General features: G+C 39.9%; 4 protein-coding genes and 1 long non-coding RNA gene across 15 annotated transcripts; 3 read left to right on the top strand and 2 right to left on the bottom strand.

Moving 5' to 3' along the window:
- Positions 1-10,248: 10,248 nt before the first annotated feature.
- Positions 10,249-12,778, top strand: LOC136992407 (uncharacterized). Its single transcript, XR_010884637.1, has 2 exons — positions 10,249-11,117; positions 12,425-12,778. It is a non-coding gene; the product is annotated as an uncharacterized lncRNA (long non-coding RNA).
- Positions 12,779-75,482: 62,704 nt separating this feature from the next.
- On the top strand, positions 75,483-82,175 carry N6AMT1 (N-6 adenine-specific DNA methyltransferase 1). 2 transcript variants are annotated; one of them, XM_067299488.1, is made up of 6 exons: positions 75,483-75,648; positions 76,255-76,341; positions 77,717-77,807; positions 78,494-78,577; positions 79,304-79,445; positions 82,094-82,175. In XM_067299488.1, exons 1-6 carry the CDS (start codon positions 75,506-75,508, stop codon positions 82,129-82,131), a joined length of 585 nt encoding a protein of 194 aa, XP_067155589.1. In that variant the 5' UTR covers positions 75,483-75,505; the 3' UTR covers positions 82,132-82,175. The 2 variants fall into 2 exon arrangements, with proteins under 2 accessions (XP_067155589.1, XP_067155583.1); XM_067299482.1 differs by lacking the exon at positions 82,094-82,175 and adding an exon at positions 80,496-82,084.
- Positions 78,646-117,853, bottom strand: LTN1 (listerin E3 ubiquitin protein ligase 1). 6 transcript variants are annotated; one of them, XR_010884630.1, is made up of 32 exons: positions 117,744-117,853; positions 115,861-116,064; positions 115,378-115,476; positions 114,071-114,301; positions 113,211-113,263; positions 112,597-112,777; positions 111,754-111,927; positions 110,501-110,691; positions 109,047-109,194; positions 107,881-108,669; positions 107,289-107,330; positions 105,852-106,044; positions 102,684-102,923; positions 100,842-100,995; positions 100,451-100,601; positions 99,487-99,688; positions 98,452-98,611; positions 98,174-98,278; positions 97,750-97,892; positions 97,307-97,442; positions 96,163-96,307; positions 94,023-94,236; positions 93,519-93,756; positions 92,522-92,596; positions 91,390-91,576; positions 90,869-91,040; positions 89,513-89,733; positions 88,790-88,984; positions 87,926-88,093; positions 87,061-87,185; positions 80,030-80,078; positions 78,646-78,984 (listed from the first exon to the last, which is right to left on the bottom strand). XR_010884630.1 is itself a non-coding variant. In XM_013955296.2 (30 exons), the coding sequence occupies exons 1-30, from the start codon at positions 117,783-117,785 to the stop codon at positions 87,123-87,125; spliced, it is 5,316 nt and encodes a 1,771-aa protein (XP_013810750.1). In that variant the 5' UTR covers positions 117,786-117,853; the 3' UTR covers positions 86,071-87,122. The 6 variants fall into 6 exon arrangements, 4 of the variants coding, with proteins under 4 accessions (XP_013810750.1, XP_067155577.1, XP_067155579.1 ...); XR_010884629.1 differs by lacking the exon at positions 78,646-78,984 and having other exon boundaries at positions 79,458-80,078; XM_013955296.2 differs by lacking the exons at positions 78,646-78,984; positions 80,030-80,078 and having other exon boundaries at positions 86,071-87,185.
- Positions 117,854-118,722: 869 nt separating this feature from the next.
- On the bottom strand, positions 118,723-123,003 carry RWDD2B (RWD domain containing 2B). Of its 2 annotated transcripts, none has more exons than XM_067299459.1 (5): positions 122,928-123,003; positions 121,805-122,020; positions 121,637-121,704; positions 120,633-120,998; positions 118,723-119,905 (listed from the first exon to the last, which is right to left on the bottom strand). In XM_067299459.1, the coding sequence occupies exons 2-5, from the start codon at positions 122,009-122,011 to the stop codon at positions 119,668-119,670; spliced, it is 879 nt and encodes a 292-aa protein (XP_067155560.1). In that variant the 5' UTR covers positions 122,012-122,020; positions 122,928-123,003; the 3' UTR covers positions 118,723-119,667. The 2 variants fall into 2 exon arrangements, with proteins under 2 accessions (XP_067155560.1, XP_013810710.1); XM_013955256.2 differs by lacking the exon at positions 122,928-123,003 and adding an exon at positions 122,442-122,626.
- Positions 122,801-143,119, top strand: USP16 (ubiquitin specific peptidase 16). 4 transcript variants are annotated; one of them, XM_067299428.1, is made up of 18 exons: positions 122,801-122,885; positions 124,479-124,577; positions 126,628-126,803; positions 127,481-127,584; positions 129,923-130,026; positions 131,887-132,068; positions 133,032-133,124; positions 133,850-133,980; positions 134,341-134,428; positions 135,455-135,533; positions 136,450-136,541; positions 137,368-137,424; positions 138,577-138,744; positions 139,343-140,015; positions 140,763-140,857; positions 142,104-142,190; positions 142,507-142,663; positions 142,781-143,119. In XM_067299428.1, exons 2-18 carry the CDS (start codon positions 124,517-124,519, stop codon positions 142,903-142,905), a joined length of 2,472 nt encoding a protein of 823 aa, XP_067155529.1. In that variant the 5' UTR covers positions 122,801-122,885; positions 124,479-124,516; the 3' UTR covers positions 142,906-143,119. The 4 variants fall into 4 exon arrangements, with proteins under 4 accessions (XP_067155529.1, XP_067155524.1, XP_067155538.1 ...); XM_067299423.1 differs by lacking the exon at positions 122,801-122,885 and adding an exon at positions 123,129-123,208; XM_067299437.1 differs by lacking the exons at positions 122,801-122,885; positions 127,481-127,584 and adding an exon at positions 123,129-123,208 and having other exon boundaries at positions 126,628-126,778.
- Positions 143,120-144,179: the final 1,060 nt, after the last annotated feature.

The raw sequence follows: 144,179 nt of genomic DNA, 5'->3' as shown, positions 1-144,179 counted from the left end.
ATTATAAAGGTTTTTCTTGACTCAAAACTATTATTCAGTACTAATCATAAAGACGATCAAAAGATCAGAACCATTTTGGGCCATTTTCTTAGATGTGCTTTTACAAATGGCTAGGAAGTGGGATTTTATCATATGCTGCATAAAAATGAAAAATAGCCTAAACAGAATAAGTGTAAGAATAACAACAGCAACAATGCTAAAAAAAGTAATGGACAATTGGTCTCCTGTTCAAATGGAAGCAGTGTTTTATTTGGTAGCAGATGAAGTTAGTCCCCATGAGGAAGAGATCAGCAGAGTAGATGAGATGCACATCCGTTGCTTCAGGGGTTCAGCATGCCAGTCCCAGTGCTGCTGTGCTCTGCACATGTGCATTGCCTGGTGCCTTTCCCTCTGGACACAGAGAATAAGCCCAAATCTCTGCAGTGCGCAGATGCCACCAGGCAACTAAGTTATCTGAGTAGAGCTGATCAGGTTTGTTCTGGATATCGACTCAAGGAGAAAACTTACTCAAGATGCCTGTGCATATGGAGATACTACACAGTCTCGTGTCCAGGTAAGCATGCCTGGAAGAGGTACGCAAACACAACAAGTAGGAAACCCTGAGTTTGTGGACCTGCACCTGCACTTTCAGCAGTTCAAAAAGACACACAGAGAAATCCCCACAAGAACTGATGAAAATTAGCCAGAAATATTTGTCATGGGAAATTCTGTGAAGAAAATTTTTCCAGTTTTGGCTTAGAGGTTTATTTGGATCAGAGCATTTTTAATTATGGGTGAGATTAGGCTTTTTGATAAAAAATTTGGAAGTTGGAAGAAAGAAAGAAAGCAATTAAAACATTTTCATTTCCAAAGCAAAGCCATTTTTCATCTCCAAAATATTTGACTGAACTTAGGCATGTCTTTATTCCCTTTTCTCTACATGAGAGAAACAATGACCGCCTTCAGAGAGTCCTCCCTGTGATCCTGGGTTGGCCAAGGAAGAAAGGTCGGCACGGGCATGGGTATGGGCCTAGGATAAAAACAACCGAGGAAAAAAAGAGATTATTTAGGGGAGGACACTGGAGAGTATTTCAGGAGAAGTACTCTTGTGTACTTCCTGTTCTTCCTTAGGCACTATTATTGCCCACTGTCCTGGCAGGATACTGGGCAAGATAAAGGGGCCCAGGGCAGCTGTTCTCATATCCTTGTTTATAACAAATGATTCTGCTACCTGTACATTGATCTCTGGAAAACAACACTGACTCCACTGTAAAGCCTATGTGCATTTCTACCAGATGCTTTACTGCTCCTTCACATGTCCCGTGGAGAAGCATTAGGTGAGAGAGTCCCAGGCATTAAAGACTTCAACACAGAAACACACAGATGCAGCTTCACTGATTTGGTGTCACAGGTACATAAAGTCATCACCAACAGCATGGAAATGAAGCTCCCAAACCCTTCTTTGGCATTATCATTCTTCAGTAATGCCCCACAGGAGCACCATGCTCCCTTGCTTCCTTCTTCACCTTGCCTACTTGTCACTCCAGTGTAGAAATACCAGTGGTAAAACCATGTAGCAGAATACAGCCCAATGTAGTAGGCTATTTCTGAGTGATGGTAGTAACTATAAATCCCTCCATAGCTAATGGTGCATTAGACAAGGGACTTAGGAGGGGTCATAAGCAAGTGGTCACTACCTTTAAAATTTCACACAGTGGTAGCTTTTAATGACCATGAGTTTTCTTTATCATTTCTACTTGGTTTCTCTTTAAAACATTCTCAGAGGAGGTTTTTCATTTTGAGCTCCAGATGGAACTTGTGCTTAGAGGTCCTATTTTTTTTACTATTAACTGAAAAAAATCTATTTAAAAATTTGTATGCACAAAATTTAATAGGAAAGTGAAGTTTATTACTGCCCTCACAACTGATTGATTGATGAAGACCAAATGCAAACACAGCTTCTTCATCAGGAGCCACATTATTTTCCTCTGTCATGAACAAAAACGTGTTCATGTAGTGCCACTGACATAAAGGTCTATGGTAAACAGTTGGTGAATAAAATACATCCTACTAGCAACTGTACTTTTACTTCCCATTGGCCTGTCTCTGTCCCTGTCTGATCCCTATTACCAGTTTATCATTAAAAAAAGTAAATTAATACACACTCCAAAAAAAGTTATTAGGTATTTCACATTATGCTTCAGAGAGAGCATCTCACAACTGCTAGGAAATTCAAAGCTAAAGCATGTACTATTACATACACCACTCTTTCACCCTAAGTCCATACTTGATCATTCCCACATGTGCTCTATACCCTTACACATGTCCCAGATAGCAGCCTGTGCCTCCTTTGTGACTGTCCATACTACCGGGCACTACATACATCCACAGGACTAGAGCTAGCAACAAAGTGGATAAAGGAGGGCAAAATGAAGCAAAATGAAGGTTGTAAGGAATAAGCCAAAGAAGATGACAGTTGTTATATGGTTATTTTGTCAGTTAAGTTGTATGAGCAGCAGATCTTTTTCCAGCTTAATGTAATCATACAGTTGCAAAAGGTTGGGTTTTTTATTTGTTTATTTTCTGGGGACATGCCTTTAATAGTCTTAGCAGGATAGCTCCAGCGTTTAAAAAGGAAATTAAGACTGGGGAACATTATATGACTGTGGGAGTACATGTCTGTTGTTCTACAACTGGAACTTGCAGAAAAGAGTTCAACAAAGGTGAATTTTACTATACCATTATTAAATTATTGAGGGAAACATACAGGCATTCAGTGGAGGTATATTGCTTTGCATGAGATTGTGATGTGCCTATAATTGTTTTCTAGAGTCCTAAGATACTGTGATAACTAGGACCCTTACAAACCTTTGTCATAGAGCTCAGGTTTAGCATAATCATACGAATCACTTCAGATCATATTCTAATCATTATAAATGTTTCAGAGTATTCCAAAAGAAAAAGATAACCACTTGTTGTTCTGATTTAGAAGTTTGCTTGAAGTACTTTAGGACACAAGTTTAACAAAGTTAAATTGACTGGAAAGTCAATTGATTATTTCTAACTGAGTATACAGAGTACCGACAGCATCAATAGTGGAAACTTCAAGGTATGAGCTGTCTCTTCCTAACTTAACAGTTTTTTGATGTTTTAATTAAGGTATTTGAATATGATGACTGAATATAACACTTCCAACAGAAAATTCCAGCAATCACTGCCTGATTCCTCACATCAGCGACCAGATCCCATATCCACTTGTCACCCACTAGCTTAAGATGGTGGGAATAGTAGCCTCGGGTGAAGCAGATAGTTTCCACCTCTTTCTAAAATCTGTTAAATCTGTCTAAACTTTAAAGCTTGTTCCTCTGCTCCTGGATAACTCTTTTATTTGGAAATTCTAATGGGATGGACAAGCTGCAGCATCTAAAAACTATACTATGCTGTTTTCCCTATTCACAGGTGCAGCTGAATCAGGTACTGTTCTGGGGGACAGAGATGAACTTGCTATGACTAATCACACTGTATCTTTTAAAGCTGCCATAGTATAATACTGAGGAGGAGGAAGGCTGATTCTTACTGGCTATTGTAGACTGCTTCTAAACCAAAAAAGGCTACTGTGACAATTTTAATAGAAAATGAAGCAGTGTTCTGGCACAAGAAAGAAAAAACATTTTGGGAAAAGTGATCAGGCCACTAGTTAAAACACACGCAAGATATTTATGCATATGCCTCTCCAGAGATTAGGTGAGATGTTTTAATGAAGTGTACTTTTGAAAAACCCAAATTTTCCAATAGATGGGTGGAACTGGAAAACTGTTCAGTTCAAATCTGTACAGGCAGAGGGAAGAGAAGACCACTTTATACCAAATGAATGGAGTGCATTTTATAGTTTCTTTCTGATTTCAGTTGATAATTATACTTGTCTTGCGATGTTCAAGACAATCACAGACATCTGCAACTTGTGATTGGTCCAGAAGCACATTTTCCTTGGTGTGCATTATCATTTAGACAATCTGCTTGTATCTCACCTGTATATTTCCTTCTGGTGCTAGATATAGTTTACTTGTAAGATCATTTTCCTAATACCATCTGTATATTTTTACTGTAAGCTCTCTCTTACATAAAGACCACCTATATCTTGCCAACCACACGTTCTTGAGGTGTTTCTTGAAGAAAAAAACTGTTTATCTTGTGTAAGTCTGTAAGCATAGCAGTACACATGTTTTTCAATCTGGAAAAACCTTGAAGACAGCACACTACTGTACAAGTGTAATTAAGAAGGTGTCCTTTCCTCACAATAGAAAATTGATGCTACACAAAGATTCAAAGCTCTTTTGGTTCGTTTTCCAACTTTTAAAATTGCAACCCTGGGAGAAGTGGAGATTGAATAGCCTGAATAGTGGGAGTGAAAACATGATCTTTTTAACCCTCTAAGTCATTGGTCCGAGTCCAGATCTGGCCAGCAGTAACCCAAAGCCATCTAGTAGCTATTTAGAAATCTGTGTATCATGAAGCAGCGGCCACATGCCAGGAACTGATTAGGCATTGCTAGCCCATGCTCTGTGAAGGACAAAGTGATGGTACATTGACGAGGTAACATGAGAAGTTTGTTCAACTGCTGCCCAGGCTGGACCTGCTCTGTGGATAAATAGAGAACTTCACACTCAAGAACTTGAAGTTTGGATCTTCTCACAAGCAGGCATTTCTTAAGATGTAGTAGTCAATGTCAATATTTGCATTTTTACCAAGATTATCTAAACATTTCATTTTTCTCCGTTACCTAGCACATGGATCAGGGTGAGTTTAAAGGCATACCCTTGACCCACCCACAGCACAGATTTTCCAGCTCCATCCCAGAGCTGACTGTAACTGTAACTCTAATGTAGCTTCTGAATTAAATTAAAATAACCTAACAGAGATGCATCTCAACCTATTTCCAGTATAAGGGTACATGCATGTGCTGCTTGACTGCCTCAGTAATGTTTATATCAACACCACCAGCCACCCCTGGGTGAGGTAGGGCAACACCTTTATCTCCACCTTATTGACAAGAAGCTGAGACACACAAAAAAAAGGCCTATACCCACAGGGACTCTGAAATAAATAGCAGATAGGTGCCTCCTACTTTTGACACACTAGTCTGAATTTCTTTCCACACCTCTCATCCTGGCTGAAGCTGTGCTAGGTGAAGGTATTCCTGTCCCCAGCAGCTTTCCTCTTCCCCTTGCCAAAGGTTAACACCTGCTCAGGTCTGGCAGAATAACTGTACATGTAACCTTCCCCTTGCACAGTTCAAAAAAATGGTAAGGGCTAGCAAAGACGCACCATTTATGGTGTTGAAGATCCTGGAAATCAACTCAGAGAGCAGTTATCCCAGCAGGGCTGGGATGGTGGTAGACCCTGATGGAGGTGAGCAGGGAGTGCGGGAGGGGAGGCATGGGAGTAATGCAGAGGAATAAGTTTCACCCAGCACAGTTACCTGTGGAGGAAAAAGGATGAGCAGGGAGGCACTGCGGGGCGGAACATGGGAAGGTTGTAACGGGCGGAGCACTGCTGCCGGAGAAGAAGGCGGGGCTTTACAGCATTATAATAGAGTAGGACACGCTTCATTAAACGCCATTTTGCCACTCCTCATATTGGTGTCTGTGTGGTGATGGTCCGGGGCCTGGGGAGAAGGCCCCGTGCCTCCTCGGTAAGAACGAGAACGGTAACAAGTGGTGACCCCGACGTGATACCGAGGAGGCGGCTCGGCCGGCGTAGGCACCGGGAGCGTGAGGAAGGGATCCGGATCCGGAACTATGGAGGCCATATGTAAGGTAGTGATGGCCTGCGCCAAGGAATGGCGGGCGCCGCTGAAGGCGAGCGCGATACGAGCGTGTGTAGAGAGGCTCGTGAAGGAGGGAGTGATTACTTCTCCTATGGAGATTCTGCGGGAGGAACTGTGGCTGCAATGCACAGCAGCGCTGGCGGAGTTCCCGATGAACGGGGGATCCGCGAGGGAGTTAAAGGTGTGGGGGCTGATAAGAATGCTCCTGCGGAGAGCGAGGGAGGAACGGGAGACGTGGAAGGCGGCTAGAGAGGCACTTAGAGGGAGTGGGATATGTGTGGGGTCGACGGAGATAGAGGGAGTGGTGGAGGAGACGGCGCCAGAGGGGGGAGAGGAGCGGGTCGAAGAGCAAGGGGAGGAACAACGGGACGGAGGTCTGGTGATGCCAGCCGGGCTGGGAGAAGAGGCTTCGCGTGCCCCTCCACCACACTACCCCTGGGACGAGTTGCGACAGGCAGACAGAGCAGGACAACCTTGCCCTGTCGCGCCCAGTGAGCCCGAGGGGGAAGGAGAAAGGGGGGAGAATGAGCGAGGGAATGAGCGAGGGAATGAGCGAGAGAATGAGCGAGAGAATGAGCGAGAGAATGAGCGAGGGAGAATACGAACACCGAATGAGTGGCTCCCCGGGGCACTCATGGTACCTGATAAGAGCTGGAATCAGGGCGAGTCAGCAGCCAAAGATGGCGCCGGGGACAGAGAAAGAGGGCGGAGGAGAGTCACCTTCGATAGTACGAGACGAGCCAGTGGGAGGGAACGGGTGAGCGAGGATGAGATGGACAGCCTTACAAGGCGGTTTCAAGAAGTCTATCGGGGGGGGGAGCGGGAGGGAGGCGTGAGAGCGGAGGAGGTGGAGGAGGATGTGGAGACAGGACTAGAGCAGGCGCTGCGGCTCATGCGGAGGCTGGAGAGAGAAGTACAAAAACAACAGCGGATGCTGCAGCGACTGGCCGACACATGATCCCAGAACGGTTCCAGTGGCGAAAAGCCCCGAGCCGAGTTATACCTGCCAGATTGGCAACTATCAGCGGGGGCGGTGACATTACGGGGTCTTAAACTCACGGCACCCCCTGAAACGCCGTCGGCGCTGCCGGTACGCCTGGCGCCCGGAGGGCTCATAGAATGGACGCCCATCGACCCGAAGGCAGTGAACCATCTATCGAAGTGTATTGCGGAGCAGGGCCTGAGACACCGGGACACACAAGCGGCACTAGACACGGTGTTCTCAGCATCCCTGACCCCCTCCGACTGCCGAATGCTAGCACGCGCAGTACTGGCTCCCTCCCAAGTTCTCCTATACAAGGACATGTGGGTTGGCCGATTGCATCAGGAATTGACACTGGGAACTCGCGATCCGAATCATCCACTTTACGGGTCGACCCTGAACCGCCTGAAGGGGAGTGATAATGCCATGACCACTTCGCAACAGCAGGCCGCCTTACTGACGGCCGGTGAAATACGAGCCATCACAACGGCAGCACGCGCGGCATATGAAGACTTAGCGCGCGTGGTGACAAAGACGGACCCATGGGTGGCAGTAAAGCAGAAGCTGACAGAATCGTTCTCTGCCTTCTGCGATCGACTCTATGCCGCCATTGAGAGCGCTGAAGTCCCTGAAGCGGTGAAGGCGTCACTGATGCTCGAGTGCCTGAAGAATCAGGCCAATGACGACATAAAAGAGATCATTCGCCGAGCCCCGAGGGACCTGGGGCCTACCCAGTTAATGAAGTACGTGCTGGAAGAACAGAACCGGTTGCCCGTGAGAGAGATCCGAACCGTTGTCGCCACAGCCATGGCGGCACAGGCCGCGGTCGTACGATCAAAGACATGCTTCGGATGCGGCCAGCTTGGCCACATCAAGGCGGCCTGTCCGAAGGCGCGTCAGGGTCCGAGCACCACCCATGCCCCACAGATAACATGCTGGGCCTGCGGCAGGCCAGGGCACCGGGCACGGGAGTGTCGCCGCATGGCGCCGGGAAACGGGAGGTGGGGAGGCCAGTCGGGGACCCCTCCCCGCCCCCAAAGAAAAGCCCCGGCCACCATGTATACCCAAGAGGAGAGGGGGAGCTCGACCGGCGAGAACCCGGAACAGTGGCCCTGGTACTAGACTGCAACCACCGGCCTGGGGCCATGGTCACCCTGGAGAACCCCTGGGCCTATCCCCAGAACACACAGCTAAAGATGTTGGTGGATACTGGGGCTGATGTCACGTGCATCCCTCTCCGCATGTGGCCGAAAAACTGGCCGACGGACCAGGGAGGAAGTCTCACCGGGGTGGGAGGCAACGCGAAGGTGTACCGCTCGCGGTTCGCATTGAAACTCACCCTGCATGATCCTGACGCAAAACAGCATGGCGCGCCAACACAAGCGACAATCACACCTTATGTCACCGAAATTGCTGACCCGGTACTGGGCCGGGATGCGCTCAGCCAACTCAACATCAAGATCAGAAATTTTTGATGGGGGCCACTGGGACCGCCGCTAGTGAGATCAGGACTATACCCTTAAAATGGAAAAGTGACGACCCGATATGGACTGACCAGTGGCCCCTGACTTCAGAAAAATTGGAAGCGGCGCAGAAGATAGTGGCTCGCGAACTGGAGCAAGGGCACCTAGAGCCCAGCAATAGCCCTTGGAACTCTCCGATTTTCGTGATCCTAAAAAAGACTAAGGACAGCTACCGGCTATTACATGACCTGAGACGGATCAATCAACAGATGTGTGACTTTGGACAGTTACAACCGGGACTGCCGGTGCTGACGGCACTTCCTGAGAATTGGCCGACTATGGCAGTAGACATCAAAGATTGCTTCTTTTCTATCCCGCTGCACTCACGGGATAGGGAGAGATTCGCATTCACAGTCCCATCGGTGAATAAGCAGGAGCCGGCGCGGCGCTACCAATGGACGGTGCTCCCACAGGGCATGAAGAACTCACCTGCAATTTGCCAACGCGTTGTAGCCGACGCAATAGCCCCAGTACGAACACAACATGCGGCGGGGGTCATGATCCACTACGTGGATGATATCTTGATGGCAGCACCCAGCGCAGAAGGGCTGCAGGAAATGGCAGCCGACCTGAGGCGGTGCTTGGCTGCAGCCTCGCTGGCGATAAACGAAGCAAAGGTCCAGAAGGGACCAGGCATTAAGTTCCTAGGGGCGGAGATTGGACACTCGCAGATAAAGCCGCTGCCTATAACTTTGAACCCAGACGTCCGCACCCTACATGACGCTCAGGCGCTAGTGGGGAGCCTCCAGTGGCTCCAGAATATGGTGCCCATAACACCGAGCCAGATGCAACCGCTGTACGAAATGCTGAAGGGCAGGAACCCATGGGAGGAGAAGCGACTGACCGCAGAGGCCAAAGAGACTCTGAAGAACATCTCTGAGATGCTGAGCCACCCATCGGTGCAGCGCTGGGACCCTGCTGATAAGATCACGCTCTACCCAGTGCTGAACCGGCAAGGTGGCATGGCTGTGCTCGGACAAGGACAACCAGAGCGGATGCGAGTGATCTGGTGGGTCACGCCCACGCGGCCGGCTGGAGCGTTTGTGCCGCATTCCAGCCTCTTAGCACGAATGATCACTAAAGGGCGGAAGACATGTATCTCTGCATTCGCACGTGAACCGGACGCGATTGCCCTGCCTTTCAAGAAGGGCACCGATGCACAGACAGAGACCTTCGCCGCGGCGATGGCAATGGCCATGGAAGGATTTCCAGGAGAAATCCAGCACCTCCCACACCTCCAGCCGTTGAGGCACCTGGACATCATAGAGGTTGGCGGGCCTGCTCGAGTACTTCCTACTCCGAAACCGGGAAACACTGTTTTCACGGATGCCTCCTCAAAGACCCAGACAGCGGCCGTTGCCTGGCAGGAGAATGGAGAATGGAAGGAGGCCACCTTTCGAGCGGCAGACGTCAGTGTTCAGTACCTTGAAGCCAAGGCCGTAGAGATGGCCTTGAGAATGTTCCCTGATGACCACCTGAATATCACCACAGATTCCATCTTCACGTACAACCTGGTGAGGCAAATGGCCACGCAGGGTTGGGCGGGCACGCCAATCGCCACAATGCTAGAAGACGCCTTGCAGGCGCGGACTGGCACGGTTTGTATTACGCATGTCCGGAGCCACAGCAAAATACCGGGCTACTATCAAGAAGGCAACGCGGAAGCCGATAAGGCGGCCGGCAGAGTGATGACCCTGCGGGAGGCCAGGGACCTCCATGAGTGGTTGCACGTCGGAGCCAAAGCCCTGGCCAAGACTTGCCACATCCCCATCTCTGAAGCCAGAGGCGTGGTCGCCACATGCCCGTACTGCTGCAGGCGGCCTTTGCAGGAGGGAGGGACGAACGTCCGAGGCCTGATGGCGAACCAAGTCTGGCAGACCGACTTTACCTTATGTCAGAGGCTCCGACCAGATCCCTGGCTGGCAGTCACAGTGGACACATACAGCGGCATGATTGTAGCCACGCAGCACAGGAAAACCACGAGCCGAGCGGCCCAAAAGCACTGGGCGTACGCTATAGCTGTGCTGGGGCTACCTCAGACCATCAAAACCGATAATGGATCCGCATTCACATCGGCGAGCACCGAAGGGTGGGCGCAGCGATGGGGAATCAAAATAATCCACGGCATACCGTACAATAGCACGGGGCAGGCCATAGTCGAGAGAGCCAACAGAACTCTTAAACAGAAAATTGACGTGTTGGGAGAGGGGGAGGGCATCCCCGAGCACTCAGCCATCCCCAAAGAGAAACAAACAGAAATTTTACAAAAAGCACTGTACGCCCTAAACCATCACCTCCGAGGGGAGAATAGTCATGAACCGGTAGCAAAGCATTGGGGAGGGACGAGCCCAACGGAGGGTCCCGAGGTGCAGGTCAAGAATCCCGCGACGGGGGAATGGGAGACCGGGTGGAGACTACTAACGCAGGGCAGAGGTTATGCTGCGGTCGCGAGCACGGAAGGGGGCCCGGAGGCCGCGAGGTGGGTCCCCACACGCTGGGTAAAGCCGCTTTTACGCAAAATAGAAGCTCATCGAAACAGCTCTGACACCTGAACTATAGGCTGTGCTACCAGCGGACTGCCCCCGTCTTCGGAAGGTGCATTGGGCCCACCCCTATTGCTTTTAATGGTCGAGGTTATATATGTGTCTCTGCAGATCGTGGTCCAGTGAAGGTACTCAGCAAGAGCGTGAAGCCTGTCTTGACTCGCTATGACTCATCTACTGAACAAGACGGCGAAGATCCTGATTCTGGGGATACTGTTCCCAGTGGTAATGGCTCTCTACCAGATTGAGCCCAGGCAAAATATGTGAGTTACCTGGGCGAACAGGACAGGGCAACACGCTTTCTGTTTGTCTCTAGCTTCCGCTACCCAACCTTTTAGAACCTGTTTAATAGGGGTCCCCAGCTATAATGTCAACAGCTTCCAGGAGTACAGCACGGGAAGCTGCAGTGGCAGTCTGTCGACTGCTAGCTGCAGTGCCACCCTCATTGCAGACCTAAACAGAACGCTGCCATGGGACCCACAGGAGTTAAACCTGTTGGGGTCTATGAGAATTGGAAACACATCAGGCAATTGGACTCAAACATGTATATATTTTGGGGGACGCATGCACCCTTACCGGTTATTTAACTGGACAGGGTGGACGAACGTCACTCCAATAGCAGTCTATTATGATTATCAAAACCGTGGTTCCTTCTGTGGCACCAATGGCACCAGCCGCCAGGGGCTGGGAGCCTTTGGGGCTGAGGCCACAAAGGGGCACTTAATTTGGAACAATGGTACCCCAAAGGCCTTGCCACCAGACGTCTTTTTGATATGTGGTGACCGGGCCTGGCAGGGAATTCCAAAAAGGGTAATGGGTGGTCCATGTTATCTTGGTAAGCTGACATTACTAGCACCCGATCAAAATTGGTGGAAACATATCACGGAGAATGAGACCGCCGTCCGCAGTAAACGAGCAGCCATAGGGCTCTCACCTGAGTGTAATGATCAAGTTTCCCTCCGCAGTCCCACTGAAAGAGTGTTTTTGGCCTTCTTCGTGCCTGGAGCAGCAGCAGGCAACGCTCTGAACCAGATTGGCCGGTTAGCTTGCTGGGCTGAGAAGCAGGCTAACATCACCACTGAGATAATAGCGAGCCTATTAGAGGATCAAGGTAGTTTGCGACATGCTATTCTGCAGAATAGAGCTGCAATTGATTATTTGCTACTAGCCCAAGGCCATGGTTGTGAGGATTTTGAAGGTATGTGTTGCATGAATTTGTCTAATCATGGTGAATCAATTCACAAACAATTGCAGTGGTTGAAGGAACATGCCAGCAAAATCCGTCAGAACCATGGGTTTTTAGACGAATGGCTAACTAACCTGGTTGGCAATCTACCACCGTGGCTAACAGGACTGCTTGCTGAAGGCTTGCGCATTTTGTTAATCCTCATAGTTATAGCCTTATGCCTGTGTATAGTACTGAGCTGTGTTAAGACAGCCTTGCTGAAAGTAGCGGGCCGCGTCTGGATTGCTCGACAACAAGAAGGAGAAATTCTGGAGGAATGGCTGGGCTTTGGAGGGGGGGGAATATAGTCTGTTGGAAATGAGCAATCCCGCCTATGCCTTTAAGGTTTTCCCTGAACCGACGAAGACAAGGACACCGCCTGCGTTAAGAAGCGGAAGAAGGGGAGGCAGCACACAGCTCCGCTCACGAAGCTACTAATGCAAGGAACCACCCAATGGCGGTCCCGTCGAGACACGCCGCACTTCCACGTGTTTTGTTGCGTCCCGCTCGATATAACGAAACAACGTTGATGGGAGAGGGGGAGATGTGGAGGAAAAAGGATGAGCAGGGAGGCACTGCGGGGCGGAACATGGGAAGGTTGTAACGGGCGGAGCACTGCTGCCGGAGAAGAAGGCGGGGCTTTACAGCATTATAATAGAGTAGGACACGCTTCATTAAACGCCATTTTGCCACTCCTCATATTGGTGTCTGTGTGGTGATGGTCCGGGGCCTGGGGAGAAGGCCCCGTGCCTCCTCGGTAAGAACGAGAACGGTAACAGTTACCCCAGAAGATCACAGCCTAAAGGCCAGGCCCAGCTCTAAATTTGGGCAAAGCAGAGGGATGTCTAAAGCACAGGGGTAAAATGGCCCCGGCCTCCACTGCCTGCTTTACCTGTGCCAAAATGTATGGAGAAAAGTGCTGAGATGTGTGGGTGAATGCACCACTGTCCCCTCTCCTCCTAGCAGCCACATGTGCAGCAGACCCAACCCCGAAGGGCTTCTGTGCCTCCTCACGCCCTCCTCCGCGTGGGCAGCGGGGATGCCCTGCCACGTCTGGCTTCGCCTATACTCCAAGGACACGGCAGTGAAGTGCCTTACCCCATGGTCACAGAAGAAAATGGGGAATAAAGTTGGACTTAGCCCCATCTCTCCTGAATCCCAACCTGATGTCCTTCTTTCTGCTCCCAACAGTAAGAGGAAGTGGAGAAATCTACTTATCTGCTGTTAATCTCCAAAGAGCCTCTTCCAAACCACACAAAATTGGCTTTCTCTTCAGAACAATCTTCCAGCCTAGCAAAAGTGAGTCTTCTCTGAGCACCATTTACAGTCACAAACTGTGCGGTTTCTTGTACATGGAGGCGTAGTCAAATACTTGGCTCGGCACACTTCGTTTCTGCTCTTCCCAAGTGTTTGCAGTAAGCACCTCAGGAAATGGAGAGGACCCGTTATTAATGATGTAACACCACTGAGAGACAAACACACAATCTTTTTTTACAGGGGTGTAGATTCTAGTTTCTTATGTTTTTATTTCAAACATGGCAGCTACGATATCTCTCCCTGTTTGCAGTGGCAGAACATCAGAAGTCGCACACAGATTCTTGGACAAAAAGTGAATTTATCTCTTGCTGCCAATCTCGTCAAAAACAAATAATAAGAATTCCAAGACTTTAGCAGTTCGTGTAGCCTTTCTCCAAGAGACTTGCTTTCTGTTATAGATCAAGCTAAATGTCTTGTTCAAAAGTCACAGAAGGAAGTCTGTAAAAGAATTGGAATTGAAATCCAGGTCTCTGAAATCCCAAACTGGTTATAATTCTATAATTAATTTATTCTATGTAGCAAAAATGTTTTGCATCTTATTTTATTATTTGGAAGTAGGTCTTTCTGGGTTTTGTATTTCATCATAAGCATCAGTTCTACAAATACTTTTTGCATGTGACTAATCCTATGCAGTGTCTCAAGTGAGACTACTAAAACACATGGCTGCAAGATCAGGGCCTAGATTTGTTTCCAGTCAGTCTTGTAAGACATGATTTAGCCTCAGCATAGCTCAGCCACATCTCAGAAGGTTTTCGGAGAATTGCCAGAACCTGAGCACGTAGCTGCCCTCTGTTCTTTGGAAAAATCTCCCAACATGTTCAAGTAAAGCAATGGTTCAAGTAAAGCCTTACAACTACTGAGTGAAAAAATCATCAGACACGTAAATCTATGGATCAGTGATATTGCAAAGGGCTAATTGAAAAATGAACATTTCTTTTTATATCTGCTACTAGACTACATCATTATTATCAGCTGTTACCATTCATTATACACGCTGGAATAGGCTTAGAAGGAAGGCTGCTTCTTGAGGACAAATTAACTGCAATCCAGTCAGCAGAGTAAACACACCAGCAAGCTTTGATAATAACAGTGTAAAGTTTCCTTGTAAATAATATTAATAATAGTAAAGTCAGTATCTTTTACAGCTACAAAACAGCAAATTGGATCAAAAATGAGACCAGTTTCTAAGATGAATCGTTTCGCACGTCGCCAGCGAACAGCTATTCGCAGTCCTTTACTGCCATCTACAGCTTTCAGATATTAAAGGCTGCTGTATAGCCACCCTAGCAATGGCATGATCCCTGCTGACATTAGGAGTGTTCTGTGGCAGACAGATTTTTTTTTCACAAATATTATCGTGTTAAAAAAATCAAAATATTCCTCTTTTACATTAGAACATTTCTTCTCTTTCCAGCTGATTTCCTTTTCTATTTTATCTCACTTTTCTGTTGTCTTTGCTAATTGAAGTTGAATGTCAGACCCAAAGTGCAATTTATTTGATATTACCGAAAGTTGTTAATATACTGATAAAAGAAAGTGCTTTAGGAATTGCACAGAATGTCTGTGCTACATGTTGAAAATGTTTTGAATTTGTGTCATTATAGTTACTGCATTAAAATTGATGCTTAAAAGAATATATCCCATAATATCTATAGCCAGAGAAATATGACCGCTTTTTCTTATATGCAAAAGTTGCCTGGACTCTAAAAATATATTATAAAAATATAATAAGATCTTACAGTGGAGATACCTATCTCTAGCTATATTCTATTGCAGGCTACAGAAGCAGACCAGCTAAAATGACATTGTGCTATTGCGTTAATACTAGGTACGGGCACATGGCTGAAGGTAACAAAGTCCAGTGGCGTGACAAGCTACCACGTATCAGCAGTGAGCAGCCATAACTGACCATGATCCTCCGTGAAGCTTCCCCCAGTCTGCGAGGGCAAACACATAACCCCAAGGGTTGTTAGAACAAGTGAATTTAACCCCAGTGTGCTCTGGGCAATACCTCCTGGCCAGGCACCACGTCTCCTCTGACATGCAGTAATTTAGTAAGCTGTGGTACCAAGTTCACATGACTGATCCCTTCAGCTCTTCTTGGAATTATTTTATCTTTGCTGATGACTGTAAAGCAGAGAATTAGTATGGTGTTTGCAGGGACAGAGTCACTGATAGACAAGGAATGCTATAGTATAATCAAAATTATCTTTTCTCAGTTAGACAAAAAGGTCCTGGATTAAGAAGATAAAATAAGGATGAAAACATTGTTTGTAAAGATTAGACCATTTTATAGTGATAAGATAAATCCAGAATATTCACTTGCTGTCAAAGAGCAAACCAGGCACCTCAGAACATCAAGTTCGATCTTGAATGGAGCAGTTCAGCTGCACCATTTATTATAATCCCTCTAAGACCTGGTGTAACTCAGGTGTAAATCAGACCTGCTAGAAGCTGAGTGACTGAGGGGAGGCTTGACATTGGGTTTGCATGTCTTGTCACTAGGCAGTGACACATCAGTCAGCAGATATTCAGCATGGCAGAAGTGCACACTTTTTGCCCTGGAGAAAGTGAGTAACAGAATCACAGAATCACAGAATCGCTGAGGTTGGAAGGGACCTCTGGAGATCATCTAGTCCAACCCCCCTGCTCAAGCAGGGTCACCTAGAGCATGTTGCACAGGATTGTGTCCAGGCGGGTTTTGAATATCTCTTAGAGTGTGGTTCTAACACAGTGCTGGCAGCACCGAGCTGGTGGGCAACAAGGGTGTCCAGCCCTGCCTCTGCCTGGCTTCTTGGTATTTAAAACTTACCCACATGCTGTCTTAGGAACTCATGCTTTTGGGCACTAACCCCTCCTCTACAATTATTCAAAGTCAATTGCTTCAGTATTGCTGGTGTAATGTATGGCTTTGGTAGGCTTTGATCTGAAATAAAAAATGAGTCTGAAAAGATCCATAATCTCAAGATGCTCATTCAGGGTGATAACCATCTTCTGCAAGGTTTGGCATAGTCTTGCTAGCACCTTGTGGGCCAGACCCAGCCTTCCAGACACTTGCAGCTACTGCCTTATTGATGCAGTTTGGGGACAGTTACTTGGTCAGTGTCAGCTGGTACCAGCCCCAGCAGTCTCTTACAAGGCAGGGGTTGACCTAGAGATATGCTTCACACATGCACGTGGCCAGAAGAACCATCACATCAATGAAATCAGCAGGAAAGATTCCAAAACTGGGATCTAGCCCCATAGCAGATAAGGTTGGGCACCCTGAACTGAGCACTTGCAGTGCCCCAGATACCAATGGCAACTGAAAATATACATTTAATTGCTGGAGAAAAGTCTCAGGGAATGAATGTGCGAATTTAAACTGTACCACAGGGATCAAATGAGGAAACAGGGAAAGAAAGTAACCCATGACTTGTCTAGCAGATAGTGGGCTTACTGCATAAACTGCTTCAAGAAAATGGTTTGTACAACTAATCTCTGCTGACAGTGTGTATCATTACAAGTGTAAGGATAGCAAAATGGTAGCCAAAACATAAAGATCAAGGGCATATCAATATTAAAAATCATTTTGAAAAGGGATAAATTATACTCCCTAACATCGTTTTTTTATCTGCCCTGTGTGAAGGAGACATTGCAAAGAGAGAGGAGATTTGTAATTATGAGGGGGAAAGTGCAGGACAAATTGTAGAAGTAAATGAAGAGATTATATTACCAGAGATATTAGAGTTAAAAATCATACTGAATCAATCCGTGTGCAGGACTGATTAAATTTTCATGTAGCCACACTGACATCTTGTGGTTTGTGCAGAACATTTAAACATGCATCTGGGGGGAATTAACTTGTGAGTTGTTATGGCATGGTAAGATATAACTCTTTTTTTTCAGCAGAACAATATGTGGCTCTCCCAGTATATCAGAGGTTGCAAGGATGCAATTTATAAATAAGCTAACTCTCATTCCAGGTTCTGGTTTTGCATGAACTTGTTAGCCATGTCACCATTTTTAAGTCTCAATCAAATGATGGAGCTGCATTTAAAGCCGCTCACAAAAAAGAGCATGTGTCTAACGCAGTAAAAACTGTAAAACTGGCTCAGGACTCATGAAATTTTAAAGAGTACTAGTAAAAGTAGGTTCTTGTTATTTTTCCTCTTTTTTTACTGTCAGGGTCAAAGTTTATGAAACACAAGAATTGCCCCGTTTGGTCAGGTGACAGGTCACCTTACAGCAGTATCTAGTAACCAGCAGTAACCACTTGAAGAAGAATAAAGTACAGAATATGAGTATAGTTTTGCCCACATAAAATCGGAAGACCTTTACTTCTCCAGTCTTAACAAGTCACAACCCTCACACCAGTTTTAATCCATCCTGATTGCCAAAAACATATGTTCTTTTCCCTTTTTTATCCTGTAAACAACAAGAGACAGGAGATAGGGGACTGGGACGGAAGGGGCAAGAAATGATCTCCAAGAGAAAGGCTGGATAAAAAAGTGTGTACAGGGAGGATTAAGGGCACATCCACGCTGTGCCATGATAGTTGGCTCAGCAGGTGCTCAAGCAACCAAGGCAGCTGCATGAGAAGCCACCAAACCCTGCAGAGATGCCTTGCAGGGCTGGTGAGCTCAAGGGCTGCACCATGCTTGTCCAGCTATGCTGCTTTGAGCTTTGAGCTAGCAGCTCTGCAGAGTTCCAGCCACTGTCACATGGGCTCCATATGAGCTCTGCAATCTTCCCACCACCCTCCATTTCACTGTGTAGGCTTAGTCCAAGTCATCACTACATTGGGTCACAGATGTCAAGTCCAGTAGATCTCTTCAAGGACAAGGGACAAAGAAGATTAAGTAGAAAATGCTATGGGTTGAAATAAAGGTGAAAAAGGAAGGCAGGGGAGAAAAAACCTCCAACAGTAAAAGCCAGCTATCCTCTCCTCCCTGCTTTTCATGCCTCCGTGCAGAAAAAAGAAACTCTCAGGGCTAGAGTGTCAAGTTAAAGCTCTGCACTGATCCTTGACACAGGGCTGAATGTCCCCAATATCTGTGAAGTGAATTCTTACAGAAATGGAGGAAAACAGGGCCTCTCTGTTCTGAATAGTTCACAGTTATTAATACCATAAATGCCAACTACATTAGGAAAGGCTCCTCCAGAGACCAATTCGAAGCAAGAGCATACCTAAAAACTGTGAACTATCCAGAGTCACCATCTCCCCATCTCTCTCCACTGAGGATGCAGAAGGAGCCTAGAGAGACCTCTCTCCTAACTCAGGGCATTTCAGTGAGGTCCCCTAAAATTACAGGCAAATGTGCCAATAGTACTTACAAGACCTGAGCATAGGCAGACAAATCTGGCACTCTCTTTACCTCTTCTGATTCACCCAGTGCAAATATGTCCATTATGTGGGCTCAGGTATCCCCTACATGGAGGAGGGGGAACCCAAGTGTGGGCGTAGGCTCTTGATGACACGTGGCATCAGCACAAAGGGTATGCTCTGCAAATAAAAGCTGGATTTTTTTCCTATGTACTTTTAACATGAGAGAATAAAAGGGGAGGAATTGATGTCACTGTGTTAAGAGAGATATTTCTGAGGGCAGAATGGGGCCTCAGTGCCCAAGTAGATCAAACGACTTTGGCTGAAGTGGCAAGGGAGAAGCAGCCAGAGCAGGACTTGAGCAACAGACTCAACTGAATCTCTCCCACACAGCTCTGCTCATGTGCCTCAAACACAGCCTGGATGCAATGTCCTCTCTGTCCCAGCTGGGATCTGCTTTTCATCAACAGCTGACATTCACACCAAATTGTAGAGTTTAACATTTATCCCTAAACACATAAAGCCTGCTAATAAAAATGGACTGGGAACTATTTGGTTACAATTACTCGCACACCAATAGGCAAGAGTGGGAGTTAATATCTTTGAGCTTCAGGCTGTTCCCGTCCTCCCTGACACACTGTTCTCAAGCCATTTCACTTCTAGGCTTCTCAGCACTTCAGACCAACTCCCAACGGCATCTGTCTCTAAAATGTCTAAAATTCTCTTGCAGAAAAGACAAAGGGTGGGAAAGATGCTCTGTCAACACATTCCCTTCTTTTTTTCCACAAGGTGATTCCACCTTCAGGCCTCAAAAGGGGAGAAATATTTAAAAGCAGGTTATTTAAGAGCAGCTGGGATGGGTTGCAGGGGCAGGAAGGGTCCCTTCTTTGGATAAGCTCTCCCAATCCTGCCCCTAGACTTTCTGTGGTCACCTCAAGGGAGAGTACCGCATCTGAGACCTTCATAGCTAGGCATTTGTTTTACCACTGCCTTTATAAACAAGCGTAATGGAGGGATGAAGACAAGCTAATTCTGTTTCTTATTTCCCACTTGTCTTGATAATAGACCTTTAAAATATAAGCATTATCTAAAGACTTAGATATTTGCCTGCCTTTATTGCTAGGCAGCAGGCTATGTTTGCAATACAGACGCCTGCAGAGATGGGAAGTGTTCAGTCTTCTAGTCTGTCAAGTCAACACATTTCATGGCTGGTAACAACCACAGAAAATAATTATGAGCTGTGACAATGTAATTAAAAATTAATTTCAGGACCACTTCATTCTGAAAATGACAGCTGGCACTCAGGTATGTAATTACACAAATCCTCCCTGTAGGCCTTCAAAACTCACCATAACCAGAGGTATCAAATGATTGTAAGCGACATCAGCTTATCATTAACCATGGTTGCTAGAAATTCTTGAGGCATTAACCAACCAGTATGGATTAAGATCTCTAAACTTCTTAAAATCAGACCAGTCATCCTGGCCACAGCTGTTAGAACTGTCATTTCTGAAGCAGAGATCAGGACACACACACAACTTTCATCCATACTAGGTTTTGGAATGCACAGATCAGTTTTAAATGGGGTAAATACTTCTGAAATATAAAAGCAGATTATTTACTTAGGTCCTATTTCTGCTCTCTTGTATAAAAATTCTAATATCCTAACTTCCTTCTTGCTTTCTTACTAGCAACACTATTGAAGCTGCTATGAACCATGGATATAAGTACAGCAAGGTTTTTAGTGTGAGGTAATATCTTTTATTAGACCAACTAATGAAACTGGAATAAACAGCCAAGCCATGAAGCACCCTAGCTCTTCTTCAGATTCTTCTGAGCTGAAAAGGGCTTAGGTGCTCCAAAGCTTGTCCAATTTTTCCTGTATATATGAGCGAGTCTAACAGAGGACCATATTTCTTCCTAGAACCCCCCCCCTCACTTACAGAGACCATCACAGCAGCAAGATTACTGCTAGCAGTAGCACCACAACAACTCAAGCCCTTTCTCATGTCTGAAAAAATAGACAAGCTGGCAGAAACACAAGTTCTTCTTCAGCTCATCAGACTTCTGCCCTGTTTCTTACAATATTTTCAGTTATTGTAGTAGAGAAAAGGACTTCTCACCACAGACCCCACCTTGCCTAACTAGGCCAGTTTGTGGTAAAACTTTTTCTTCTCTTGCTCCCTTGATAAATATTACAGCACCATGTGAGAGAAATCATCATTTTTAAATATCCAAAAGCATATGACGATTATCTGTGAAAAGACAATGCTATTGGGATCTGGTCTTGTCAGCAAAGTCAGTGCCTGTACCTTCTCCAGAAGGCAAAATAGTCTGGGAAGAGAACAAAGCCTAGTAAATATGATTTTGACAAACACTGACTCTCAGAGCTTCCTGAAGATGCTATGATAGGCTTTGCAGGCTCTGAGGAGTAAGCTTATAGCTGTGGTATCTAATATTTGTCATATCTAATTATTGTATAGTAAATGTGCAATTGCCTAAGTAAACTATGTATTTCCCTTGAGATTCCCTAAACTGTACTCATCAGCCTAAAGGACAACATGCTGGATTTTTGAACAATTTGATCAATCTGATCAGGTGAGACTATCCTCTTGCTTGTCCTATAAATGTGTATAGATTTTCTCCTACGAAGACTTGCACAAGTTAAGCTCAGATTTGCTCTGGAGAAGGGAAGAGACAAAATGAGGATCTGCACCTTGCCCCTGCACCAAAACACTAGGTGTTTTGGGAGAGATCCATCAGAAGTCAGAATCACCCCTGTATAGTTGAAGGAAATCCTTTCAGGGCTGTATGCTTTACGAGCAAAGCTCCAGGGATCAGATCCCGTCTCCTCTACACTCCCCAGGTAAGTGGCATTGGTATTTATTGGAGTAGGGTTTCAGCAGAATGCACATGGAGGTAATTATGCAGCCCACATTACCGTTAATGACAGCCAAGCACCTAATCCTCCACATGCAGCATGCTGAATATGTCACCCTATGAAGCTGCAACTTCACAGTTATTGTACTTCAGTTTATGCAGTTTCCCTTATGCTGTGCTGAATGGATTTTCATTCTGTGTCCAGGAGCATTCCAGTCCCCCCAGTAGCAAACAATAAATGAATCTTAGGAGGCTCTGGTGTACTTAGGAGGCTCTGGTGAACCTATCAAAGAGGCAATTTATTTCTGAACTTGGCTCTAAGCACAGCATGCCTTGTAAATGTCAATTTGTGTATGTGTGAGTATCTGACATTACTCAGCAGTACATGGCAAGGGCCAAGAATTTGACTGATTCTGGCTGATTTGCAAGCCTAAAAATATTCTCTTTTATCAATATCCATTTTTGTGCTTATTTGCATGCTAAGAAAATTCTAAGCAGGCAGTGGTTTCATGGATCAATCCATAACAGCTCTATGGAGATCAAGCACATGATGACCTGCCATAAACTGTGTGATGACACAGTTAGAATCATTGCATAAGAAATGGCCCATATATGGGCATACTTTGATTTTCACTGTCTGTTCTAATCCTGCAGGAATCAGAGACATTTTAATCTCTTTTATTGTTTTGTATTCATTTACATGGAGTGCCCAAAGGCCTCTGGTAACCAGAGAAAGGGCTATATAAGTCAAATGTATTGTTATTACTACTGTAGTTCCTATCATGGGCCCAGTTCTCTTCCCATTGACGTCAATAGCAAATCTTCCAATAACTTCAGCGGAAGCTAGATTAAGCCAAAAATCCATGATTACACCCTGTTATTTTTTATACCAACAGTTCTCTGGGCTCTCACTGAAAATCTTAGCACTTATTACAGTACAGAAAACACAGGGGGACTCTAACAGAGGTGCCGACGATGAAGAGGTGCATTTATGCAGCAGGCTGCTCCATTTGTCATTGGAACGTGACAATCGTGGGTGTCAAAAGAAAAGCTTCAGAGATAGCAAGAAAAATACAAATTCCTAACATTTCTTAGAACAACTCAGGAGAGATATATGGGTTTATAGGACTGTTTTGAACTTCAAGAATTAGCTTGATAATGCTACACTGTGATAAAGCAATACAGTACTCAAACTACGCTATAGATTTATAGCTTGGGTATGCTGTTTTTTCCATTTTATCAATCCTTTTCTTTTGGTGGCTCTCAGTATTGCTTACCCTATCACTTTCAGGTTCACACTCTCAGCGCCTTCATTTCTCTCTTCAGTGTTCATTTCTTTCCTTACCTTCCTCAGTCTTCTCACCCTTTTTCCTTTCTTTTTGCATCCTGTCTGCACCCTGGTTTCCTTTTGTGTTTGCTACCTCTCAGAGGCATTCCTCTCCGTTACAAAGGAAACTGTAGCCATCTACTGCCACCCAGCTCCTAATACCCACTGAGCCTTTTCTCCCTATTGCCAGCTTCCTTCTCCAAGACCAAAATATGCATATTGCTCCCAACTCTCACTTTGAGGACTCCTCTCTCACCCTCCATTTTCTTGATTCAGGTTATGTTCTTCCTCCTCAGCACTTCAAAGTGTTCCTCCTAAATTCATTATTTTTCACAGTCTCCTTTTCCCACATGAAATTTCAATCTGCCTCGTATGATGGACTCTTTGCTACCCATAGATCTATACTGACGCCATTGATCTCTTTTGAAATCTGAAGGATAGATCAAAATGAGATGGGCAGAAAACTGGCTGAAGTGCTAAGCTCAAAGTGTAATGATTAATTAGTGGCTCAAAATCAAATTGACAGCCAGTCACAAATGGTATTCCTCAGGGTTCAATACTGGGTCCAGTACTTTCCAACATATTTGCAAATGATCTGGATGACAGGATTGAATGTCCTCACCAAGTCTGTGGACAACACCAAACTTGGGGAAGAGGTAGACAGGCTGGAAGGATGAGCCACCACACAGAGAGACCTAGACAGGCTGGAAGACTGAGCCAACAAGATTGCTGTTTAATATGAGGTTAGAATGATAAATGTTTGAAGTGTAATGAAGATAAATGTGAAGTCCTGCAGCTGGGATGGAATAATCCCAAGCAGCAGACCAGGCTGGGGACTATCTGGCTGAGGAGCAGCTCTGCTGAAAAGGTACTTGGGGTCTGGGCAGACAGCAAGCTGAACACGAGCCAGCAGTGTGCCCTGGCAGCAAAAAAGGCAAACTGTGTCCTGAGCAGTATCAGCAAGAGTACAGCCAGCAGATCAAGGGATGTGATTATTTCACTATCCTTAGTACCTGTCAGGTCGGACTTGGAATATTTAATCTGATTTTGGTTTCCCCCAGCTCAAGAGAGACGTTGAAAAACTGGAGAGGGCCCAGTGGATGATAATCACCAAAATGATTAGTGTTGGAGAACTTAACACATAAAGAAAGGATGAAGAAGCTAGGTTTGTTCAGCCTAGAGAAGAGAAGGCCCCCAGGGGAATCTAATCATAGTCTTCCAACACCTGAAAGGTAGTTAGAGAGAGGTACTCTCTTCACAAGGATGCACAAGAGACAATGGGCACAAATTGCTACAGGGGGTATGCTGTCTAGACATAAGAACAAAATTCACTGTGAGAACAATTAAACGGAATTGGTTGCCCAGAGAAGTGGTGGAGTGTCCTTCAGACAGGGCCCTGGGTAACCTAACCTAGGGCCCTGCTTTCAAAAGAAGGTTGGCCCAAATGAAGTCCAGGGGTCCCTTCAAGCCCAAGCTTTTCTGTGACTCTATGAAAGCATTGGGGAAGAGACACATGTCAAATTCTGGATGTCTCCTCAGAAAGAGACTTAGAAACATTCAGATGAGGCAGGCAGGTGATGTGACGGACTTAGAACAGATGCAGTAGATGGAAGTAGATGAGAAAGTACACATGAAGGACTCTTCACTTTGTCAGGAACTTTTCAGGCTCTTCTCTCTGACAAAAGCAGAGCTGATCTCTGAAAGGAAAAGATGAAAAATAGGTGAGTTGTTTTTCATCTTATTCAAGTGCCCAAGAAATTCAGCCATGTAGCAAGACACTGCAGGCTAGATATTGTACAAACAGAGAACAAAAGTGAATAGTTTCTATCTGAAAGAACTTGTTCAAGTATAAGACAGTATAAACCAAGAGGCAAATGAGACATACAGACTTAAGGAGAGTGGTAGAGACTAATACAGTATTAGTCAACATGACACACTGGTTGGGAACCAGTTCTGGGAAACAGCAGCTGTATAGCTCAGGGCCAGGATGTGAAGTCTTCAGTCAGTAGCATATACCACTGGATCCAAACTAAAGCCTTCTTACTCCCTGGAAGCTGTTGAGCTGGCTAACACTGACACAGGGACTGGAGCTGCTGACAGCCTTGCAGCTCTCGCTGCACTGCCAAAAGCTTTCTGGAGCCCTTGGTGGAGAAGCCTGGGGCTTCATATCTGGTGGATCTGAAACATCCCTACCACCTTACAACCTGCAAAGTCATCTTGTGGGTAACATATGGGTGTGGGTTAGTATGCTCCATTTACTGAAATTTCTGTAGCAGTGAGGTGTGTTTGTGTTGGGAGGTGAATCTCTCTATTTGAGAAAAAATGGCATACTGGCTGTTTCTGAGAAACATACACAAGCATTCAAATTGTGTGTTATTCTTTAAAGCGTTAATTGGGTACTCTTTTATTGTCAGAGTGATGTCTGTTATCCTCTTTTTTCTTCTCTTTTCTTGTTTTTGGCCATGCATCCTCAGAGAAGTCAGACTGCAATGCAGGAGAAAGGGAAATTGCATTAATGTTACACAGCGATATTTCAGTAGATGTCTCAGGCTCCACACTGAAGCAGGCTCTTTGTTCCCTATAACAGTCCTTTAAGGGATACACTTTAACAAGTAAACTAAGCCTACAGAAATGTTGGTTGTACCAAGAGAGTTCGGATTGCTGGTCAAAGAGGACAAGGACTATATCGAATTAACTGTGCTCAAACATACTGAGTGCAAAGTGTAGGGGACAGTTAGCAAGGTGTTTGGCAGGGTGTAGGCACCTTCCCATACCCCATTTCTCTGACAGACTGCCCTGTGTCTGCCTCCAAGGAGAACTTGCGTCCCTCCAGGAGGAGCTACAGGAGCCACCCTCACATGTTCTACCAAAAAGTCTGTAAATGTTGGCACAAGGTTTGATGGCAACCACAGCTAGTGCAAGTCAGTGTTTCAGAAGTCTGGGCAGGCTGCTCCTTTCAACTTTCTGTCTTATTTTTTTGTGCTGTGAAAGAGGCAATGGCTCCTCGGAAATAACCAGACAACATCCACCAACACTGAACAGCAGGAACTATTCACCCCCGAGGTATTTTCAAAAGCCCAGGGTTTCAGGAAACATGCCATCTAAGATATCAAGTAATCTCTCTTACTGTTAAAAATATATTTAAAATAAACCACCAAGAGTAGCCTACCACACACAGGGCCACAGTGTTTTTTGAGAAAAAACATCCTTCATCTTAAGAAAAATCATGATATGCACATAGGCTGACCTGGAAGAAAACACTTTCAGGACGAACAGCTTCAAGTCACTGTATTAATAAATTTAGCAATTTGTACATTATTGTCATCATGTTTTTAATAGATCCTTTTGGAAAACTCAACAGAATAAAAATTATTTGGTATTACATAGATGTATAAGGAGATTAGCAAGCCTAATTATTGCAATCCATTCTAGACATTTATTTTCTCCATATATTCCTTGGATTTGTTTTCATAACATTTCTGAAAAGCAGGCAAGTGAATCACAAAGATGTTAAGTGATTTGCTTTAGGTGAGCTTACAGCAAAGGAGAGACCTAAACACTCTTGAGTCTCATGCCAACCACTGGACCATCTTACCTTACCCTCTAAAATATACATGATGTCAACTCTACCACATACAAGAGTTAGTTCCTGCTCTGGAAAGCAGCTCTGTCAAAATGAATATTTTTATTCAATAGGTTACTGCTGATATTCAGAATCGTAATACCTTTTCTTTTTTTCCTGAAGTAGATATTCATTCTATCTCTTCTAACCACTGCAGAGTCACCTCCATTAGGAGAAAATGAGTTATATTCTGCTTTGCACCATGTATCAATATATTTTTATATTGTTCCAAAGGCAAGGCCATAATCCTTTGTCTTTCTAGACAGTCTGGACAAGGAATGAAAAAGATTAACTAGGGACAGAATCTGAAGAACATCTGCTTGCATAAATGCAACGCAAGACAGTCTGGCTAGTGGAAAGTTATGGTGATAATGAAGAAGACAAGGAGAATGCAGCTTCAATTTCAAGAATATCAGAAGTCTGCAGAGCTGGCAGGTGGACAAATATGTCGTGTAAGCTTACCAAAATTCCATAATAGCTGCTGCTACATGGATGTGAATCTATATCATGCCATCTTTTTTGTGCCATCATTCAAAATATGGCCTCACTAGTATAAAAGGCCTTTTGATGTGTATTTTGCACTCACTTCTTTTTTTTCTGGTAAAAAAATGAAGAAAGGAGAAAATATAATCTGACTGGGCATGTAAACATTTAACTTGTCCTTTCTATGCTAGGGGATAAATTCACACTTTCACAGCTGCAAGTTTCTGGCCAGACCTTTTCTTCTGCATGGCTGAGCTTTTAGGACAGCAGCACATCTGAAAGCACAGCAGAGACGGATAGTAATTGTGTGCAGAGGTCGTGGCAATTGCATTTGAATGGGTCATATACAGTCTTCCAACTGTCACAGCAGCAGACCCAGGAAAGTCAGAAAAATAAACAAAGATGTTAAAAAGAGGTATAAAAATCATAGGAGAGTGCAAATAAGCATGACCCCCAACTCTGTTTTGACTCCGGGGCCAGCTCCTCTCTTTGGGGCACTTCAGTTTTATGTCAGTGAGGACAGGGGAGGGGTGGAAGAAACATTTATTTGTATTAACATACACAGTATATCAATGCTATTTATATCCTCTTTCCTTCATGCCCACTTGGATGCTTGCTCAAATGATAGGAACCTAGAATGTACTCACTCTTCTGCTCATGCTAATAGTATGCAGAATATAAACTGCCATCAACAGGCTTGGTCACAGGATTTTATGGCAAATGCTCAAAGCAAGAGACATTCTGAATACTTTGCAAGCGGTCTTGTAGATGTGGAGTTCCCAGGTCCCATCCCAAAAGTACAGATTCTCTGTTTCTACCAACTAAACAAATCATAGTATTTTCTGTAAAGGTAGCATGGCAATATGGTACATTATGTGGTGGGTTTCTTTTGCAAGTTACTGCAAATTGCTAATTGTAAGTACCATTGTAAGTACTAACAGCACCAGTAAGTTCCTGAGCCTAAAGAATCCTGAAATCATTGAGTCATATAGGCTCAAAAAATATCTATCTTTTGAGAAGAAGGAAAAGCAATCACTGGATGCAGCCTACAGAAACTTAATGAGCGCAGCTAACAGAGGCAGCGAACAGACGCAGCAGTTTGTGCAGCAGTTCGCGCAGAAGGGTGCGCGAAGGGACCTTCATTTCTGTTCCCTGTGGTGTACACTTCCTCAAGTATGGTCGTGACACGCCGCACAGCGCGTTCCCCAGTGGCTGTTGGAGTTGCTGTGTCAGAGGCTGGGACCCAGACCGACCCTCTGACAGTAGATGCGGCTCTACAGGTCTCAGGCTGCAGGGAGTGCTTGGGGCCTCTCCGGGAGGCCTGGGCTGGCAGCCAGCTCTCCTGCAGGAGCTGTGCTGCTGTTGACGAGCTGTGTCGTCAGGTAAGGGAGTTACGGGAGGAGGTCAGTAGGCTGCACAGCATCCGAGAAGATGAGCAAGAGATAGACAGGGTACTCTTGGAGACTGTGCAGCTTCGGGAGTCCCAACCCCCTGCAGCAGTGGAGTTGCCAGAGGGCTCTGTGCCGTGTGAAACAGTACATCATAACACCGTAGAAGAAGGCTGGAAACTGGTCACTGCTCGTGGGAGGAGAAAGGCTCCTAGTCCTCCTGAAGACCTGAAGCTGAAGAACAGGTTTAGTGCCCTCCAGGATGAGGAGGAGATGGGCATGGCTGCCAGGGAAGTAACCGGGACAACAGACCCTGTGCCCTACCGGAACGCCCGGAAAAAGCGGCGGGTGATTGTTGTGGGGGACTCCCTGCTGCAGGGGACGGAGGCATCTATCTGCCGACCTGACCTCTTGTCTAGAGAGGTTTGTGGCCTGCCGGGGGCTCGTGTGAGAGACGTCATGGAAAGACTGCCAAGGCTCGTCCACGCTTCGGACTATTACCCACTGCTGCTCTTCCATGTGGGCGCCAATGACACCAAGGGCAAACTGCAGACCATCAAGCAGGATTTCAGAGCTCTGGGGATGGTGGTCAAGGGTCTGGGAGCCCAGGTCATCTTCTCCTCAATCCTGCCAGGGAGGGGGATGGATGAGAGGAGGAGGAGACGGACTTTCCAGGTTAACGACTGGCTGCGCCGCTGGTGTTGGCAACAGGGTTTTGGTTTCTACGACCATGGGACCCTGTTTGAAGATCGACAACTGATGGCGAGAGATGGGATCCACCTCACGAGGCGGGGCACGCGGGTCTTTGCCAACAGGTTGGCCAACCTGGTAAGGAGGGCTTTAAACTAGGAAAGATGGGGGAAGGGGAGAGTTATAGTGCCAGGGTAGTTGGCAAAAGACTGCTCAAGTCAGGATGCCTCCAACAGGTGAATGCAGCCAGGGAAGTGCGCATGGGATGTGGCTATGGAGGACCCTCTTTTACCCCTCCTGGGAAACCTGCATGCTCGATCACCTCCCTGAAATGCCTGTACACCAATGCGCGCAGCTTGGGGAACAAACAGGAAGAACTAGAGATGTGTGTGCGGTCGCAGGGCCATGATCTCATTGCCATTACAGAGACATGGTGGGATAGCTCGCATGACTGGAGTGCTGTCATGGATGGCTACGTGCTTTTTGGGAAAGACAGGCCAGGAAAGCGAGATGGTGGAGTTGCTCTTTATGTGAGAGAGCAACTGGAATGTATTGAGCTGTGCCTAGGGGTGGATGAAGAGCGAGTCGAGAGCTTGTGGGTAAGGATCAAAGGGCAGGCTAGCATGGGTGACACTGTTGTGGGTGTTTACTACAGGCCACCTGATCAGGATGAGGAAGTCGATGAGGCCTTCTACAGACAGCTGGAAGTAGCCTCACGATCCCAGGCCCTGGTTCTCATGGGGGACTTCAACCACCCCGATATCTGCTGGAAAGACAACACAGCTAGGCACAAACAGTCCTGGAGGTTCCTGCAGAGCACTGGTGACAACTTCTTGACCCAGGTGGTGGAGGAGCCAACAAGGAGAGGTGTGCTGCTGGACCTCGTACTAACAAACAAAGAAGGACTGGTGGAAGATGTGAAGGTCGGGGGCAGCCTTGGCTGCAGTGACCATGAGATGGTGGAGTTCAGGATCCTGCGAGGAGGCAGCAGGGCACCAAGTAGGATTGCAACCCTGGACTTCAGGAGAGCAAACTTTGTCCTCTTCAGGGACCTACTTGGAGGAATCCCATGGGTGAGGGCCCTGGAAGGAAGGAGTGTTCAAGAGAGTTGGTTAATATTCAAACATCACTTCCTCCAGGCTCAAGAGCGGTGCATCCCTATGAGTAGGAAGTCAAGCAAAGGAGGTAGGAGACCTGCATGGATGAGCAAGGAGCTCCTGGCAAAACTCAACCAGAAGAAGGAAGTCTACAGAAAGTGGAAAGGGGGACAGGCCACTTGGGAGGAATATAGGAATGTTGTCAGAGTATGCAGGGATGCGACGAGGAAGGCTAAGGCCCGTTTGGAACTAAATCTGGCTAGAGATGTCAAGGACAACAAGAAGGGCTTCTTCAAATACATCAGCAGCAAGAGGAAGACTAGGGAAAATGTGGGCCCTTTGCTGAATGGGGTGGGTGCCCTGGTGACGAAGGATGCAGAGAAGGCAGAGTTACTGAATGCCTTCTTTGCTTCAGTCTTTACTGCTCAGGCCAGCCCTCAGGAACCCCAGACCCTGGAGGCAAGAGAGAAAGTCTGGAGAGAGGAAGACTTTCCCTTGGTGGAGGAGGAGTGGGTTAGAGATCATTTAAGCAAACTTGACACCCACAAATCCATGGGCCCTGATGGGATGCACCCACGAGTGCTGAGGGAGCTGGCGGACATTATTGCTAAGCCACTCTCCATCATCTTTGAAAGGTCATGGAGAACAGGAGAGGTGCCCGAGGACTGGAAGAAAGCCAATGTCACCCCAGTCTTCAAAAAGGGCAAGAAGGAGGACCCAGGGAACTACAGGCCAGTCAGCCTCACCTCCATCCCTGGAAAGGTGATGGAGCAGCTCATCCTGGAAGCCATCTCCACGCATGTGGAGGAAAAGAAGGTGATCAGGAGTAGTCAGCATGGCTTCACCAAGGGGAAACCATGCCTAACCAATCTGATAGCCTTCTATGATGGAATGACTGGCTGGGTAGATGAGGGGAGAGCAGTGGATGTTTTGTCTACCTTGACTTCAGCAAGGCTTTTGACACTGTCTCCCATAGCATCCTCATAGACAAGCTCAGGAAGTGTTGGCTAGATGAGTGGACAGTGAGGTGGATTGAGAACTGGCTGAATGGCAGAGCTCAGAGAGTTGTGCTCAGTGGCACAGAGTCTAGTTGGAGGCCTGTAGCTAGCGGTGTCCCCCAGGGGTCAGTACTGGGTCCAGTCTTGTTCAACTTCTTCATCAATGACCTGGATGAAGGCACAGAGTGCACCCTCAGCAAGTTTGCTGACGATACAAAACTGGGAGGAGTGGCTGATACGCCAGAGGGCTGTGCTGCCATTCAAAGAGACTTGGACAGGCTGGAGAGGTGGGTGGAGAGGAACCTCCTGAAGTTCAACAAAGGCAAGTGCAGGGTCCTGCACCTGGGGAGGAATAACCCCCTGCACCAGTACAGGCTGGGGGTTGACCTGCTGGAAAGCAGCTCTGCGGAGAAGGACCTGGGAGTGCTGGTGGACACCAAGTTAAGCATGAGGCAGCAATGTGCCCTTGTGGCCAAGAAGGCCAATGGTATCCTGGGGTGCATCAGGAAGAGTGCTGCCAGCAGGTCGAGGGAGGTGATCCTCCCCCTCTCCTCAGCCCTGGTGAGGCCACATCTGGAGTACTGCGTCCAGTTCTGGGCTCCCCAGTACAAGAGGGATGTGGCACTACTGGAGCAAGTCCAGCGAAGGGCCACAAAGATGATTAGGGGACTGGAGCATCTCTCTTATGAGGAAAGGCTGAGAGAGCTGGGCCTGTTTAGCCTGGAGAAGAGAAGGCTGAGAGGAGATCTGATCAACATGTACAAGTATCTGAAGGGAGGGTGTCGAGAGGATGGGGCCAGACTCTTTTCAGTGGTGCCGAGCGACAGGACGCGAGGCAACGGGCACAAACTGAAACACAGACACTTCCATCTTAACATGAGGAAAAACTTTTTCACTGTGAGGGTGACAGAGCACTGGAACAGGTTGCCCAGAGAGGTGGTGGAGTCTCCTTCTCTGGAGATATTCAAAACGCGCCTGGATGCAATCCTGTGCAATGTGCTCTAGGTGACCCTGCTTGAGCAGGGGGGTTGGACTAGATGATCTCCAGAGGTCCCTTCCAACCTCAGCGATTCTGTGATTCTGTAATGTTTTATTGTACTTTAATCAAAGCCCAATTAGTCACAAGATAAATTTAAACAGACTTCAGCAATAAAGTGTATGTCTCAGGCTTGTCTTGCGCAACTGAAGAGCAAGAGAAAAATGTTTTTTTTAATGGAAAACATTTTTGTTTGAGTTAAGGAACGTTTACAAAATTAACTGCCAAATCACACTATCTGCAAAGGAAAAATATTTTAATTGGCTTTTAAAGTTTCCTGATGAGGCAAATTTATTATCTTTTCCATCCACACACGTAAAATGTCCTCTGACTGAGAGGGGTTCTTTCAGGTACTGTGTTAGCCTTGCCATTATTATTCTTAGTATAATATCTGGACTATTGTGGTAGGTTTATAAAATGCTTTCCTGATGGCACACAAATCTTGTCAGCAACTTTATTTTAGTCTGCTCTTAGCTCGTGCATATTAAGGATAAATAACTAGTGAATTATACATATGACTTCATTTAATATTCTTGGTAAACTATTTATTATGTCTGTGGCTATACACTGGTCTCGTTTTTTTCTCCTGCTCTTGATTTTGCACAATTTAGTGATTAATGGTTAAAAAGGACAAAAACCTTCGCCAATTTGAACAAACAGTTCTAGGGACTTGATACAGCTGGGCATGACTCCAAATTCAAGAAGGCTCCAGTAAACTAATGAAGAATGTTACTGATCTGTTCAAGCCCCACCAAATCACGATTTCATCTTGTACAAACTGAGCAGGGTCAAATATAGTCAACATTTAGTTAGGAGTCCTCAAAGCGTTCCTAGGCGTTGGTGATTCAACAGGTTTAATTCAGCAACCCAGCTTGCTCCTAGGAAGCACCATGCTGGTAAGTGAGACAAGACAGCAAAGCCACTTTTTTTTTGAGTCCTCAAGGCCAATAAAGATTCCTATGGCACCTTTTTTGTGAGACAAGCTCTGTTAAGCTGTCCTGGACAAATTCCAGCTGTGAGTAATTTATGCCAGCCCAAGTGACCTCTAAAGAATTAAGTGCATATGTTTTTCTTCTTTGCTTCCAGTACTGGCGCTAGATCCAGTAGCTATGGTAAAGACTACTGAGAGTCACAGAGACCTACCAACAAGCTGCTAAATACAGTGTTTTGTGGATGAAAGCAAGAGATCTGTCCTGCAGCCTTGCTGTCTTAGTAGGCTTGCAAAGATTAGGGACTCCAACTGCTGCAGCCAACAGTACATGCAGGAATGACAGGGCTAGGGTTAAATGTTGCCATCCTTGGCCAGAAAAGAACTGTAAGGATGATCGAAGATATGGAACAGTTTCTGTTCCAGTAAACAGGGACTCTTTAGTCTGGAAAAGAGAGGTCTGAAAGTGAATATGATACAGATCTATGAAATTATGGTATGGAACGGAAAGGTTGCATAGGGATCAAGTGATTCTTTTATCTTCCAGTGTAAGAACTACAGGGCACGAAACAAACCCTTAAGGATCCAGGTTCAAAACAAACCAGTGGATGTGTTTCATCATGCAATTGACAGTTAAGTTGCAGACCTGCTTCCTGCAGGATGCTGCAGATGCTAAAAGTTTGCATGACCAAAAAGCAGACACGACAAGCTCACAGAAGAGAAATCCATGGTTACATGTTCGTAAGTGTACAGAAACCTCATATAATTCTGGCAGCTAGAGACTGGAAAAATAGAAGTACCATATGTATACACCCCACTCTCATACTCTTCTCCAGGCATCTGGTCTAGACTCTGCCAGAGGCAGAAAACTGGGATAGCTGGGCCTTTGATTTGACAGTATGGCCACTGCTACAACTACCACTACTTCCCTGGCAAAATAAACCACCCCTTTGCAGCTAGGTTGTCTGGTTGCAGTGGGTGGCACAGGTCAGCACAAGGTTCAGATTTCTCTCTGCCACCTTATCTTGCTGACCTGAATTTAATAAAATGAAGTAAAATAAGGAGCAGATAGTGAGGAATGGTGCTGAAAACTTTTAATGTTAATATTCATGATGAAACATTAAACATGCAAGCATCTGTAAAACACAGTTTCAAGGGAACAACATGATACATTTCAATCAGTTGCTGATCCTGGAGATTAATTTATTTTGCTTTCTACTAGATAGTACATTCTGATAAGATTCTTCACCTTTTTGGTAGCAGACATAATTGGATATCTAAGCAGTAATTGGTACAAATATCTACTTCCCTTGATGTGTAGAGGCCTTCAGTAACATCTGCCCCATGGCTTTTTACAGATCTTTGGTAGAACAGCCAAGGCACTAGGCCAGTTAGAATAATCTACCCATCCCTTGCCATGGAAGCAAGCAGCACAAAAGTCTCAAAAGGGCTTTCAGCCTCAATAGCTAAGCTTTATTAGAATGAACTTTAGAATATCAAAGCCTTTTAAATTGGGAAAGCTCGGAGTAAGACAGAGTACAAACAAAAAACAGAAGAAAAATAGAAAAATAAATAAATCGTCCTCTATCTACCGTGTCCTTCAAAGGCACCTTTTTTCATTTGGATTCATCTTAGGCCAGCAGCCTTTCAGTGACTGTAGTCACTGAAGCACAGTGCTGTTCCTGGGTCCCTAGAAAGAAGGACCATCTTTCTATCATCTCCAAGGCCTGGCCATGTGTCCTGTCCCTGATCACTGAGGTGGTGTCCCAGATTTTGCTCCTGCAACAAGTTCCATTTTTATTGCTTTTAGTTACCTCTGTCTGTGTCCTTCCCTCCCTGCCCCCATGATCTGCCTGGCTGGTTGCTCAAAGGGAAGGAACATTTCTCCCCTCTTGTCCTAGGGACTTCCTCCACCTGCAGAATCACAGAATCACAGAATCACAGAATCGCTGAGGTTGGAAGGGACCTCTGGAGATCATCTAGTCCAACCCCCCTGCTCAAGCAGGGTCACCTAGAGCACATTGCACAGGATTGCATCCAGGCGCGTTTTGAATATCTCCAGAGAAGGAGACTCCACCACCTCTCTGGGCAACCTGTTCCAGTGCTCGGTCACCCTCACAGTGAAAAAGTTTTTCCTCATGTTAAGATGGAAGTGTCTGTGTTTCAGTTTGTGCCCATTGCCTCGCGTCCTGTCGCTCGGCACCACTGAAAAGAGTCTGGCCCCATCCTCTTGACACCCTCCCTTCAGATACTTGTACACATTGATAAGATCTCCTCTCAGCCTTCTCTTCTCCAAGCTAAACAGGCCAAGCTCTCTCAGCCTTTCCTCATAAGAGAGATGCTCCAGTGCCCTAATCATCTTTGTGGCCCTTCACTGGACTTGCTCCAGTAGTGCCACATCCCTCTTGTACTGGGGAGCCCAGAACTGGACGCACTGCTCCAGATGTGGCCTCACCAGGGCTGAGTAGAGGGGGAGAATCACCTCCCTCGACCTGCTGGCAACACTCTTCCTGATGCACCCCAGGATACCATTGGCCTTCTTGGCCACAAGGGCACATTGCTGCCTCATGCTTAACTTGGTGTCCACCAGCACTCCCAGGTCCTTCTCCGCAGAGCTGCTTTCCAGCAGGTCAACCCCCAGCCTGTACTGGTGCAGGGGGTTATTCCTCCCCAGGTGCAGGACCCTGCACTTGCCTTTGTTGAACTTCAGGAGGTTCCTCTCCACCCACCTCTCCAGCCTGTCCAAGTCTCTTTGAATGGCAGCACAGCCCTCTGGCGTATCAGCCACTCCTCCCAGTTTTGTATCGTCAGCAAACTTGCTGAGGGTGCACTCTGTGCCTTCATCCAGGTCATTGATGAAGACATTGAACAAGACTGGACCCAGTACTGACCCCTGGGGGACACCGCTAGCTACAGGCCTCCAACTAGACTCTGTGCCACTGAGCACAACTCTCTGAGCTCTGCCATTCAGCCAGTTCTCAATCCACCTCACTGTCCACTCATCTAGCCAACACTTCCTGAGCTTGTCTATGAGGATGCTATGGGAGACAGTGTCAAAAGCCTTGCTGAAGTCAAGGTAGACAAAACATCCACTGCTCTCCCCTCATCTACCCAGCCAGTCATTCCATCATAGAAGGCTATCAGATTGGTTAGGCATGGTTTCCCCTTGGTGAAGCCATGCTGACTACTCCTGATCACCTTCTTTTCCTCCACATGCGTGGAGATGGCTTCCAGGATGAGCTGCTCCATCACCTTTCCAGGGATGGAGGTGAGGCTGACTGGCCTGTAGTTCCCTGGGTCCTCCTTCTTGCCCTTTTTGAAGACTGGGGTGACATTGGCTTTCTTCCAGTCCTCGGGCACCTCTCCTGTTCTCCATGACCTTTCAAAGATGATGGAGAGTGGCTTAGCAATAATGTCCGCCAGCTCCCTCAGCACTCGTGGGTGCATCCCATCAGGGCCCATGGATTTGTGGGTGTCAAGTTTGCTTAAATGATCTCTAACCCACTCCTCCTCCACCAAGGGAAAGTCTTCCTCTCTCCAGACTTTCTCTCTTGCCTCCAGGGTCTGGGGTTCCTGAGGGCTGGCCTGAGCAGTAAAGACTGAAGCAAAGAAGGCATTCAGTAACTCTGCCTTCTCTGCATCCTTCGTCACCAGGGCACCCACCCCATTCAGCAAAGGGCCCACATTTTCCCTAGTCTTCCTCTTGCTGCTGATGTATTTGAAGAAGCCCTTCTTGTTGTCCTTGACATCTCTAGCCAGATTTAGTTCCAAACGGGCCTTAGCCTTCCTCGTCGCATCCCTGCATACTCTGACAACATTCCTATATTCCTCCCAAGTGGCCTGTCCCCCTTTCCACTTTCTGTAGACTTCCTTCTTCTGGTTGAGTTTTGCCAGGAGCTCCTTGCTCATCCATGCAGGTCTCCTACCTCCTTTGCTTGACTTCCTACTCATAGGGATGCACCGCTCTTGAGCCTGGAGGAAGTGATGTTTGAATATTAACCAACTCTCTTGAACACTCCTTCCTTCCAGGGCCCTCACCCATGGGATTCCTCCAAGTAGGTCCCTGAAGAGGACAAAGTTTGCTCTCCTGAAGTCCAGGGTTGCAATCCTACTTGGTGCCCTGCTGCCTCCTCGCAGGATCCTGAACTCCACCATCTCATGGTCACTGCAGCCAAGGCTGCCCCCGACCTTCACATCTTCCACCAGTCCTTCTTTGTTTGTTAGTACGAGGTCCAGCAGCACACCTCTCCTTGTTGGCTCCTCCACCACCTGGGTCAAGAAGTTGTCACCAGTGCTCTGCAGGAACCTCCAGGACTGTTTGTGCCTAGCTGTGTTGTCTTTCCAGCAGATATCGGGGTGGTTGAAGTCCCCCATGAGAACCAGGGCCTGGGATCGTGAGGCTACTTCCAGCTGTCTGTAGAAGGCCTCATCGACTTCCTCATCCTGATCAGGTGGCCTGTAGTAAACACCCACAACAGTGTCACCCATGCTAGCCTGCCCTTTGATCCTTACCCACAAGCTCTCGACTCGCTCTTCATCCACCCCTAGGCACAGCTCAATACATTCCAGTTGCTCTCTCACATAAAGAGCAACTCCACCATCTCGCTTTCCTGGCCTGTCTTTCCCAAAAAGCACGTAGCCATCCATGACAGCACTCCAGTCATGCGAGCTATCCCACCATGTCTCTGTAATGGCAATGAGATCATGGCCCTGCGACCGCACACACATCTCTAGTTCTTCCTGTTTGTTCCCCAAGCTGCGCGCATTGGTGTACAGGCATTTCAGGGAGGTGATCGAGCATGCAGGTTTCCCAGGAGGGGTAAAAGAGGGTCCTCCATAGCCACATCCCATGCGCACTTCCCTGGCTGCATTCACCTGTTGGAGGCATCCTGACTTGAGCAGTCTTTTGCCAACTACCCTGGCACTATAACTCTCCCCTTCCCCCATCTTTCCTAGTTTAAAGCCCTCCTTACCAGGTTGGCCAACCTGTTGGCAAAGACCCGCGTGCCCCGCCTCGTGAGGTGGATCCCATCTCTCGCCATCAGTTGTCGATCTTCAAACAGGGTCCCATGGTCGTAGAAACCAAAACCCTGTTGCCAACACCAGCGGCGCAGCCAGTCGTTAACCTGGAAAGTCCGTCTCCTCCTCCTCTCATCCATCCCCCTCCCTGGCAGGATTGAGGAGAAGATGACCTGGGCTCCCAGACCCTTGACCACCATCCCCAGAGCTCTGAAATCCTGCTTGATGGTCTGCAGTTTGCCCTTGGTGTCATTGGCGCCCACATGGAAGAGCAGCAGTGGGTAATAGTCCGAAGCGTGGACGAGCCTTGGCAGTCTTTCCATGACGTCTCTCACACGAGCCCCCGGCAGGCCACAAACCTCTCTAGACAAGAGGTCAGGTCGGCAGATAGATGCCTCCGTCCCCTGCAGCAGGGAGTCCCCCACAACAATCACCCGCCGCTTTTTCCGGGCGTTCCGGTAGGGCACAGGGTCTGTTGTCCCGGTTACTTCCCTGGCAGCCATGCCCATCTCCTCCTCATCCTGGAGGGCACTAAACCTGTTCTTCAGCTTCAGGTCTTCAGGAGGACTAGGAGCCTTTCTCCTCCCACGAGCAGTGACCAGTTTCCAGCCTTCTTCTACGGTGTTATGATGTACCGTTTCACACGGCACAGAGCCCTCTGGCAACTCCACTGCTGCAGGGGGTTGGGACTCCCGAAGCTGCACAGTCTCCGAGAATACCCTATCTCTTGCTCTGCTTCTCGGATGCTGCGCAGCCTACTGACCTCCTCCCGTAACTCCCTTACCTGATGACACAACTCATCAACAGCAGCACAGCTCCTGCAGGAGAGCTGGCTGCCAGCCCAGGCCTCCCGGAAAGGCCCCAAGCACTCCCTGCAGCCTGAGACCTGTAGAGCCGCATCTACTGTCAGAGGGTCGGTCTGGGTCCAAGCCTCTGACACAGCAACTCCAACAGCCGCTGGGGAACGCGCTGTGCGGCGTGTCACGACCATACTTGAGGAAGTGTACACCACAGGGAACAGAAATGAAGGTCCCTTCGCACGTCCCTTCGCGCGCCCTTCTGCGCGAACTGCTGCGCAAACTGCTGCGCAAACTGCTGCAGGATCACAGCTAGGACAAACCAGACAGGCACCTACTTAGAGAAGGAGGCACCTACCTCTTTAGCTAGAGAAGCTAACACACTCTTGTCTGTAAGACACATCTTATTATAGAAGCCTTGAGCAAACTGTGGGATTTCTTTTTTTTTGATAATGGTATGATTTTAAGGAGATATTAATGAAGAATATGTTATTTAATGGCATTAGGAAACTAAAAGGCACACATGCTCTGAAGAGAGTTTGAGCTAGTAAATCTTGCTATAGATGCTCTAGGTATATCAAACCCTTGATTAGACATGTAAGAAATTTTTGGTTTGATTTATTCTAATACCTCCATGACACTGCAGTAAAAGTCAAACCAGAAACAAATTTTGGGAAGTTTTATGTGTAACAAAGATACAAATTTAAACGCAAAAAAAAAGAGGGCTGTGAAAAGATGTTGAAAATGAACATTTGCAATGACCTATGGAAAGAGATTAATCAAAATTTATGGATATCTTTTATTTAATGTGAAAAGGAAACCTCTCCACCTCAAAATTATCAGCAGAAGTTATTTTGAAAAGAAAAGATACTGAGGCAGACATCATTTGCTGGCGCCTCAATTTAGCAAAAAGGTTTAGGCATGTGCTTAGCATGTGTTTGCTGAACTGGATCCCTTGTGTAACACAAGGGAAAGCTACTAGGCTGGGACAACCAATAAACCATCTCTTCAATGGGAGACATGGTGAGAAACTGCAGGCAAAAATCTCTCTGTAGAATACTATTACATTTGTAGGATATTGTTACTGCTTTTTTTAAATCTATGTCAGATGAACATTTAATTTGCAAAAACAAATCCTCTTCTTTTGTACAACTAAGTCAAACACAGAATTGCTTTGCAGTCTTTCATGCACTCTAAATGAGACAGGAGCCTTTGGAAAAAAAGCAACATGTGGCCATATACTTGCAGAACTGAATCATAACTCAGAGGCATTGAGGTTGGCCAGAAAATCTTACTACTGGCACTTCCTAAATCAGGTGCTTAATTTTGCAACTTGGAAAATCACAGTCTGAGTAATTTCTGTTCTGACTAGATGATCTGCCATTCACAGGTTATTTGTCATTCACTTGTTTTGGTGGAGGATGACAGGGATTAACCCAAGAAGTAGAAGGGGATTAGAAATACTTAAGGAAAAAATCAGAATAAAGGATAGGCCAGTCCAAAGAACAGGGTATGTAAGACTATGTCTACATTACCAAGTGAAGTAGCACAGGAGGAACAGACTGGCAGATGAAAGCATTTGATACTTAGGCCCTCCTTACCCTGTTCTTGCCATGGACCACACCCCCTATTTTCCATGTACTTTGAAGCTATCCAAAGGACAAATCTCTGGTTCAGAGCCATATGTCCACAGGAGGTGTTGAAACATATGCGTGCAAACTTAGAGCAGGCTTCTGTTTTCATTTTGTCCAAAAGTATATATAGTCTGTGCACAACAAAACTGCTCTGCAAACCAAACCAATGCCAGGTATGTAGGCATGACTGGAACCATTCACTTCAAAACTGTATTGCTTTTCAAACAAAACTGCTTATGTGGATGCAGCCTAGCAGTCTTTTTACTGGGGAGAGGTGGGAAGCTAGGTGTCCATCATGCCTCCCTCCAACCTCCACACCACCAGCTCTGCCCAGCCCAGCAGTCACAGTCATGTAGCTGCATTTCCCTCCTCATTCTCCCCATGGTTAGATCCGGGCTGCATCTATCCCTATTAGGAAGGGTTATGTTGAAAAGTAGCACACTGAAAGAGGAAAAAGAGAGGAAGTGCAGACACCGCAAATGCATCCCTGTTCTTTTTTTTTTTTTTTTTAAGTAGCTAAAAGAATGAACTATTTCTAGAGCCAAGAGAAAGATACAGTGGGAAGCAAGCATAACAAGCACTCACTGGGAAAAAGAACAAGACTTTGGGGCAAGCAACAGCCTCAGACCTTTGACTTCACTACCTTGAAGAGAGAAACCCCACAAAGACAATCTGGAGGAACACTTATAAAGATGAATGACCATAGAGTCTCTAAGGCCAAGGTAATTTACAGGTTTTGAGCTTCCTCTATTGTCATTTTCCTAATGTAAAGTGTCATCAGTCTTTAAAAGGAGACTTTCAAGACTTCAGAACTTAATTTGGCCTATTACGTGTAGCAAATTAGATGGACTACCGTGATTTAAAAGGACTGTGAGAGGGCTGAGTTTTGTTAAACAGGGAACTCATTTCCTAAGCAGCATGGTCTAGAGTAGAGTCTGTCCATGATTCCTGTCAGGGAATTTTTGTGGAGGAAGTGGGTTCAAATCCTGTGAGGCAGAGGGGGAGGTCAAACCTTCATGTGCCCTAGTTTTCTAGACTGGATACATCAGAGATGCTACTACCACAGTCATTAACTCCATCCCCATGACTGCAAGCCTCCTCTTTTGTTTCCTTAGTTCCTGTTAGAAATTATCCAGATGAGAATATTTTGCCCCTATTCAGCTGATTTTTCCACAACACTCTTTCAGGGGTTTAACAGTATGGAAAATAAATGAAAGAACTAAATATTCAGTGCAACCCTGTTTCTGACTTTTCCATTTGGATGGTCAAACTGTACACTAAGGTATAATCCCTTTAATATGGTAAGAAATACTCTTAGAACAAGGCTAGTACTCTTTGTTGAATGGGTACCACAGTACCCATCCATGGAGGTGAGTTCACACTCCTGCGGAAATGTAAAAGCACCAGCTCTTCTTCACTGCTTGGTTCAGGAGACTATAACTTTGCCTTCTGTCTTCTCTGTGCATCTGCCCTAAGATGGATGTGGGTTAGCCTTTATCAGTGTCTGACGTGAACCTTTTCTTTTAGCAGAAACACAAATCAGCTGTATTTAGAAATGTGTGGGATTAATCACTCTAAGGGCTGTATAAACAAAAACATTCTTCCTGCTGATCTGAGGCAGGACAACTCAGTGACATATTTTGGCAGGAATTTAAATCTCTAGTTATTTCAGGAATTCTTACAGTTCTGCCAGTTAAGTCCGCAATTCAATAAATAGCGAATTGTGTCTATTAATTAAAGGCTACAGGTCACTCACTTTGTAACCACAGTCTAAAGAGCTATACAAAAGCATTTGCTTTGGATATCTTTCTGATTCTTGCTTTCCAAGATAAGCCATCAACTGTTAATAAATCTGAACTACATGTTTAAACAGAATTTAAAATACAAAATAAACTGATTTTTACAAAATAATAGAGGGCCTGAACATAGAAAGCAAAGTCCCTACTTTAAGTAAATACAGTAATTACAATAACTAGCATAAATCCTGACTACAGAGCATTTAGAAAAAGAAGAGGAAAAGCATTATTTCACCGTACCCTTTGGAGCAGGCAGGGTAAAGAAGTGCTGCTTCTGTTTTGCAGATGAGGACTGTAACGCACAAGGCAGCTCTGTGCCTTTCCAAAATCCACATGGAGCCGTCAGAGCCAAGGTGAACATGCAGAGTTGCCTCCCTCTTCATCTCAGGCTGAGCTTGCTTGACTTTAAGATTCATGATACTGAGAGAGATCCTTGGGGAAAGAGGATCTCACTGCAGCTACAGGTAGAGCATTAGTAACTGCACCGCTGCCCACCAGCAGCCCATTCCTGAGCACATGCTGGCACAGCACTCACTGTGTATTTAGCCAGTACAGCATCTTCCAAAACCACCACATGGCATCATAAGCATGAAGGAAAGTTGCTGATGTAAATGCGTCTTCTAAGAATTAGAGTAACACTGTCAAATTCTTCCCCATAAACAACTAACGGATAGCAGTAATAACTGCTATTAAATCTGCACTAATTTGGGACCTAGAAATAAGTTCTCCTAAGTATCAAAGCTAACATCTATACATCAACAATGTGCTTCATGTGATTTCAAGACATTTCTGTCTCTCCCACAAAAGTTACTGCTAGTTTATAACAGATTACATGCTGGTGTTTATTGGGTAGCAGTGCCAGTATTTGTGCTGACTTTGTTTCAAAGAAAGACCAAAATACCTTCTAATTATTGGCCCTGTGGCCATGTAGTGGACACCTGCAAAATGTATTTCCAAAACAGTTCCTAAAAAGCAGGTACACTTTTGAGAGCCTGCATACATAAGGACATACAGCAGCAGTGCTGGGTTCATCTGCTCCATATCCTGTCTACCACCATGGCCAAAACAAATGTTTAGCAAAGAGCACTAGAATACAGGAACCACAGAGCTATTCTTCTGCCATAGATTCTCCCAATCTGCTGCAATTTGTATCTCACAAATGTCCTGAGACAGACACTGTATTTATTCTTATGAAGCCTCCCAATGGTGTTCTCATCCAAGAACTTGTCCAGTCTCTCCTTCAGCCTGTGTAATCTTATAGCATATGCTTCAACTGAGCTAGGAAAATTGACATAAATGAAAAACGTAAGTCAAATATGATGTTCATATGATGTACTTGAGGCACCTAACAGAGGTAGGTGCAACCCCTGTGACAGATCATAAGACAGAAGAACAGCTCTGGGCATGTCTCCCTCTCTCTTCTTGCTTCCATTCATTACCATGCTCTAATCCCTAGTGCAGCACTGCCATTCTTCCCACCTCTTTAAATCTCCTGTGAGACTTGGAATTCAAGGAAAAAAATGGAGAGAGGTTCTAAAAATACAAATGGTGCTGATATCTGCAATGTAGTGGGAAACAGCAGCTTATGGAAGAACTCAAATCTTAATGCCCTCTGGATAACCTGTCCTTGTAATGTAGGTACCCTTAGAAAGCTCCTGGCAGATGTGTATGTTTATCCTTAATCTTTTACTTTGGTCTTCTGAACTGTATCTAAACGAGATGTCTAAAACACATAGCATGCACAGATGTCAAAATGTCAGAAAAATAATAAAACAATTCAAGCAGGAAGGTAGTCAGGTAGACTTCACAAATGGTTGTTTTTTGCAGCGGTAGGAGGATGCAGGAGACCCCAAAGTCAACAAAGGGAAAAATGCTCAAGGTCTTAGCTGCTTGAGTCCTTCTTTGGGTGGGTACTAGTATCGCAAACATGCTGTCCAGAAAAAAGCCAAAAAAAGTGTTAGTTCCAGTTTCACTTCACGGTCTCATAGGTATAGCTACAGGGATTCATTGCACTGAAAGTAGGAGCCAGTGAGGCTTACATTCATGGTGCTCTGCAGGACACTGAGACACAATGGCAGCGCACTAGTTTAAGCCAAAGAGCTCTTAGCTATGACTGGCTCTTCCAAGGAGGAAGCTTATAGCAGGACCAGCAGGTAGCAGCTTCGCTCTCTCAGTGCTCCTGTGCTGCTGCCAGGATGCGACAGACTATAGCACAGCCTCTGCTAGGATGAGGTGTTTTACCCTCCATTTTTGTCAGAGAACAGTCAAAGTCCATATTAACCTTGCCACTCCTGGGCTCAAGCTCTACCAGGACCCCCACCTTTGCAGTGAACCAGGGACTGCTTCCACCCCACTGCAGCTCAGACAGGTCCAAGGGCAAGCCTGTACTTCATACTTAAAATCAAAAGTATGACAGGAGCCTGTGGCGACACTCCCCATTAGCTTCCTCCTGTAAGGAGGAGGTCCTGAGAGTGGTCTGGCTGTAGCACAAGACATAGGACAACCTCCAGACAGGAGTCTGCAGCCAGCACTGAGTCTTACAGAGCCGCAGCTAGACTCTTTTAAAGCTAGCTGGAGTTCGCAGTGACACAGAAATCCCCTTAAGACAGTCACTAGTAAAGGAAGAAGGAAATCTTCCTCAGTCAGGTCTGCATTTTCATGTGGAGACTTTAACAGGGAAGCAGTCTCCATAAGATAGATCTAGCCTATCTCCCCTTTATAGCATGAAGAGTTGGCTTGTAACAAAGAGTTGGAAAGGTTTTTGGTGACACATTAATTCTTTTCTGACTGTCCTGGTCTACATATATTAATCACAGAATGATTTTGAAGGCTTTTTCATATTTTGTTAAATGTATGAGTGCATTATAGATTTTAATTTATGATAACTGCAATTCCGGTTTCAAAAAATTAAAACAATTTACTAAAAAAGTGCAAATTTTTAAGTTATTCATTCTGTTTTAACAGTACATTTTTAAGACTAAGAAAAGGAATCAATTTGTTTCAAATGTAGATGATTACTTTAGCTTCTTTATAAATTCTTGGGTTTTCTTCTCAGTTTATTGAGCTTAACAGTGCTTTTACAGAGCAAGTTTTTAACATGTTTTGACCATAAAACCAGCAGGATTAGTTTCACTGAAGAAAATTATTTAAGGTTCCATAAATCAGAAGAGAATTTAGTGTTCTTCCTTAATTTCTGGGAATAGTTTGAATGCAAGAGGAAAAAGAAAAATATATTAAAATAAAATCATATTTTAATAAATTAAAAAAAATACTGTATTATTGTAGTGAAGCCAATTCACTAATTCATTGTCTATCCAACATCACGGAAATCCTAAATTCAGGCATTAAATGTGGTAGATGATACGTGATGGTTTCTGCAAGCTTATTGAGCTGACTGTTTGGGTGAAAAGGGATTGGGAAATGAGGAAGAGCATCTCACAAAACACTTGAACAACTTTTAATGCCCAGGTTAGAAATAAAATTACTGGTCTTCTTAGAGACTGTCAGACACTTTCCTATAGCAGTGGGAGAAAAATGTATGTCAAAGAGGTATACAGAAAACTTCTGGGACTCCAAGAGGGTCATGAAGAATGTTTCTTGTACTGCCAAGATAAATTGAAACATAAATGCATACATTAAAACTAAAAATCTGCTGAAGCAGCACAACATAACAGGAGTAGGTACAACCACTCAGCTTATAATAATTGTTGTTGGTACATTAGCACCTGAAAGCCTAATCTGAAGATAAACCCCAAACTCCAGATAAGCATGTTTACAATATGAGCAGAATATATCTGCGGCTTCACGCTAGGAGCATGGTGGAGAAATAAATCTCCCTGTGCTTGCAGGTGTTCAAAATCAAACTAATGTCCGGCTTCCAATACTTTTGTTTGGAAATCTGCCATGAGCTGAGGTTTCACATTTTTTACAGGTTAATTTATTATCCTTTTTGCAATCACTTGCCGCATGCTGTATGCAGTGTTCTGTGAAGTAAGCTAACTAATTACAAAGTCCTGAACTAGATTCATACCCATGTTCAGCATAAAATAAACTTCCTCCTGTTCCATTCACTTTAAAGTGAAGTTTGGAAAGGAGAGCTGGGGTACAGTGAAACTGGATTTCTGCAACACATCAGAGGACTTTCATGCACACATCTAGCACTTCCAGATGTGAAAGTTTAAAGCTTGCCCAGTTTTTGAGATAAAGTAAGTTTAATGATGTCATCCATGTCCTCAGAGGTCATACTGCACATTGCAAAAGCACTATCCAATGAAACATGACTGGCAGCTTATATTCAAATGAAAGTTGAATATGAGGTCTAAGGGGTGTTGGAAATCAGGATCCGACTGTGACATAAACGTGTGTGGAGCTTACACAATGCCTGCATTACTCCTGGCTCTTGTCTGCCTCGGACCAGTGCTATTACTTATGTCTGTTTGTACAAAACATTGTGCTTAGTTTACAAAGTCTAATGAATCTTCCTTAAAATTCTCTGTCTGGTGCTCCCTCCCCTCTCTGTTGCTGGTGCTAGAACAGACTGTAGACTCAAAGCACCAAAACTACACTGGTTGCCCAGATACCAGGATGATGAAAAATCATTTTCCAAACTAGGAGAAGGAAACTGGAAACACAGGCAAAACCTACAAAAGCTACAATATGGCAAAGATGACAGTGTGAGTGACATGGCTCTTGAGGACAGAGATCATGAGATAACTGCACAAAAACCCCTGTATCAGATGGGTTTGAAAGGAGCAAGATGACCAGGAAAAAGGAAATGCCTTGTGACTTGGCTATTGCACTCCATAACATTTATGTTCTAAACTGTCTGCTCATTTGCCAAAAATCCATCTAAGAACAAAGACCACACTGGCTATTTTCTGTTCATGATGATCTGTCATCTGACGGATATCTCTTGTGGGAAATTAAATGGCTCATGGAATGTGAGATCCATTTAAGGAGCAAATTGTGTGAAGAATATGCATGGCAAAGAACAAATGGAAACTGCTGTGAGCTTGGGGATGCCCTGGTCCCTACCAGTCCTGTGTCAAAAGCAGGAGAGGCCAATGCACTGTTCATATTGATGTGTATCATTTGCATAAACACAAGTTAATTTAGGCATGATCATAGTTTCAACCACTGTAAGATGTTAATGCAATGACTACACTTGTAATGATTTGGTTTGCCTGTTAAGAGACAGGAATGATTTTTCCGGTGAATTTATCATTTTACCTGTCATATTTCCTCTGTTCAAATGTTCTGCCAAGCAAAGAATTTGAGGATGTCTGATGCTACACTGTGTGGGCTACTATGCCATCTTAAAGCCAAAGCTATTAAAGGGATAATGTCCCTATGTTTATCCAGCAGTATATGGGAGTTCATTTAGGAAAATATCCATTAAATTTGGAATTCTGTGCTTTGCAATCTAGCAACCTTTGCTTCAGTTAAGAAACAACTGACTAGATATGTGATCATCTTACTTTAAATTTCCTTTTTTTAAAAAAAAACTCTTCTATGGAAGCTTGATGGCACATCTTTTCAGTCTGTAATACATATCACCACCAAAGATCACATTTAGAACATCAGTGCAAACAGACTTGCTCTTCCTTCCTCCATCAAAACCACAAAGTAGGACTAGATCCCGAAAACGCTGTTGCTTCCATTGATTCATCTGTAAGTGCCTTTGAGGGGATGCCAATAAATATGGCAGCATTGGATGGGGAAAAAAGCATGCGTATTAAAAGAAACAGCTGCTCTCAACTCCTCACAAACAGGAGAGTAGGCACGCTGTTTGGCTCTGGCAATTCTTCTCCCAAGGCATGTTAAACTCTCAGGTTTTTTGAAAGTCTTTTCCCCATATTTAACTGCCACGTAGCTCACCTTCCCCTTAGCTGTGTCTTTTTTGATGTTGCAGAGTACTTTTCTGATCCCAAACAGACATTTTTCTTGCTAGGCCAAATTGGCAAAGAGGCTGGTGTTTTGCTTACCTTTCTTGCAGCTTATGGCACACAAAACTGAGTTACAGCAAAAGGATTTCCACAGTGATGTTATGAGCATGTTTGCTTGTTACAGCTTGCAGGCAGTATTCAAAGTGAAAAAAATAGAGTATTGATATTGTAATACACCACTATCAACAAAGGGAATAAATCTCATGGATCCTTGTATAAACTGGCTATAGGAGACAAAGTAACAAATAAAAGGATAGAGAACAGACCTTAGATTGAAGATTCTTGGCTAGAAAATTAGGTGGATCGGCACAGATGAGCTAAAATGTTGAATGCTGTTTTTACAGATTGTTCTGAGCTTTCAAATGTAGAATCCTGTTTAACATAGATGAGGTGAACTTTATGCTTAAAATAAAGTACTGTTGCAAACAAAGGACTTAGAGCACTGCCTGAGATCTGGCTCTTCTAATATTCTTCTCTGTTAATTCAAAGAGGAATAGTCTTAGGTGTGGCTATTGGGATCCCATTTTTCTCCCTAGAAGGAATAATGGTTTCACTCTGTTTCTGTGCTTAATTACATGGCTTTTAGCATGCCACTATTCAGTGCTTTGACAATACAGCTGGTAGTGTTTCCTAAAAATATATAATTGAAGAAAATCTGATTGCTTTCTCTTTCATGGAAATGACTGGTTTCGAACAAAGTTACTTAGGAAATGCTTGCTTTCATCTTGTAGTCATAATGGAAAATCAGTATAGATTACTTTTTAAATATAATTGATGCTGCATTAGTCATTGACAATCACCTGTACATTCTGCATCAGAACCTTCCAAGGTATTCACTTTATTGACTGAAGTTTTTAATATCTATTCACAGATATTTTTTCCTTATTCCTAAGTTTGAATAAAAATCAATTGTCATACAACTGTAAGAAAGTAGATAAAATTTTCCCCTTTGCTAAACTGTTCTTTCATATAAAAGTAACTTCATTAAAAGCTAGCATAATTTCTGTGTTTGTTTTTTGATGCATGTTTTCTCTGTGCAAAAGATATATAGTGGGAGTGTATAGGAAGCCTAAAACAGGAGAGAAATCAGTGAATTCAGAGAGTAAGCATGTTTCCCTGACTACGTGTTGATCTGCGATCTGAAGTGAGTTTCCTCCCTGCTTTGTCACAAACTTCTTCAGCGAGGCAATCCAAGGCCATTCATCTCTTTGGGCCTGAATCTCCTGACCATTATAATTGGGTAATAGTCCTTTCCTGCCTTATGAGTACATTGGGAAATCGTGTACACTAAAGACTGGGAGAGGTTAAGCACCATGTTAATGAAGACTAAGTAAGAACTTAAGAAAACGAAAGTACTTTGTATGCTTAGAATTACCCTCCCCACTCTCCCCAAAAATAAGACAAGTATGCCTTGCATGTTTTACTCTTCAGTGCAGATAGATAGTACCCCTCAGGATATTTTTTCGATTCCAATAAAAATGTGTTCTATAAGACACCATTTTTAAATAAAACAGTGACAATACAAAAAGCCAAGTTAATGTTTTCCATTTAATTGTACATCGTTACATTTATCATTTAATTTTAAATCCCTCAGAAAAATCCTAAAGAAAAAGGCTAGAGAAGTGTATTCAGGCTCTTTCATTATATCCAGAGATGACAGATGTCATTTGAGTGCACAAGCTGTGACACTTTCACGAGTGTTTATTAGACAGTCCCTGAAGATACTGTACATTTAGACTGTCTCTAGTTGATTATATGCAGAAACTGCATCCCCAAAGCCACTGATTATTTTTGGAAACGTTGACTTTAAAATATATGTTTGTCTTCTGTTTCTAAAACATCATTAACAAGTCCTTATATATTAATTAATATTTACAATGTTTGGGGCGGGGGGGGGGCGTAGGGTTTTTTAGAGCATGTATCCTTTCAATTTCTCTTGCTGACAATTAGTGCTGTAATTGATCAGGATTTGTAGAAGATATTCAAAGTATTTTGATCTCAGCTGTAAGGGACAGCTCTAAGGGCAAGATTATTCCTGACCAAGTAAGTGATCTTGAGGTAGATTCTGTGATGGTGCCACTCAAACAGGAAAGAGTTTTCAGTTTTAAAAGTGTAACTGAGTGCAAATTAAATTATTTTACATGGCTCAGAATATGTAGTTTTTAAACTCTGGGAAAAAAAGCCCAGGATTTGCTCCTTCAATGATTCTTCTGTCATTTTTGCAAAGTTTGTAAGACTGCTTTGAAGACACAAGAAAATGAAGCTCTATCACTTCATATTTACTAAGAGATGAAAATGAAAGAAGGCAAGGTAAGCAAGTGAAATACATAGAGTAACAGTCATATGCAACTTAGGTAAGAGACCAAAGGTCTGCCATAGATTTCTGGGCCAGATTCAGCACTGCAGTTACATGATGGAAGTCCCTGGTACAATACTATTCCAACTGGCAGTGGCCACCAGTTCACAGAAAGTCTGGGATTTCAATACACCAGCTAAAATTTACCTATTGCTGATCTCCTCATTCAAGTTTTTTCTAAACTGCTTTGATTCATTTGTGCCGCTAATTGTGTGATTCTCTTTGGTGGCCCATTTTCAAGTCTACCGCATTCAAGTGCCTTAGCTTAGAACTAAACAAGATAACATGCCAATATAGGATCATGTTGTTAGTATGATCTCACTTTCACTTACTGATATTACAAGAAATTCAGCAGAGTTTTTCAATACAAGTGTGTTAAAACATAATAGGTAGATCATCTTCTTTCTAAAATGGATTTTCTCAGAAAGGGTCACAAGTTGTTGTTACTGTTGTGTGAAGGGAGGACAAGGGGTAATCAACTTTGCCTGCCAGAGCCCTCCTCAAAAGGACTTTCACTGAGTCAGGTTCACAAAGTTGATCAAAATAGACAATTTATTAAAGCGACAGATCAACAGGTTCAGGATTGCCAGTGATAAATGCACTTACTGCAACAAATTCTACTTTTTCTGAGCTCAAACTGATAATTAAGTGCTTTCACCAATGGTATTTTTCCCGGGGTAACATCTGACATTGTCGGAGGCGCAAACCTTACCAAAAAGGTGTCCCTGTTTTGGGGAGGAGAGAGGTCCAGTCCCGTTGACCGTCCGTAGGTTGGTGTTCTCGTCCTCGAAATGGAGGATCGTTTATGCACTGAATTTATACTCTGGGCGAGGTGGGGCTGAGTCAAACACTGTGGGATGTCTGGTCCTTGTGGAGCTCAGCAGAGGGTGTCAATGGCTGCTGGCCTGTTTTGCCCTTAGTAACAACACCAGGCTGCAAGACTCCCACCTTGCCCCAGGCGTCGTTTTGGGTCGAGCAATGTCGAGTGGCGAGACTTCCGCCTCACCCTGGGCATTGCCTCACTGACTTGAGTATTAGACCACAAATCACCCTTTGCATCCGCTGTTTACCCCCTGGCAGGGATGATCAAAGATGATCATAGACCAGTATCCCACAGTTGTTTGGAAGGCTAGCTCCATTCTGGAGGTAGATATTAAAACATCATGCAAATAATCTTCTAACTAAGCTATGTTTCTAATTAATTGCACTCAAAAAGTCACCTCCAGCCAAAAATGAAATGTAGCTGCCAAAGTTTTCATAGGCATCTGCACTCACCATAAAATGGGCAGGTTTTCAGGCTTACTGACCCCCTGCTGCTCCACATCATTGTGGGGGCTTAACATCCCTGAAAATAAGGCTGCTTTTATTTAGGTACTTGAATTCAGATATAGGCACCCAAACCTGTACACCTTAGTCCGAATACTCTGGGTCCTTTCACAACTTAGAAAGTCCATAAATCGCATTTTCCAGTATTTTCTTACTTTTGTTACATAATTAGAAGGATCAATTTTCATTTTATCTTGAATTTAATGTGCATCAAACTGACATACCTATTGGCAGACTGAAGCTTCGTAAAATTTCACTGCACTTTCTTCACACAGGGAAGCATCGTGAACTATAAAAATCCATAAAAGGGACTTATTTACTACAGTGGAATAAGAGAAAAAAACTAATGATAATTTTTGGTATACTCATACTAAGATGGGATTGAAAGTATAAAAGCATTTCCAGGGCATTCTCAGAATTAAAATAAATAAAATCTTCCTCTGGAAAGTAACAGCTGTAATTTGTTTTAGATCTTGGAGGGATGAGTTGAAATTCATCCATTAATGTCTAAGGAAAACGTCAACATTTTTTAAATGCTTTGGCTAACTTATCATGTATTACTTATCTCTTTTTCTTCCATAAGTCTCATTCTCTGAGGGCCAAGAACCATGTCCTAACCAGTGGAACCGAAAGTCTCAACAACTGCTCAGTCACAAGCCTTTTTCACAATTGCGCACTTCATTTTACATTGAGACATAAAAGGAGATGGAAAGCTCTGGGTTTTTTTGTATAACTGAAGCAATGCTCTGATATTTATATGCTCACAGCTATCAGATATGGTGTTAAACAACTGAAAAATGGCTGAGTTTTCCTCCGTCACTGTTAACTATAAAAAGCACAGCTCCTATTCCTGAAGTCAGCAGACTTAAATTTCAGAACAGTTATAGCTGACATTGTGAAAAATTATTTCACACTCATCTATTCTGATCTCATAGAAGAACTAAGCATAGAAGAAATTAGCTTTTTCACTCTATTTAAAAGAGAAATATTCTGCACCATCAGAGTTGTCAGAACTCTCTCCAGAACGTGGGTCAAGCCAGTTGCTGGAGACACTGGACTTGTGAAAGTGAACAAAAGCAGTCATGAAGCTCTTCTGATGAAGAATTTACTGGAAGCTTGAATTTGCAGGACAGTCAAGGTAAGGTGGAGAAGCCAGAAGTGGTTATGTTCTAGAGCCAGACCTTACGAGGATACTGGATAGTGCTTAAGGAAAAGGGCTGAACAAGTGATTAAGTCCTATGGAAATACCTATGTGAGGTTAAGACCAGGAATAAGCTTATGGAAAACTATTATCCAGTAACTTGTTCTCCCAAGCAATATTGAAGAAATCATACAAAACTTGTCTCTCGTACGCACTAGTATTGCATGCAATTATGTATATGATATTGACATTTGTTTCCTTGTTCCCAGCCAAACCCCTCACACCATTTCTTATACATAAAAACACATGCAATCCTGACAGCAATATAATATATTTATACAATTTAGAAATGTTCCACTGAAGACACCCAAGAGATCAACTGAAACTGTTTGACAAATATAGCTATATATATAATTGGAATGTAATTAAAACTGGCCTTGCTTGATTAACAGCAATAAGGTTGTGCAATCATTTGGCTCCTTTGATTTTGAAATACAAGATGTTGGGCTAGATGAGGGACAGTATGATTTTCTGTGTTCCAACTGGTCAAATGAAGGAACGTCTTTTGCTGGTACAAGAGCACCTTCTACTGCCTGGGTGATGACATTGTGTTAGGAGTGCTAAACGTTACAAAACGAAGTCCCTCAGAACTGTAAGTCCTATCAGAGCCTTCCCAAGAAATTATAAAGAATGATCACATTTATAATATGGCAAAGGAAATTACACGTAGATTTCAGACTGAAACTTGCATTTTTAGAAATAAAGATTCTTGGAGCTTCAATTCAAAATGCCATATATCGCCATGCTTACACTCCCAAGGTGGGGAAAAGTGTATATATGGATTAGAATGTTTCATGGAGTCTACTTCTTATGTTGAATTTCCTGGTACTGTTTTAGTTTATGAAGTATGGTGGTCTTGTTGTGCTATTTCTAGCCTTGCTGAGGGGGAAAATCACATAGCTCACAAAACCACCTATTAATAAAGCAGTAATTTTAATTACAATATGTTTCCAATATTTGCACATATGAATTTTATGTTCTCAAGGGATAACTATGTGCTGCAAATCTGTGCACTAAAGGAACTCTATATACTGTTTAGCAGAATGCTACTACAACTATAAGACACGTTTTGCTGTTACAAACTGATCTACCAGGGAATACTGAAGCTTTTTTCTGTTTTTTTTATTTCCCATTGCAGTAGTAATACAACATAGTAGGGGGTAATGCCCTGTCCTTTTGCTAAACCTGCCCAAGTTAATACTGAGAATCCTCACCTACCTATCTTTTTGAGGGAAAAGTATCCATTCATGAGCTGTACATTAACACTGAAATGCAATTCAAGTGCAATCTGACACCAGAAGAAAATTCTGACCCTAATAAAGCTCAGGGACACCAAAAGGGATGACTCAGCAATTGGAGGCAAAACAGTAGGGCTACAGAAATCATCCATTAAACTGTTTGCTGGTGAGAGAACTTTTGTGGCCTGCAAAAGACTTGTGTACCCTATGCAATTTCCAGCCTCTCCATGAGTTAGTTACCTGTTTCTGCTAATATCAGGGATCATTGTCCCAAAAAACCCACTGTACTGTAAGCACTTGTGCAAACGCTTAACTCACCCTCACCACTCTGTCAATCACCAAATGAAGGGCATTAGGGAAAAGAGAAGCTGTATTCTCTTCAAAATCCATTTAAGCTTTCTACTGTACCTCTCAGTCTCACCCTGACGAGTGTCCTGCTCTGCTCTCAGCATTTCCACCGCGAGAGCATGCCCTCACACATGCTCACGCAAAGCATCTCCCCAGTTATGCTCCCATTATCCACGTTCACTTGCTCCTTCAGCGTCCCTTTACCAAGTAATGCAGTGTCATATCTTCCCAGGGAAGGCTAGTTTCACTACAGGGTCCCTGAGGGGGTGATTTCTCCATCTGCCCAGCCTGAGCTCCTTTCTGAGCAGGTCTGGAGAGAAGTCCCAGCACTCAATACTGAGCATGAACTGTAGAAAGAATAAGGGAGTGTAGATATTTTAAAAAGGGGCCTGTCCTCCCGAGTTAGTAGGAGACTTTATGGACCATCCTGAAGTTAAACTTCCAGTTATAGGAAGGAATAGTTTTAAAGACACTGGATTCCAAATATTTCTTCAAAAAACACTCATAATTTCAGATTCTCCTCTCTGTCAGTTTATATGTAGATAACTGATGGGTTTTTTTAAGGATAAATATAAGAAATCTTGAAAAACCTAATCCTTTATAACCCATTCCAGATGCTTCCTATTTCAGACACACTATGCAAAAAACAGCTTGCACAAAAAATCAAAGGGCCTAAAAACTAGTACTGTCATTCAGTGTGTATGGCCACCTGCAAACAGATGAAGAAACTAAGAGATCTGCGTTCTTTTAGAATACCGGTTTAGGATTAGCACTGCAATAGGACTGCCTGTTTCTGGTTTAACTAAAATCTTTGGAGTTAAGGTTCCAGGAGCTGTGCCATGCGTATCCTCTCTAATCATGCACATAACCTTTTAGAGCTTGTTGCGCTGTTCAGTTAGGATGCAATAATATGGCCTTGTGGACATATTAGTGTCATCCCTTTGCACAACGGCCCACCGGTGCACCTAAGCACTGAATGGGAAGACTAACAAAATAATTTGTGGAGATGAAAATTCAGCGGAACTCTTAGCATCTCGTTTTTGCCTAATATTTTCCTTAATCAAAATTCAGCCCAGTTTAGCTTTTCCACCTTTTCTAAGAGCGTCTGGATAATATCAAATGTTTGCAGTTAAGCTAATTCTACCCTTGTGTGAGTGAATTCATTCTGACATCATGCTAGACTTGGAATCATTTTCGGGTACATACCACTGGGGACAGGTGGAATTTCAATAATAACTCTTGTTTCCTGGGTTGTGTTGTAAATCTAACCTGTGGAATCCAAGTAGATGAGGCAAAAGTGTGCTGAGGTAAATTGTCTTTTATAAAGATTGAGCTTTTTATTGAAGTTTTTTATTGAGTATATATCTTAAATCCTATAGACAACATTAGTTTTACCACACTTTACATAGTGAATCATACAGAATAGTGATTTGTTTTAATAACATTTATTTCCTTTGCCAACTTTTAAAATTATTTTGTAAGAGCCTGGACATAACAAGAATTTTATAGAACATTTGTGGAATAAAAAATTTGAGGAATTATTGCAGTTTATTTATTTCTTTAAATAAAGCTAGCTACACTGCACTTAAAAATATTTCCCCATATGCTCTTAATAAGTAGTGCTGCTGCACTACACTGGCATGAAACGGATGAGGATGACAATCTGGGGCCACTTCTCACACAAAGGGAAATGGCTGAATAATTTAATTATTTAACATGACTGCTGCAATTAGCCAAGCTGTAACATAGTCATATAATTAGTCCAAATATAGACTTTTTGAGACTTCAAACAGCTTGGCTGGATGTTTATAAAAATAGTTTCATCCTCCCTCCCACAAGCAGTTTAGCAATAAGGGCTAAGGTCCATTCCATTCTGTCTATTTTTGCCCCTGTGTGTTTGTGCATTGTGTGTTGACAACTGTAGCATGTTTGTACTACAAACAGTGCTTTGAATGAGGGCTTAAATCTGTTCAAGTTTTCTAATGTCAAAGGAATGTTGGCATTGCTAGACAGAAAAAGAATCCCTTTTAAAAACCTTCCTGCAGAAAGAAAGAAACTTTTTTCTCCGCAGTAAATGTGATTTGAATAGAACAGAAAGACTAATTGTTTTTCTCTTGTTCTGGCACATATGTTGTGAATAGGGTGTGACCATATTTAACTGCAGCATCTATTCAAATTGGTAGCAAATAATCAGGCACTAAATAATAGTTTTATCTGGGAAGGAACTTTTGTACAGCCCTTGCTGTAGATTTTAACACGTACTCCTGAGTGGAATACTATTCAGTGGTTATATCTTAAAAGACATTTAATCCTGAACAGATAACTCAAAGGTAAGCAACATGAGTGACATATATGATAAAAATCTTTCAGTATAGATTACTGCAAGGAGAAATCTTTTTTCTTTGTGTTGTTGGTGGAGACAACCAGGAGGCACAGGCTTAAACAGAAATGAGAGATATTTAGGATAGGCATTTTGAAAAGCACCTTCTAATTTCAAGGAAAATGTAGAAGCGTAATAGATTGCCTAGAAAATGATGGAGTCTACTTCAGAGATCTTTAAGAACAGACCACATATAAATCTGTCAGGAACGACCAAGGTGTAGCTGATCCTACTGTAGTCTGTGGGGATGGACTACCTAATCGCCTCACATCTCTGCTTGCACAGGTGTCTGAGTGGCTTAGAAAGTGAAGGCCTTGGATTGCAGTGAATTGCAGCTCTCAGTTCGGCTGGGCTGAACAAATACTTTCTCCCGGATCTGTATTTTGTTCACCTGACTTCTGCATTTGCCCTGATATGAGAGGAAAAAATGCTCAGTTGTGCTCTTTACTGACTAACCGGGTTATTTTATGGTGTAAATTTAGAGGGTGCGGCACAAATCTATTAGCTAGAGGGGAGTGGGACCAATGGTAGATTTAAGCACTATTTCTATTTCCTCACCAGAGAAGGGACCAGAGAAGACCCTTGGACAGGTGCTAACACTACAGGCCTGTCCAAGTCTAGAAGAATCTCTAGGCTGTGCCAAGGGCTTCACAGAGCTTTGAACCACTTCGGTGGCCTGCATAACCCTCCCCTCGTTACACTTCCTCCAGAGAGCCCCAAAGCTGTCTTCTCCTGTGCCAGGATGAGGAAGATCCTTCTCCTCTCACCAAGAGAAGGGGAAGGCTGGTTTCTGCATTCTGGATGGATGCCGCTCAGGCCTTCAGCAGGTAATACAGGGCAACAGGAGTTGATCAGAAAATAAAGTCATTCCTTTCATCTGTTATATGTACTGGAGGATGAGAAGGTGTATTAGGAATATCCCCACATATTTGCCCTGTTCTTTTATATTTGTCTAGGCATCTGCTCGTGTCCACAGCTGGAGACAGGAGTTCAACCCAATGATTTGACAGTGGATGAATTCTTTAAGTAAAGCAGGGGCATCTTATGGGTGTTTGCTATGCCATGCTACTGCCCATCCAGATTGAGGAATGGGCTGCGCTTATGTGCTCTAGGGGTTGCACTGAGCCCTATGGGCTGCCTCCCCTCCCATCCCAGGCAGAGGGCATCTGGGAGCAGGGCTACGCATGAGCAGCAACGCACCAAAGGTGAGCGGCCACGTAACTCATTATGTTTGTGGGAAGGAGGGCGACAGAGTGTTACCATGCCTGACTGCTACCTCCTCAGCCAAAAACTGCTTAATACTCAGAAACCCTTCAACCTGGCAACTTGTGCTTGCCATTCATGAGACTCAGGGCAGGGACAAGGTCTGCGCTGCGTTGCTGCTGGGCATGCACCATTATCTCATCCCTAGTCCACAGGGTTCAGGGCAAGCAGGAGATCCCCAAACATGGTGTGTACAGAGATGTCTAATAGAGCTGTATTGACTCAGTCTTCCAGAACTGAGCAAGGTACTCATGCTGGGTGTCAAATAGATGGGTTGTCTTTGATGTAACCCTTGGACACACAGGAAAGCTCTCTTGCAGCTCCAGGAAAACTACTCTTTTCTCCAGGGAAACTACTTCTAAAGGCAAGGCAGTCCTTGCCACCAGGCTAGCGATATATATCACTTCTCTGCAGCTATCAGTTTAATTTCCTAATTCCTCCATAACCCTCAAGCACTCCCCTCTCTCCATGTCACCATGGCAGGTGAAGCGTGCAAGATGTACAAAAGTGACACATTTACCAGAAGCACTGGCACAGGGAAGTAGCGGATGCAAGAAGCTGTGGCAGGGAGCAGGCAAAGGAGAGGTCCCTTCCAGTTCTCCTGCAAGGGTCTCCCTTCACAGAGGGATACAGCCTACAGGTTGACTCAAAAGTTAATATCCTCCTCCAGTACCAAACTGCAGTTGATGAGGAGCTTCCAGTTTCGTTTCCTCCAAAGGGACTTTAGTTCACACATACCAGAACCACTCCGTAAACTGAATCAATGCACAGTAATTGAAGAAAAGCAGGTCATTTTAAAGCCACACTAAGCTCCAAAATAAATTGCTAAAGTGGGCAGCCTTCCTGCACAGAGATTCTCCTTCATTGCTTTGAATCTTTGAATGTTTCCTATCCTACTGCCATTTTTTTCTTCTATGAACTTCTCATAGTATAGCATATTATAACATAACATAATAAGGGCAATATGAAATTTATGTGTGCTGTTTGGAGCAGGCTTTCAGAGGCTGCAAAACATTACCATTAACAATGAAGATCTCTAGACAAATTGCTATCCATTGCGGTATCCATTACTTTTATAGTGGATTTTTGGTGATTTTAAAATATATTTAGTACACCTTCTTCTTCATTTACATTTCTTTTTTTACATATAATTTTCATCATATATTTTAACTACTTTAAAATAAAATTAAGATTGGAAAGCATTCGAAAGTTAAGGAATATCAAATATAAATTCACCTAGGCAATTTTATATGTTTTACATTTTCGTTGTCTATTTGCGTGATCATTAATATATTTTCTCAAAGGAAAATGTGTTTTGTTAACCTATTAAAAGGATGGTTATTCTGTCTTCTGTATCTTCTTCCTTCAGCGTATTTTTTAATGAAAAACATCAATTTGCTGCTGTTAATACAAAATTATACACAGCAATCCTTTAAACAAGGATTTGTAGGGACTTTTGAAAATCTCAGCTGGCACTAAACTGCTCTGTCAGTACTAAATGTATGTACGTGTATATGTATCTATTAATCTGGGCTCTTAATTAACATATTCCTTTTCTGTCACAGGAGGAAAGAAAGAAAAGAAATCTGGGGTGAGATACCAAAGCTGTATATTAGATTATCTGTTTGTCTAATTAGCTCTCCATTTCTAGAAGTCTTTTCAAGCTAGCTGGTATTAATCAATGGCTTAATATTTGAGGGTGTTTGCTTCAGGCATTAGATATTAAGACATAGCTGAAAAAAAAAACATTGCAAGAGTGACAAGCCATGCACAATTTTTGGCTTTTAGTTAAATCATTAATGTTTATGTACCTGTATTGCTGACATTTTTAAAAATATCAGTCATATATCAATATCAGTGTGACATAAAAAAGAATTTTTAGGTAAACTTCATATTACTGAAATGCCCTAAGTTTAGAAAAGATATGGAGAATAAACATTTCAGATGATGTTACAGAATGGTAGGACCAATGAAGTACTGTTATTTGCACATTTTCTTACAAAATTCTTTCATTCTCCCTTAAAAAAGTAAAAATCTGCATTGCAGCTGGTAATCCAGTATGGGTAGCAAGCTGCCTGGTATATTAAGAGAGTGTTGTGGTCTGTTTGAGATAGAAAATGCATACTCCCTCCTTCATTGATTTATCTACTCATTCCCCTTCTCCTTTTTCCATTTCCACATTGACTGAGCCCTGGAAATCTTCAGCCTCTTGTCCCTTGTTATGTCAACCAACTGCCACCTAGTTGGCCCTCCATCATCCACCACTATCCTTAGCAGAATTCAGCTCTTTTCAGAACGTCCTGCCTCTGACTGCAGGTTTTTATCCCTATCTAATCAGGCCACAGGCTTGAATGGATAAACTCCCTGCCAGTTCCTGACCTTTTTCCTTCCTTCCTCCTCTCCACCACAAGAAATTACACTTGCCCTAAAAACAGACTTTTGACCAATTCCTGGATTCCTTCTTGTTTCACTTCAATAAAATCTACTCAGAACTAGAGAAAAGTCGAATTTTTGCTTTTACTTCTGTATTACGAAAACATTTTCATTAAAATGTTAACTTTTTTAAAAAGACTTTCATGGATTCTTGAATGCAGCTTAAGTTCCATGCAAATAGTTCAAAGGAAGGGTTTACAAAGTTATATATAGTGTGTGTAGAAAGACGTCTCTTCTCCTTCTCATTAAATGTGCTTCTGCCATAAAAAAAGTCCTTATAAAGTAACTGCATTTTGATGCTTTTGCTTCTCTTGGGAAAACCACTCCTTTGCTTGCTTAGTCCACATCTGCACAGAGCCAGAAATTACAGACAGAATCAAAACAATTAGTAGCTGTTTTATTTCTATCCCCGTTTTTTGCTTCTCAGACTAGCAGACCTAGGAATGCTAGGAAAACATTGAGATCAATTGTTTGTGGGTAAAAAAAAAAAAAAAAAAAAAAAAAAAAGACATATCTTTCATTGGTTATCTATTTAGTTGGTTAAAATACAGCATCTCCAGAGCTTCTCATCCAATTTTCTTTAGCCACAACACTGCCAGTAGGCAATGCAGGGCCTAACTAGATAGAAAACTGAAACAAGAAAATCATGAAGGATGGAAGATGGAAGAAGATGTGCAATTCCAAATTAAATGAGATCCTATCTCCTTAGCAAAATCACTTATAAGCATGCCAGTAATCACTGAGGGTTATGAAAACAGGCTTTTTTTTTTCCTGTTCTGAAGAGGATCTCACTAAATGCCTCTGAGTGAAGAGTAGCCAGCTTTAGATGACCTCCATGAAGTCCATTACTACCCCAAGTGAAATGGGGTGCTCCTCAGTGAAGTGACCCATGCCACAGCTGCCCCGTGACTGCTACCACTGGTGATGCAGGGCCAAGACACTATTCAGCCAGATGATGATAGACGAATTAGCCAGATCTTTTTCCTGCCCCCTTGCTATGGAGTGCTGGTGTTATCCGCAGCTGGGTGGAGAACGAGCACCACTGCCCAGGTATGACTTCTTGCTGTGACATTAGTATCAGGACAAATTTCAAACTTGTCTTTACACAGTGATCACTATTGCACTATGTTGCACAAAGTTATCCACTGGTGAGCAGTTTTGGGTAGAGGAACACAGGCCCAGGCCAACTACCACACTTTTTTTTATCAATTTATTTCTCTGTGCCTGCAGTAATTCACACGGCGGGGTAAAGGTCCTGCCAGTACATGGTACACTCGAGCATTTAGCCTCTGCAAACGTAGGGCACGGGTTTCACCATTAGATGGCACTGCTGCATATGCTCATCCTTCGCGTGGCTGTTTTTGAGGGTTAGGTTTGTGGCCTCCACAAAAACAGCACTGACGGGTGCCCCTCAGGAAAGAAGTGCTGTGACCTGTATCCAGCCTGCATTAGAAGAACAGTAAACCCATGCAGTGAAAAAACACAATAGTGTCCATCCAAGATAATCGGCTGGACTTCTTCAAAAAAAAAAAAATGCAAACAAAGTTTAGGAACATGATCTAGGATCTGTCCACAATTTTTCATTATTTTGTACCTTGTCACTCTTGAGTTTCACTTGACAGAAGACCCATTCCCATTACTATGCTCCTCTTTACGGTGTACTACTGCATGTGATGCTTCTTTGTCAGTATAAAATGCCATGCAGAAGACAGTCTGTAAATCAAGACTTTTCTCTTTATAAAAGATATTCCATATACCCTGTTTGAGGGTATATAGCTTGTTTTCTATAGGAAGTTCGTCTACATTACAATAATTGGCCTGCTTGGCTTAAAAGCTACTAATTTACAAAGAAAAATGCCTTTGCTTAAAGATATTTTACAGTCATTAACTTATTTTGCTAAAGTATTCTAGGATGCCTTTCTACTCACACTCCCAGTTTGTTGTTTGTTCGTTTTTGGAAGGAAAAGGAGGCTCAAATCCAAATCCAAATTTAATTGCAAGACATTTGACATCATGAAGTATTTGTTTCTTTGGTTTCAGTCATAATTCTGGGTTTTGGTTTTGTTGTTTGTTTGCTTGTTTTTTCCAGAACTGCCTGTTCAAACAGATCTAGAAAGGAGTATCACATTACTTCTGTTTCTCCCTGTTTGTTTCTAAGCGTGTAACTCTGCTGATGCTGTCAGTGCTAGGAATGGAAAGTTTGTTATGTTGTCATAAGGAGCAGGACCCTTAGCACAGAGAGAGAAGGGAAAATGGTTTTCAGGAATGAACACTAACATCAGCACTAACTAGCAAAATCTCATCTTCTAATTGTAAGTCTCTCTGTTGTTATTTGTAGGGTTTTAGACAAATCACATCATCTCTGTCTCAAAATCTCCACCAATAAACTGTAGTTAAGTGCAAGAGCTAACTGCATGGCAGGTGGATACAGAGAATTAATTGATGAGCAAAATCCTGAATTCCTCCCCACTAATTTTATATCTCTATAAATGCATTGTTCTGATTTGCGCCATTTCCAGTGACAGGAAAATGAATGGTGCTTTGAAGAATTACATCAAGGCAAAATATTATATGTGGCACTTAAATTCAAAGTCGATAGTTTTTTTAGAAATGTCTGAACTAAATAGGCAATGCCAAACACCACATTTTTCATATTCTGCAATATTCTTCAATAATTGCTCCAAGATTCACACTGAGAAAGCAGCACACAATGAAAGTGAGGCTGTTAATAATACTTTGACCAAAGTCATATGATTTGCCTAATTTCTTGAACTTTGCAAACTGTTTTTGTTTTGTTTTCTATTGTAAGAGTTCTTTATGTGAAGTAATCACTTTTATACCTCCCACAATCCCTGCGGTTTATACATGGGTTATGTAAGTAATAATAATCAAGGTGCAATAAATTTCCTGAGGATTAATAACTGGCTGTGAGGAGATGAAGGTCAGCAGCACAGCCAAGGATCATTAACCCTAGCTGATCATTAATCTCAAGAATTTACCTTGTGCCAAGGTCAGTATTGTTATTTTAAGCTGCAAATGTAAAAAACATGGCCATATGGATTTTTATTTGATACATAGTTTTAACTGCAACATCTAGTGTATTTTGGAAAAATTAATTATATTCAGGAGAATTACATTAGCTAATCAACCTACCAGCCCATCTTTCAGTATTCTATTCATCTTATTTTCTTTAACATATGTACTGGAACTATGACAGCCAGAAAGGACTTACAACATTTTTCTTCCATGTGTAATTGTTATGGACCTATTAATTAATGATCTTGTTTATGTATCTACTTACAAGTTTTGATTTCCATCCCAAATTTTATCTCCTACTATTTATTAACATCTCTCATAAATTATTTGTTTGACTGAACATCTGTTTATTAGTTTTTAAAGTGATGTTTCAAAAGCCTGTTGCTTGTAAAGTTAGATATAGATGTAGTCACTAGAGTGTCTACAATGTCAGAGAACTTTTACTCCAGCATGATGTGCAGTACTACCTTTGAAAGAAAACTATAGTACAGATTTTGAGATCTAACTAATATTCACATTTGCATTTATGAGTAGTCTAGTGTTTAAATTTACACTGCTAATTAAGCTCCTTTTCATAGATATTCATCCGATTTCTATGTCTGTACACACACACTGGGCTTAAAAGACTTTCAGTTCTTGCTGGTGATTAGGCAGGATCCAGCCACCAGCTCTGATGTGAGTCTCAGTGGCATGCTTAGTGAGTGCAGACTCTCCCCAGTTTCTGGAAATAAGTCTTCAAAAAAACAGGTGCTGCCAGTCCTTGTTTCTAGCCACCAACGGTACCCTAGGAGACCAAACATCCCCAAACTCCACTCTTCTGGCACATTAGCTTATAATTTATCATTGACAGATATGTGATAGTTGAAGAAAACAGGTAAAGACTCAGCAAGAGGAAAACAAATTAGTGTTGATCTTATACAATGTAAGAAATATACAAATCTTTCTAAAGCAAATTTTTTTCCCTATTTCAAAGTGGAACTTATCTTGCCTTAGAGGTGGGATTTGGATCAGTTCATTCCGGGTTTCAAAATCTCTCCACTGGGCCCCAGTCTTCCAGCTCAGGCTTGGCCTCAGGGTCAAGGAACCTCTCTCCATCTCCCTCTCTTTCTCCCTTTCCTTCTCTCTCTCTCATCTTTCTGACCCTTTACAGTCACTCTTTTTCATATTTGTCTGGCAGCTGTTTCTATATTCATTTTAAAACATTTCCTCTTGCTCGGAAAATTTGTCCCTGAGAGCTCCTCCTGAACTCAGCCTTTGTGGTTCTAAATCCCTGTCCCTGCTCCCAGCTGGGCTTTTGGTGCTGAAAGGGATCTTTGAGGTCAGTCCTCCAAGTTTACAAGCAACTGTGCAATAGATATTTAGACCCAAAGGATGGATTTGACTCCATGTGCCCCAACTCACCACAGATCACAAAATATTTTCCAATATTTCTTACAAACTTCAGCTCTACAATAAAAGACCAAAGCCACAGTGTAACGTGCAACACAAAGAGAACAGGAGAGACAAGGATCAATTGCAGCAGTTTTACATGCTTGGCTATATTCTGTTTCCAGCTGAGGTCCATCTGCAGTGCTTTGGAGAATGGCTCACCAACCAGACACCTTGAAGACTTTAATACAATTCTAAATCACCTCATTTATTCTTACTGACATATGTTATGCCTCTACTTGTAACATATTTTTAGTATTTCCTTTAAAATATATTAACAGGTGTGCATGTGAAAAGATGGAGAGCTTTAAGAGATTATTGTTGCTGGACAAAGACTCAATCTGAGTGCAGTCCAATGAAAATGTTACATTATATAGCCTTACAAGCCAAAAAAAAAAGTTCCACCAAATTCCACATTCTGATTCTATGGCAGGCTAACTGATCCAGAAAGAAGCTAATTTTCAGTTTCCTTCCCAAAATGTATTTAGTTTCTTCTTTCTGTCATTCTTTTCTGTATCTTCTCTTTCACTTTTTCTTAAAAAAAATAGGAAACGCATATTCAAAGAAAAGTCTTGATGTAAGGTTATTTGAAACCTGCAAAATCCACAAAATATAGGGTTGGTTCATTCTTTATTAAGTGGAAGCAGATACTTGTTGCTATGGAAAGCTATAGCAAATGTGGACTCTTATCTATAGTGCTTAGCCTACGTTAGAGTATATTGATGACAGTCTTGACTTGTACTGTTATAAAGTCCTTCACTATGGGCCTAATTCTGCCATTCTTTGTTAGACTGAATAATACATGATTTCACAAGTTATTCTACTAAAATGGACTTACATGAATACCTATGACCTGAATTTTTACAATGTATATTCATTAATCATCTATGTTATGTACAGCTATAGAGACAACATGCATTTTGCATAGCATTAATGTCCTTTTCCTATGGTCTGTCAAGATGCTTTATTTATACAACCCTCAAGAAAAACTTTCCTCTAATGCTCCTGATAAAATGCTCCATCTAGTATCTACTAAGCTTGCTACATCAACATCCAATATTTTGGTAGACAGTTGCCTAACTCCCCACTTCTGAAGCATCAGTATACTGGAATATCAAATGTCATTATGAAAGACATCTCAAGATTGTTTTGAAATGAAAATCCTTTTTAATATCTCAATATTAGGTTTTCATACTAAAATACACACAGAGAAAACTGCCACCCAAAACATAATTACATGCAGGTTTTGCTTAGTTTCATAATACTCACACTTCCCTTCATTGACTATCTGAACACATATAACTTTCCAGAAAATAGTATGGATAAGAATGTGCTGGCAAAATGTTCACAATATATCCAAGCAAGCAAAAAGAGAAAAAGAGGTATAACATTTACAAATGCAAGAACCATAGCCTGTCTGATCCAGTACGGCAGTGTCAGCCAGAAGAAGGTATAAGAAACCTCCCATGGGTAGGTAATTTCCCTGATATTTTTACAAGCACTTAATTTAATAAAGTAGTCTCAAACAATTTTGCAGAGGACACCAAACTTGGAGAACCAGTCCTACAGTGGAAAAATGAGAGACAGTGGACACAGGCTGAAACAAGAGAGGTTCAGGCTGGATATAAGCAAAAATGTTCTCACCCTGAGGATGGGCAGGCAGTGGAGAAGGTTGCCCAGAGGGGTTGTGCAGGCTCCGTCCTTGGAGGTTTTCAAGACCCACCTGGATGCAGCCCTGAGCAGCCTGGTCTGGTCCCAGAGTTGGCCCTACTTTGGGCAGGAGGTTGGGCTGGAGACCTCCTGGGGACCCTTCCCACCTGAGTGACTTTGTGACCCTATCATTAGGGGCTTTTCAGTAGAAATAAGATAACAAAAAAAATCAGCTCAAACTTTCTCATAATGTTTGGTTGTTCTCAGACTTCTTCCTTAAAGATGACTTGATTCAAACACTGAGTTATTTTCCTTAGTGAGTTTCTCCCAATATTCCTGGTGTAACCTGCTTCACAGAATCAAAAGAAAACATTTTTTCTAGCAACAACTCTCAATAGTCATTGTTAATGTAGAGTAACCCCATCAGAATAAAAACCTACTACACAATGTTGCACTAACCTGACTGTTAAATAAATCTTACTCTAAATGCCCATTTGAGAGTGATTGTTTTTTACTTGAAGCATAAGGGTTATTGTCTTTTATTGTCTGTTCCTTAAATTGCTCCAGGCTGTTGGCCTCATTTTGAAAACAAATTCTATTATTTAATTATACACTGTGAAAAAAGTGTATTTCTTACTTATTATGGGTTCCTGAGAACTCACTTTGGCTCACTTAAAGTTTCAATAAGCTTCTACTATATTTTATTCTTACTCTTCCCTTCTCTAGCATTCTAATTTACTCTCCAGAAAGCCAGAGTCTCTCTCTGGCTCTAATAGTTTTCCATGACCCATTTATGAGCTTCTCTATGAAAATAGCCAATAACCAAAATAATGCTCTCTCTATATATACATCATGTAATATAGATCATATATATAAAATACCATTTATACACATATACACATCAATACTTTTTATATATATATATATAATGGAATTATAATATTTCTGATTTTATTTTCTTTCTCATTCTTTATACAGGCTGACCTCTTGTGTTTGTTGAACAGATTTTCATTGATTTGCTCATAATGACATTCAGATTTATATTTTAAAGACTGACAACTGATTTAGAACTCTGAAGTGTATATGGACAGTTATAATTGTTCTGTCCAGTTTTTCTATTTGTTAACAGTAGAGCAGCTAGAAATCTGCTGAAGTCAATAAAGTTTTAGTAATTTAGAATAGATAAAAATTTAATCTGCTATGGTTATACCTACTCAGATACCTATGATAAGTCAAGACTAGAGTTAATCACAGTCTTCTCTAACACTGACTAATTTAAATAACTGACTATCTGTAGTGTTGCCACTTCTCTATATAGTCCTGTATAATGTCAGAACTGTTTCAAATCATCTGGGTAATTGCCATTCTGCTTTCATGCTCCAAATTGAGCACATATTCTTTGATTTTTTTTTTCCTGTTACACCTTCTCAGAGCGAAAAAGGAAGGTTTTCTCTCTGGCTAACTCATAAACTTTAATATTCTATGTTTTTCAAATGACAAAAAAGAGATTTAGTAACCAAAGAGCTTTCTTAAAGAATTGCAGGTGAAATACTGTCCCCCTTGGTATAACTTCTGAATTTATTCAGTTGCTTCTGCTTAGCTGTTCAGTAAGTTTTGTTTCACTCCAGTTCCAGTAGATTGACACCTACAGAAATCATCCATTACCCACATGATGAAAATATCTGTTCAGTCTGAGTTCTGAAATAGGAGAGTGTTTTAATCCTTTTTAGAATGTGTTTGCTGAACATGTAGTCTGAAAGATTTTCTCTGTCATGTAAGGCCTTGGAAGAAATGCCCTTCTAGCCAGTACGTTTTTCTCCTGTGTCACATTGCTCCCCACAGATGTATAAAATTCATTAATAATGTAATTAAATAAAAATACAAATCTCTATATATTATATGTGTATACATTCAAAATAGCTTCTTTTTTTTGGCAAATTCCTTGCCATGATCCTAGTAAGCCTGACTGCATTACATTTTTGTGTTGCTAGTTTGCCTGTCAGAAACCAATGTTATAAGACATTTTTTTTAGTCTTATATACCTTTCAAAATTAGCAGTTGAAAATGGTAAGGAAAAGGAAAAGCAGAGATACCCCTGGAAATAGTTTAAGGAGCCAATCTGCCTGCAGGCACATTATTGTAATTTCTTGTGGAAATCAGACATTATTCCTAAACACTGAAGGAAGCAATGTTCACAATTCAGTTGTAAAATAAAACTCCACTGTGACTCTGCTGCTTGAAGTGTTGTCATTTAAGAGGTAATGTAAATCCAAGGACTCGGTCATTTGTGACTTAAAAATCCCAAGTCAATTTTTTTGCATTAGCAGTAGGTTTTTCCTAGGTTTCTGGCCTAAATCCAGTTCAAGCAATTGTATATGACTACTTACCTAACATTCTGTTCAGATGATTATGGTATTACTCATTTTCTCTCCTGAAGTGTTGAAGTACTTCTGTACACTATTAAAAAGTTCCTTGCCTTCTCCCCAAGGCAGCTGTATTTCAATGATGAGTGATGTGATTCCTTGAATATAATAGTTTATAATTGGTTTGTAAAGTTTAGCATGCACTCTGGGATCTTGGGAGGAAGGGCTATATAGAAGTATCAATCATTTTTATTCTCTAATATATCATCTCTGGACCTTTCCTTAGCAGGTTTGGAAATACCATAGCCATGATTAAACATTACCATGCCACAGTGTATTGAAGCAATGTCATGATGAGAGGGCAAGTATTTTCATCAGTCAGTAGGGAAGCAAGGAAATGAAAAAAATATTAATCTATTCACCTTATAATGAAAGAAAGATGCTCATTACCTAGCAAATACAACAGAGAGCAAAAAAGGAAAGAACAGTATGTAAAAGCAGCATCTACTCATGTGACAATCTCTGCGGCAAATGGGGGTGCAATAAACTCCAAGGTTTGGTTCTTAGTATGGTTAGAGAACTCAGTAATATTAATAGAAGGATAAATGTAATTGGGAAATGTGACATTTGGAAACAAAATTAATTATCCAAAGACTGGAAAGGAAATGTTTCTAATGACAGTAAAGTCCAAATATTCCTGACACGAACAATAGCAAAATTCTTCACCTAATAGTCAGGGAAAGCAGCAAAAGAGCATACTACTTTTGACTCTGCTAAGTAATGAGAATGTTACTTCAGGGACGTCACGGAAAATAATCTTGGATGAGTGACCAAGAAATAATTAAACATAAGTAAACAAAAGGATAAACAAAAGTAGGTCTTTAACTAAAAGTCACTATTCTAAAAGGACAAACTTTGGTAATTAAGAGAGTAAGTGAATGATATCAATCAGACTACATATAGGATTTCAGGACATGAATGTGGAAGAGGTTTTCAATTGCTTGAAGTCAAAGGGGGTGAAAATATTTGGTACTGGTCAAAGGGGGAAGAATGGGAGTGAATGCACAGGAAAAGGCTTCAGACCTAACTGGTTAAATAACTATCTCAAGCAATATATTATGAATAGACAGAATGTCAATAAGTGATCGAGAAAAGACCGATCAATAAAAACCCTGTCTTAGAAGTCAGAAAATATAATGTAAAATGACAATTGCTAAAATCAGTTTGAATTAGTCTTATGAAGATATTAAAACATAGAGCAAAAACTTTTGCACACATTTTCAAAAAGACAACAAGGAAAGGAGCAGGACCTCTATACAGTCAAGCTAGGAGAGCAATTAAAAATAACAGAAGGATGATGATTTTGGCCATGATGGCAAAGGCAGTACATCTTGCTAGATCACTACAGTGTCTTTCTCCAAGTAGTTACTGATATTTGAGCAGAAAAAATGAAGCACAGTGAATCTAATTAGACTGTCATTCAGCTTTTGATGTGGTTTTATGTGGAAAACTATAAAATAAGCTGGAGATGATGGAATTGGTACAGGAAACATAAGGTGAACAAAGAATTGGATAAGCGTGTGATAGTAATAGATCGTATTGAAAAGAGGCAGTATCAAGTTAAAAATAATTCACTAACGGTGTTCCCAAAAGGTCAGTCTTGGGACTCTGTTTTTATCAACAACTTTTACACAGGCTAGTGATGTCAACCTTGGCATCACTCTGATGATAACATAAAGTCACAAGACATCATGCAAAAGGAACAAAATGATCAGAACTTAAGCAATAAAAATGAAAAGTGAACTAGAAAAAAAATAAAATACTATAAAATTCTCATTTTATATCAGTTATTTGGAAACCATTGAGGAGAAACCGAGTATAACAGCTGATCACAGAAACCACTCCTGTGAGGAAAATGCAAACACAATCCTGGGATGTACCAGGAAAGTCCCAGTAGAGACAAAGAAGTTAGTGCATTTTGTAAAGCTCCAGTAAGATGTTACCTGGAATATTTTGTACAAGTCATATTCAGGGTGAAGTCACACTTGATACATACATGGAAGGTCTAAAAGAGTGGTAAGAGGAATGAAGAAAATGTCTTATGACACTTATGACATTTATGATATCTTTAAAAAGAGCTTGTCTTATTTAGTCAAGCAAAGCAAAGGCTGATGAAAGCTTTTCTTTTTCTGTAAATGCATCAAGCAAACACTATGGAAACAAGTAAGTTGAATTACAATGCTGCCATAAGAGTAAGTGGGTATAAAACCTATCGACACATCTAGGCTGGGAAATAAATGGTTTCTAATTATTAGAGCACTGAGGTTTTGTAACAGCCTTTCAGTAGAAATACTGAGGGCAAGAAAGATTACTTTTATGAAGGCATTTGCTCAGTTTAAGAAAGAGATTGCAGTGATGCGGCTGCCTGCCGGGCTCCATAGGTGAGGAGATTTCTTCGAGATCTCGCATACCTTAGTAGTTCTGTCCTTGCAGGGATCCTGGGCGCTCCACTTCCTCACACGCTCACTTTTCCACTCGAGCCCTAGATCTCCTCTGGGAAGTGGAGTGCCAAATGCACACCATGTTTGAGACGTTTACGATGGAAACCTCTGTGGGCTGACAGGCAGCTAGGCAGTTAAGGGTTAAGTATCTCTGAGATGATCAGCACTGAATTCCAAATGGGATAGGACCATACAGCTTGCTTAGTGTAAACAAATGCTTATGATTCCTGTCAAGATCAACTTTTCATTTCTATAAAGCCTATTTTAATAACATGGCCAAGGCACTATTAAAATGGGAATATTAACTTTCCAACAATTTCTAAAGATTGAAATAGAATCTGTTTTGGCAAAAACAGTGAAGCCGTCTACCAAGAAAAACATTTTAGATAGTTATATAAGCAATAAAAATAAATGTTTTATAAAATTCACCCAGAAGGACTTGTAACTATTTAAAAAAACAATAATAATTAACCAGATTTCATAAGGTGCAAAATAGCCAAAAATAACAACTAGTACAGCTGAAGATGAAGTCATTTCTTCTACTGCACTCCAAAGCCTGACCACCTATAGAGATGAAAAAAATATATCCAAAAAATTAATTGTCCTAATATGGGCAGAGTGCAAAATTCTGTCTCTTACATGACTTCATGTTGCCAAAGTAATTGGAATACTATACAAACTTAATATGTTTTACAAGTACTTGTTCCTCTGGCACAGAAGCAGATCATTGATAGGACAGATGAAAGAAAGGAATATCTACTGTATTTTCCTTTGCATTAAAAAACTGATATTTTCTTTCCAGTTCGGCTCCTGCTCTCTTTTGTCCCCTAAGACAGCCTATCTTTCTTCACTGACCATCAAGAGAATTTAGGAAGAGTAGAAAAGTTAACATCTGTTAGTACTTTCATTATGACATAGATGTGATAAATTTACTTTGTATTGGGCAAGGTATTTTCAATAATGAAAAGCATTAATAAACAGGATAAGATCTCACAGAATATTATATGCAGTTTAGGATACTTAAGTTGAAAGAAGGAATTACTTATATTAGAACTGGTTCATAAAAGAGCATGATTTGAAGATAAATTAGGAGGTGACAGGAGTTTATTTTGTCAGCAAAATGAAGTTTGAGATGGGTTATGACAATATTTTATAAATACATTTGGGGGAATAAACTAAGAGAAAAGAACATTTTAAATCAAAAGGTAATACAAGATCAGGTTCACCCAAATTGGTCATGAATGAATTTAGCCTGGAAATTGAAGTTTTCTGAACTTCTGAGGTACTAGAACTGCTCCACGCTAGATACTGGAGCAAGGAACCTAAACTGTTTTAAGATAAAGCTTGATGATTTTATTTCCAAGCTCCTATGATAGGATAAAAATGATCCTTGAGTCAAAATCTGATTTTGGATCTTTGATTATTAATCTTTGGTAACTGATTGCTTTGATATCCCCCCAAAGAGTGGATTTAAAGGAGACTCATTTGCTGCTTGTTAATCATATTAGTTTGCATGTATTTCTGATATATTAATTGTGATTCTCCAAATCATCTGTTGGCTACTTGAAAAAGCATTTGCTTTTACACAGAGGATTAGAGTGTTGATTTTACTTGGAAGCACTGAAGGTGGGCCACAGCTAAAGGCAGATGTAAGGCAGTGCGCTAATACTGAAATCTTAGCTAAGTCTTCCAGATGTCTGGTTGGTGAGCTTGTCTTATACGCTTGGATTAGATAAAACCAATCTCCCCATCTGTATTAAGAAAGGAATTTTCCTTTGTGTAAAACTGTCAGAGATTATTCAGATTTGGGGGGGGGGGGGGTCTGTAGTGGGGGCAGCATAGTCCTTTCTCTACAATTACCTAATAATTTCTCCTAACAAATTTCTTGTTACTCTAAGGACTGACTATTTTGATGACGCCTTTTTTTTCTCATGTGGGTATGTGGACTAGATGTTCTCTGAACTTTCAGGACTAAGTGCCTATAATGCTATGCAAAGCTGGCCTATGATGGATACAGCAATAAGTAAAATAGACCTAGCTTCTAAATGAGCTGAATTTATGAACTATGAGTTGCTTAAAAATCACAAATTATTCTTCTGTAGGAATGGATGACATCCTCTATTCTAGAGAGGATATTGTTTATCTACTAGAAATACTTATAGGAAATCAACACTGGGTTCTTAATTTTCAGGGCCCAGGGTCCACATAGAGGTAGATAGAGATGCCTTTTTAAAAATGAGAATGATTAGTTATCTTCCCCCAGTTCCCGAGCCAAAACCAGAGGCTGACAAACAAGACACACTTCAGTGTTCTCAAGTCAATTCCTTAAGCCAACAAAAATTCATTTAATGGATTAATCATGTACTTTTTGACAAAAGCTGGTGTGCTTTCAAATGATTATTAAAATAGTGTTATAAGATTCTGGCCTATTCATTAGCTTCACCTTTTTCCTTCTTCACTCTACACATTTATTCTTCTCTCAGATTTTGGGTGCCCAGTGCATTAGTAACTAAACACACCCATCCTGGAAACTAGAACTCCTCCCCCTCTTTCTCCTTGTCCTTTGGATCAGAATTTGTTTGTTCATTTGTGCTTTGCTATGTAGAGCAAAATATTAATCTCCTGTTCTTCACCTTGGAATTTCCCTTCAGTTCTCAGTTTTGTGAAGTCTTTATTTTCTTTTAAAGATTAGAGTTCCCTAGAGTTGGACCTAAGGTTCTTGTCAACTGGCACTGGCAAAAAATTACAGAAAAGAAACATTTTCTTTCATAACTGAAAAAGCACTTTATTTACAAATTAAGAAAAACTGTATTGCTGTAAATCTTTCCTGTGTGCTTTGATGTAGAATTTCTGCCTAGAAATTTCAGCCCCTCTTTGACCTCCTGCTAAATTTTCATGAAAAACTACTTCTCAGTAATGGACAAGGAGTAATTTTGGGAGCTGATGCAAAAATAATATGCAAGAGTAACAAGCTAAGTTAATATCCCTTTCATGCGAATTTTTAGGGATGACTAGGTCAGCTATAGTTGGGATAGTTATGCATTTGAACTGACTTCTCCTGACTAGCCAAGACTTTTAGCGTGGATTAATTAAATCGATATGAAAAATTCACACAAGTATTTACTGAAAGCAGCTATTTGGGAGCCACGCACGCATCCCACAGAACCCCCCCTCCCCAGACTCCCCTCAGCGTGCGCTCCCCCACCTTCCCCGCCTGTTCTCTGGGACGGTGAGGTCGAGAAAGGCGGCCCGACGCCGCCGCAGCCGTTGACCATGCCTAACGGCCGTTGGACCCCAGTTAGGCGAGGGGCGGGGCGCGGGGGATGCAGCTGCCTTGCACTGGCGGCGTCGGTGGCGCGCGTGCACTCGCGCGCTCTCGTCCCCGCCCCGGCCGCGGCACCGCGGCACCGCGGCACCGCGGCCCCCCGAGCGCGCCAACGCACCCGGCACGGAGCCAGCCCCGCCCCCTCCCCCCGCCCGCTTCCTGACGCTCGAGCCGCACTGCGAGCGCTCCCTCTCGCGGCAGTAACGCCTGCGCGCAGGTGCGTCACGCGACATCCTTGGCCCCGCCCCTTTCTCCTCCTGCGTGGGCGGGGAAGGGCCGGAGGGGGACCTGCGCATGCGCGCGCCGCGCGGGAGCGATGGCGGCGCCTGCGCTGCCCACGCCGCGGTACCACCACGTGGGGCCGCACGGGCCGTTCCGGGAGGTGTACGAGCCGGCTGAGGACACCTTCCTGCTGCTAGATGCTCTGGAGCAGGACGCGGCCCAGCTCAAAGAGGCTCGGTAGGCGGGGGAGGAGGGGGGAGGCAGCCAGTAGGAGGGGAGGGGCGGGGCTTCGAGGCGGTGTCAGCACGTGCCGCCGGGGCGTCGCAGGGCTGCCGGGCGCGGTGGCGGTTGGACCTAATGGCTTCTTCCCGCTGCAGTGAGGGCGGGCTGCCCCGTTCGTCGGGCTCAGGGCGTTTTATATGCTAAGGGAGGTGGTGGTAAGCACCACGGCGGTTTCTCCACGTAGGATAGGTTTGCTGGGTGCAAGGTGGTAGGTTGGAAAGTAATCGGTTGATCTGTTGTGCAGCCTCTGCTGCAAGGAGGGCTGACTGCTACTTTGGTGCAAAACACAGGAGAAACATATGTGTTTTCTGAACAGACTTGTGATAGCCTGGAGTTGTCTTTATTCTATGGGCACAAGTGGAGAGCAGGCAATCATGAACCAGATCATGCAATGCAGGCTTTGGGGGTAGTATGATCAGTAAGTATTTTGGCATGTTTGGATGAAGGGCACTTCAGCAGCAAGTTACATAGTACTACCTTGACTTATCCTGTGTCTCTTTGGTGGAGATGCTCTTATATGTTACAAAAAATGTGTCCAGAGCTTTCTCTCTTTAAATTTAGAGTTGAGATCTGCCTTGAAATAGGATGTGGATCTGGTGTGGTTTCAACATTTCTGGCTTCGATTATTGGATCCAGTGCATTCTACATGTAAGTATAATAGCACTTAAACTGTTGCATTCAATAATAATGAATATTTAGCACTGACAGTATGTATTTTTCACTTTCACATTTTTAAAACCATCTTCTTCACAGAGAAATGTTAGCCCAATTTTCCAGGATGTCAAAATCAAAGCAGAGAGAGGTCTAAACTACTTACTTAAGGTTCTGCAATGATTAAGTAGTGGTATGACTAGAATCCAGTTTTCTCACTTAGACAAATTGCCTAACTTAGACCTGTTTGCTGGGTTGAATCCTGAATTTTAGTCAGTGACTAGTCTGAGTTTTGATGGCATGACATTAATTGGTTGCTTCAGTGTTGGCAGGTAGCGTGTGTAATATTATTAGAGACTTATGCAGAGCTAGTATTAAGAAGGAAATCTTATAAATACATCACATTTTCACATACTTCAACTTTCAGACAGTCATGTTTAAGATGAGTTTCCAGTGTGTGGTCTGTTTTGTTTAAAGGCAGAAAAAATCTGTTTTGGCCTCATATTTAGGATAAAACACAGACAATTTTGATACAACATTGGATATGTAAAACAACTTATAATTAATTAGATACTTCTGTTCATCTACAGATACAAATACAGCTCTGCATGTATGTGCAACTTAACTATATCAATCTTAATGTTCACTTTTCATAATGTTTATATGAATCTGGTTACATGAATGCGCAGGCAGAACCAGAGTGATGTGTTCTTTTCAGAATTTGGATGATGGTTATTTATTAAAATTTACTAGTACATATTCTAAATTTGCAAGTATTATTTTAGAAGGTAGACCTGGGTTGTCAGATAACTTAAACTTCATTCTTTCTTTCAGATTTCACAAAATATTCTCATCTAGGTTTTGAAGAGTAGAATTTGGGGAATATTGTTTTGGAAAGCATACGCATAGACAGGTTATAATCATTTACTCAGGGTTACTGACTCCTCCTTACCCTCACAAATGGCTTTTAAGTTTTGTTTAATTTCTGTTGTATTTGAATTGAAAATTGTTCATTAAAAATAAACTTGAGTCCTTGTCTGGTAAATTAGTATTTCCCCTTATTCGTACTAAACTTCCCAAAGTACCCACTGTAGGTGGAATGGGAGTTCATGTAAGTTTTTTCTTCATAGATTTTATTATTTTGGGAATAGGAGAGAAAGAACAAACTTCTTCCATTTGGTACTTTCAGTGTAGTGTTAAGTGGTTTAGCTGCTGATATATTGTGTGTTTTTTACAGGATATTTTTTGTTGTTTACTTGCAAAGTAAAGGATATTGGAAAATGTTACTTGCATTGAAGAGTACTCATTAGTTAGCATACAGTTTCCACTGTTAAACTTCCAGGTACAGCAGTCAATAACATTTTGCTTTCAGATGTACAGATATCAACCCAATGGCAGCTTACTGTACACTGGAGACAGCTCTGCTTAACAATGTTCACCTTCAGCCAATAATTACTGACTTGGTAAGATACATGCTTTTTGTAATATTATTTTCTTTTGTAATTTTTCTAATACTTACTAGAGATTTTCCTGTAATCATCTCAAATATTTACAGGAATATGTTGATGAGGCCCAGTAATATTTTGTGTATGATGCCAGTATTTATAAAACATGGCATTCTTCCAGAGGTACTCCTTTAATCCATAAGCATACATACATCAACATGAAAAGTAACCATAAAGTCTAGAAGAACAACAATTCCTTCAATAAGTGTCAAAGATTCAAATTCAGTCTTAATCTAGTGTTACTGGACACATGTAGCACAGATAAATAGTTTGCTTTCTAGAATGGTGATATAGTTGTATTATAGAAGACTGGTGAATTTATGCAGCTTAGTAGTTTATTTTCTCGTACAAGACAATCTGTAACTATTAATGAATAATTTATTTAAAATTTGTTTTAATTTCTAGTTATCCTCTACAGGTCTGAATGTTTCATTCTTATCTGATTAATCTTTAACAGTTGCTAACTTAATGCCACAGACTTTGCTTTTTGTGGGTTTGGTTTTTTTGTTTTTTTTAAGTTGATCTTTGTGGCTGTTTAAATTCATAAGCAAATATCTAGTGCTATATAACTGTATTGTTACAAAATGTTTGTCTTCTGTATGTATCAAAGAAAATAACCAAGGCATCGTCAATTTCATCTGTAGGTCAAAGGGTTGTCACCAAGATTAAATGGGAAGGTTGATCTCCTGCTGTTTAATCCACCATATGTGGTAACACCTTCTGAAGAGGTAAGAAAAAATAGACTTGAAATGTGAAGTAAAATGGGATTTCTGCTGTTGGAGGATACAGCAAATAAGTTCTGGTATGAAGACTGAGCTCGCAGTTGTTCAGTTACTTCTCCTTAATTTGCAGTGTTTTTGCAAGAGAGTAAAGGGTGTTGTGGAGCCAGTAGTTGTAACAGAACTGTTTTCAGTGAAAATGATTTATTAGAGTTGCTTATAAAGACTAGATAGGAACAAGGATCACTAGCTGCTGCTTCTCAAAACATAGTTTCTCCATCAAGTATAAACAATGTAATTTTTATTTATAAGACTTGGTTAGGTACTCCTATAGAAGACTTTCAATGGAAAATGCAATTTTTCTGCAAAATAATACCCTCTGCTTCCACAGATTTCTGACTCTTTCAAAACTTGACCTACAAAACACACAAAAGGTTTACTGACCACCTTCCATTTAGCAAATGAGTTCACAACATTACAAGAAAATGTATATAATATATGTGACATTGCAGCTCTTTCAGTTAGAACTCAGAACAGAAGTAGCATGTTCATCTTGCAGAAGGAAGTTTGGAAGTCATTTTGCTGCATAAACTAATCATCTTCTGAATTAAAATTGACAGATTTCTAATGGCAGACTTCTAAGGATAGAGATTATGGTGATGTTTCTCTTATAATCACCACTAACATTTCTGTCATTCTGTATTAAGTAAGACAATCTTTGCTTTAACTTCCTAGGTGGAGAGTCATGGAATAGAGGCATCCTGGGCTGGTGGCAAAAATGGCAGAGAAGTAATGGACAGGGTTTTTCCAGTAGTAGCAGACCTACTTTCAACAGGAGGATTATTCTACTTGGTCACAATTAAAGAAAATAATCCAGGTGATCATTTTCCCAGAATTCTTAAATTTGCCAAACTAGATTTAATCTGGTCTATAGGTTATCAGGCTGATTGGTGAACAAAAAAGTATGTAGCATCACTTTAATATATGGTAATAGCAATGATTTAAGACTGACAGCATGTATTAAAATTCACATAGAAAGCTGCTCTGTGTAATTCTTCAGGAGTGCTACAGATAGCTAGTGTTCATTGGCATGCTTCATATAAACTATGCCCACCCTCATAGAGCCTTGTACTTCTCTTCTTTCAAGTTATTAGGGTGACTAATCTACAGTGGGACTTTTGCATAACCCAGTGCTTCTTGGAATCCTTCTTCTGAACGTAGGGCCTGTGCATTCAGTGTATGGTGAACTAGATGAAAGTATAAAATTCACTGACATTAAGAGCTCTCTAATCTAGTTTGGAGGAAACAGTAATAGGTAGGTCCTGAGCCCAACAGCTCTGCAAGACTTTAATTCCAAGTCTGAAACCTGGCTATATATCTTCTGAGCCTAGATAGCTAAGACAGGGCAATCCTTTCTCACTAAAAAGGAGTGCTGGGGATGGGGGAAAAGATGTTGTATACCTGAAGGCAAATGCCTTTATTTGGAAATGAGATCTGTTTCCTTTTTGACCTGTGGAGAGAAAATATTCAGTAAGTGGGCTACAGACTCACTCCTGATAGATTAATAGATACACATTGTGAAAAAACTTCAAAATTACTCATTCACAGCTGATTAGGCAGCTTTTGAGAGATATGATGAATTTCAGTTTCTCCTACAAATTTAGCTTCCTAATTAAACTATTTGCTGCTGGATACCATGTTGAAACACCACCAATGCACAAGTAGCAAAATACAGTACCTGAGTAGAAAGTAAAATTTATTTCTTCCTGGTAGAAGATTACTTTGCACAAAGTTACTCTCTGAAAGAGCAAGATGATATAACTTATAATCTTTGCCTTGCAGCTTATGTTTGGCAAATATTTTAGCACTGCCTTTTATGGGTTATTCGAATGCAAACCTGGTTGTAATACTGCACATTTAATTATAGATGAAATTCTGGAAACAATGAAGAAACATGGCTTAGAAGGCACAAGAGTACTTTCCAGGCAAGCGGGAAGAGAGATGCTTACTATTCTCAAATTCAAGAAGTCTTGATAACTGTTCTTAATCTTCTGCATAGTGGGTATGCAGAAAGCTGAACACAGCATATTAAAGTTGTCAAACCAATATTTTAAGCCAGGTTTTTCACACTAAAGTGTATCCTCACTTCCCAGCTATTGATCAGTCAAACTGATTAGACATAGTATTGTATTGTATTTTTATTCTGGATGTCAGCCAGCTTTTATCTGCTGTCAGAGGTACAATTGTCCTCTGGCATCCATAGGACAGTTGTGAATGGAACTGAGAAGTACCCTCTCAAGGGGCATTTTGGCATTTGCACTTAGTACTAAAGACTTTTTTTTTTTAATAAATAAAGAATTTGTATATTTGTCTTTGTGGTTTATTAAAATAATGTATTTAGTATAGTTTTTTCCTGTTTCAGTAGCTGGCCTATGCTGTATTTAAATAAACAGCAGGAAGAGGTAGTATTCATTCTAATGGTCTGATGTAGGCATCAGACACCTCTTTCACAAGTCTAAGGCATAGCTATTGAGTTTGTTTTTAGAGGGGGAAAACCACATACTGCTGAACAGAAAGACCCAGTAACTATATATCAAGAGTTTTGAGACAAATACAAGCTGGTATTCTCCAGAAGGCTTTTCTGGGCATTAGATCAGAGCTTACACCACTGATTGTTCTCCCTTCTATGGCATATGTCCCTGCAACTTCTTTCAAAAATCTGTGAAACAATGGTTTGGTTGGTAGTGAAGCTATGGTTACCATTTTACATACTGGGTAATAGTACACAAACTATGCAGGTGCATATTTCTTTTCTGTGAGAAGGTATCCAGGAGAATAAAGTGTATGAGATAGTTAAAAAGGCTAGTTACTGAAAAGTTGGATATAAGTAGAAAAGCAGAATAGAAGTTTTCTCTCAAACTCATTGTCTGGAATAGGAAGCTACTTCCTGATCACCAGATCCCCATGAAGCAGCTTTTCTCTGTAGCTCCTGCCTCGCTTTGCAGTGCCCACAAATAGGTTCTAATACAGTGTTACCCAATGGTGTTACGAGACATGCCCTGAGGAGTGGTCAGTCCTCTCAGAAAGCACTATGCTCTACAGTATGCAGCACAAAGCATCAATCTAGAGCCAGTTTGGGTACTCAGTACCACTAGTGCCATCTCTGAAAGCATTCTCAAAGATCTTTAAAGTTTGAACAGCAACCTGATGTTCTGATAAACTGTTATCTAGCTAAGGTCACAGAAGTTTTTTGGAGGACTGTAAAAACTATTCCATGTAAGACTTGAGAAATAAACAGACTACTTTGTACATACCAGCCTGCAAACATTAAAAATTCTTCCACAGGTAGAACTAACCTGCCAAAAACTCATCTAGGAGATTGGAAAAAAAGAGGTTCGGGGTATGTAAGATATTTAACAGGGTAGGTCCTATTAACAGAGACGGGTGACTACAAAACCTGAGGATTCCAGGTATTTTACTGCAAAAGAATATGGGAAGCTATTTTTGACTTCTGTTTCGCACAAGGTGTTGTTTATTCTACCCTGAAGAACTATGAGAAGTAGCGGATAGCAGGAAGTCTGGATTGGCAATTGTTTTACATCCTAAGGTAATCATTCCCCAATCTGAAAGACTACTGAAGGGCAACATTGCAGCCTCATTTAAGAACAATTAAGCACAGCTAATACTTCCTTTTCAGTAACTTCCCTGTCAGTTTGTATTTTATTTTTATATATATATATAAAAATACAATATATTTTATTTATAACTGTATATTCTTATGCATATATTATATATATGCATACACACAGAGAGGATGAGGGTCTAGATGGAAGACTCAATCACGGTGCATGTTGACCTTAATGTTATATACAGGAAGAAGTTCTAGTACTTGGATCCACCAAGTCTGAAAAAACATGGGTTTTGATAAGGGTGAAGCCAGAACTGGAGACTGTTGTTTCTTACCTTCTGAATGGCTTGTCTAAAGAATTTCAAAGGTGAAAAACTGAAAGGAAACTGGTCATCTGTGAAATAACTTGTTTTTCCACAGTCTTCGCCAGTGAAGAACATAAGTTGTGAGAACAGAAACTTGCTTACCAACTGGTCAGTACTGAGAAGTCATATTTCAGTTTGAAAACCTCCTAAGTCTAGAACCTTTCTGACTTGATTGCAGACCCTTTGTTAAGTCATACTACTTTTATTGTTCAGTTCTCCTTTAGACGACTGTTCTTATGGAGAGGAGGTTCTCTGCTCAGCAATTTGCTTTTATGCAGAATTGTTTTTTTTTAAATTGTAGTTGTAATGCAGTGTGAATGAACCGCTCTAGAAGTTTTATGTATGTTGTTAACAGCTTTGGCCAACAGAAAGTTAGGTTGCTTTGCAGAAGAGTCACAACATCAAAAGACAATTTTAAGATGCAGTCAAAGCACATAATAGACTGAAACTGCAAGTTTAACAAAAGGGAGGTTTAGTTAATCCATCTAGTTCTTAGTTATAACTAAAGAACTAGTTCAAAAAGTAGTAATGAAAGGAAGAAATGGGCAGTCATCTGGCACAATAGATCACAAAACCTCAACAGCATGTGTGGTTTTAGCATAAACCATATAGGGCAGAATAATTAAAATCAGAAGAGGAAAAAAAAAAACACACTGCTGGACTAACTAGTAACTGAATTTTTGGACAAGGAAGTATATCTGTATATACCTTAATAAAACATGAGTCAGTAAGCATCATGCTGTCAGCTGCAACTTTAGTAGAAGCTCTATTCAAAATGCAATCCAGGTAAGAACACAGGTGAGTTCTGTAAGAATTGATTTTGGTTATGCTAACATCATCCTGGTGAAGGCTCAGAACTAGTGACAGGCCAAATTACTTTTTTTAATCCTTAAAATTTTGCTGTGTCTACACACAGGTCTGCATGAACACTCACCATTTGCCAGGGCCCACCTATTCCTTTCTCCTAGAACATGAGCAAAGAACGCAACACTATTTCTGGAGTGTTCAAAAGACCTATTCCTGCATTCAGCGCACATGAGAATAAGCTGCATGGCAGATAAAGACTGTCTATGTAGTGTCAAACTTGCCAAGAAGAAAACAAAGCTGCTCCCCAGCTCCTGAGGCACCACTCAGTCATAATCAGAGAGCTTTTTTTTCCAAATACGGGCATACCTCATTTTATTGCAGTTTGCTTTATTGCGCTTTGCAGATACTGCATTTTTTACAAATTGATTTTTACAAACCCTGCATCGAGCAAGTCTGTCCACACCATTTTTCCAACAGCATCTGCTCACTTTGTGTCTCTGTGTCACATTTTGGTAATTTCTGCAGTATTTCAAACTTTTTCATTATTATTATATCTGTTGTGGTGATCTGTGATTAGTGATCTTTGGTGTTACTATTGTAATCATTTTGCGGCGCCACAAACTGCACCCATAGAAGACAGTGAACTTAATAAATGTTGTGTGTGCTCTGATTGCTCCACCGACCGGCTGTTCCCGTCTCTCTCCCTCTCCTCAGGCCTCCCTGTTCCCTGAGACACAACAATATGGAAATTAGGGCAACTAATAACCCTATAATGGCCTCTAAGTGTTCAAGTGAAAGAAGAGTCACACCTCTCTCACTTGAAATCAAAAGCTAGAAATGATGAAGCTTAGCTTAGTGCGGAAGGCATGTCGAAAGTCAAGAGAGACTGAAATCTCAGCCTCTTGTGCCAAACAGCCAAGCTGTGAATGCAAAGGAAAAGTTCTGGAAGGAAATTCAAAGTGCTACTCCAGTGAACACATGAATGATCAGAAAGCAAAACAGCCTTAGTGCTGATAGGGAGACAGTTTCAGTGGTCTGGATAGAAGATCCAGCCAGCCACAACATTCCCTTAAGCCAAAGCCTCATCCAGAGCAAGGCCCAAACTCTATCCAATTCTACAAAGGAAGCTGCAGCAGAAAAGTCTGAAGCTAGCAGAGGTTGGTTCATGAGGTTTAAGGAAAGAAGCCATCTCCATAACATAAAAGTGGAAGGTGCAGCAACAAGTGCTGATGGAGAAGCTGCAGCAAGCTATTCAGAAGATCCAGCTAAGATAATTGATGAAGGTGGCTACACTAAACAACAGATTTTCAGTGTAGATGAAACAGCCTTCTATTGGAAGAAGATGCCATCGAGGACTTTCATAGCTAGAGAGAAGTCAATGCCTGGCTTCAAAGGACAGGCTGACAGCAAGAGAACTAGAATTAGAAGTGGAGCCTGAAGATGCGACTGAATTGCTTTAACGGATGAAGAGCTGCTTCTTATGGATGAAGAAAGAAACTGTTTTTTTGAGATGAACTCTGCTCCTGGTAAAGATGCTGTGAACATTTTTGAAATGACAACAAAGGATTTAGAATATGACATAAACTTAGTTGATAAAGCAGCAGCAGGGTTTGAGAGGATTGACTCCAATTTTGAAAGAAGTTCTGTTGTGGGTAAAATGCTATCAAACAGCATCGCATGCTACAGAGAAATCCTTCGTGAAAGGAAGAGTCAATCGATGCAGCAAACTTCATTGCTGTCTTATTTTAAGAAATTGCCACAGCCACCCCAGCCTTCAGCAACCACCACCCTGATCAGTCAGCAGCCATCGACATCGAGGCAAGACCCTCCATCAGCAAAAAAATTATGACTCACTGAAGGCTCAGATGATGGTTAGCATTTTTTAGCAATAAAGTATTTTTTAATTAAGGTATGTACATTGGTTTTTTTTAGACATAATGCTATTGCACACTTAATGACTACAGTATAGTGTAAACATAACTTTTATATGCACTGGGAAACCAAAAAATTATTGCAGTGGTCTGGAACCGAACCTGCAATATCTCTGAGGTATGCCTGTACAGCAGCAGCAAGTACCTGTGTCAAAAGACATACTGCTGCTCTGCAAGCACCTGGACTTGTATTGACCAGAACTGAGACAAAAGCTCTACAAAAGGCTGTTTCGAGTAGGCAATTTACAAGATCTGCTAGATGAGTTAAGATAGTTAGCTCTTTTTAAGCAATATCTGGTAAACAAAAATTCACCTTCAGATCAGTTATCTAAATTGCAAGCAAGTCATTTGCAATAGTGAGTCTTTTTTGAAACAACTGACACAAGAAAAAATTCCAGATTTTTAGTATCAGCAATTATGAAAACAATACTGCTTGCTCCTCGGTGTGTGTTTTCTGTTAGCCTTTTTTTCACCAGTTTTAATGTTTCCCATCATCTCTTTCTTAAAAAATGACAGAGAAATTTCTCTTCTGGAAACCAAGCATTATATGTTAAGTATACAGACTTCAATTACAGACAGCTAAAAAAATTATTTTTAAAGCTCTCTTTAAAAGTGACTAACTTTGAGAAAACACTGAGCATCTAAAGATCAGCTGATGAGGTAAAGCTAATTACGTATGCAAAAAACTCATAATCTGAAAATTTAACCTATTAATTCTGAAAGTCTATCACACAGAGGAAGAAACAGTAATCCAAAGAATACAAAGACTGATAAAATTCACTTATTCCTCCCCTTTTATTGACTTTTCCAAGAAATCTAGCACAGAGCAATATCATCCAACTTAGAATATATCAATATGCTACTGCTGTTAAACAAAAAAAAGCATAAAAAAACAAATAGTGAAACACAGACAACATTAAATTCTGATACATCTGTCACGTTCGGTCAGCAAACAAGTCCTTACTGGACAGTGGAAGTACAGTGGAGGTTCAGTGACAGCTTATTTGGCAGATGGTGAAGACATTAACTGAAATAATGAAAATGCATGAACTGATCAGTGTATATGTCTTCTCTTTAAAAGCCTATCTATAATAAGTAGGTAGTGTTTTACACTGTCATGCAGGAATGACTTTGCTCCCTCCGTGCTTACTTGGGCTTCAGAATTTTCATGTTTTTAGGTTGCTGGATGGCTGAATTTTTTTGGGAAAAATCAGATTGTTATAGGTGAAAGCTCAATTTATAAACATTTTAATTTAGATCATGCTATGTTTAGGTTTTATTCTTTAACACAAAGTAATCACCTTAATTCCATGCCTTAACTTTAATGTATAACAGCAATATCCATTTTTTCTGTAAGAGGAACTATTATAAAGGTACATTTACTATAATCAAAAATTCAAGTCTTCATACCAGCTATGGTAACTTCATGTGTATGTATATTAAGAGGCATGATCTGACTTAAGTGCATAACACCATGTTAGAATATAGCTAAAAATAAGAGGTTTGAATCAACTATGCTGTGGCTTAAACACCACTTTTCAGACATAACTCTGCATCACTTCTGAATTTTTAACATATCTTAACACCTTAAAAATATACAAATTAAAATAAATTATTCTTATATATTTCTTTATATCAAAGAATAATCTTTAAACTTTTACAAAAAACAGTCCAGAGGTAAATATGGATCATATCCCACTAGTCAAGAATTCAAAGTAACTGACGTTATTTCAAAGTAGTAATTAGGTTCTTTCAACATACAGTTTAATGCCTCCTCTTCATTTACTAGTTAGCTTATAGAAAGACAGACCAACCATTTTATTTCAGAAAAACGTCTCTCGACAAAGCGGACATGTGGATTTGTTGCTAGATGTGAACCATTTGTACTGAAAAAGAAATACGACCATTTAATATGCGAACACAGTCTGGATACTAAGAACACTGTTTTATCACAAAGTATTACTTGCCAATGAAGATAACTAAGATAAAATTTACTATTCTTAAAAAAAGAAAGAAAAAAAAAAGTACTTTTCTGTGTGGGTATGTGTGAGTATATACACAATGCTGAAGATTTACTCTAAGAAAAAAAAAAAAAAACACATGAAGGAAATCTCATCCAGTCTCATTTTAGGAGAGTAGAAAAATAATGTTTTTTAAACACAGCAATAATTTTCCATTGCATGGCTATACAGCCACCAACCCATTCCAGATATACTCAGTAACCATACAACCAATGTTTATGATGACTTGGATATGGTCAACTATTAAATATCAAGACCAGCTGAGTTTACTGAAGAGCATGCTGCCTAAATTAAATTGAGCCTTTTCTATTCCCCTATCTGAGCAGATGCATCAAGATACTGTTGCTACACCCTACATAGATGTAATGGTTTATGTCTTGGTGAACAGAAAAGGGATAGTTATCATCTGTGAAGTGTAGAAATCCATCTCTCATTAAATGCTCTTACAGCCTAGTACAAAATCCATGCAAATCATTTATGAGTTCAGTTCATCCCAGATACTCCATCAGTATGATGGAGAATTGACGGTAATACAGTAAAAGTATCTGTTTTAAATTATTAATAGATATTTTGCATACTTAGAAAGATGTAGTCTAGGTACTTACCAAACAGGCTGAATGAAACTTTTTCTTGCATGTTCTGCAAGCTTTTTTGGGAAGAGAATAGTTGGAACCATGAATGACTGAGAAACAGATCATGCAATCTTCAACACCCTCAAAACGTTTATCCACATTATTTTTCCACAAAGATAAGCCTTCCATAATACTTCCATTCTAACAGAAAGAAAAAATAGCTGTTAACATCAGAATCCCTTCAGAATATCCTCTGTTACTCATAAGCACGTGAAGGGAACAGGGCCCAGTGACATTACATGCCATATACACATTGCCTGAAGACTTAATAAACTGAAATTACATGCAGTTTCTGCAGTGAGTAATTTACAAAGCCAACACATGAACTACAGATAGTAGTCAGTAGTTTAATCTTTAGAAACAGAACTATGAACTGAAATATGAAACATCCCTCACAATGAAAAGGTGGCATTTAAGAACATTTAAAAGGTGATTTTTAAAATGTCATTTACCATTTTCTTAAATTTTTTCCTAACCACAGAGGATGCAATTTCAACCGCTTCCAATCTTTTAGAGAATTTCACATACTGATTTGTGTTTTCTTCAAATTATAGTTGAGATAGCATTGCCTCACACGGCAAACTCTGGGCTACGTCTTAGAAGATTTACATTCTCAGCTTTGGCCATGGATTTATTACGACTTACTAGGGAGCTAATTCTACCTCTCCATTTCACCATCTGGAGAAAAGTAGATGAGAATGACCAATTCTATAGCGCGCTGAGTTCTACTGGTGAGATCTGCTATACAGATCTAAATGGTATTATATTATTAGGGTTATTTTTCTATCATCAGGATTCATTTAAGTTTTCAAAACTAAGGGCTTTCTCTAAACTCACCTGATGTGTAAGATACGTGCTCAACTGCAGCATCCAATTGCGCCATTGCTGAACAGCCACACCAACCCTCTTTCCGCTTTCAACTGTTATGGATCCCAGTGGGTAATTTGATGGAAGCTGTATTATTAGTTCGATAAATATATCGTCAACTGAATAAGTAGCAATGACTTCTCGTGCAGCAGATCGAGCTTTGACCTGTGAAAAAATGGAATCATTAAAGTAATAACTCTATAATCAATTAGAGATGTACACTATCTGCTGTCTTTTAATATATATGAACCATTTATACTTCACTACGCACAATTTTCTTAGACCAGGAAAACACTTTCCTCAAAGCAAATAAAAGCCCACTCATGTCTTGGCAATCTAACAAGAAGTTGCCATCCATCTTTCAATCTAGCAGTTGATTATATTTTTCAAATCTACCAAAAAGGGAGCAGCATATTGATAGTGGCATCTTCCACTTACCTCCTCAATTTCTCCAACATCCAAGAAAACCACCATTCTTTTCTAACTTATTCAGAACACAGAATATTAGTAAGTACCAACATCAACTTAATACACTGATACCAAGCTAAACTATGTTCTCATCAGTCATTCAGAGTAAGAAAAATACAATCATACAAGACCCTGTGTTACAGTCTGGTTCTGAAAAGAAACATTTCTTTAAGAGTTTGCAAAATTCTCAAGTAAAATCAAAAAAGGACACAAAGTCTTACTAACCGTCATGCCATTAAATAACTGGGTGCTAGTCTGTACAGAAGCTATTTCCTGTGAAGAAAGCACGCTGCTGACGTATTTGCTTGTAAATTTATCTACCACATTGAAGACACGTTTCTCACAGCTATTCCACCACAGCCTAACCATGGCTGGCAAGTCTTTCAATGTTATGTGATATACAGAGCAAGCCAAGTGTGGTATCTGAGATGACAGTAGTCCTGTTCCTGTGAGGGGAAAAAAAGAATGTTGAGATACTGTATCAGATGTTGGTTCTTCCACACCACATACAAAAATGTTCATACCAACCTAACTGTGGTAACTGGAACTTCATTTACATGCCCCTTCTATATTTGATATCATAACTCCATATTTGGCTTTGCCTTTCTCCATAGTCTTATTATTTTTTGTTTTTTTAGACTAACACTTCCAAACTGGAAGCTCATCTTGTAACTTAGAGGTGCACTATAGATGAACTACCAGAAATCAACAGTAATTTTCCAGAAATGACAAAAAGTTCGCTTTGGAGGGAACCAGCAAGGAGATGTTTGGAGCATATTTGAGGTTTGCAATATTCTGTGAGAGGGTACAGAGAGATAAGGGAAATCTTTCTCTTGGGATGTTGTGTCAGTAATTCCCCAAACTTCCCCATTTCTGCCTTTCTTCCTGTTATCCAAATAAACTGTTCTGCAACACAGTGCTATTCAAACACAAAATTAAGAAATGAAATCTCAGTATCTTTGCTTACATCCCTATAGGTACGTAAAATAATTTCAGTGAAGTAACTTTCAAAAGTAATTCTTCATGTTTCTCAGCTAGAAAAAACAGTTTATTTTCTGTCATTATGGTTGATTAACTCAGGTTCTTCTGAACAGTGTGATGAAAACAGACAATTTAACAAGTTTTAAATATTTTTAAAAGTCTTAATATATTAAAATGTTTATTTTTTGCTTTTATTTGTATATTAAAATTAAAAAAATCCACTTAGCATCAAAAAAAAAACTAGAAACAATTGAGAAGTTGCAGGCTAGACCACATATTTTTAGTATTTCAGAATTTTTGCATACGTTCAAGATTCAGACAATGCAGAAATAATACTTTGTCACTAATAGTGATAATCTGGTAATAAGCATTTCCTCCCCCCCCCCCCCGATTTTTCTGTAAATAGCTCTACTGTGGCTGAGCTTCACTATGGGGAATGATTGCAAAAAATTTTCATTCATATGTATGTACGTACACGTGGTGTGTGTTTTTGTATAGAAAAGATCTTCTAAATATGTATTTTTAAGCAGAAACGTATATTTAAGCCTTAGCAGTATCAAAACTCTCAAATGCACAAACATCAAATACATTTTTACTAACCTTTAACATCTAAATTAAGTTCTTCAGTAAAGAAAGTTTTTGTATCCTTATTTGGAACTTCAGAAGTTGGCCCAGAAAAGATAGGGTTTTCAGGCATTAGCCTGAACAAATGATAAAGCAGTTTATTCAAGCTTCTAGTTCTTCTAAGGTATTGTGAGTAAAGAACTCGCAGCTGATGGGGTAAAAACAAAAAATAGATGAGATTTAATAAAATTAGTTTGTCCTGTAAATGACACAGATGTTTGTGTAGGGAGGAAAAGCGATCCTGTGATTTGAAATGAATGTTTGGGAGAATAATTTAGTTCTCTGCAGCCTTCTCAGTGATTATATAATTAGAAAATGCAGCAAGGTTGTTTGAAAAAGTAATAAAGAATCATCTGTTAACAAATCTTAAATCATTATTACTAATATTACTATCCTGAACTATCACAGTGCAGAAATCTAGTTCTATTGAAGCTTTTAGAATACCACTAATTCCAGAAGCCAAATTCCATTAAAATGAAAAAACTCTGAACATATACCTGAGAAGAAGCTGCTTTGAAGAAAGTTAATGTTAACTTCCAAGTGAGAAGATATCCTAGAACAAGGCAGAACTCATCACTCAGTGGCTGGATAACTGCAAATTCTCCAACTGGAATGCATTCTAGGATGTTTTCTAGCAAGAGTTCTTGAGTGGCCAGGACAGACATAAGAGCCGCAGGAGGTGGTCTATGGAAAAATGTTATCTGGCATAATAAGCAAAAAACTTCAGCAGAAGATTAATTGAATTTATATTCACAGTGTACCTACCATCCTTATTAGTACAAGCATATATGCAGATCAAAGGGGTCTTTTACTACAGAAAAACTTACTTCCAGATTTGCACAGTAGTGCTAGATTTTAATAGTGCATTTTCCTCAAGTGGGCAATTGCTCTATTTACCCCTTGCAGGAAGCATATAAACTGAATGCTGATCACTTAATCTGAAAGGATGAATTTGGTCTATGTCTGAGCTGCTTTAACCTACATCATGGAGTGCTGGATTGCTTTCCTCCATGTTTGTCAAGTCACACCAACAAAGCAGCTAGTGAACAATCTCCTAATCACTGGATGTGTTTGGTTTGCATTTTGCATTGGATTAAAAAGTCTTTAACTCCAAAGTAAAACATACTTTTAGTTACTGAGCTAAGATTAAAAGTAAGTAAATAAATTATAGTATTCCCTCTTCAAACTGTAGACTTTATCTGATTCAAGCTGTATAAAACACCCAGGTCTATTTTGGAGATCTTCACTTTTATTTCAATTCACTGATAAATTCATCTAAGAGGAATAATCCATGAAACTAAAGTTATCTGTACAGCTGGGCACATGCTGAACATAGCAGTCGAGTAAAAATCTCTCAAGATTTTACAATACATAGGACATATGCTGCAGTTACTCTAGTAACTGTACCAAGAAAACAATTGCAAATACTGGTCCCAGTGGTAGCACAAAAGCAGATATAAGCAATTATGTTGTATAATTTCAATGTTTATGTCCCTTTTGTCATAACCATGTCATTTTTACTCTTAACATCTCCTGACAGACTACTACTCTGCTGCAAATCACAATCCATATAAAAGATATTAAAAATAGGGAAAACAGTAATGAAAAACAGGACAAAAAAATCCTTACAATGCTGATTCCTCTTCTTCATCACCATAAGATTTGAGATCTTCATCATCAAACTTAGGCAATTCAGGCATTAATCTATAGAGATAGGGGGGAAAAAAAAAAATCAGATTTAATTTTTACTGACTATGCATTTTGACACAAGTAATGCATAGGTCATTGCTTATCAGTGAACACGTTACTGGTAAGAAATAATTGCCATTATTTTATTGCTTAACAAGAACACAGAACCTTTAAGAGATACGTTACCATTGCAGAGTTTTCTCTTAAATGGCAAAGGCCAAAGAGCACATAACCTTGCTTAATTGTTTTCCGAACATTTTAAACTTTCTGAATCATACTAAAATAAACTTCTCTATCTCAGTACAAGGCTATTACCAATTACACCTTCATGCCTCAGTATAATAAAAGATGATGGTAGCTTTGAAATCTTACCCTCCACTCAGTTGCCTTATAATCTGCATTTTGAGCAGTCAAATGCACATACTATTTTTCAAATTCTGTATTCTATCTTTTGGTATTAGAGATAACCAAAAAGTTCACAGGAATACTAAATATTTTTCTTCACTTCATTTTCTTTACCAAATTAGTGAAAATGAAGAGGTCATGCTATTTACTGATACTTACAGTACGAGATCAATACAGGAACATTTCAGTTTACATTTTAGGATTTTATATGAGTGTTGAAATAGGGGCTATAAATAAGCAGCTTATATTGATATCTAAGTAACTACGGTACAGTTTCACCAGAAAATAAACTCTTATATTCATGTACTGCAGTAGAATTTCTCAGTATACAGTTAGTCCACTTTTATAAGTAAGCTTAGTATTCACAGCTTTAGATAATGTACTCTGATACAGAACACAAGTTGCCCAGCTAACCATTTTCTCCCATATTGGAACATCACTTTGCTAGACACACAACTGTAAGTGCATATTCTACAGCATATTAAAAAAAAAAAAAAAAAGTGGAGGTAGTGAGAAATTTGTTGATTCTTACTTATACAACATGTGATAGACAGAAATCTGCACAGGTCTAGCCCGGAAGAGCAATAATGGAGATAATGTATTTAACAGAGTCTGGAGTTTATCCGGAAGATTTGTTTTCTGGCCTGCAACAAACTTCGCTGGCAGTTTATGGTTTAACAACTGGTCCTTCGATATGTATGTTAGAGCTTCACCCAAAGACGTTAATACAGAATTTTGAAAAGCGCTTTCAGATGCATTTTTGATTTCACCTATTTAAAATGGAAAAAGACAAGCTGTGATACAGAATGCATGGATATTAGCATAAGTAAGCTTAACTAGAAACAACTCAGACTGCACTTAGAATATACCTAATTTTAAGAGTCACAGAATGTTAAGTGTCAAAAAAGTGAGTTTTATAAGCTACATTAATATAATGTTTCTATAAATAAAAAATATGGCCAAGTTCTATTTCAGACTGATCTGACTTGTATCACATATTCACTATTACTGTCCTTGCCAGTTACCATATACTTGCCTGTGACTTTCACCAACAAGGGTAACAGCAAATTGTGAACTCCTTCAGAAAAGAATTCTTTCCATTCACTGATCAAGTTCACAGGAAGGTTTTCAATAGTTTCAGGAGCTGCAGCTTCAAAGTAAGCACTAAGGGCAGATGCCAAGTCACAACTGGCACAAGCAAAAATTTGCACAAGCGGGACATGATAAAGTGAATGATTTTCACTTGTTGTCTAGGAGGAAAAAAAAAAAAAGAGAGAGAGAATTTCTTCACTATAAATTTGTTTTAAAACAACAGTTGCTTCACATTCACTTTCTACATAGAAACAAATAAAACAACCAGAAAGTGTAATGTCACACAAAACTCAGCTGCAAAGACTACTTTAGAACTATGAGTTAAAAAAAAAAAAAGTTTAAAACTATCTGTATTTTTACTGAAATTGTCACAGTGAATTTCTGAATCTCATCAAGGTTTAGAATACTAGATTGCTTTCTTTATATGCCTTTCTTTATGATAGAAGGAAACTGCCATCAAGCGGATTCAAATAGAAATGTATGCATCTGTAGCTTGTCAAGTGAGCCAAAACTGCAATATGAAGTGCTCTCATTTTTCCCTCCTAAACATAAGAAACATTAATATCACGCTTGTATTTTCCAATCACAGAAAGAAATTGACAACACGTTATTCTAAGCTGGAACTATTCAAGTGGCTGCCTGTAGAAGATTTCCTCCCCACAACCTAGCTCCGCCTTTTTATTTGTCCCAGACAATCGCTAAATATTAAAAATACTCCTAAGCATTTAATCTATGCAAGAAGTTTTTCCATAGAAGTTCGTTGTTGCTGTTTTTTAAAAAGAAAACGAAGTATACAGGCACATACAGCATAGGTAAGATTAATCCTGGCATCAAGAAAGGCCACATGGAAGTTTCCAGCCCTGGTGATATTTTCCATTTTATGGCTGATCTGCTTTCTGAAAAAAAAAAGATCATGCTTCCTTGCAATTACTGACCTATCTCATCTTTGTCTATAGAGGCAAACCTCAAACTTAAAAAATGCCTTTTGCCAAGAGATATGTCTGTCCTTCTACCCTAGTGACAGAGGGCACTGTAATTTAGTAACAGAGGCTAGATGGTCAGAGATTCTATATCTTTATTTGATTTCTAAATAAGCAGTCAGCTGCTCACTGATTTTTTTTTCTGACAGCTGTTAGACTATAATATTCAAGTTCTGCATAATCATTTGGATATTGATAGACTGATGATGCTTTCGTTCAGTCAATTTTAACATATCATGTTAGACTTCAGTTTTACAGATTATCTTCCAACATAGAGATCCAGAGCAGAAATATTTTAAAATTATTCTCCAATTATCAATACCACTAATAAACATATTACTACATGAGAGATGTAACTTCATCTCAACATGCAAAAGAGAGAAGTATTGCTTGTGCTTTTAAGCCACACAAACATTGCCAAAACTCAATGAAAAAGAGGATTTTGTGCAATTCTTTTTAACCTTCTGTCAAATATTTGCTAAGCTGAGAGAACTACATCCGTCATATCCAGAGAAAAATCTAAAAAAGTAAGCACATCAAAACCAGAGATGCAACACTGATGTGGTATGTAAAATTTGGTTTTAGTTCCATATTTTATTGAGATACTTTTTTTAAAAAAAGTTATCTTCGAAATGCTGAAAACATAGTTCATTCCTCCAAAGCACTAGAAAGTTAACATGAGATGAAAAAAGTTAAAACGCTTAAGACCGTCATGTTCCAAGCTGTCTGAACGATTAGAATTACTCTGATTTCCATTCTTCTTGGTAACCCTTGTGCATCTTTGTTCAAATTTAATTGCCATCTAAAGTGGTTTCTACAATGTTTTGCTCTATTATCCCAACATACACCTTTCCATTTTGTAAAGATGCTCACATATAAATAGATAGGTGAACTTTTAACATACAGCATTCTAAGATTTAGGACAAAAGGTCCAGCAAGAAAGCACACTAAGATGACAATAACTAAGTTTTTTCCTAGCCTACTTTGCATTTTAATCCCCTGCTCAAAAAAAAAAAAAAAAAAAATCGGTCTAGGAGGCTCAGAGGGCAGTAGGAGAATGCTATAAGAGGAAATGCAATGGCTAGCAATAATCTTTCATTTTACCTCTAACCAAGCCAGCATGGAGCACATGATAAAGTCCCATTCACTGTCAGCCAAAGGAGCTGAAGAATACTTCAGCAACAAAGGAAGGAAACGGATCATCTCTATGTTGAAACCAAGCAACTGAGCACTTGTTTCCTTCAGATTGCTGCAATAAAAATACAACTCAAGTTTACATATCTTCATGCTGTGGAAACAAAGTATTTGTGTTCTTACATTTGCTTCTTCTCTTAGGAGAAATTAGTCTTATACCAGGCTCTGCTCTATGCACTTTTCATACCCTTACTCTGACTTCCAGGGTTTGAATCCTGCATTAACTACCAATCCTATATATGCCAGTTAACAGACACAAAACAAACCATCAGAACTACCTGCTCATTTGTATGTTACTTTAATGGATTCCTAAAATTGTACAATTTACTTATCAACATAGTAACTCAAATAATATACTTACATGAATTGTAAAATTTAGCAAATTTTAATTAATGCAACAAAATTATTATTTTTTCAATTAATAAAGTGACCTGTTTTCAAATATAAGCCCTCGAATGTTCCCATCTGGTACATTATTTCAGGGCTATGCTGTGAGAATTTTTCCTCACTATGCTCAAGACAGATGAACCTCAGATTATTTTCACTTCTTGCTGGAAGCTAAGTTTTCTAAGTTACATCTTCAGGTCCAGAATTAAAAAAAAAAAAAAAAAAAAAACAAAAAAAAAACCACACACTAAGTTTGGCACCCAAGTTTTATTCAAGCTACTTACATAAGCAATATGAAGTTTGAGAACTGAAAAGCCAGCAAAACGTACAAAACCTGGTCAGTTCTGAGTGGTTTTAAAAACACAGTTGTTATCTACGTGCATAAATAAGCTCTTAGTCTCCCAACCTTGCTTTCATATGCCCCACCTTCAAGCACTAGAGCAATTGTCTTCACTATGACTTATTAAACACTTAAAGACAGGTATGTCGAACTGAGGGATCCAGTTTTACAAAGGCTTAAAAATTTAGTATTAATGCAGCAGATGTCAGGTGTCATTTACAAAAAAACCTGTTGATTTTGCTTGAGTTAGTAGACCATTCTGTATTTTTAAACTCTTACTGGGGCGGGAGGGAGAACGACATCAATTTATCTCAAAGTTGCACCCACCAGCTAAAAAGAAAGCTGTCTTCATTATCATTTTTCCAAGATATTATGATTTTTAGTATTCCAGGTAGTAAATGATCACAATCAATACTTCTGTCATTCAAGCAGGAGTTCAAAACGGAAAGACACCCAAATGCTTCTATAACATAATAAAGATACGTGAAAAAAATAATAATGCATATGCAATAGGTTTTAATTATCAAGACAAGACGAACATTAGAATGTGTGTTAATGGACTGGATCTTTTAATTTGAATTTAATGTTAACATCTTAACATAGCTTGGATAATACCCAAGTCTTTTTCTTTCAACAGTTCATCCAAAGTTCATCCAACTGCAAAGACATTTCTTTCTAGTAAAGACGATATGATGTCTTAAAGGCAGGCATTATTACAAAGTAACGTTCTTAAATTCTAACAAAGTGGGATGAGTTAAGAACATACTGACCATCAGTACTAGAGAGCTCTGTCTGCATGCAAGTCATGAGTTTGGCCACACAGTCAAAGACAAGTTCTTTCTTTTCTTCCTCAGTTAAAAATGAGGAGAGACACTGAAGTGTATGCAATCTGCCCTCTGTTAATGGAAGAAACCTGTTCACACAAACACAACACCCAGAATGAAACAAACCCCAAAATTATCTAGTAAGCGAAATGTCAGTTGGTTTATAATGGTCACAGAAGAACTACTTAATATCCTGTAATTTAACTAAACCCATACACTAAACTGAATTTCACTTTTACATACTTGCACATACATCCACACTTCAAAATTTCCAATCTTCAGATGTCATTCACCAGAATCAATACCATTTAATATCATTAAAAGTTGCAATGTAAACAACAAGATTATATGGGCTGTAGTATTAAGATACCCTTCGCTTGTTTTAAAAAGTTGTTTCATCCCACACGATCCAGCGTTTCCTTCACGAATCACTTTAGCCATGGTTAAGGACCACAGTCTTCCATGTTCCTCTGATCTTCAAGGAAGAATAAAGACCCTGGTTAATATATACAGATGCACAGTTCACCACAAAAGCATTTGTATGAAGTTAGAATTAACACACACAAGGAAATGTGGTGGCACTAAATACTCGATAAGCCACAATTAAGAGTTGTATTTCAATAGAGGTTTTACTTTGTTCTTACATACCTATCAAATATTGTTTGCTGAAGGTTAGTTGTATTACTAAGTGTACTGAACTTCTCATATGTGATGTGCATTTCTTCTAACATATGAAGATATTCAAGAAGCAAATAAGGAGGATTCTCCAATTCTTCAATCCACTGTAATGAGTACAGCAGTTCTGCAACTAATTAAACAACAAAAGTAACTGCTGAATATATTCAGTGCATATGCAAAAAGTTTCAGAAGTTTTAACACATTAAGAAGTTGACATTTACATACAATCTCGGGTGCTTCAGAGCATGAACTGCATATTTGCTATTGCATCATAAAATACACAAAAAAGTTACAATAATCAATCCTAGATGTTCAGGAAATTTTAAAACAAAACACATGGCAAGGACTAACTCTTCTCCATTGTCTTTTTTATTTCTTGCAGACAAGGTAATCAAGATCTAAATTCAGAAAAAAAATAAATCCAGTGTTAATATGCGGCTACTTCATCAGCTCACAAAGACTTACACGAAACAAATGCATTTCTCTTCATAGTGAGATTCTGGAGGCGAATAGCTAATTTCATAATGCTGGGTCTGATTTAAGAATTTGCATGCAATATTAATATTCCATAAATAAAAACAAACAAGTTCTACCTGGTGGAATTAAGAAAAAATACTGCCTCAAAATATCTTTGTGTTACAGCAAAACTCTCAAGACATTTATTTGATGGCATAGATATAGTTCCTATTGCCCACTGATGCCAATGCACTGAAAAGTTGTTCTTTGCCAAAATATTTGAAGTTCAGCATAAATTCAAACTCTAAATTTAAAGTTCTGCTGAGACAGCATGCATATAATCACAGAAGGTCCTAGAAATACAAACACTGTACTTGCACAAACTCATACTTTTAAAGGCAAACTAAAGTAAAAAAATGTAAAGGATAAAAGGATAATTTGTAATATTTATATGCCAAATCTTTACTGTTCATTTCTTATTATCAATTCTGGTTGGATTATAACTACTATAAAATCAAATTCCTTTAAGTTTTACCATTTTAAACTTACTTATATTGTCAATTTTCTTTCTTTCAGCATCATCATATCCATGGACTATACCATTTTCCAACATAAACAGCACCATTTTACTTAATAAGGCTGAAGTACACAGATGGCTGGGAAGTTTAGTTGCGCCACACAGCTTAACATACAATCCCAAATGCTCACAATTCATACTCAGCCTTCCTTCCAAAAGAGGTTTGTGCATCCACTGTAATATGTGCATAAAAAGAGTATGAACAATAAATGACATTTTAATGATATGTAGAAGAGTTATAATCCATTGAAAATTCAGAGTTACTTAAAAAATAGTCAAGAAAGAGTCAAACTACCATCAAAAGCATAATGGTGAAGATGAGCCATTCCTATTTAAATTCAGTTTGTGTCAAATTTCAGTAGTTAAAAAAAACTAAATTAAATGCACAGATGTAACCTGAAATTGCATTGCTGCCTGAGAAATAAATATATATCTTTAGAGCTCTAAATATCTTATACAAGGTACAAGAAATAATAAGGTTATTGAAGCTTGGTGGTTGGACAGGAAGTTATTTCCTTCCCCTTTCTCCACTTCACATATGCTAACATTTTATTTACAGTCAGCAATTCATATTCCTCTGAAGATACTGGAGTCCTCTCACAAAAGTAATCTTACAGAAGACTTAAACATAAGAACAGCCTTACAAGGTATATTCTGTTAGACACTAAATTTCTGAATTAAAGTAAGTTGCTGGTGTTCCATGTAGAAAAGGTTAATTTCACAAATTCTGATTTTCTTCAGTAGTACTTGATGGGGCCACAAACATACATATTTTCTCTTCCAGCAAGGGAAGTGGCTGAAAGAACCTCTGGTCAGACATGTGTCTTCATAACCACAGTGCTATGTCAAAATAGGCATGTTCATTATTCTAAAAGCCAAAGCCTTCAAGACAGGTAAGATCAACAACAGCATGAAAGTCAACTACCATTTTCATACCTCAGTGGATAGGGACTCGTGCAATTTCTCCCATTCAGTTTTGTTTGGTGTGACATGCTCAACATAAGCTCCCACAAAATACCCAGTTAGTCCTTCAGCTTCCAGAAGCTTAGACAACAAATCACTAACTGCAGAGGTCAAAACCTGCAGGCTGAGAAAAGGACAAAACATGGCAAGCAAGTTTAGCACTATTCAGTAAAACCAAGCTGCCTTGTTTTACCCTGATACAATGCTGTACCAATGGCTTTTTAAGTTGTGCTCTAAGCCACAGTTCTCACCTCTGACAGGCTGAAAAAACCCTAAACAATGAAGATGCTAATTAAATACAGACTAGCATAGCCTTGGACTGTTCTGGAGAGCAATATATTATGAAATGGACAAGTACAATTACCTTTTAACATCCAAAGAGGAAGACTGAATTTGATTCTTGACCCACAGTGCAGATTTATGCAAAAAGGTGCTTTGTTTCTGCATACTCCGAAGTTGATGTACAAGTGAATTTACACCAGACATCCAAGTGTGCTTTAATTTAAATATAAGTAAATCTATCGTAGGAAGAAAAAACAAAAACAAAACAAAAAAAAACACACACAAACAGGTAAACTTCCAGGTTACATTTTACGTGCATAGCACATCACGTGTGTGTATAGCACATCACGTGTAAAACTAAGGTGCTAGAGCAGAAACAGAATTCTCTTTTATATATAGTTACATATGACAGCTATCAAGAGCAGATACACGGGTTTGTTGTGGTAATTTTAAATAAATCCTGATATACAAGTAATCTTTTATTTGAGAAAAAAGTGAGCTTCCTGTTATCTACTACACTATCTCCATGAGGTCTTTAAAATTCCAAATCTATTTAAAACACTGAACATTCACAACATCGGTACTCTCTTGGAAAGCAGCACTGGTTTTCAGGTTAATATTGTTCTATTTCAATTCTAACGTAATACTGCAACATTTCGTCTTTTGCATCTATACCAGCAAATACATATAGCCAACTTACTACTCACAAATTCTGCATTCAAAGAATATAAAATCAGCATCTCAGCTTGAAAATGAGACACTGTGGAGAGAGAAATGGACTCCATTTGCCAGAGCAACTTGATCTGATCTAATTGGTTTCAGAATAAATATATGTATCTTTAGTGCAGTGACTGCATGCATTTTTTCCAATGGAACCTCTGCATTACTGGAAGAACAACAAAATGGTCACTCTTTGTATTTCAAAGACCTCAATTAATTTATCTTTACAACACTTTCTAAAGTGTGGAATATCAATTTCAAAAATAGCTGAAGCACAGGGATACTAACATCAAAAATGTCTGAAATGCCTGTCAAGATGCTCTAGACCTGATGTTTAGAAGTAACTACCTGCATTGTAAATCAACGTGAGAATTTTAATGTCAGTTACAGCTACAAGTGCTCAGTATTAAATTCTTCAATCTGTCTCATGAAAAAGAATTCAGATTTAATCATCTATAAAAAGTTAAGTTGAAGTGAGAGTTTTCAATTCCTGCTCCCAACACAGAGGAAGCTGTGCGCAGCCTGCATAGCAGCATGTCTAGAGTATTTAGTGTCTGTGTGTCTTAGCTGGAGAATTCTACGAGGCCAAGCAGATTCTTTTCCCAAAGATCATGATTTGACCAACTTGGGTTGATTCTCACAGCAACCAAAAGAGGCATATTCTGATAAAGCCACTTTCCCTCTCTGAAATGTTATATCCCTGATCTAGAAAGGGTAACAGAAGAACTTCTTCACACAAAAAAGCAGCAAAATCCCAAGTTTTTAATATGAAAAGCAGCATATCTGGAAAAAAGCATAAAAGCTGCGTATCTGATAAAGCCCAACAATACCATTGTACGGACTTTATAAAAACCGACAGAGAACAACTAATCACAAACTGCAAGGGTGTTTAGGGAAACTAATATTTTCAAGGCCTGCAATTTCACAATATAGTTTTCACCTCTTGATTCTAGCGAACTGTCTTCTGCAACCTTCTGGGAGAAGATAATTAGAAATTCTGCTTCACACAATTATTTTTTTGGAAACAATACATAAAAGCTCTGCAAAATCAAAAATAGCTCCCTTCAGATTTTTAAGCATTTTCCCCATTCTACTACTTAGCTGATGTTCCACCACAGGACAAATTTTAAGAGATCAATAACTGAAAAAAATTAACATCCCAACATCAGATTTGGTCTGGAATACAATTCTTTTTCCAAATTACCTGTTAAGTGTGTAGCATCCTGCCTCTGAGCACACAATTGGAAGATGGTGAACAGCAAGTCTTCTGAGGATGGCATCAATAAACACCCTTTAACAGAGCTGAAAAAGCTTGAGGCTACATCACAGATGAAAGACACTGATGGTTCTGTATTACCAGCTTCAGAAAGATCCCTAGCTTTAGATAACGCTGCTTGAAGTTTATCAATAATCCTTTCAACAAAAGTTTCACCAATCAAGGATTCTATTGGGGAGGGGAAAAAGAAGAGAGGCAGCTTTGATTACTTGACAAGCACGATTGCTCAAAGTCACCATATTTGCTTCTACATACTTGCTTTTTTAAAAGTTCATTTACTAACACTGAATGCAAAATAAAGGTCAAAGCAGCTTTATTGCAAACCTAAACTCAGTTTCTTATTCAACAGCTATCTAGAATCTTCTAGCCAAAGCTTCACATAGCCAAGTATTGTTTCTCTAAAACAGCTAAATCAGTTTAAATGAAGGGTATATAAACAGAGCAAATGCAGTATGATCCATTTCCCTCCAGTGTTTTCCTAACTCCTGTCAATCCTGTGAGTCAGAGATTGCATCTAGACCACTGCACCTAATTACGCCAATCAGATACATCTTCCATAAATATGCTTAGCCCCTTTCTGACTGGGCTAAGCCTCCATAGCATCCTGTGGAAACAAGTTCCACAGTTTAATTATGAAGTATATGAAAAAGTATACCTTTTCCTGTTCTCAAGCCTGCTATCTAAACATCTGCAGACAACCTCTGGCTCTTGCGTTTTCAGAAATAACGAGAAAACTCTTCCTATTTGCTTTCTCCAAACGGATTATGATTTTATGACTCTATCACAACCACATCTCCAATCACTTTCTTTGCAAGCTTAAAGGTTCTAGTCTATTTTATTCCCTCTACAAACAGAAGCCACTGCATTTCTCTAACCAACCCTGTCATCTTTCTTTGGATGTTTTCTGATTCTATTGAACCCTTTTTCAGAAACATGTAGATGAACTAGGATATTTCAGTAACCAAAACTATAGGCAATATTCAAGATATTGACACACCAGTAGCATAATGATTTTCATTTGCCCTAACAAAAATCACAGAATGGTTGAGGTTGGAAGGAACCTCTGGAGATCATCTAGTCCAACCCCCCTGCCCAAGCAGGGTCACCTACAGCACATTGCCCAAGATCATGTCCAGGCAGCTTTTGAATATCTCCAAGGATGGAGACTCCACAACCTCTCTAGGCAATTTGCTCCAGTGCTCGGTCACCCTCACAGTAAAGAAGTTTTTCCTCATTCTCAGACAGAACTTCCTGTGTTTCGGTTTGTGCCTGTTGCCTCTTGTCCTGCCACTGGGCACCACTGAAAAGAGTTTGGCCCCATCCTCTTGACACCCTCCCTTCAGATACTTATACGCTTTGGTAAGATCCCCCCCTCAGTCTTCTCTTCTCCAGGCTGAAGAGTCCCAGCTGTCTCAGTCTTTCCTCATATAAGAGATGTGCCAGTCCCTTCATCATCTTAGTAGTCCTTCACTGGACTCACTCCAATAGCTCCATGTCTCAACTCTTTTTCCAGCAGTTCCTAATAACCTATATTCCTTTTTAATTGCTAAGGAGCAAGCTGCCACTTGCAGGGAACCAACACAATGACTGAAGATCTCTCTTCTCAGATCATAAAAGCTCAGAGCCTGTTACTGAATAAATACAGTTACAATTATGTTCTTCCCATGTATACTTCTTTGTATTTACTGTAATTGAATTTCAGTTGTAATTTTACCAATTAATCATTCAGTATTGCAAGATGCTGCTACAGTTCCCTGCAGTTTTAGATTTGACTACTTTCAAAAATCTGTTATCAGAAACAATTATCATCCTTTCATTATTTATCCTTTTTCCCCTCTTTCAATTCCTATCTTGTGATCAGTTATCAATCCATGAAAAGCCCTTCCATGTACTCCATACAGTCTACCTTGAGAAACTTAGATGAGAGATCTCGGCAATTTTTTTTTTTTTTTTTTTTTTTTTTTTGAAAATCCATGTATTCTATTTTGGCCTAAATTATTAAGTTGAGAAGAATCACAGGTCTTGAATGCCTCTCAGACTTCATCCAACATGCATTAAAATTGTGTTATACAGCACTCAGCACAAAATGAATGTCTTGAGCACAAAACTTCCAACTCTAGAGCTAACAAACTAAGTCACTGGACAATCAGCCTCTGACTCCCAAGCAAGTTTGCTGAATGCGTTATCTGGAGTGAGGAACAGGTTTTCCCGATGCTCCTTTGCATTAAAGGTTCCAAAGTTCCAATAACAAAAACAACATATTATAACACACCCAGGACGCACTGCTTACAAATATACATAATAAGATGGCTGTAATGGGTATTTTTGAAACTTAAAAACAGCACAAACATGCTCAGCATTCAGAAAAATTAAAGCATGTATATTACTTCAGGGATCAAAACAAATACTGAGTTCAGCATAACGCAAACAAAAAGCTTACATGCAAAGCATCAAGAAAATTCAATTCCAGTAGAGAAGTCTATCACAGATGCCAAAAAACACAAGGAAAAAATGAAACATGTTATTATTTAAAACCAAACAACAACAAAAAATAGAGTACACTTATGACATGAGCACATACACTTTTTCCCCCAATATACGTCTAGCCAAAAATGGCTCAAAGCAATTTTTAACTCCTGTAACAAGGCATTGCCACTGCACACCTGAGTCTATAACCGTTGATTCTTGATATGCTATTTTGAAGGTAAACTTCAGAAGGTATGGTTTAAAAGCTAACAATATTATTTTACAGCAGCTTAGCTAATAAATTCAACTATTACTTAAATTTTCTTCAAGTTTTCCAGCTTCACAAATTTGATTATTTTCTTTAAACGCTGACACACTAGCTAAACAGAAAAGAAAATATGTGATGGCACAACTGCAAGTTAGTGTTTATGAAATTAAACTAGATATGGTTAATTGGCTCAGGTTAAAAAAAACAAACAAACAAACAGATGTTATAAATTAAGTAATCTGGAAGATCTCAAGGAGTTCCTCCCAAAGCAAAGTGTAAAGCATAGAGAAAGTGTAAAGTAAAGTGTAAAGTATAAATGCAGTATTTACACTTTGCAAACTCCAAAGAATAAATGTGCTTACCATTTTTAATGTGTTGTGACAACACTAAGCTCAGGAGGGTCCACCTTTCTGAAGAGGATGATTCTGATGAGGCCACGATGGGTTTCAAACCCAGATGACACAGATCATCTGCCAGCATTACAAGTCTTTCTCCAAGCGTGTCTCCCTTCAGCCAGTCAGAGATTAAGGAAAGTTTTGTTGTGCTTGAGCATGCCTGAACCACAAGAAAATAATTCTATTAGCCTTCGGAGGTTATTAACTTTTATTTTTAACTAAACATAAGATTAGTATGTGGTCCTCAGAAATATTATTTCTACGGTATACAGATAGGGGGAGAATTCTATCTGTCATAAACAGTAAGTCTGCAACTATCATGTCCGCTCTAATCCCCCCAACTTTCTCTTTGGACAGACAAGAGACAGCAACATATTATGGCTATGTTAGGCTTTAGGGCGAAATTAGTCACCCTAGAGAAAGCTTATTTTTTCTTTTCTCTAACTACAGAGCCCAAAAAATGACTAATTCAAAGTCAGAAAACTAACTTTTAGATGACCAAGTGAAATAAAATCTATTTACAGCATCTGAATTTCTGTTAAAAAAAAAAAAAGAAAAAACAAAAAAACCCCAAAACACAACCCCCCCCCAAACACACAACCCCCCCCCCCCAAACAACAACACACAGTAGGTCACAAATCAAAAAAACATTATTTTGGTGATAAGCCATTTTAAATAACAAAATCATAAAAACTGAGGATTCATAAAGTACACAATGTCTGTAAGGAAAGATACTGTGGTCGACACACTGGATTATAAATCAAGTGCTATGAATTCTTGTCCAAAACTTGTAATGCACTTCATATTTCTTCCCAGGCAATCACTTGTCAGTTCCTCAGTTTCCCATGTGCAAAAATGGGATATTATGTTTTCCTCATAAGCATGATGCAAGGGTGATGGTACAAATAATCCTTTAAAGTGTTCTGAATAGATCCCTCATCCATCAGTATTTTATGGGTTTCTATAAACAATACTTGAGTTTACATATTCATTTTTAAAGCAAATGTGCACAGAGTGATAATCAGTGGAGAATGAAGACACAAATGTAAATGATTAACCTAAAATCATTGATCTAATACCAAACTCCTTTCTCTCTAGCTTAGATGAGCAGAAATGAATCAGGAATCCCTCTAGCTCAGAGAAGAGAATTCACCAAAAATAGAAGGGACAAAGATAAATGGTTGGGTTTTTTTCGATACTGTCATTTCATTTGTAAGACAGTCCCCACATCTAAATGGGGTCAAAAATCAAACAGCACTCAAACTATTACTACAGGGTTTTCAAAGTATGGAAATTAACATTACTTAAGAAAAAGTAACCCCAGCATATGTAATTCTCAAAGTTAAAACCAGGGAAATATTCAAAACTATGCAAAACAAAAACCAAAACAGTTTGAAAAGGTACCTTTTGAATTATCTGGAGAAGAATAATCCATTTCAGATCCATCTGGAAGGAAAACAAAACCCCACAAAGTTGATCAGAAATTCTTTGATGAATTTGAAGTATTTAATACCATTTTAACTGTTTGTTTTACAACTTTAATTTCTGCAGGGAAAGAAGAAGTTGCTATGTTTCAATAACAAAGTTATCCTGATGATTTATTTTTATTATACTCTTTTATTAACTCTAATGAGTTATTTTTATTATACCACAGTCTTTGCCTCCCAAGTCTTCTCTCTCTTTAAGAGAAAGGTCACCAATGGCTAGTACGGAATTAAACTGCATAAAGAAGCAGGTAAGAAATTCAACATCAGCAGTTCTCTGCTGATTTATGCCGATATATGATTTATGCCATATAAGGGACACATATCGATGTCATAATCCTTCACAGCAACAGTCTATTGTCAACCTTTTCTAAGTCTACCTTCTTTATGCTGAAGTTATCCAAGTTTATGCAGAACATCTTCCACAACCCCAGAATAAAAGCTAATCAATCACATCCCACAAAAAGGCCAGTCACTTTGATAAATTAACCTATTAGCAAAATGAGTCATACCTTTGTTAAATCATCAAGAATGATTTTCCTTTCATCACTACTGTTACAACAATTAAGCACACTGTACAAAATATCAACAAGAAAATGGGTGTCTTTCCTCCAGTCTTCTTTCAGCCAAGTTATTAAATTCAGATGCAGAAATTGTATGGATGGATTTTCATTATGAGCTTTTATCTTTTCTTGGGATTTAGCGTGAGTACAACTTGCACCATTTCCCTGCTCTAAAAGTACGTGAAAAACTCTTTTTGAGGAGAAAGAGTTGAGCAGGGCAGAGAGGAATTTCAAATGCTGCTCTGACTTCTGTTCATTGACATACACAATACTCAGTTCAGCAAGGTTGCAGACTAAGTTTTCTAAAGGTTCTTTCCTTAAAGGCAAACTATGTTGTTGTTCAGCCTGTATTTCGGAGTCACTATTATTTTTCACTTCTGAGAATTTTCCATTCTCTGCGTTCCTTTCAGATTCATCCTCATCTGTAAATCTGATTATTAGAGACTTTCTATTGTTTGGTTTTGTAGCACTCTTTGGATTCTGAAGAATTTCTAGCATACCAGATATAGCAAGCAATGATCTCTCATCAGCGTCCAAAGTATCAACATGAAGCACACACATTTTTAAAAGACAGTCCCAAAAATTTGATAACAGTTTCTGGAAAGTTTCATCTGTGCCATCATCACTGGAGAGTCCTGCTTTAGCTTCCCAAGAGCTCAGTGTTTCTGCTATTTGATAAAATAATGGTCCATTTTGTAACCTGGGCTCCTTAAGTACAGCATCAGTAAGAGGAATTAGCTATAAAGACAAGAAATAATTAAAGAACACAAACCCAAACAGATAATCTTTTCATTCTTTATAATACTAGGAAATTCTATAATTTTGAAAAACATTCTGGAAGCAATTCCAAAAAATTCAGGACTACAAATGCTTGTACACATAATAAAGATGAGAAAGAGGTACAAGATGCTCTTTTTTATATATTTAATTTAAACCTCACACTGGAAGGGCTAATTTTATAGCAAGGAAAAGTTTGAGTAACTTAACTAACATTACTTTTTTCATAAAATCTAATGAGACTTTCTATAGATGAACCAATTGTCACAGAAATTTAGTTCTGTAACTTTGAATTATTAAAGGCACATACAACAATATTAAGTATTTCTAGTCAATACCTGGTCATATATAAGCATTTGATGAATCTGTCTTTGCTCATCCTCTTCACCTGTTTTCTGTAGCATGACAAAGCGCAGACATTCCATAAATGCAGTTATAATTGCTGAACTTTCTGAAGGGCTACTTACTGCTCGCTCACTTGACAACCTATGGAAAGGCAACACGAGGAAAACAAATCCATCATTTATGCTTCTGAGAAACTCAGTTACAATGCTTAAGTGTAACCCTGAATATGTTGCTTTTATCAGGAGAACAATATGGGATGTCAGATCAAAACAAATTCAATAGGACTTGTTCAAAAAGTCAAGAAAATAAATACAGGCATTTAATATAAGCTTTATTAAATTTTTCATCAAGTTTTAGGATTCGGAGATATCTGCATAAATATAGAAAACATATGCAAGCAAGTACACAGTCTACTGTTTCACCTATTTGTCCAATCTCTTCATTCTAACACACACAGCAGAGGTTTCAAAGCTTCACTATTTTAATCCTGTGCCATATGAAATAAATTGCAGACAGATGGGAACCAATCATTACAAAAATAAAAAAGGAGAAAAACAGATGTTTTCACCATGATCAGTTTGAGTAAAAATAATTGATTTTTGTGTGTGTGGTCTAGTTTTCATTAAATTACCATGCAGATATTACAAACATTTTACTGCTTGAAATAAAATTCAATGTGCTCTTCAAAACCAGTCCTTACATAGCTCCTTTTTCCCCCCCCAAGAACTCTACTAATGACCATCCCAACGTCAATCAAGACTTGATTTTTAAATAAGCTATATTTTAGTCATTAAGTAATTTATATATGGTTTTAAGTATATAATGCACATAAATGTATTTAAGCTACATTTGATAGAAAGTTGGTTTTGAAGTATTTTAAAGGCAAAGCAAACAAAGGTCAAATCCAAATCTCAATCAGCATGAGAATTATCAAGCTCCTGCAAACAGTAAATCTCACAACTAAAATGTTAGTCTTCTATAAGCTCTGTAATAATTATGCACTGCTGAGAGGAGTCTGGTATCTTCAAAGCCATTCTTAACACTAAACTCATTTCCCATTTTAAAACTTATCATGGAATAAACATGAAGTTTGACAGGAAAAATAAGAATGTTTTAGACAAGAGAGACAAAATGAGAAAGAAGATTGAAGGTTTAAGACGACAGTGACAGCTACAAAGGATTGACTCCAGTTTTGGACATCTAAGAGTATTTAAAAGTATTCTGAAAACATTAATTTTCCAATATTTTAGTGGAAACAGTCTTTTCCCAAAATAAACTATTGATGCATATTTAAATATCCTCCAGCCAAAGGATACATAATTACCTATTTTAAAATGCTTAAAAAACAGAATAAAAAACAGTATTTCCTATTTTTTTAATGAGGAAAGGAAATAGGAAGTGAGAGAGATTTCAAAAAAGAGAGAAATAATAAATTTGTGATTCATACCCTTGAATTATAGAGCTGAAAAAAGTTCTGAAATAGTCCAGCTTTGGTTCTGCAATACCAGGCGGTACCTTGCTAATGAATGGCAAGAGATTCGGGTATATGACAGTAGCTAGTCCTCGTCCACCTTCTCGAAGCACTGTCCATAGCTTTGGTAGAACTCCTTTTCTGGCATTTACATGACTCCAACAGTCCTTCAGAAAGAAACACAGTTATTCTGAATTAAATCAGACTCTGTTGCCTTGGAAGAACTTAGCCAGTCATTCAGTCTACCTCCCCACATTGTAACCGAAGCAAGTTATTGTCATATTTAAATTGCCTTTACAGTATTTCTAAAAAAACACGATCTCCCTATTTCAGTTTGTGAATTGTAAGAATTTAACATGATAAAACCATTACAATATTGTTTAAGGACAACCAAATTTCCTTGCTAGCAAGTCTCAGTTAAAGGTTTCTCCTTAATGATCCTGCATTTAAGGATGCTTCATAAAAATCACCATCACACCCGGTCTTGTATTTAACTCTCAGTTCTTTTTATCAAGAATATGCAATGATTTCTAAATCCTAACTGTAGAAGCATCACAGACTTCAAAACTCACTGCAAAAGGTTGATATTTACAAAGTAGCTCAGCGCTTTTTTCCCCTTGAACGTTGTCACCTGATTTATCGTGGTTCCAGATATCTATAGTTATAACAAATGGATCAAACAGAAATCTGTTTTTTTCATGAACTGTTACACTTTATACCAGCAATTACAAAACAGATCTGCAACATTAAATCTTGATACCATCCCAATCTATGGAAGCACTGCTTGGCCTGCTATTAAATTCAGTGAAGCTGGTATTTCACTTTGAAAACAAAAATGGTTATCAGGCTGAGCATTAGCTTAGATGGGGAAACAAGCAAACCAAAAATGTACTGAAGGCCATTCTTGTAACCTTTTTTAACCAACAAAAAGGTTTTAAATATTATTTTACTTATTAGTAACTATTTGTAATCCAAAATATTCAGATTAAATTAATCTGACGGAACAATCCTGATTTTCAGAGACGCTGGATACACTATGTTTGAAAATTAAAATGAGTACCCTAAGGAGGAAAAAGGGGTGTGCAGCATCGAGAAGTTCGTGTTGTTAATCATAAAGAAAATCCAGTCAAACTGTTCTTTCTAATTCTACATAGAGAACACTGGCACTTCGTGGGGAGTTAAATGCGATATTTAAATAAAACACCTGCCTTCTATATTTCCCACATTACCTCAATTGTGGCAAGAGCATAAAGTGCAGCTTCCCAAAGAGCCGGGCACACCACTGCATCACTGTCATCAATGCTGAGAAGAACAGCAGGACAAACTCTTGGCGCTTCAGCTTTCACCAGCTCAGGCAGGTACTGGCAAAAAGCAGAAGCCAGCTCAAAGAAAGCTGAGCGAACCTGAGGAAAGCCACAGAAAAATAAACATTTTTGGCAAATAACAATACTTTTTCACTATCTGTAGTTTTATAATATTCCTTTTGAAGCCACACAAACTTGCAATATGCAGTCACAGTATTTTAATCACATAGGCAAACGCTTAAATATTATTAAAAATAAATTACTTGATAAGCCTGTAAAATTTTAAAAGACCAACCTCTTTCAGTAACAACATGCATATTGAACATTTTGTTTATCCAAAAACATCTTAAAAAAAAAATTAACGAACTACTATGGGAACCAATTTATTCACCACTGTAGGCAGCTACTTCTTGGCAGAGTAAAGACCAACAAAATAGTTTAAATAATGAAACCCAAAGCACTGTGAACATGTGTATTAAAATGACACAATTTGTTTCTTTTATATGAATTTGAAACAACTCCAAATTGCCAAGAAGTAGATGATAGTGGAAAATAACAAATTAGCCTATTAGGAATATTTTAAAGTAAAAGTGTCTATAACACTGTCTATTTAAGGCCTAGAAATTTGAAGACCACTTCAAAAATAAGTCAGCACAAAAGCTCATTCTTGCTTGTAGAATACAAGAAATTAGTGTTTTCTCAGATTCAGCATATTATCTTTAACTAAAACCCACCAAAATAAAGAAGAATTAAAAAAAGAGAAAATACCTGTGGTATGCTGTGTTTACCATATTTCCAAAATTTATTTTGAGATAGAAGTGACATTAACTTTTCCTCCACTGAACGCATCTCTTTTTTTGGCAACATGCTAAGCAGCTTCTTTAAGGCTAACAAGGAACAGGTCAGAATCCGGAAAAATTTGGCTTCTCTTTCTTCCTCTGGTACAGTTCTCAGAAAAATAAAATAAAAAATTAACTGTGAATTAATCAGTGGGCTTCTAAAGCTCTTTATAATTATACTGTCTTCGTTTTTTCCCCTCTTTCTTTTGATTTCAAATGCTGGCAATACAGATAACAAACTTTTCACAGGTTCTAATACTACTAAATTACATTATAAGCGTTAGAAATAGTTTGGAGTCATCTTGTCTTCCAAGTATTCATGAATGCTACATCTAAAAAAGCTGAAACAAAAGCTAGGCAACCAATAACATTATCAACAGCAACTTAAGATACTTGTACTTAAGCCCCAAAGAAAGTTGGGATTTGGACTCTTAAATGACTATTCTCCCTCTTGGAACAACTAAATCCACTATGTCCCAGGACAAGAGAACACCCAATACAGACTAAGACTTAAAAGATATACTTTAAAGCAGGCGAACATACTGTGGGTCACTGAGTGTATCAGGTGTTTCTTTCAGAAGATGATCTTGAAGTATCTAGGGAAAGAAAACAAAATAAAACAAACACACACAGACACCATGAGAACTTACTATTTACAAGTAAATCATACAGTCTACACATCATTCAGAAACATCTTTACACCTCAGTGAAGTCATTACTAAACGTGTTTCAGACATGCTACCAAGCAAGAACAGAATGGAATTGACTCATGTTAAACATAGTGGTGGTACTGTTTGAATCCAGACTTTTTAAGACCTCATAAGTTGCAGCCCTGTGCTGACATGCTTCTGACAGAAGACAACACGCTGAGACAAAACAAAACAATTATGTTTCTGTATGAAGGGACAGCAATGCAGACTTTCACCTTTTTAAATTCAGACAATTCAGTTTCATACATGATGGCAGAAGAGCATGAACCTTGGTCAGCACACATCTCAGAGAGGCTTTCTGAAACAGTGCTCAGCATTCTTTAGTCCTCTATCACTGCAGCTAAACCATACCAGCATCATTACTCCATCCATGAGTAACAGTATCTGATGACTGAGCATCATTACATTGAAATGCAAGCAAGAAAGTTTACTTCATATTCATTCCTATAGTTGTATGGTTCCAGTCAGTATAACTGCATGTAAAAAACAAATAAAGAGGAGGTATATTTGTCTCAGTCTTCTCTTGACCTTAGCAGCAGCAAAGTTTCAGGTGAGGAGAAAAAAAAAAAAAAAAAAAAAAAAACTTAGGAATGGATGGGGACAGGATGAGTCTTTGAATTGTATTAAAAGGTGATATATACTCACACAAAGCCTGATAAAACTACTACAGTAAGTTTAAATACATAAACTCACATTAAGAATTTCATCTTTACAGAATGCTAAGGCTTCAGGTTGCTTGCTTGAAGGAAAAGCTTTTTCAAAAGCTACTTTTGCTGCAGAAGCAGCAGGGGAGTAAACGTCACATTGAGCAATCAGCCAGTATCCCATGATACTTTTTAAGTAAGGAGCCAAGTGTTTCTTTACTTTAAGAATCAGCTGCTCAAAAGACTGCTGAGTTGCTTCTCGAACACGGCGATCATGATCCTGTTTAAAAAAGAAAAAAAGGTTTTATTGTTTTAAGAAGTGTACTTTTTGATGCCAAGTACTTCAAAGCAAAAATTCTTCTAGTATACCCTTACATCCCAATTTCTTCCATCTAAAGAGAAAAGCTCTCTTAGTACAGGCATTTTTGCAATGAATCAGGCTAGGGAAATTTGAAGATATGTACAAAAACAAAAACGAGTCTTTTTCAGTGGCATCCCTAAATACAGGGGAGGGTCCTAAACTAGCACCTCCATATGTGTTGTACATCCAAAATTGTAACCCTTTCCTGATATCCCTAACTACAGTTGTTATTTCCATTTTATACACACATTGAAAAGAAAGACAGGAAAAGAGAGAGAGAGAGACAGAGAGAGACAGAGAGGTAGCCTTCAGGTAAGACACTTTTTACATTAAAACATCCAGAAGCCTACACAAATCACTTATTTGCAACTTTCAATTATTTGTGTACGAATTTACAGCATCATGACTTTCTACACTCTTGGTTCCTAAAAAAGGTATTGGGAATTGCTCTAATGGATCAGAATAGTGATTCATTTTGTCCAATATCCTGTTTCCAACAGTAGCCTGTTGAGATACTTTGGATATGTGTTAAAATACTGTATTGGGTTAGCTGGCTACATATGCTTTTATTTATCTTTTTAATAATCAGGATGGTCAGCTATTAGTCCTAGCTCAAGAATATTTATAATTATCTTAACTAAACAGCACATTCTCTTTATCTATTCTGCTCTCAACATTAAATAAATAAATAAATAAATAAATAAAGATTTCTTCTGTTGAAAAAGTTCTATCATCCTTTTAACAGAGTTCTAACAAGCAGCTACCCCCATCCCAAAAATACAGCTTGGGCATCAGTAGTTCAGGGTTTCACCCACGGCAAATACTGAAACCTATCAACCACAAGGAACATTATTTTCCATCAGCTTAATCTTTTTCCTAGAATAAGACAGGAAGTCAAACAAAAATAAAGAGTTAAATATATCGATACGACTGCCTTAAGGGTTTTCACAGAAAGTATCCAGAGAAGTTTTAAATTTAGATATTTTAACACTTACTAGTGAGATTTTACAATAAATTCTTGGCCAGTAAGGAAGAACACCTTTAACAACTTCTGCTTCTCTTTCCTTGCACATCGTCCCAAACTCTTGCATAGCCTAAAATCAAAAAATCAACAATATGGTTTAAGAAATGTCAGGTAGATGTGTTCTGTAATTTTCCATCTTCTATTAAATACTGTAATTCTCATTTTCAACATATTCATTTCTTCCAACTGAGCAAGAAGCAATATACCATTTAGAGATATTTTTATGAACGCACTGCCTGAGCGACCTTTAGAAGTCCTCCAAAATACCCTCTGGCTTGCACACAGCCAAACATAGTTTATGCAATGTGTAAAAGTACAGGTGAAAAAAAGATGGTGCGTTCTAGGAAATTTATTGGAATGAACTGGCTGCCTTGGCAGATTCTTCTCCCACCCTTAAGAAAAACATATTGTTCTTCCCATAAAAGTTTCTACAGGGGACAAAGGATATACATACTTTTAGTTTTGTTGTGATATCTCTTTTAGAGAGTTTTCGCAACACCATTCGAAAATCAGCATCCACAAGGCTGTCTATTTCCTCTGCTCCTTGAACTGCAGGAACATATCCTAGATCACTCTGAGAGGTTCCAAAGCCAATAAACCCAGGCACCGTTCCACGTTCTTTGGCAAGGAGCTCTGCTGCTCGGCCACTACTAGAAGGCTGATTAAAAAACAGAGACGTTACTCAGTTATATATTTTGGTCACTTTAAACTATTTTACTTCTTATCAAAATGATTTTATAAACCTTTTTCATGCATCATGCATTTGAAAAAAAATGAACTTACTCATATTGTATAATTAACCTATTTAAAACAAAACCTCACAAAAAAGGCTACCTACACTTTAAACACAGAAGTTTGACCTGGAATTTTATTTATTTATTTTTTTTTAAAGAATCAGCATTCCATTTTCTCATAATGATTTTAATCCATGAATACTTATGGAAAATGACATTATTTTTATGTGCATATGAAAAAGTATAGTAAGGACATACTTCTGTACATGAACAGTTTATTAAGAAACTATTTACCCTCCTTCACTAATTTCTTCCTTCCAGTTCTTTTCACGTCATTACATACAAACTGATATAGCTTCCAAGGAACGCTCTTAATGTTTTTTTTGGGGGGGGAAGGGGGGGAAGAAGGTGGGGATCAGAAAACCCATCACACAAAAAGATGCTGCCAGCAACAATTAAGGGGTCCAGGAAGGATACAGAACAATGGAACAAGACAGCACATATTTAATATAACGTAACACTATCCCACTAGTATTAAAGCAAGTGTTTTGGAGCTCAGCATCTCATGTAGCTTGTCCCAGTTAAATCAACACTGCGTTCATCATATCAGTGGCTTCACATTTATTTCAAGCACACTTCTTAGAGGAGGATATCCCAAAACTGGCTGATGCTTCAAGCCTCTCCGTAATATTTCATGGCTCCTGATACCTCAAAATTTCAGAAAAGTATAATGAACTTTAGCAATTTATCATTACCAAAAAAAAAAAAACCAAACACAAAACCACAACTGTCACTAGGAATGAAAGGTAAATAAGCCAGAATTTACATGACTACTATATTTGTGAACTGACTAGTTTTTGTGCCTATGAAACCTTAACTGTACAAACATGCTTGTGTTCCCTAAACATCTCTAAGTACATGAAAGATTTGTAAGAACTATATATATTAAACACATGCTTCACATACAATGCTCTCATACTGAGAGAGCACCATATATGACAGACGCCACACCACTTAAAAGACATGTAAGACAAAAACACCACAACAGCTGTATCGTAAGACTAACTACAGAAAATTGCACTAACTGTAGCTAAACTAACCCAGTTAAACTTACGCCCTTGATGATTTTGCAATGACACTTTCCTACCCCTCCAGTTCTCTGGAAAGACTGTGTAATCATCGCAGGAAGGTGAAGCCACCATCTCTTTATTATTAATTATTATTATTATTATTATTATTATTACTGGAAGCAGAGGAACAGGCTCAGTTGGGGGCCACCACCTGAAGCCTGGCAGTGGCCCTCGCCCTAGTCCCCAGGCACTTGAGGGAAAGCCCCGGGGCCAGGCCGCGCTGCTGCCCGCCGCCATGAGGGCCCTGCCCCAGAGGCGCCGGGGAGAGGGGGCGCGGAGAGCCGACGGGGGGCCCTCAACCTCCGCGCCGACGTGCGAGGCCGCAGCCCCGCGGCCTGGGGGCCTCCGGCCGCCCCTCACGGCTAGGCCGGCGCGGCGCCCCTTCCCCCCGCGCCCGTTGCGCGGCTCGGGGCGGAATAACTCAGCCAGGGGAGGCTCCCCCCCCTCTCCCGCCCACGCCGGGGCGCGCTCACCCGCATGTTGCCCTTGGTGCGCTGCTTGTTCTTGCCCCCCATGATGGCGGCGGCAGAGCGCGCGCGGGGCCCAGCAGCGCCTCGAGACCCACCCGCCCGCGGCCGGCACAAGAGCGCGGCACTTCCGGGAGGAAGGGGAACGACGCTGCGTCATAGCGAAGGGGGCAGGGCGCGGCGCCTCGCCCACGTGGGGAGCCCCGCGCAGGAGCTGCCAAGGCCACGTGGACCAGCTGCGCTGCGCTTCCCTTAAAGGGCAGTACCGGCCCTTTCGTGCGCCCTCGGCGCTGGGTGCTCTGCTAAACCCCGAGGGAGTAAAGGACTCCAGCGGACCTGTGCTCAGGCCTCACACTTGCACCAGTAGCAGAGCAAAGGCTTGTGGCAGACTGAGAAAAAACATAAAATTACCCCAAGTGCCAGGGCGGAGGCCTTGGTTGTGGATTAGACAGACATCCATACGTTAATGGCTTCAGTGGGAAGTTAGCTCTCTGCAAATTTGGGTGTTGATATTCCTACCTCAGAGCTACCGTTCTTGGATCTTCCAGTGTTGCCAGGTCTCTTCATAATGCTAAGTGCACAGATGTATTTACGTTAAGAAAGAACGTGTTTAGCTGGTTTTATTTTGAACATATTTTTCCAAGTCTATTCCTTTAAAAAAAAGATATTCCTGTCAAAAATGATCAATTACTGACAGAAAAAAAATACAAAAAAATATTAACCATGCACAATTAATCATTTTTTGTGAAAATTACAGCACTAAAATAATCTGAAATATCTTTGAACTTGGTTTCTATCAATATGTCTTAAAAGTATTGAGACTTCAAGCATGTCTTAGGTCCTTTTGATCAAGCTGCACTATTCCTGTAAAATAACAAGGACTGACAATTTGTCAAGGTTTCAAGTAGAGCAATACCACACTTGTTGAATGAAATCATTGCAAAATACCACCACAAAAGGTGTCTAACAAAGTCCACACATGAGATTTTAAAGGTAAGAAGTTTATTGGATTTACACAGCAATATTAACATCAGTAGTAACCAGTGTCCGCTTTTTATGACATGTACATGATTTAGATATAGAAACCATAAACACAGAAACAAAATTAGCCTTCATATCTTGGATATGAATTTGTTGAAATCAGACTTAAAAACATAAGTAGCATTAAATTAGCACTTTAAATTAGAGCACTGCAAACTTGTAAACTCAGTAGGGTAAGGATTGTTTTACTATTTTGGAGTGTACTGTAAGGGAACCCAGTCCTAGGTAAGCTTCTACTATAACATGAGTAATCAATAGACTAGACTCCTCAGCCACAAATATAGTGGAGGCACCACAGTATCTTTCTTACCTGCGTACATATTTTTATCTATGGAAAATTCTTACTCCTGTTAGTAGGTATCCTAGCTTCAGTGAAACTATTCACATGACTAAGAAGCTGCCCTCCTCTTTTCTTTTTTTTTTAATAAAACCTATTAATATCATGACAGAATATACTTTCAGACAGAAAGAAGAAAAAGACTGTTACCAAAAAGTCTTCATGTAGTGTACATAAACAGAGTAATAAATTATGTAAACATCAGTATTTCTTTCTTGAGATGTCTACATTTCATTTTTGTCTCTTCCTACAGGTATTTATTCACTATAATTCCATGTTCTGGAACTCTGCCCAGTAGGTTATCAAACATTTTTTCTGGCTTTGTAATTAGGTATGTACTCTAACGATCTGAAAACCCAAAGCTCTAGTAAAGCATTCATTTAGTAATTTTCATTATTCAAGATTTCACTGAGTATTCGTTTTCATGGAAAACTGGATTCATCATAAAAAGTAGAAATTATTAATCCCTTCGCTGATCAACTGTTGCAGAAAAGCTATGGAATCTCTTTTAAGGATTAACTTACAAATATAGGCACTTGCACCTGTAGCAATCTAATGTCCTTCAACTCCAAAGTACATTTGAAAAATGTCAGCACATCCTTTTTCTTCTAAAAAATGATACAGCTGCCCCAAATCCATATGGTTTCCTCTGGCACCATGTGCATCAAAACATTTTTCTTCCAAAGTGGAGAACTTTCTTTGTTTCTGAATCTCATCACGTCCTCCACCTTCCAAAGAAACATCTTCTCTGTGACGAATTAAAATTCTCTTCCATGTTAATCTTCTAATTCTGAAAGCAATTGGAGAAATATGAATCTAGCTGTAAAATGCAGATAGTTTTAGAAGATACTATGAAATAGTTACAATCACTGAAGTCAATAAATTTAATTTGTACATGCTTCTTGGCAGAGAGAATGTTTCCCTAGCTCGTCATAGAAATACTACTGAAATGCAAAAACTCCCATAAGCTTGAGCTTGTTTCTTTTTATATCTTCTCAGGATTAAAAATCTTTAATGGTATTCCTCACAGAATAATTGGTGAAGATGTGGTTTAAATTTAAGTGCTCACTTTTGTCTTGTCTATACTAAGAATTCTCACATCTGCATCCTATTCATCCTAGGAGTTTTCATACTCTCTTAGCTGGTATAATCAAATAGTAATGTTCATTTACTCTGCTCTATTCAGAAATATAAATGATGAGAGCAGAATAAAATATGAACTTAAAACAATATAACAACATACATATGTAACAAGATTGGGGTACTGCAGTCCACTGCTACACACTGAAATACAGAGAGAACAGAAATAGCAATGTGCACTGGGTATTAGCAGCTTTCATTATTGTAACCAGCAGTAGAGTGGACATTCAGAGTTGTAAATGCACTGTGACAGAGACAAATACTACAGACAGGAGGTTGGAAGGAGGGATGAGTTTCCCACCTTCCGGCCACATATACAACTTGAAAAACATAATATTCTAACCACTAATGGTACTTAAGTACAATGAAAAGCTAACCTTGACCAGAACTCTTCACAACTACTCTGCAGACCTTCTACACAAACCACACCTGGTTTCCCAGGCATGCAAAACCCTGACAGAGAGAGCTCCTTGGCCCAATCAATAATATTCTTTCTTTTTTGCTTGTTGTAGATGTGATGACTATAGATCCATAATCTAGTGAAAACGATGTCTTCTGACTGCATAGCATCTGATGTCGTCACTGAGGAAGACGAAAGCTCTCTGTCAATGTAAGCAACTCCATGATCTTTAACCCATTCTCTTGCACTCAACATGCAAGGCTCACCACTGCAGTTTTGCATCAAATATGTTTTTAGATCAGAGTTCAAGTGAATCTGCTGAGAGCGGCTTAATAGGGGTGACCTAGAGAAAAATATAAATACAGTTGTAGTTTGCTTACAGTTCAGCATGCTTTTCAGTTTTACTTCAAGCTGCTAAAAAAATCAGATGGTTTGCACTTACTGTCAATATTTAAGTCAGGTGGTTAGCTACAAAAAGGTCATAGCCAGTATTTAATCAATGTGCTAACTGTTGAGTCCACATATACTGCTATCAATCTGTAATTTTCTAAAATATACAATGCTACAGAATGCTTCGCTAAACAGAAATGTTCCAGTAAAAATAACAGAAGTCAGGGAGTAACAGTATTGCGACAAGGGAAGAATAAGACCACTGAGCAACCTTTCATTCCTTCAGCTAGTGTTAAGCCTTGTCCAAACAGGTGACAGTCCCTGAGCATCAGACCTATGAATGGTATCTATATGTGACCACTCTGTACAGAATCTGGCACTCCTCCATTCTTTTCCCATTTTTCTCACTTGTATGTTGAGGACACTGGAGAAATCATATCCTTGCAGATTTGTTTTTCTTCTGACATCATTGTCCATCTGGCTCAATTTGATTATAAACTATGAAAAAGGACTTTTTGCTATTATATCTGTATATATGTAGTACACTGTAGTTTTTAAGCATTTTTATTAATTGTATTTTTAATGCCATACCTCACAGTAATTTCTGGTAGAACAGCTGGATATGTAAATGGTAAAGCACAGCACATAGAAAACTCCACCTAAAAACAAATGATCAGACATTAAGTTGAAGGAAGCTCTAAAATCTGACCTGAAGTCCCACAATATCATAGTTTTTTTTTCCAAAAATATTTACTGTACCATAGAGGCATCAGGGACCTCTGCCTTTACATTCAGTATAAATTGAACTTTTGAAGATGGCACCTCTGCAGACTGGTTTTCAACATAGTGTTTTAGTTCTGCTACAGCCAGCTGGTCAGTCACAATGAACTCCTCTTCATAAGGAAACATGCTAGAGAGTAAATCTAATTCAGAAATTTGTATCTCAGCTTCTTCTCGGTTACTCATTTCTATTTCCTATGAAAAGGAGAAATTAAGAGAGAAGAACATATATGCATGAACAAGTTCATTGTCTACCCCAATGTAAATCATATTATTTCTTGTAACCAGACCTATTAAAACATGTTGGCCATTCAAAAGCTTAAAGAGGTATTCTGTGAGTTCACAATGTTTCCATTAATCTGAGATGGAACAGAAATTGATGTTTTAACAGAAAATGTCTTGTTCAGTCCCATGTATTCTGCACACAGTTGTCTGTGTTTGGTGACTGGAAAGCTGGACAAAAGCGTATTTAGGGACCTTTCATTCCAAAAACGTGTGCGAAAGCTAAGCATCCTCGGCCAATTTTAGGATTAACCGGCCAATTTAGATTTACTTCAACTACCTAGCTCTAGTTCCACCGAAGTGGCAGAGCTGTTACCCCATTAGCACAACGTACAGCTTATTTTTAAAGTAAGGCTGCTCGCGCGGACACACTCGAGCAGCCGCACACGGGAAGCGAGGCAGGACAAGGACTGCGTGGCTGTCCCCGGCCCCCCTAGCCGCAGCGGGCAGCCGAGGCAGAACCGCACAGCGCCGCCCCACCGCAGGCCAGGCCCGCGGAGCCCCATGCCCCAGGGGCCACGGCCGTCGCCCACCGAGCGGAGCACGCATGCGCGGGGGGGGGGGGTGATGAAGCGCCGCGCATGCGTCGGCAGCCACAGCCGCCATCCCATTCGCTCCCTCCTGCTGTGGCCTCATGGCACTGCCTCCCCACAATGCAACGCGGCGGAAGCGCGTAAGGCAGTGGGTGGCCGTTGCTCAACCGCCAAGGGATGAGGTGAAGCTGCTGGGCTGCTCTGAGGCAGAGCCATGTGTCGCGAAGCCGTGTGCCCTGCGGCAGGTGAGGGGCTGAAGCCCGCCGGCCCCGCTGTCGCGCTCCTACCGCTCCGGCCGCCGTCCTTCCCCCGCCCCGGGGCTCGCTTCTCCGGCGCTCGGCAGACTCCGCTCCGGCCGGGGCACCCGGCTTTCCCTACTGGTTGCGGCGTGCGTCAGTAAAGACTCGGGGGGCGGGCTCAGGCGGGCGGCGCTGGCCTATCGGAAGCAGGCGGGGCGGTGCAGCGGGGTAGGCTGCGCCGCGCCGCAGCCGGGGTTGGCGTGTGCGGTGGGGCCCCCGCGGTGGCGGCGGAGCCGGGCCCACGTGGGCGGCGCGCCCCGCGCGACGGGGTGAGTGGGGCGGGGGGCCGGGCCACCCCTGCCCTTCCCGCCCGCAGGACGCGGAGGGGGGGCTCCCCGCCGGCGGCAGGTGTCCGGCGGGGGGCGCGGCGCGGCCTGGCGCACAGCGCGGCGGCGGTCGCGGACGTGCCGTTGCGGGCGTTATCGCCCGGTTCCCGCGCGGTGCAGGGGCGCTGCCAGCTGTTAGCGGCCGCTCGCTGCAGGCGCTGGGCGCTGCGGTGCCCTGCCTCGCGTAGGCTGCTCCGTGGAGAGGAGCCCGTCGGACGAGTCTGTCCACGCGCGGTGCGGCTTAAAGCACTAGCTGTGTGCGTTCATACTCCCGTGTTTTCCTGGCAGAAGAAAAGTCAATTCATGCAGGTTTTTAGTCGTTTATAGTTGTAAAAGACCAATTATTTTAGCTTTTTAAGAAAAAAAATGTATTATATGGGCAGTTTATTGGATGAACAGGCAGTTCCTTTTCTGAACAATCTGAGCGCTAAGTTTTTAAAGGTGATCTTTCCACTTTTGATGAAGCAGTTGCCTGCCTATTTCTAATTAACTGGGCAATCTGTTCTAAAGGCATGCGCCTGGAATGGTTTCTCACACAGAAGATCCTCTCTGTGCATCATGTCATAATGCCCCCAGTCCTAGTTTGTCGTTGATTCCCTTAGTCCGGCTTCGTTTCTTGGCAGCGATAGCTCCAGGCAGGATGCTGTGCTGCTGTGCTTGGTGCACTGTGGAGTCCGAGCTGAGAAATGGTTCTAAAAGGATGGGTGTTGCAAGGCAGATATAATGCTATGCTGACACGTTTATGTGGCTTGGAGTGTGGACAGCAGGGTCAGGCCTGCCTGCAAAGACTGCATAGATCAGCAGTTTTGAACTTTTACGCATTTTCAGGGGATAGCAAAAATAAATTTTGAAATTGGCCTGACTTTTTTTTTTTTTAATGATCTCTTGTGAGATAAGCAATAGAGCCTTACAGGAGCTGCATGGCAGAGGCTAAAAATCCCTTACCATATGTGCAGTAGCTGACTTTTCAAAGGGAAGCACTTGGCTTAGGGCTCTGTTGCAATCGATCACCCTTCTAATTCACACTGGGATCTTGCTTCTGCCGATTGCAACTGTTTTGTGTTAAAACATAATCCATTTTCTTTCAAAAATATCAAATTAAAACAGGTTAACTCACTTCGAGAGACAACTTGGTGATAGAAATAATCTATTGTCTAACTACTGTCAAATAAAACTGAAACTGAGTTTCTGATTTAATATTTTTCTTTGCTAGGTCCCAGTTCTGTGTAAGGAAAACTACAGACCACAAATATGGGAAAGAAACGCACCAAAGGCAAAACCACACAGGCTGATGAGTCTCTGGATATGCTGAGTAGGTTTCTTCAGAGACGCCTATAGTCCTAGGAAGAAAAATGTTGCTTTTAACTTCAAGCAGAGAAGGCTTAAACTCATTATTATCAGAAGAGCTTTACAGTAGTCACTGACTTTGAAGACTTAATTACAAAGTGTGACTTTATATAACTGAAACTTACATCTTTCAAGAAGCATTGGTCTTGATACTTTCCTAAATTTGCTGTAAAATAATAAACCTGTCTTGAAAACAATTACTCAAACAGTTCTTCGCTGACATATAGATCTTATTAAGTTCTCTAAGACTGCTTAATGTATAAAGGATTTGTAGAGTCAGGTGCTAAACTTGTCATGACAAGTTGGTTGTCCTTGTCTCATGGTAGCTTTTCTGTCCTATGGTGTTTTAGCTCTTTTGTCTTTTTCCTGGAGTTGAGACCGCTGTCTGCTTTGCTATTTCTCATCTTTTTCCAGCAAAAGATCAGTTACAGTGCAGTTGCTGATGGCATCTCAAATCTCTCTTGGCTGAATAGGTCAGCTCACTCTGAGAAATACCTATAAAGCCACAAGTAGAAACTACTAACAGTGATCAGTCTTAGTTAATTTCACTGTATAATAGCAGCCAATATCCAAGAGCTTTATTTCAAAATAAATATAATTTTGAAGTTGTAGATGAAGCTTGTGCCTTTAAAAAAGGCTTAAAGAATGCATCTAAACTCTAGATGCACTACTAAGCTTTTATCAGCTACTGTTTGTACTGTGGTAAAATCCTATAATCTTGGTCAGAATCAGAAGTCTAAGTACAAAACTTCCACTGGTTTCAGCTCATGCCAAGAAAAATTTGCCATCTTGAGGCTCTAATCTTGCATATGGTCCACAGCAAAGGTAAATCCAGAGCTGTTATGCTCTCTCTGATCTGAGCTATAAAAGTACCTCTGCAGCAAAAGACTTGAGAGTTGAATTATATAAACAGCTATGTAATTCTTCTGGATTGAAATTTCATGAGAGAATGCGTGGGGTTTTTTTGTTGTTTGTTTGTTTGTTTTTTAGCATATTAAGCATATATGTTGTTTTTTCTTTTCATGTGGGTTACTCTGTGCTTTTTAACTTTGAAGTGAGTATTCACGCTGTCGGATATTTGACCTTGTATTGGCAAATTTAGACATTTGTAAATGAAAGTAGTGAAGAACTGTGGATTGATGATGCCACATGTCTTAAAAAAAATACACTGTATAAAAGAACATCAAAAAAATTTTTTTAAATATCACGCTGGTTATTTGGAAGAAGTTGGATCAGTTTGTGTATGCATCACCTGTCAATCAGGAATTCTCCGTATATGACTTAAGCTTTCAAGCAGCTTCTCTTTACCCTCAAATAACTGAGTAACCAACAAAAGAAAAAGGAGGGGGGGAGTTGAACTCTTAAGAGTTCCTCTCATCAATGTGTGATTGCAGTTCTCAGTTTAACCATTCCTAGCAAAGTTTAGCTAAATAGATGGGGTTCACACTAGGCCTGGAAGATGCAGCTCTATGTAGGGTGTAGTATTGTAAGGTGACAAAGATATAGATGTGATGACTCTGCCATTGCTCTTTGCCATAGTCTGTTGTGTAACTTCACTGAGGCAGCTCAGGTGGAAGCATAATCTTACCTCCACTTTTATAGGCCAGCCAGGTGCTGCCTTGGTGACTAGGAACCATGGCAGTGGGCTGTAGCTGCTCCCTCGGAGGCTGTGGGTATTGTAATGCCACAGTAATAGAAACCCACAGCTTGAGCAGGCCTGGCACAGTAGGTAGGTCTGTATACAAAAGCTCTGTCAGCTTCTCTGACTAGATGTAGATTTGAGTGATACTTTTCTGGTAATGAAGTAGTTTAGGATCAGCAATATCCCCAGATTGTGAATGGATAACAAAGAATTTCTTTCTGATACAGTTTTCTGATGTCTGCTAAATTTTCAGCCTTTCTTTGGCTCTAGAAAGGTCATCTTGGCTTCTGGATTGCTCTCTGTGCTTTTGAAGCCTAGAGACGTTTACACTTGTTATGCTATCTGCATCCTTCTTGTGCTTTCTATTTTGTAGAACCTGTGTGCAAGCATATCCGTAAAGGACTGGAACAAAGCCATCTGAAAAAGGCATTGCTGAACGTGGAATGGCATGTTTGTCAGGACTGCAAGACAGATGATAAGACACCAGAGAAATCTGAGGAGACTGACGAAAGCCCTTCCATATGGTTATGTTTAAAATGTGGCCATAGGGTATCTCTTGTTTTGTTGTTGTTTTGCCTTACTATCTTTCAGTGCCTCATAATATAGTTGAGCAAGACAGCTTCTGATTAAACCCTTATATCCTGCCTTATTTTTTAATCTGAAGGTGGTGCTATATAAATGATTTGATGTACTTCAGTGTGATGAAATATGTCTGTTCTGAATTGCAGATAAAATACTTGGAAGCTTGGCACAAAGGCATTTAGCAGACTTAAGGCTAAAACACCATCTTAAGGACTTAATTCTCCTCTTAAAGTCTGAATTCTTTTGCCAGGAAAATAAATATTTCTGTTAATGCTCCTAATCAGGAGCATTATCAGGATTTTCATGAGTGTTTTGTGCTAACATTGGTTTATTAAACTTAGAACTGTGCATGCTGAAGAGGTTTTTGGTTTTGTTCTGTTTCATTCTTCAGTTTTTTCAAATTGGAGTTTGTAAAGTGGGTTAGATATCCAGTCTCCAAGCAACTTGATAGTTATTCTTCACCCAATAAGTTACTTTTCTCTCTGTAGAAATGCATCTTGAAATAGCAACCTAACTGTTCATCCTAGTTAGTTTAACATAGTTTTAAAATTAAAACTGATTAACTATATTTATATTCTGACTTTATATATGTTTCATTGATAGTCAACTGGATTTTGTCACACTTCTGGTTATCAACATTATAGGGCTGTGGCAGAAACTCTCAAGAACAGCATGCTTTAAAGCATTATGCAACGCCAAGATCAGACCCCCATTGTTTGGTTCTCAGTTTGGACAACTGGAGTGTGTGGTGAGTTTGTCAGGCAACAGTTATAAGACATAGCTAGAAGAAAATGGAAGTTGGCATATAGTTTGTTTTCCACACAAAAATCCCAGCAGTCTTTCAAGATTTACTGAATAATTATTGCCTTCTTGTAAAGTCTATAACTAGAAAAATTTCATAATTAGAGTTGAAATGGACCAACTAGTGAATATTGTTGATTTTATATTTTACTTCTTTTGCTAAGTCAAAATATTGACACATGGAAATGTATGTTGTTACGCAGCTCTAAATCTTAACTTTGGTGGAAGTTCCTTTCCAATGCATGTATAGTGAACAATTTGTTGATTACTTTTATTTTCTCAATAAGTATGACTTCTTAATTCCATATTTATAATTAAGCAAAACTGTAAAATTACATGATGCTACTGGACCAATCAAGACAAATTCTATTGGTGTGGTAATATTTCCTTCTCTTAAAAGAATAGCCTATTATAGGTGAAGAACCTTCATGCTTTAAACTGCCATACAGAAGTGTTGTGCCTGACATAGTTTTTATTCTACTTAGTTGCTTTTCTCTAAACTTACTTTGTCATTAAGTTTTATTTTATATAACATTATCTTTCTACTTAATCATATTTAGCACATATGTATATATATAATTAGTGTTTTTATTGATCTCTAGAATGGAAATGGACATTATTAATAACATTATTAATGAACGAGTGAATCTCCCTTTGTGTTTTTAAATTAGTGCTAAAATCACCATTTTGAAATGCTTTATTTTCTCTGTTTTAAAATGTATATGGTTTTTAGATCAAAATACTTGTGAATGAGAGGAAGTTGACTAAGCAAAATATTTTGCTTCCTTTTGGAGAGAATAATTTCTTGGTTGTGCAAATTTGTATAAAAAATTTCTTCGAAAAAATTATATGATACTGGGTGTAAAACTATTGCTATAAATCCAAACCTTCAAGAACTGTATTCCATAGTGGGGCTACTAAATAGAAGCAAAGGCAGTTGTAACCAGAACTTACTAATGCAATGGATGTATGAATAAAGTTGGAGATTTTTAGAATCTCTCCATAGTGTGTGATTGAAATTGAACTTAAATAGTATTTTTAGAAGTTAAAGAAACAGTTTTGAGCATGGAGACAAAGAGGACAGTCCTAGTAAGTCACTATATTCTGCTATTTAGGGGTTAAAACAGGTGCTATTGTATGTATTTGCAGTACTGGTATGATGTACCAGTCACATGTACTTATGTTTTTTCCCCACTGGTCAAACACATCGCTGATAAAAACCTTCCTTCCAATTCTTGATTCCTTCAAAAACCCCTATAAAATTGTTGACAGACAAAAGGTTATTGTGCTAAAAATGGCTTGTGGAATTAATTATCATTTGTTATTCCAAGAGTGAGGATGCCCATTTGTTTAAAATAAACAGATTGACCATAAATAAATACACAAAGATTGCAAAAGTAGACTGGTTTTTTCAATGAGACACAAAGAAATGTGAAAATCTCAACTAATGTTGAGGATTGTAGAGGTTTAGGGAAGCAATTTACTGCTTCCAGGATCAGAAAATATAGTCTGACTCTCGGTAATCCTGAAATCTGCTAAATGCATTTGTGCCTAACAACTATAATTGGTATGTTTCAAAATGCAGAAGTATTTGCATTCTCTTGGGTTTATTTTGTGAGCTCTTCAAAGACCTGATTGGGCAGAAGTACAAAATTTGTCCGTATAACTCTTCCTTATGCTGTATGTGGTCTTGAAGAATTTCAGTCTTACTTGAGCCATTATCACTGCAGCTTCTCTCGCAGTTTTGTTTAAAAGAGCTCAGTGGTCTAACCATTCTCTTTCTTTGCTCATAAAGAGAGAAATAGATTTGTATCAGCAACAAAAGAGCAAGTAAAAGCATGTATGATTGATAGAGCACACAGATCTGTTTCTTGTCCAGTTCAAACATAATACTCCAAATTTTTTTTCGTAACATAAAATTGGTAAGTCATTTCCTTTAGGGCCTGATAGTTCAGTTTCTTTATTTTAGCAAAATTTCCCTTGTACTTATTTTGCCTGAAGCCTAGATATCTAAGCACATCTCTCAAGGGTCTAATTCATGTTTGTAGATTGCATCCTCTGATTACTGAAATCATTTAATAAAGATAATCTTGCTAGCTTTTTATTCTTGTAGTCAGCAATAAATTAAACTCTTCTCTAAGACTTCTAAATCTTAAACAAAACAAAACTCAATTGTAACTTTATAACTTTGTGTTATGACATGCATCAAATCAGCAAATAGTTTAGGAATTTTAAACATTTAAAAACTAAAATTAATTTTATTTTTTGGGTTGGGGTGGAAACAGGTGCTATGTGTGTGATAATGAAGTTCCATATAATACTTCAACCCGATTGGGCCAGACTGTGGATTATGTTAGAAAACAAGTTTTCATTGACACATCATGTACAGGTAAGTAGCTGTAGTATACACACAGTAAACTAGAAAGCACCTTAAATGTTGCAAATCGTATTGTAAGTCAAGACTATGCTAAATGAGATTTAACTTCTGGAGCATCTTATGGTAAAAAAAGGCTGGTTTCTGTCTTTACATTTTTCTTTGTCAGCATTCTGAAAGCGTAAGTAGCATCCTAGCCCACTAAGTTAATTGGGCAGGATTTTGCTCAGTGTCCCCTAAATCTCTGCAGAACAGAAATACAGGAATAGGAATTAAAAAATACAGTCTTACTATGACATTTGCGGTGGGGGGAGAGAATGTGGGAATATGGTATTGGGCTGTTGTGTGAGTAAGGAATTCACTATCAGTACTCAGAAGTATCACATTTATTCATCAGCAAGACTCAGTCTAACTTAAGATTTGAGGGAAAACTTAAAATTGTCGTTGCTTAAGGATAGTTTGTTTTTGTTGCTATAGTTTTTTGTGTTTTTTGTTGTTTTTTTCCTAAGTAGTTCTACAGTCCTTGAATGCATCAGCTGGAGTGACTAGGTTCCCAGCTGTTGCGACCCCCTAGCACATTTTCTAATGGAAGGAGTAAAAAAGATTTGTCTTATGAAGCCATACATTTGGCATATGTAGCTTCTGTGCATTCAGCACTCTCTGAAATGGTGTTTTCAGCCTGCAGTCTACCTGCAAAAAGTGTGTGTGTGGGGGGGGGGGGGGGTTCATTTATTTTTTAAGTTTCCACAACATGCCGTTTCCTGCAAAACTGTTTTTCTACGAGACATTTCCGTTGCAAGACTTAAAAGAATTTGCCTATCAGAATGCTATAACTTGTGGTTACCAAAAATTCCAGCATCATCCTACAGTTAGATCAAATCACATCCCTTTTGGGAAACAGCAACTATGTAGCGATCTCCAGTAGTTGCCTTTGAGTATTTCTTCAGGAAGAAACTGAGGTTTTCTGACAAGGAACCACATTCTTCAGTGTCTTTTGCTGAGTCTTTGCCTGTTTGTACACTTAATATTTGAACTTTATATTGCCAGAATTTTTGCTCCAGTTTGAACTGGAACTGGATGAATACCTGGGTGCACAAGTTGCCTGTTTTAGGTGTTTCATCTGTTGTCCTTCCTTTCTTGTCCATCTGCAAAGATTATATTGTCCCTCTCTTTTCCTTTTTCTGAGTCGGTGTTCCTTTGTTTTGAAGTTAATATTGGCCTACAGTTTGTGAGAACTTTGTCAGGAGAAGACTGGCACACTGGCAGAAGCAGTACAGGGATTATTCAGAAAATTCCCTGGTGCACCTTTATGGTTTTGTTAAACTAGTCATTGAAATTTTGAGCTATGCACCAAGGTAATTTTGGAGAAAATATCTTGATTATTCTTAAAGAATATAAACTTCCCAGTTTCTGCTTTTTAGGTTAATGAAATGAGCACAAGAATGCTTTGAGAGTGGGAGACCTGTGCATTTCATTCCGCACAGTAGTGCTGTGTCCCATGGGATACTCTTTCAGATGCCATCCTGATGGATGTTATAGAAAGCCCTAATGTAGATGATGTTGTAACAGGAATGAAATTTCAGATAACACATGCTGAGTTTCAGGGATTGTTGGCATGAATGGCTTGTTGGCTAAATAGCCCGTTTCAATCATATGCTGATCTGAAATGGAATTTCAGGGGTTTTTTTTTTGTTTTTAATCTCAACTCTTGACAGTTTTAAGAGCCTAAAACAGTAGTGTTACATTTATGATAATTCTGTAATTGTGTGTGTTTTAAATTTAAAACTTTGAGGACTTCTGCTGTCTATAATAACTTTTTTCCTAGCCAATTTCCTGTTACTGGATTAATATATGGTATGTTTTTTGTTATTTCAGTAAAAACACAACAGGAAAACAAAGAACTTGAAAATAAAAAAGTAATAAAAGACAACAGGAATGAGCAAGAAAAAGAAGACTCGCTCAAAGAAGAGAATTCTCACTCAAGTACCAATTCGGAAGTGACTGTGAAAGGACTTAGTAATTTGGGGAATACATGTTTCTTTAATGCAGTTATGCAGGTACAATAGTTGTTACTGCTTTTTAAAAATAAAAAAAAATGAAGCCAGAAGCAATAGCAAAAAAAAAAAAAAAATTTAAACATGCCATACTGTACAGCCACCCAACTAGATTGCATTTTTTTTATCTGCCAAGAATGACAGGTTCATGCTAAAAATACAGAGTTGGCCCAGAGGAATGTGGGGCGGTGGAGCTGCAGGTTCAGACTTGTACTAAGGGAAGATACAACCGATTGCCTTCTCTTTGAGGGTCAGCATTTTTACTGATAGAGGCTGAGCATGCCAACTGCCTAATTTAGTAAATAAAAATACGGTCTGGTATATTACCCTTGCTGACCTCTTAGAATATGAGAGAGCAATACCCAAAGACCACTGGTGTTTGTTGAAACAAAAATACCTTTCTCAGCAGCAAGAAATCAAATAGAGCTAAATATTCACTGGATAAGTATAATGCATTGCCATCTTGTGTGTATTCCTCAGCTAATAAGTGTTTAGATAGAATGAACTTACCCTTTCAGATGTATTAAAACTTGCATATAATCTTGCGATCTTTGGGTCTTAACACTGACACTTTATTCAAGCAAAATTCCCGCTCTACTCGCAGGTTTTGGTGAACTGTTTGATATTTATTACATGCTTTAATCAAAGGAAATGGATGCACTGCATGTTACCTCTTGATTTAGAAGCAGGCACTAGTAAATACATTGGGTCAAAAGATCAGTCTGCAGAAGGATAGTACATGTAGGGCTTCTGCAATCTAAAGTAATGTATGCAGAGGACACTCATAAGTCTCCGTAGCTCTGCGAAATTTACCTCATCTTAACTATTAAACCTTGTCATACTTGTGTTTGGAAAAATTAATCTGCTGCTAATTTATTTGCCATAAAAATCTATGACAAGTGGAACTACACTGACCTTCTGCTTGTTCCCCAGTTACCAATCTTTTTCTTTCTTTATCTTCTACAGAATTTATCACAAACTCCAGTCCTGAGGGAGCTGCTTAAAGAAGCTAAAATGTCTGGCACAACAGTTAAAATACAGTCACCCGAGTTCTCCATGGTATATATGCTTCAACTGCCATAGTGATTTTTTTTTCCTCAAGTCTGTTAAAGAAACAAGCAGTACTTTCCTCTCTGGATTTTAAAACTGCTTCAGTTAAATGCTAACAAGATTAAGATGTAAAGTCAGTGGGAACTTTACCATTGACTTCAGTAGAGCCATGACCTCATTAGAAGTGAGAGAGCACTGATTCAATACTATAAGTATTAGTTGTCATCAAAGAAGTAATTACATCATAATTATGTATTTAAAGGATAAAAATGCGTAACTTTTGGCATGGTGTGATTTGTCTAAATGCAAAATAGTAAACTGGAGCATGTCTCCAGCACTAACTTTTAGGTAATGTACGTATCATTAAAATCAGGATTTGGCTGGGAAAGAAGGGTTGTTCATTTTAAGAAGGTGTAGTTTTTTCCTAATAAAAACAAGAAATCCAGGAAATTCTGAGTTGCAGCTATATATGCAATATATATCTAAGCAATATAGTAAATATAAGCAATAAATAGTTACATGATTCTTAGCTCAGTGTTTTGATTCCATCTCATGAGAAACCATTCTCTGGTTGTTTTTGTCAGGTTAATTTACTACCATTCAGGGATTTTGTGTATACTGTTTTGTAAGAATATTTTCAAGAATTGAAGAGTTTAGTTTTAGGAAAAACTTATTCCAGACAGATCTGTCACCAAATTAAAGTACAACAATGTTCTTACTTCTGTTTAAAACAGGAACCTCAGCTGATAAAACTAGATCAGCCAGGTCCTTTGACATTAGCCATGTATCAATTCCTGACAGAAATGCAAGAGACAAAAAAAGGGATAGTCACTCCTAAGGAACTTTTTGCTCAGGTTTGTAAAAAGTGAGTATCTGTACAATTGTCTGGCATAGTGAATATCAAAAGGATTTTTCAGGTTTTTGAAAAGAAGGGCAGCTTTCTTCTTAATTGCATTGAGTTTACATCACAGCACATAAACTTGTGTAATTCTTAATAAGGTTTTGAAAGAAGAGGGTTAGGGACAAAATAAAAATGAATAGAAGTAAAATGAAAGAAACCTAGTGAGAACTTCTTCATATTTTCAGAAACCTCTATATGCTCATGCTCACTGCTTTCATAGAAAAATTAAAAACAACTCATAATAGACAGAAAAAGACAAAGTCTTAAGCATAACTGTCTACTTTTAAGGTGAATTATGCCTTACAATTATTTTTCGTTTAACAGAGCAATACGATTTAAAGGTTATCAGCAGCAAGACAGTCAGGAATTGCTTCGTTACTTACTTGATGGAATGAGAGCAGAAGAAATCCAAGTGAGTGCTTATTTCAGTTTTGTGAGTTAAACACTGAGTACATTTTAACGGAGTGCATCTGTTCATTTAAAGGGTTTTTTGTTGGTTTCGTTTTGTTTTGTGGGGGGTGTTTGGACTTTGGGTCATAAACTGATGCTCACTGTGTGAACAGTTGTACTGGTTGAAGTACCAGTACTTCGGCTTCTTCATACCCAAGGCCAAGGCTTTCATCTCTTCTGGAGGGGAAAAAGTGCACTCCTTAACTTTTTCTGAGAGAAGTGAACCCCTTAGAGTGGGGATGGTGTTGCATAAGCACTTACCTGAAGCAGCAACAGAGATCTACCGGATCAGCAACAGACCTGTAGAAGCAGGCAGTTTCTAAGTAGTGCAGTACTAAGGAGCAGCCACAGGTAGTACTGGTTTCATTTAACAGAACTACATTCAAGGAAGGTTTCTGTTTTAGCCTGGATGTTTTACATGTACTGTATACATTGTTTAGGTTTCTAAGGTAATAATCTCTTCTACTTTTGCAGGAAGCAATGTGCTGTTTTTTCCCTGTGCTCTTCTAGTAAAATCAAGTAGAAAGGTTGAGTTTTGCTTGCTTTAAGGTCTTTTTTAACACTTTTTAACTTACATGTCTGTTGTCCTTCAGAAAATAGATATAGACTTGTCCAAAACTATTGTAAAAATAATGGGTTTGGAGTATGTCCTAAAGAATGTCCTTTGTTAATTTCTGAAGTGCCTGAAAGAATTCTTGTGGAAAAAAATATATATTTTTTTTATTTTAATTTGGTAAAATATTTTTATCCTCAGACTAATTTTTTTTCTCATACTAATTGAAACACTATGGTTGTAAGCTTGCTTTTTTTTTTTTTTTTTTAATATCGAAATGCAGGAACTATTTTGTATCCTTAAAGGCATGTTATGTTTGTACTGATTCTCTTAATGGGTAAAGATTAATTTTTTTTCTTTGTCTGAAGTGTTTTGTAAAACTGACTGAAATAGTTTAGGGAATTGTACAGTGAATGCTTGTTTTTAAACTTTCAGCGAGTAAGTGCTGGAATACTGAAGGCGCTGTCTGACTCTAACAAACAAAATGAAGAAGAACTTAAAAAGAAAATTAAAGGTAAAATACAGCTTACTAATGTTGTGATAATTCAGACTTATCTGGTTCATTGACGTACACAAAGAAACATTACTATTATCAACTAAAAGACATGTATTTAAGCAAACAATTTAATGCCATGTCCTGAATGTCTGTGCATCTAGAATGTGTGGCTTGGATATCTTGAAGAGTCTATTTATTTAAAGGTCTTATTGACCTTGGTGGGGTTACCTTCTTGAACAGAGTAAGAGAGAACTGATTCTATAGTCACTATCCATTAAAAGATGTTTGGGCACTGTTTCATCATCCAAACACCATGTAAGAAATTAAAATATTAGCACATGAATGTAGTGATTTACTCAATCCTAATAGCCCATAATTACTTAACAGTGGCTTCAAAAAAAAAAAAAAACACTAAACAGAAGAATTTTTAAACTTTTCAACATAAGTTAGGTTTGAAGATGAAGAGCAAACTTAAGTTCAAAGTATCTGCTATGCTGGGAATATTACCTGAGGAAATTGTTTTTGTTTATAGAGCACCCATCTTGACAAATACTGATACTTCATTTTGTAGCTTCAGACAGTTGTTTGACTGACTTAAATTTTGGGGGGGAAAAAAAAAGGAACTCTTCCTGGAAAGAGTTTTCTTCTGAGAAAACAGAGAAATGCATTTGAGTTGAGAAATTAGTAAAGGTGTTGGTTCAGTCAAACTGTCTTCTCCTGCCAGTGTGTTTTCACCTCCATTCCCTTGACATACAAAAGGAACTTAAATTAAGAGTCTTGCTGTAATTCCTGGGGAAACGAAAACGATCTAATGTATTCCATCATACATCTTACAGACTGGATCCTCTGTTTTTATATTTGGCATGCCATAACTAAATAGGTCACCAAAATATTATATACAGTAATAACTTTATATTTTATTGTCAATTCTCAGAATATGAAAAGAAAAAGGGAATACAAAGCTTTGTAGATCGAATCTTTGGTGGGGAATTAACCAGTACGATTATGTGCGAGGAATGCAGAACTGTAAGTAGACTGCTGGCTTTGAATAGTCTAGAATACAATTTTTATATGTAATCTGCAGAAGAACCCCAAAGTAACTATATGTAGAAATAAGTGGAATTAAAGAGGTTGGCTTCAATTAATACGTTTCTAAGTTTTGATTAGCTGCATACTTTTCAAAGAGGGGCATGGTTTGGCTGGAATCTTTCTTCCCTTAGAGTATAAAGCTAATCTTCTAGTCCCTTCTAAATGGCCTCCAGAAAAAGAGGGCAGCAGGAGCCAAGCTGACTCTGCTGGAATAATTCACTCTTGAATTCTTGGTGATCCTCTTCCAGCGAATTTTAGAGTGGATGAATTGTTCAGCTACAGGCAGTATGCTGCCTGGGGCCCTTGTTCCTTTTCCAACAGATTATTAGGTCTGCCTCTTTCCCACACAGGAATGACTAGGGGGTTGCAAGGAAAATAGTTACAGGGAAAGTGCGGTATCAGGATGGATAATTCATCATGAGAATGAATTATTAGTGAATGGGCTAGATGAATGTCCTGATAGGGCCTGCAAGATTGGTATCTGCAGTCTAAGTTGAGTAATCGTGTTCTAGGCCACAAGGAAAATGGTATTTGTGGGAAATATTTCTTGCTCATTTCTGTGGTAATGTAACTGGTAGATTTTTGGGTCATGGATAGCTGTTTGTGAATGTAGATTAAAACTGTGTTTCATATTTGTATGTGCAAGTAAAAGCATGCATTGAATGCAGATAAGGATATGTTAAAATAAATCTATGGACAGCAAGCAGCCACTTCAAAAAAAAAAAAAAAAAATCTAAGTCAAACTCTTTAATATTCATTTAAGGTATCCTTGATCCATGAGTCTTTCCTTGATTTGTCACTTCCAGTACTAGATGATCAGGTAAGAAACTGTACATATTTGTTTTTTTGGCTTTCTTAGTTTTTGTTTACATACACAAAAACACCTTTATTACATGGTCGTTAGGGAATGAATTTATGTATCATTCTAAAGTCTCTCTTAAAAGTCAACATAATAAATTTGCACGAAAATATAGAGAGTGAGATTTTCTTGAGAATCATTCCTGTAAATTGCAGCTCATAAGTTGTCTTTGGAAAAATACTGATAGTGTGTTGGTGATTTTGCTTCTTTGTCAGTTTATTCCCTAAGCAAAATTAGATAGATTATCTAGTATGTTCAAATGTTGTCTTACTACAGTAGAAGACTGAGTTGTAAATGTTTCAAATTCATCTTCACTGTTGTAAATCTGAACTAAATTGGATGACAGTGATGGGTTCCCAGTGATATACTTAAATGCTTTATATTTTAATTATTTTCATTCAGTTTTTATGCATGGAGAGGATTAATGCTTTCAGTCTTCAGAATATTGGATAAAGTTAAGAAATAATTAACCATTCACTCTATTTATTCTAACAATATTTGATCAACCTCTAGACACTCAAAACACTTGAGACTTGTTCCCTGTGTTTCATTTTGATAATCTGCGTGTGTAAGATTTCAGATTTGTCATTAGCGTTGCTCATGCAAACACTAGTGACTAAATATTAAAATGAAATCTCCTCAGCCAAAGGGATCATGTCTTCTGCAATGAACAAATTTCATTTTAGCAGAAGCAAATGAAGAGCAATGCTGCAACATCTGTGGAAGGTAGTTCAATTGAAAATGTCTCCAGCTGTGTAAAATGTTAGTCTTCAGTGAATTTAATTAGGTTTACATTTGTTAGAGTCAAAGGTAATGTTGCCCCTTTACATGTTCATAATTTGGCCCTGATAGCCTTACTTTTTGATATTGTTTCATTCTGAATTTGTCATTTCACTTGGGACTCCCTCTGGAGTGAGGTATCTCTTTGGTATGGTTGCCATTGGGTTGGCCTAAATGAGTGTAGTCTCTAAAATGTCATCTCTTGGGTTGAAAAACTCCGAGAATAACATGCTCATCCCTGAAGTTTTCTTTGGACTACTACTATGTTTTTCTGCAGAATAACATAACTAATTTTGTACTTGTTCTGAGGGTTTTTTGTTTTAATTTTTGTAGAAGTTAAAAAATACAAATGAGAGAAATGCTAAGAAAAACAAAGAAAAGGAGTCTGAAGATGATGAAGATAAAAACAATGACTGTTATGTTAAACAGAGAGATGAGCTCCCTAGTACAAGTAAGCACCTTCAGAAAAAAGCGAAGAAACAGGCCAAAAAACAAGCCAAGGTTGGTTTTGATAAGTATTTCACTTTTATTAATAAAGCACTTGTAACTTCTGGTAAAACAAAAATTTTCTTTTGCTTCTTTAATTTAGAAGGAGAACCACTGAGAAGAGGACAAGTTATAATTTATTCTCATGCAAATTCACAGCTGAAAAGAGCAATTGCATATACATCATAGCTATTAAGAAGTTGTATGTTCTGTTAAAAGCTGCTGTGCTAAGAATAAGTTAATACCAAAGCAGTGTGGAATTTGTGTTGCCTTCTGTAGCAGCATTAATTTGTATCAAATAGCCGTTCTCCTGTCGTGTAAAACTTCAGAATACAGGCATGAAAAAGGATCAGGAAGATATAAGGAGAGTTGTTAGCTGTATTTTAAAGATACTGTGTAAAGAGGTAGAGTGAGAAGCTATGTTTGAGTGAGGATGGATTTAGTATCAGTTACTTTGAATTGACGAGCTCAGATCACTAACTCATAGATTTTCCTCCCCGCCCCCTATTGCATGCTCTAAAGATTTTGATAAGGAAACGGTCTGAAATGCTAAACACCGTTTAAACTTTCTGTTCTTCTTATATTCTTACGTATCATGTATTCCAATTTTTAGAACCAGCGCCGTCAGCAAAAACTTCAAGGAAAGGTACTTCATTTGACAGATATCTGTGCTGTTGAGCAATCAGAAGATCTAGAGTATAACCAGGAAATAAAGGCAGAAGTTTACTCTGAAAAACCTGACCTGAAGCAAGAAGAGGAATCAGCAAATGACTGCAAAGATCACTGCTTAACACAAAAAGACTTAAGTATACAGGGAAACAGTACAGATGTTCAGAGCACGCATGAAAATACAGGAAAGCCAGAACAAGAACATGTGGAAAATGAATCTCACATGGATCTCCCTATGGAAAACTTGGATTCTCCTATAAATTTTGTCAATGGCCTTGGCAACCTATCCTTGAAGGAAGATGATGACGATGATGATGAAGAGGAGGAGGAGCTTGCTACTGACTTTTCGAAACTACACTTGCGTGCCAATACTGAATCTGATATAAGTATTTTAGATGACCTTCAAACTGTTCCAACAAAGATTCATGAAGTGGTGACTGAAGATCCAGAAACAGCATTTTGTACTCTTGCAAACAGGGAAGACCTGAACCTAGAAGAAAGTTCAATCCATCACTGTTTATATCAATTTACTCGTAATGAAAAACTGAGTGAGACCAATAAACTACTCTGTGATGTATGTACACAAAGACATTGTGGACCAAAGAAGAACTTAAAAAGTATGACAAATTATCTTTCAAAAGAAAACTCTAAAACTGTCCCTATCTGTCACTTGGGTGGGTGGGTGAGTGGAGTGGTGTTCCTGAAGCAGCAGTTGTGTAACTTGCAACCTAATCTTAGATCAGTAGAACCAGTATTTAACAGAGACTGTGAGAAGGACAGTCTTACTCGTGTTAAACTGTACGAAAGTAAGTTCTTACTTGAGCAGAGTAGTGGGTTCACAAGCTTGGGTAGAGAATACTGCAGGATGGAAAGAGTGTTGAGGAGGAGGAGTGAGTTTGGTTTAGGTTTGTTTTTTTGAGGGGGGTGGAAGGAGGGCATTTCAATCTAAAACTTCATTATGTGGATGAATGAAGGAAGTGGTTATTTAGCAGACAACTTTTTTGTTCTTTAAAGTAAAACTTCTGCTATAACAGTTGCAGGGAAATTATGTTGGCATTTGCTCAAAAGACCAATAAAAGCCCCATGCGGCTTCTGATTATGGGAGTTGCAGAGAACATGGAAGAATTGATCCTGCTTATGCTGATGTTGCTCAGACATAGTGTGAGCTGGTTGCTTTTGTGACATAGGATCTGCAAGAAGGCAGGTGTTGTGCAGCTAGTCCTGTTAAAGGGGAGTGTTCAGTTCCTCAGTCATTGTAGCAGATGAGTAGATGACATTGCAACAGTGTAAATAGTGAAAATAATCAATTTTTTGCTGTAACATTTGTTTAGATGTTAATCATTGATACTTTTTGTTTTTTGTAGGTGAAAAGAAGTATGTTTATACCAATGCCAAAAAACAAATGCTTATTTCTCTTGCTCCTCCAATTTTAACTCTTCACTTAAAGAGATTTCAACAGGTAACTTGCAGGCTGTTGTTGCAAAAATACATATGTATATAGTACCAGCATAATATGTATATAGCTGTATAGTACTAGCTTAACCCAGAACCAGTGTTAGCATGCTTTAATTTGCTGTAAGGCTGTTTTTTCCAGGGTTTGGAAGGCACTGGTGGGTTTTTCTATTTGTGGTAGTATGTGTTTGTTTTTAACTGAAAGAACATTCTACTAGTTTTCTGGGAAATACTGTTTTGGGAACACATTTCTGCAATTTATTCATTTACTGTTATTATTGCTTACTGTATCAAGTAGTGTCTTAGTATTAATTGCTTGCTGCTACTACAGCAGTTCTTGGACTCTTACATCAGTAAAGGTACAGGCAGGATAAGATCCCTTACTAAACAAATGCAACAAACAGGCTAGTAGAGTTGGAAAAGAGAGGAAACTGAAGCCTTACAGGGGTGGGGGGAAGAGTGAATGGAAAGCAAGGCAACTTAAGCCTTACCTATAGACACCAAAGGAAAGGTGGCTTATCCTTTTTTCCAAGTTACAGGAAATTTTTTTTATTTTAGGGCTTTAGGTTTTCAAGAAAGAAACAGGAGAGGAATGGGGATGGGAGACAGTATTACCTTTTCTAAATTTAAAGCTGTTAAGTGATTTAGTCAAAATGCTTGAAAAATAAGGGGTATAGCTCTTAAGTAGATGAAAATCAGTTCTACAGAGTAAATAGAAATATGTAGGATACTCAAAGAGACCATAACATAATTGAGGAAAATACATTACTTCCTTTGTTTTTCCAATTTTGATACTGGAATATTACTTGAATAGGGTAGGAGTAGAAATTCCTTCAGTTCTGGCAATCCAAAACTAGATTGTCAGGCATACTACAGTTCTACAGTATCTGAGAGGCAAGAGATGTCTTCAAAGTAGTTACATAAGTATATAGAGCTGATTTTTTTTTTTTTTTTTTCCATTTCTGCTACCATTGTTAAGATACCAAAAGAGTGAGTTAAAGAGCTGTCTTAACTCGTGCTCTAGTGCAGCATGTAGAGGCAAGGATGTAATGCCAGAAAAGCTTGGGTATTGGGGAAAAGAAAGGGGGAGAGAAGGGGGAAAAGCAGTTTTATCCATCTTATTGTAAACCTAATTTTGTATGTCTTGTTAGGATTCATAGACCTTCAATGTGAAGTATCTAGTAAATGATAAACATGGTTTTAATAGGTTACATTCTAACACTGTGACTTTTTTTTTTCCATGTCCTATTAAGGCTGGATTTAATCTACGGAAAGTTAACAGGCATATCAAGTTTCCAGAAGTGTTAGACTTGGCTCCTTTCTGTTCAGTTAAATGTAAAGTAAGTGGTGGTAATGTAGGGGAACAGATTCTCCCTTTCCATATTTTAACATGTTTTCAAAATTATGCTGCTTAGCAGAATCTCTTTATACATGCTTATCAAGTTTCACTTATTTTGCATGATAGTACAGAATACCTTGTAACCTGCATGTGAGTCTGTCAATATACTTCTACTGGTCATAGTTGTGGTAACTTGCATGAATCTGTGGTGACTAATTTTCTGTTCATCAGTAAAGAAAAATAGACTGAAGAGATCATATTCTAGCCTCGTTAAAATCCAGTACCTCAGTGACATACCTATGCTTTTGCTTTTATAGAATGTGGCTGAAGGGAATACAAAAGTATTGTACTCTCTCTATGGAGTTGTTGAACATAGCGGCACTATGAGATCTGGACACTACACTGCTTATGCCAAAATGAGAAATACGAACAATCACCTTTCTGACCTTGTCCTTCGAGGAGAATCTACTCAAGGTGAACATTAGGAATACTTTTAATTAGTTCTTACTGCAGAACAGTAACGTCTTAAATGTCTTTTAATAAATTAAAATGTCTTTTAATAAATTTTGCCTCCTAAATTTTCTTTTACAGCTTTAGAAACTGAACCAGTAAAAGGACAGTGGTTCCATATTAGTGATACCCACGTACAAGCTGTGTCTGCATCAAAAGTGCTGAGCTCACAAGCATACCTCCTGTTCTATGAGCGACTGCTGTAACTCATCTGAGAAGCCTTCTTACATGTGCAACCATGTTTAAGCCGGCTGAAAGAAGGAATGGACTTGCAAATCATGTTGTTCCACCTTGGAGCTGCTGTATACAACTGCAGGAATATGCTTTATGCTTCTTAGATACACTGACAAATGAAATGATTAACTTATACTTTTCCCAGTGTTTTCACTACTTTTAAATAAAAGTCTTTTTTCAAAATTACAGCTTTGAGTTTCTAATGAGTACCTTGTGTGAGCAAGCAACCACTGCTTTCTTATAACTGCTCATGAATTTTGGTCAGCAAATCTCACTTTAGAGACTGGCTATAATCTTGAACTACAGCTAGCTCAGCTACGTATCTGTATGTAGTTCTAAGCATAAGAAGCTGTCTCTTCCTGCACATCTTCTCTTCCAGACAAATTCAGCACCAGCTATCTTTCCCCTGACCCTTTAGTTCTAGTACAGAAGCACTCGGGTTGCAAGTTCTCTAGGAATTCTTTGACATAGGAACCTTACTCTGGTATTTTGACAAGCTTAAGGACTCAAATTTCTCTTTTCCTTTCACTAAAGGCACCTCAGATTAGCCTTTCTATACTGCAGTGGTAAAAAAAGCTAGTCCTAAAGTGGTTTGTAGTTTCTAATTTAAAGTTGTCTTCCCTGCAGGCTAGACTGCACATGGCATTTTACGTAAATGAAATCATGGCTCCTGCATGCTTGAACAGCAACTTCTTCCTGACTTACTGCTTCCATTTAGTGTATTATTTTTCACAACAAACCTGCTAAGAAAACAGGTAGTCATATGTGTTCCTGTTACTCTTAAGGTTGCCAGCAGTACCACTTGTGCAGTTGATTTGGTATGCCAATCCCTCTGAAAAATTGCTGAGTTTAATTTTCAGCCACACCAGCAACTGCATATAAAGCAAGCAGTAGAGTAGCTGTTGTATGGCAGCCTTATTTAGGCATAAGAAAGTAAGTTCCAGACTTGATTTAGCCTTCCACTCCCTTCTGGCTGTGAAACAGAATAGTGCTGGCAAGAGTAATAAAAAGACTTCTTAATTATTAAAGTGGCTTGAATTTCAAATGCAGCTCCCTTTAAACTTCTTTAGGACACATAAGCTGTTTACTTGTCCATAAAAATTCTTAACATAGGACTCCAAAATTTCCCCTTATGCTTATTTAAAAGATTCTAACACACTGTATGATGTGCCTGACACTTCTCAATAGCTAACTTTTCCCTATGCTATTTTTAAGGCAGCTTAACGGTGGATGTTAGAATAAGATG

The sequence above is a fragment of the Apteryx mantelli genome, chromosome 1 (genome assembly GCF_036417845.1).
Source record: "Apteryx mantelli isolate bAptMan1 chromosome 1, bAptMan1.hap1, whole genome shotgun sequence".
NCBI classification, from domain to species: Eukaryota; Metazoa; Chordata; class Aves; order Apterygiformes; family Apterygidae; genus Apteryx; species Apteryx mantelli.
The sequence above is the reverse complement of the archived record's forward strand: the minus strand, read 5'-3'. Positions and strand labels throughout refer to the sequence as shown.

What these genes read in the sequence shown, in the direction of transcription:
- USP16 (XM_067299428.1), top strand. Translation starts at nt 124,517, where the DNA reads ATGGGAAAGAAACGCACCAAAGGCAAAACCACACAGGCTGATGAGTCT. An exon ending in TGTGCGAGGAATGCAGAACT is followed by an intron (nt 136,542 to 137,367) that starts GTAAGTAGACTG and finishes TATTCATTTAAG; the next exon opens with GTATCCTTGATCCATGAGTC. An exon ending in ACCAAAGAAGAACTTAAAAA is followed by an intron (nt 140,016 to 140,762) that starts GTATGACAAATT and finishes TGTTTTTTGTAG; the next exon opens with GTGAAAAGAAGTATGTTTAT.
- N6AMT1 (XM_067299482.1), top strand. Translation starts at nt 75,506, where the DNA reads ATGGCGGCGCCTGCGCTGCCCACGCCGCGGTACCACCACGTGGGGCCG. An exon ending in AGCCAATAATTACTGACTTG is followed by an intron (nt 77,808 to 78,493) that starts GTAAGATACATG and finishes TTTCATCTGTAG; the next exon opens with GTCAAAGGGTTGTCACCAAG. An exon ending in TGGTAACACCTTCTGAAGAG is followed by an intron (nt 78,578 to 79,303) that starts GTAAGAAAAAAT and finishes TTAACTTCCTAG; the next exon opens with GTGGAGAGTCATGGAATAGA.
- RWDD2B (XM_067299459.1), bottom strand. Translation starts at nt 122,011, where the DNA reads ATGAGTAACCGAGAAGAAGCTGAGATACAAATTTCTGAATTAGATTTA. An exon ending in AGGTCCCTGATGCCTCTATG is followed by an intron (nt 121,705 to 121,804) that starts GTACAGTAAATA and finishes ATTTGTTTTTAG; the next exon opens with GTGGAGTTTTCTATGTGCTG. An exon ending in CTACCAGAAATTACTGTGAG is followed by an intron (nt 120,999 to 121,636) that starts GTATGGCATTAA and finishes ATTTTTCTCTAG; the next exon opens with GTCACCCCTATTAAGCCGCT.
- LTN1 (XM_013955296.2), bottom strand. Translation starts at nt 117,785, where the DNA reads ATGGGGGGCAAGAACAAGCAGCGCACCAAGGGCAACATGCGG. An exon ending in TTCTCCAGATAATTCAAAAG is followed by an intron (nt 106,045 to 107,288) that starts GTACCTTTTCAA and finishes CTTGTGGTTCAG; the next exon opens with GCATGCTCAAGCACAACAAA. An exon ending in CAGCAAACAATATTTGATAG is followed by an intron (nt 98,279 to 98,451) that starts GTATGTAAGAAC and finishes TCTTCCTTGAAG; the next exon opens with ATCAGAGGAACATGGAAGAC.